Here is a 138,357-nt window from a genome sequence, read left to right on the forward strand (position 1 = left end):
TAATTGGATAATCTTTCTTTCCACGGGAAATAAATACAACAAGAAATATTTACATATATGAACTTAACTTTTGAATTTGGCAGTACAACATCTGTTTTAATACTAACTAAACTAAATAAACCAACATAAATTCTATGTAGAGAATATGCATGAAATTTCATTGCAGAATTTTATTTTATCCTCGCTTTCAATAAAAACTGAAAATACAAGCATTTCTCCTTGGTTCTTGTGAGATTGCCTTAAAGCCCAAATTCCCTTAAAATTTATAAGGGCAGCACTTAACTCAACAGTCGAATGCAGAATTCGTATCAAATATTCCCTGGCCATTCGAAGTAAGAGCGCCAAAACTTGAAACGATTATTTAATTTAATTTTAATTGGAGAAAGTGCAAAGCCCCCCGACTCATAAGGGAAATAAAAATAAAAATAAAATCATAAAAGCACACGCACACAGAAACTAAAATTAAGTCGGCTGAAAACGAAAAATTTAAAAACCCAACCAAGTCAATTCAACTCAAGCCAAAGCGAGTCACAGCAAACCAAACCAAAGCAAACAAAAAGCACGCAGTACAAAAGCAAAAATGCTTAATCACTTCAAATTACAAACGCATTCGATGACAAATTATGAATGTTGACAACGCTTCGGGCAGTTCGGACTGCGAGCCCTGGCCCAAACCCATGTAAACCCAAAACCAAGTCCAAACCCAAAGCCAAAACTAAGTCCATGACAACGGCAAACAACAGCAAACAATCGGAGTGTCCAACCAGTTTTGATTTAAAAACGAAAATAAATAAAATTAATGACCGCAATGGCAACGAAATGCAAATAAAATACAAAGCCAAAGCCAAGCCAAGTCAAACCAAACCAAACCAAACCAAAAACTCAAACCCAAAACCAAAGTCGAACAAAAATTTCTACTTATGCAAAGTAGAAATATTGCCTAAAGAGCCACCGGGGGCGACCCTAAAAGCATGTCACAATCTGTCCAAAACTATTGAAAGTAAACTCGACCTGGCAATACCCTCTATGATTTTTAATAAGAACTAAAAATTTCTCATTACCACAAACTCAATTATAAGTGATAAAAATTAATTTATTGCAAACCTTTTTCCATCCTTAATTTTCATTTGACAAACTATCTTATTAGCCTAACATACCCTCCTTTATTGTAGGGTATCGCGCACAGGCGCATTCAAGCGCCAGTTACATTAATTTTCGAATGATTTATTCAACGATCTGTCTTCATTTTTTGTAGCTTGTCGCTTGGTAGGCATTTGTATTATGCAAAACATGGAAAACACTGAATTTTAAATCGACCAACTATAGTATAATATAATTTGAGCTGCGGCCGTTGATCTGGGCATCTCGTCTCATTTAACTTTAACTTTATCTTCAACTGGGGCTAATGGCTAAATACTGGGGGTGTGCTGAACGACATTGGACAATACAATATAATACAATACTATATAATACAATACAATATGCGACTATCAAATTAATTTCATGCGCATTGTGCATAAAGGGCCAAAGACTTAATGCGATCGAATCGAATGGGATTGTATTGGATTGGATTGGATTGGATTGGATGGGATGGGATTGGATTGGCTTGGCTTGGCTTGGACTGTATTTTATCGGATCGGATCAAATTGGGCTGGCTTTACGTAAGGCCCTTGAACGTGCAGCGATCGTTAACTTACAAAAAAGCGGTGAAATTTTTCCTACTCTCCGTCTTGGACTGTGCGTGTTTCTCTTTGTTTTATTTGACTGTAACGACACTTGAATCTGTCTGTCTGTCTGTCGGTTCGTCCGTCCATCGGTAGGTTGGTCCATAAGTCACATAACACACATAACACTGGGTCTTGAAACTCCAAAAAGCGGTTGCAGCATCAATGAGTGCCACATGTCCGAATTGCGGCTCCCCCACCCTCAAAAATCCGATCGTTGCCCTTTTTTTTGGTTTGAAGGGATCGTATTTTAAGTTAAGTATTTCGCTTCTGCATAGTCAGTTTTTTTTCTCTTTTGTTTTTTTGGGGAGGGGTGGGGACTTTTGTTCCGGTATCATTTTTCATTAAGCCCTCGGTTTTCCCAAAGTCACGTGGCGGCGCCGTTGTATAAGCCACCTTATCAGGCGGACAAAAGAGTTAAGAGCTGAAAAAGTTAACCCACTCTCACGCTGCACACCTCAAATATTTGCCCTGAACATTTTGACCGACTTTTCGGCCACAGATGGAGTTCGAGATACCAGATACCATATACCAGATACCAGCAACAGATACAGATACAGATAGAGAGATACTCGAACTCCTGCTGATAACAATCGCCGGCAAACATGGTCAACAAACAAGGAATTCCACAAGGGCGCCAGGCGCACTCGACGTGCAACCCACTCCCACTTCCCCACAAAAAGAAGAAAAAACTAATAAAAATCAGTAAATAAAACAAATGGGATGAACGATGGAGCGATGGAGAAAGTCTCGTGCTCTGCGTAGAGCGATAATCCCAACGAGAATGAGAATGGTAATGATGAATGGCGCCCAGCTGAGAACTCCGACAAAAGTTCAATAAACTTACAGCTGCCAGAGGTTTGCCAAAAAAACAAAAAAAAACCAAAAAACCAAAAAACCGAAAAAAAAAAATGTATTTAAAAAAAAAAACCCAAGCCAAAAAGCGTCGACTGCGGCGCCATGGAGCCAACTTGCAACGTTTTTTTGTGAAAGCCATGCAAAACCAGGCGAAAAAGCCAGGCCAAAACCCAAACCCAAACCCAAAGCAAGAGCCAAGAGCCAACAGCCAAGCCAACTCAGGCCAATCCGAACTCAGCCGATCCGAGCCGAAGAGCTGGTAAGTGCGTTTGCACTGCACCGCCCCAAAGCCCCTCCTCCCCCCCTCCACCCATTTCCTCCCCCTTTCCCGCCGCTCTTTCGAGACGCCTCTGTCGCTGCCAGCGCCTCTGCTGCGGTCGGCGTCTGCGCGACTGCGTTCGTTGACTTAACGCACTACTAACTCAGTGCCACAGTCACCGACTTTTGAAATGTGTGTTGTAAACACAGGCAAGAGCCGCAGCTACAGATACAAAGATACAGATACAGATACAGATACAGACGGGCACACAGGCAGAGGCACAGATACAAAGATGCGGAGATACAAATACGGAGTAGAGCCTCAACTGTGTGTTCATCATTTTTTCTCATTTTTTTTCACCATTATTTATGCTAATGATCATATTCACGTTATTGCCTTCGTTTTGGCCCTGTCTTCCGCCGCCTCTACGGTTGCCACATCAAACAGATGGGCAAAGGATGTGATGGATTATCCAATCCAATAAAATCGAATCCCATCCAAACGAATCAATTCGAATCCAATCGAATCGAATCCATCCACACTTTCGATGCGATCGATCGGCGGATGGCGGATGCAGCATGCAAATCGCACGCGGAAGAAGAAGTCGCTGTGGAGCAGCTGCCAAAAAATTGTTGGCATGGAAGTGAAAGCATCTCCGAAAGTTGTTAAATATGAATATATGTGCAGACTGCGGTCGCTGGCTTTGCCTTTTATATTTTTTTTATTTTATTTTTTTTGGCCAAGAAGAAAGCTCATCTAGTTAACAGATTATTCTGCTGTTAAAGGTCCTGCCAAATTGTATAGGAATCGCAAAAGAATTTCAGCTGGAATCATAAACCTTCTGAAGGTAGGTCATGATGCTCGAGAAGCTCACAAGGAAGAGAAATTTCGCAGCCCCCTCTTCTCGCTCACTCTTCTCTCTTACTCTTCTCTCTTTCTCTCTTTCTCCCGCTGCTATTGCTGCTGCTGCTGCCTTTGCTGGCTGTTTGTGTTGGCCAAACAAACGCTGGCCAACAGAAAATGTTCAATTAAATCAAACAAACCACGCCCACCAACCACCCGCCCGCATGGGAAAGGGGTTATGGCAAACAATTTGCCGCAGTTTTTAGTGCAAATTGCTGGGAACCAAAAGGCAAACACTGCGCCGCAGCTTCGCTTTTTTTTTTTTATTTTGCATGGCTCGCCGAGGTGGAAGAAAGCCAGATAGGCCTATACAAATCAGGCCCAAAAAAACTGGCCAAAAAAAAAAAAAATACACACACACGTGTGCCCCAAGAAGACGACAACGGTACATTTTTTGGCCAAACAGCCGTAATACAACTGGCAAACCGACAAACGGACAACAGACAATCGACAACGCAGCTCGACAACTTTTTAATTGCCCTCAAAAAACCAAAAAAAAAAAAAAAAGAGCGACTCCAAAACTCAAAAAAAAATATACAAAAAATGGTAAAAAGCGAGGAACTTTTAGAGGGGGCAGCGGAAGCGGATCGTAGACGGGGCCTCAGCGGCAGCGGCACCAACAACAACACCATATTGCCAACAACAAAAACAACAACACCAAGCACAACTACAGCAAGCACAAGCGACAACAACAACAAGAGCGACAACAACAACAACAAGAGCGACAACGACAACGAGCCATCTCTTCAGATAGGCCGTAAAAATTTCTTTCTGCCGTTTCCATAGCGTTGCGGCTGCAGATTCTGCGCGCAGCAGCAGCCAGCAGCAGTTCTTGTTTAATTTTAATGTTTCTTATTTCTTTTCACACTTTAGAAAGTTTGGTTATAAATTTGCTTTTAGGCAGCCACTGTCGGGGATCTTCACTTCCACCCAAATGGGGGGATCGCTTTGTTTTTGATACCAAAAGCTAATCCACCTAAAAATGTCCTGAAAGTAAAAGTGATTTTGAATTCATAGCAGAATGTTAAAAAAAGCAGAAGGTTTAAACATCTCTTCGTATTTGAAAATTGTACAATTATTTAAAGCAAATAAAAATTATTATGCTTCGCAAGCCCTTTTCCCAGAAAATGGTTATCATAATTACTGAAACATTTAAAGAAAACAAACTAATTTAGTTATGCTTTTTACGTTTACCTATTGCTTCACTTTCCTAGAGAAAATCACGTAATAATTTATATTTTATTTATTTTAATTGAGTTAGTGATTTACTTACGAAAAGTAATTCACTTTATTGTTTTAAATATCCAGTTTGCCATCAAAACACTTAACAATCATTTTCATACAAATATAAAATAAATTGCCTATTTATTTGGTACAATGTATTTCTCGTCCGAATTCGAATGCAAAGTAGGTGAAGTGTCATTGAACTCGCAACCAACAAAAACAAAAAGGTGAGAAAATCTAAAGGATTTATGGCAGGATATCGAGTGGATATAGTGTCTACGCTGATGCTTTTCGCTGGCGACGTCTCCGTCTCAGTCGCAGTCAGCGTCGACAGCGGCCGCAGCAGAGGCAGCAACAGCATCGACAGCGACAGAGGCAGCGGCAGAGGCAGCGACGTCGTGGCCCCGCTCGAGTTCAATGCACTTGATTTGGCATACATTTGGCATTCGGCTTGTTATCAGACATCAGACGCAACTGGCTGCAGTTGTAGTTGCAGTTGCCGAGCTGCTCAGCTGCTCAGCTGCTCAGTTGAACTCAGTTGCCGCACTGCGGGTAGTCTGCAGTTGGAGCCGCGTCTTATCAGCGCGGCGGCGTGCTGCCGAATGGCTGGCACCAAACGCGCGCCAAATGATAACAGCGGCGGATCGAACGGCCGACGACTCGAACATGTTCGAGCGCCAAAACGCTCAAACCGCGGCGAGAAAAGAGAGAGAGAGAGCGATTGGCGGACGAGTGGGCAGCCAAAGAGTGATCCAAAAGAGAGTCGAGATCTGGGCATCGGTGGCGTATGCGCAATGTGAGTGCCGGAAAGTGACTCAAAGTGGCAAGCCTCCTTCTAGCTGGACAACCATGTCTATGCATGTGCCACATTTTTTGGGGATATTCGGCACAGGCGGATGTGCAGGCTCCAGTAATTTATGCATGCATGCAACAACGAGGTTCATCAACATCCAATGGACACTCTATAGCTGAAGCTATAGCGATAGGCGCGATATCGAATACCGGTACTGCACTCCAATGTTCTGCTTTCGCTCAGCCTCCAAGTGCACATCGCCCCCTTCCCCCTTCTCCATTGCCCCTTCCGCCGCGTCGCTCAGAATCATCTCAAATTGCACATATTATAATTTCTCTGGGAGTAGAAAGTTGGTAATCAATCAATTGCAAGATAACTTTCGCTCTGCTTGCAAATTGCTGCAGCTTTTCTAGCAAGTTCGTTGCCTAAGTCTTTCGTTTCGCTCAAAAAGTCTGGGGAAATCGGCGGCTCCCAGAGCATCCCAACTGATTCCGATAAGGGATATATGTATTCTTGGATGGAGGAGTTCAAACATCTGCTCTCAAAAGAGCAGATGAACTCAACGAGCTGGGCACTTATGAATGCTTAAAACTTAATTGTTACAAGCGAAAAACTAATATAATAAGAACATTTTTCTAGATAGCAACACTTTAATATTAAAAGGGAATAAAACACAGATAATTTTGGTATTATAGTATTGTTTCTGTTTTAATAATCATCAATTATTTATGAAAGATCCTCAGGTGTAAAAATCTAGATATAGATAGAAAATAGAAAATGGGGGTAAATAAACATTATTAAGTGAGTAAATATTTGATATATCCGTGCAGCTGTAAAAAAAAGGAGGAAATGTGAAGTATACTTTACCAAGTTGCCGAACAGCAAGATGCTCTTTAAGAATATTAAAAATAAAATAATTGGAAGTCTAAGAGAAACACGAAAAGCACTAAATTAATTTAAAATATTTAAAATAAATAAAATTCTTTTTGTACAGACATTCCTTGCTTGAACTTGTATCAATTTCAGCGATTAATCAATAGGAGAGCTTCTCATCTTGAAATTGATTGGCTGTGGCGGTGAATGGCTAATTAGCTCAGCCCTTAAGGCTGCGATTAAAACCGGGGGTTCCCCAAATGGCAGGCGAGGCCCCATTAGTCAGGCTCCTCTGGATGACCGAATATGGGCAGCAGATACTTTCGCCCAATGCGTTTTGGATGAACAAAAGCAATGCGAACGCTAAAGCGAACACCACAAAAATCCGATGGCAATTTCACCAATTAAACTAATGTCGAGTTGGCGATAGAAATTTCTTGGAAAAGTCCACCAGTCCGTCACTCTGCCACTCGATCAAGTGTCGCTAACGCAAAATGGGAAGCGGTCGGGTGCAGTCGGAAAAGCACACGAAAAGCCGGCCAAAAGACGGCAAACAGCCAAAAAAAAAAAAAGAAATAAATAAAGAAGAAAAATGAAAATGTGGAAAACGAAACCGCCGTGGCAAAGTCGAAACAGAAAACACACAAAATACAACCAACAACAAACAAACAACAAACAACAAACAACAAACTACAAAATACAAAACAAGGCAGTCGTTGTCGGTCTTGCTTTTTTTGCCGGCGTGCCTATTTTTTTGCCACTACTGACACACTGCCGCTGTTGCATGTTGTTGTTGTTGTTGGTGTTGTTAGTGTTTTTGGTGTTGCTGTCTTGCTGCACATTTGTGGCCATGAACGTGAAAAATCCGCAAAGTGAAAAATAATTGATTCCGGAAGGAAACTGCCGCAACTGGTTTCAGTTTGGGTTTTCGGTTTGTTTTGGCAACTTGCTGCTGCCGTTGTGGATTTCATTTTATATTATTTTTTTTCGTTTCGTTTCGTTTTGTTTCGCTTCGTTTGGTTTTTATTTATTTATTTTTATTGCGTTTGGTGCCGTAACCGGGGAAGCGGTGGAAAGCCAAGCTGATTTTCCGACTGGTGAAATCCGAGCGCTGCATTTGTCATGTGTTTCTGGTCTCCTCAAGAGGAGCACCCTTTTCGTCCCACTCGACATGACTGGTTCCCCTGTTTCCCGAAGGCCAAAACCCAAGTGTCTCGATGCGCTGAGTTGACAGTTCTGTGTCAGCAGCGGCGGCCAAAAGGAAGTGCTGGTGAAATCTCCGATCTCTGGAGAGGAGCCGAGCGGAGCTCCTAGCTCTTCGAGTGGCGCGATGGCTCGATGACTCGATGGCTCCGCAAACAAGGTTCGTTTCTGGGCCAGTGGCGCAGAAAGTGACTGCCGCTGGCCAAAAGTGAAAAACAATAAAAGGCCAAGAACCCAAGCCATCCAACCAACCAACCAAGTAACCATCTTGCCACCCACCAAACCCCGATGCACTGCAGCAGCGTTCTCAGCGCCATGCAGGAAGTCAATTACCGCCTGGAGCCAAAGACTCAACCGCCGCAACCGTGCATTTATGCATCAGCGGCCCCTTGTCGCAAATTCACAATCTCTGCCCGCTAAACTTTCTCAATTTAAAATTGCATTCGAAACGATGCTGATGACGCGACTATCTAGCTAGTCACACAGAAAGAAAATCCCACTAAAATTGTCTTTTATTCAAAAAGTTCTTATCCCTAATATTGGTTCTTCTATTGAATTGGAATGAATGTTTTTGATTATATTACGTAAAACCGTTCAAGTTATCGTCAATTTAAGCCATTCAATTAAAGGTTTCGGCAAAACCTCTTCTAAAAATAGCTTTAAATAGTACCTATATCTTTGCTTAACAAGAAAATATTCATTGTAAATTAACAACAACTGTATGTTTTAAATCCAAAGGTATCCAATTTTCTAATAAAATTTTCGTTGTTACTTTCAAGACAATCCATGCCAAAATCCATCGGAGGTTTCTCACATGGACTTTATATTTTAACATGATCTTCATTTCTTTTGAGTGTAGCGATTTCCCTCGAATTTTCCGCAGTCGAGCTGGAAGTCGTTGCCATTTGCCGTTGCCAGCCGTTGACCGAAAAAAGTGTGTCAAGTTTTCGACAAAGATCAAGTACATCGCAGATAGTACGTCAAATGTGTTTGGCTGTCGTTGCCCCTGATGTTGTTGCCGAAGTTGTTGTTGTTGTTGTTGCCGAAGTTATTGTTGTTGCTGGTGATGCTGGTGATGCTGGTGATGCTGGCGTTGCCGTGCCCGGAGTTTTCTGCATCCGCCGCCAGGCATTTCCAGTTGCCATGACCAAAATGTTCTCAAAATCCATTGCAATGTGGCTTAGATTTCGGTGCAATTTCGTAGTGAAAGTGCAGCAAGAGCAGCACCAACAGCAACAGCAGCAGCAGCAGCAAGAGCAAGCCGATCCGCAACTAGTTAGAAAGAAATGTGTGGCACTCCATCGGCATCCGTTGGTAATTACCGACGTGATCTGCGCAAGAAAGCCGCTGTGGATGGATCTAGATTGTGGGCCGCAGATTGGCCAAATAGCTGACTGGTGGTGGTGGTGGGCTGGCGAATAAATCGCATTCCCCACCCAACGAAATCGTGTTCTGCGGATCCGTCGATCTCGTGGGTGCCACGGCGACCCACTTGCAGTGACCCACTCAACTGGTGGCCATCCGCCATCAACCATCCAACATTCAGCATCCAACATCCAGCATCCACCATCCAGTTGCCATGACCATCCGGGTCTGGGTCAGAGAAAGGGAGAAGCCGCCAGATCAGCGAGCAGCGTTCACTTTTGCCACCGTCAGATGCCAACTGTCATTGGCCATCAATCGATGGGGGTCAAAGAACTCCCCACTTTCCACTGCGCCTCTGCAGCGATAAAAAAAAAAAATAAATAAAAACGAGCAGCTTGGATAGTGGCAGGTAAAATTTACATTCACATTGTGTTTTATTATAACTTCAAAATATGCCCCGCATACACCAAGCCATTTTGATATTTAGGTGTGTAGTTTGATAGTTTAATGAATTGTTACAATTTTTCTAATCATTTTTGAATTAATATTGACCGATTGCAAGTGTCAATTGTAGCTTTCGAGTGTTAAGATAATAATTCTCATTCACATCACATTCAATTATGCTATTTTGATTATGTCATTATAAATGTAATCTTTTTCACATTTTTGTACTCTGAAAACCAGTACCTTATAAGATAGTGCGTTTAATATAAATCAGTTAAATTTGAGAAATTAATAAAACAAATTTAATATTATGCCACTAAAGAACGAAACACATTCTAGTCCTTTTCACATAATCTTGATATAATATTATTAACTCTATAAAGGTGATACTCATATTATTGTTATTATACTCTATTCCGCACACGAAAAAGCTACAACCATTATGGGTTATACGGAACTACATTGTACCATACGGGAAGTATCAAAGGAACATTTTATGGTATCACATTTTTTTCGCTGTGTGTTTTTTGAACATGAGCCACGATCCGAGATCGCGTGGAGATAGGACAACATGTGGAGAACTGGAGAACTGGAGAACTGTACAACTGGAGAACTGGAGAGCCGGAGAACTGGAGAACAGGAAGGGAAGTGACTGCGCTATTTTCATATGCGCACACCGTTGCCTCTGATAACCCAATATCCCAGTTAAATTTGAAATCAAAAGCCGTAAATGCCGAGGCGGGGGAATTTGAATGCGCGCCGAAAGAGAGAGCCAATAAATCCGTTATGTTATGCATAAATCCGGCGGCGTGGGCGTCAGTCTCGTCAGTACTCGCTACGCAGCGCAGTACTCAGTACTCAGTACTCACTCGTACTTTCAATTGGAAGTGGGGAATGGGAATTGGAAGTGGAATGGGAATTCGAATTGGAATCGCCCCGCTCCACTGAGCGATTCCATATAAAAGCGTTGGCGCTGCCCAGCCGGCGTTTCTTTTAACCCAACAATGCCGCGAAGTGCGCTCATCGTTCCCGGTCTCATTTGGATCGCGGCCTTGGCCCTGGGCGCCACCTTGGAGGCGGAGCAGCCACCATCGCCCACGCCCTCGCCATCTCCCTCGCCTGCCGTCAAGAGAGGCCTGCTGCGGGGACAGCCCGCGGTGCCACCCAGCCCGAGATGGGGCGCCAACATGCAGATGCTGCGCCGCCACAACAGTAGGTACCCACCACCACTAGATTGCCACCAAAAGCATTCCTGGACCATCAGTTTGTGGAAAGGAGAGGGGTGGTAATCATTTCGATTTCTGTTTCTGAATACAAAGACAATCTAGGGAAGAATAGAGGTCAATCTCCTAAATGAGTTTTTAACCAATCGATTTAATTACTCAATGCTTTGAAGTAAACCAATATATATCTTATCATTCATTTATATATAACACTGCCACTGCATCTATTAACATAGCTGCAAACTCGTATTTTTTAATTATTCATTGATAAATTGTAAAGCCGCCTTAAGAAGTGTTAATGTTATAAATAATATATAGTAGTACCTACTTCTAGTTATAATACTTATCTCTGAACCCTTACAGGTCCCGCCTTCAACTTCTGGACGGAGGACAGCGAGACGAACATCTGGGAGCACTGCGGCCTCTTCGAGGGCGACATCATGCTCCACCGCGAGCTGCTGAGGAACGGGTTGCTCAACGAGCGCCTCACTTGGCCTGAAGCAGCCGTGCCCTTCTACATAGATCCCCAGGATTTCGGTGAGTAAGCCATTCCATCCTGCTCACTCCAGAACCATTGATGATCCGCCCTGACCAAACAGATACCAACCAGACCATGGTGATACTGAAGGCCTTCAAGGAGTACCACGACCGCACCTGCATCCGCTTCCGGCCGTACGAGCAGGGCGACAAGCACTGGCTGCTCATCAAGGGCAACTACTCCGGCTGCTGGTCGAGCGTCGGTCGTCGGTCTGGTGGCCAGGTGCTCAACCTGAACACGCCCAAGTGTGTCACGCATGGAGTGGTGGTGCACGAGCTGCTCCACGCCCTGGGCTTCTATCACCAGCAGAGCGCCACGGAGCGGGATGAGTACGTGAAGATCAACTGGGAGAACATCCTCGACGGCCACGCCCACAACTTCAACAAGTACGCCCGCACGCACATCACCAACTTCGGGGTGGAGTACGACTACCAGAGCGTCATGCACTACAGTTCCCGGGCTTTCAGCAAGAACGGAAAGGCCACCATCGAACCACTGGTGAGTCACTAGTCCCAAGCAGAGAATAGATAGATAGATAGATAGATAAATAGAATATACACATAATTGAGCGTTTATTGCTAGTCTTCTACATTATAGGAAATATTCAGTTTGCCCTTTTAATAATAATACTTCACAACATTAGTCAAATTGCATGGACATTCAGTAAATTCGCACTCAGACGACTTATCTTTTAACACTTACTTCAACAAGGATACTCTAACATTAACGTATTTCGACGGAAGAATTGTTATTTCCTAGATAATCTATGGAAAATATTCATACTTGATCAAGTATTAAATTCAACAGCAATAGAAGCATTTTAAAAACAAAATGATTTGATTGATTCATGATTTTATCATTGGCTGTTAGGTAGTTCTATAACGTTTGTACAGAGATACACGACCTAGAAATATGCTTAGGCTATCTAGATTATATGGCTTTCACTTGTTTTCTTGTTGGATGTATTGATAAAAGAAACAGATTGGTTTTTAGTAAGGCAGAAGAGAAAAGGTGACTTAGCTCTACCAGTTTCGGTTGAAGAGGTATTCGAAGTTGTTTAAACAGAAGTGAGATTCCCCGTGAGATTAAATGGTTATTGATGAGTTGCCTTCTATCTGCTCATGCCTCTCCTTCGCTGCCAGGATCCGTACGCCTCGCTGGGCCAGAGACGCGGCCTCTCCGACAAGGATGTGTCCAAGCTGAACGAGATGTACGAACAGGACTGCAGCGAGGACTACCTACTCAACTTCGACCGCTTCGGGAACTACATTGACGAGCTGCTCGACTACTTCCAGGGCAACATTCAGGATCTGCTCGGATAGAGACGCCTGATGCCAATAAACGAAAGTATCGGCTAGGTGACGAAAAACGTGAAGTGACTGATCTCGTCGAGGGTCTGGGCGGCCTCCCCGCGGAGCGCCGGGTAGGAGTGGTGTTCCGAGAGCTGCTGCAGTGCGAATCGCAGCTCGCCGTTCCAAATCCGCTGCACGCCGCGCAGGCTAAAGCGGGCCAGCAGTCGCAACAGCTGACAGGAGCGTTGCCTCAACAAATGGTGGCGACTCTGCAGGAGCGTTACGAAGCTCAGGCGCGGATTGAAGACGATCCGCTCCACCAGCTCGGCGTTTTCGGGCAGCTCCCGCAGCACACAGCCCATCAGGGCCAGCATGCAGCCAGCCAGGCGCACGGGGGCGGAGTCCGAGTCCGAGTGCCTGAAGTCTGCGGGGAGAGTAGAAATAGTTAACATTCTCGGGTTAACAGCAGCAATGGTACTCCTACCGTGCGTTAGGAAGTTCAGGAAGAGATCGCTGGCCGACAGAATGGCCACGGCATCGCAGAACTGCGTGAGGAACTGCTGCTGCAGGTGCACCAGGTGGCAGACCAGCTCGTACAGCCGGCAGGCCGTTTCCAGCTCCTCGACTGTTAGCTCCGGGATGCTCCGCAGCGTTCGGCTGAGCGAGCCCGCTGTAAGTGGAGCAGAGGCGGCAGAGTCGGAGAGCTGCTTGTGGGACAGGAGCAGCTTGCAGGCGTACATGAGATTGGGCACCAGCTTAACGTCCACGTAGACGTTGCGGATCAGCTCCAGGTCTGCTTGCAGCACTGGATCCACAATCACGAACGGCAGCGACAGCAGCTGGGCAACGCTTTTGAGCACTCGGGGAATGGCCTTGGAGTTGCGCAGCGGCGCCACAATAATGCTAACCAGGTTGTGCTGCTTCAGCGAGTCCAGTTCGCCGTCGAGCAGCTCCTGCACGGATCGGTTCAAGAAGGCCAGCCACTCGTCGTTCTCGATGGGCGGACTCTGCGACTCATCGCAGCTGTCCCAGCCAGGAAGCAAGCAGGGCGGTGTGTTACTATTAAGTAAGGAAAGTAAAGGTAAGGAAAGTAAGTGCAAAGGAGTCTTAGTAACCCTCGAGCTATGGCCACTTACTCGCTGCTCAACTTCTCCTCGTTGGTGGAATGCATTGAGTGCTTCAGTTGCTGTGCCTGTTGCTGCGGTGGTTGGGGAATCGCTTGGGAACTCGATGGAGCTGGAGGCTTTCTGTCCTGGTTGAGTTTTTCTTGGTTCAGCTTTTCCTGGGTAAGCACTTCTGTGGTCTTGCGATGCACCTCCATGTCGACGCTTTGGCCCAAGCGCACCGAGAAGTTGTCCAGGTTCTGGCTGAGCTTGCGCTTCTCGAGATCCTTGCTCCGGGACTGTTTAACGACGGCCACGACTTTCGGCTTGGATGGCCCCGCCACGGCCCGCAAGGAGGCCTGAAAGTCAAAGTTGTCGTTCATGTGGTTGAGGATCATGTTCGAGTTGCCGCTGACGAAGCAGGTGTGCGAGTTAAGCACCGGCTGGTGCACCATCGGCAATGCCCGCACACCGGACAGATCTCTGAAGGAGACGTCCGCGAACGGAACGACCACGCGTTGCATATTGTCCTCCACGTCCGTCTCAAGATTCTCCACGTCGCTGGGGGCAATGGCGTTGATGCTGTCGCGAGAGGTGCTCAAGTTCTCCGCTCGCGCCTCTCCAAAGTTCAAAGCTGCCAGGGCTTCGTCCAGATCACCAGTCTCTTGATTGGAGGGTGGCTTGACCACCTCCGCCTTATCCTTGACCGCGGGATTGGTGAAGGGCGACTCCTTGGCCGCCTCGGCCTGCGTTTCGGCAATGAAAATGCGGCCCTCGATGAAGGGATGGCACAGCAGCTGCGTCCAGGATATGCGCATGCCGGGATCCTTCTCGAGCAGTCCCTGCAGGAAGGAGCGACAGTCGCTGGTCAGCGTGCTCGGCCATTTGACGTCCTCGTGCTTGATCATCTTGACCAGGTGCAGAATGGAGCTGGCGCAGAACGGTGGCTGCCCGGCCATGCTCTCGTAGGCAATGCAGCCCAAGGACCACATGTCGGCATGGTGATCGTATGGCTGCTCCGCCAGCAACTCGGGTGCCATGTACAGCGGTGTTCCCTTGATGGAGGTGAGCACATGGGTGCCCAGGGTCATGTTGCGGGCCAGGCCAAAATCGCAGAGCTTGGCGTGCATGTTCTTGTCTAACAGGACGTTCTGGGGCTTGAGATCTCGATGCAGGATCCGGTTGGAGTGCAAGTAGTACAGGGCGGACACCAGATGGCCGGTCACCCGGCGAGCCGGCTCCTCGCCCATGGCTCCATTGTATGAAAGGTAGCGATGCAGGTCCATCAAAGCAAACTCAGTTACCACGAAAAGGTCCGTCTTCGACTCGAAGGACTCGATCATCTCGATGACGTGAGGGTGCTTCAGCCGAGCCTGAATGTCGCACTCTCTCCGAAGGTTCTTTAGCTCCTTGGTGGCTCTGCCGCGCTGCAGGATAACGTAATGATTCCGGTGTACTTGTTGCGCATGCATCGCCTACTCACCTTAGAGATCACTTTGATGGCCACAACCTTGCTGTCGTCCTTGCGCGTGGCCTTGTAGACGCACCCGAAGGATCCCTGGCCCACTAACGAGCTAACCGCGTAGCGGTTCATGGCTATTTCGTATTTAATTGGGGGTTTTCCCTTACTTTTTTTCTGCACAACTTTGGATAGATTGTTTGGAAGTGAGACCGTAGTTAGTTGCCTCTTAAAATACCACACGCTTAGGGAGCACTAAAGGAAGTACAAAGGAACTTTAATTGGGGATATGAAAATACTGAATTGTCCAAGTCAGAAACTTATTCGAATTTCTTGTGAGATAATTTTTGTTATTTTTACTTTGGACATTACGGCAGATAAATTCCAATCTTTAGAACAAATACCATTTGAATTATATATATTGTCATATATATGTATCCAATCCATTAGGATTGGTTGCGGATAAGGTTTTTATTTAAACATTTCCACAGTTTAAGTAATAAATAAATCACATCTAGGTACATCAGAACGTACCTAAAGAAGGAGGCACTAAAAAATTTCCCAGCACGGTCAAATTGCCCGTTTAGATAGTTAGTCAGTTACACGCGTCGGTCACACTACGCGGACAGGGCCGAAAACAGCTGATCGGTGTCTGTTTTTTATTGTGCAAAGGGAGCAATAGTCGTTGTGAAATAAATAATGATTACCACCCTAAACAAAGCCACTTAGTGAGAGTCGACCCGCAAACGCAGCACGATGCGCGAGCCCAATCTGTACGTGATCCTATCGCACGCGCTAATAGGTAAGTTCTCCGGCCGGCGGACGCCCTCTGCCACGCCTTCGCCTCTCGGATTTCCTTTCAAGCAGGGATTCCCCCAAAACCAACTTGAGTTGCAATTGCTATAACCCGATCTCCAGGTTCCGGCTTCTTCTTCCTGTACGTGCAGCATGTACGCGTGATCTTCGAGACGCGCACCAATATCCAGCAACTGAATCAGCTGGAACGGGAGGCGCTCCTGCGGCGCGAGGATGCCCTCTACTACGCCTTCTATAAGCGGCTGGCCGACGGACCGGACTTCTGGCACGGCTATGAGCAGCTGAAGAACGTCACGGACATCGAGTACCCGAACAGCGTGAATGTGCTGCAGCGCTTCTATGTGCTGCCCGAGTTGGTTACGGCGTAAGTAATCTACGGAATCCCTATTGTGCGGCTCCCTATAACCTGAACATTCTACGCCCCAAAGATACTTCTTCCATGTGGTGCGGGCCGGCTTCAATCCCATGGTCCAGCCCATGCAGTTCTATCTGGAGTTCGTGTGGCTCATGGGCGGGGTGACCCTGCTGGTCCTCTATCTCTATGGAACGCTGCTCAGCGAGAACGTGTTCGGTGGGATATACGGCGTGATCTCGTACCTGATGTTCCACAGCTTCGTGGCGAAGATATACGAGCGACCCTTGGCGCGGGAGAACTTCGCCTTTCCGTTCATATTCCTGCAGATGTTCTATTTGTGCATTTGCATTGGGAGGATCATCCATCGCCAGCGGCACACCTCTCGCTTGTTCATGGTAATTTGGAGACGTTGTTTGATGCAACAACTAGTCTTTGATATGCCTTATTTCCCCTGTAGATCTTCGCCATGTCCCTGTTCACCGCCTGCGCCCTGCTGTCCTGGCAGTTCTCCACCTTCATCTTCACCACCCAAATCGTGATCGTAATGACGTCGTGGAACCTGAGCGATCTGCCCACGGGATTGGCGAACGCCTTCGCGCTGGACTACTCGCTGTCGCACCTGCTCGGCCACGCTCTGGCCTTTGTGATGTCGCACGGCAACAGCCAGCTGCTCTTCACCTGGCAGCTGAGCGTCTCGCTGTCGCTGTTTCTGATCACCTTGGTGCGGCAGCTGAGGCAGGTGCGCAGCCGGCGGCTGGGACACGCCAACGATCCGCTGCAGGGCGACTACTTCTCGCTGAAGTTCATCCTGCTGGCGCAGCTCATCGCGAGCAGTATGCAGGGCATGCTGCTGGAGCTGCTGAATCGGGCGGGCGTGGTCAGTGCGCCGGACGGAGCGCACACGCACTACTTCGACCTGTGCGCCCACTGGGCGCTGCAGGTCAACGTGGGCTTCGTGGCCCACCTCTCCGCCTGCAACCCGCTGTACGCGCGCATCGCCTGGTCGGAGCTGTGGCAGCTGGTCAAGACGATGATCGTGAAGCCGTACTGCATGTACGGCGTTGTCATGCTGGCCATGTTCTTCCGTCGCTGGCGCAAGAGCGGCGCTCCGGCCAGCGCAGCCACCGAGGAGCAGCGCGAGCGGGCCCGCAACTACGTGCTGGAGGACTTCCTCGAGGAGCACCGCGTCTCCATGGGCGACATGTCCAACCGGCAGACGGAGCAGCAGCTGCAGCAGTGCTTCCGGCTGCTCGAGAGCTGCGACCACGACTACGAGCGGTATAAGCGCGCCCAGGCTCGCCTGCGCCAGGAGCAGCCGCCCGCCCGCGACGACTTCATGCAGGACATCCGGCGACTGCGGGCGCAGATCCACCGCAACAGTGATAAGCAGCGAAAGGAGCGGGCGCAGGGAACCAAAGAGGCTCCGGGCGATGGGTCGCCCGAGCAGAAGCCCGAGGAGGATAAGCACTTAGTGGAGGAGGAGGAGCGGAACGAGGAGGAGGAGAAGGAGAAGGAGCCAGGCAGCCCCAAAGAAGTCCCCGAATCCAATGCAGACCCCGCTGACGAAACGCTGCCGTCCAAGTCCGCCGGCCAGGAGGAGGGCGAACCCTCTGCCGCCGGCCCAAGCTCCAGCTCCACCTCCACCACCACCTCCTCCACCACCGCCGGTGGCCAGAAACGCCAAAAGCGCAGCGCGTCGCGGCGCAGCTCGGTGGTGCCCACAGCCAATGCACAGATACTGAACCTGCACTACATGTACAGCTTCCTGCAGATGCTAGTCTTCACCGTCATCGGACTGGCCGTGCGCAAGCTCTTCTTCCTCAGCTTCACGCAGGGCTGTGTCATTGCGCCGACGATCTGCTCGAAGGTGTGGTACCATCGCCAGCGCAACATCTTCTGGTCGGTCTCGCTGGCCGTCTTCCTGCTCAGCATGTTCGATCCGGGCATGGTGGTAAGTTGAACTTTGCCCTGCTTGCTCCACTGCTCCAATGCTCCAATGATTGTGTTGTTCTTGCGACTCCCCCGTTAAGAACATTCGCGAGGAGTACTTCCCCACGCGGTACACCCAGAGTGGCGACGACCTGGACAGCATGCTCGAGTGGATCAAGCTGAACACGGAGCGGGACGCGGTCTTCGCCGGCCCCGTCGAGATCATCGGCACCGTGCACCTGACCACCAAGCGGCCGATAGTCAACCATGCGCACCTGGATATGCGTCAGATGGCGTGAGTAGTCCCGATAGCAAGCGAGATAGCTTATCGCCGTCCCGCTTTTATTAAATGTGCCCCTTATCCATCCATTCACCTTCGGAACCTTCCGCCCTTGCAGGGATCGCACGGAGCACGTGTACTCGGTCTACAGTCGCCAGCAGTCGTCGGATATCTACAATCAGTGCGCCCAGCTGAAGATCCAGTACTTGATCATATCGCTGGACGAGTGCACCAACGAAGTGCGGTGAGTGGAGGCAAGCGAAGCACTCAAGTGCTTTCCCAGTGCTTGTCAGTTAATTTGTCTGAACCATAAAGATACCCAGATTGTAAGCGGTGGATTGATTGAGCACTTTCGCCCTCTCATTGCAGCGACGACTGCGATCTGCTGGCCATTTGGGATGACAAGCAGCCGGCGTACCAGAAGTACCCGCAGTTCTGCCACGAGCTGCTCCACAAGAACGTGCCCAGCTTCCTGAAGGTGTACGCCAACGACCACTACGGCATCATCAAGATGTTCTCGCAGAGCGTGCAGATCAACCTCAAGCACAACAAGATGCCCGAGATGTCCATTTAGGAGTGGTCGTTGAAGGTGGAAATGGAGGAGGAGGCGGAATGGCGGGTTGATAGGCTGGCAGTGGGGAATCTGCGACTGTGTTGTGCTGTACGTTGCTGTGTGACTAGGGATTAGCATTTTGCGATGTCTGTATTATGATTATGATGATTACGTTTAGTATTGCTGTGGCTTGCTCGCGGGCAAGGCAGCTGCCTCCTCCACTTCACTCCACTCCACTCCCCATTCTTCGTCTCCGTCACCGTTCCCGCTTCCGTTCTGTTCACCTGCTGAGAAATGATGGCAGTTAGCTAGTAAACTGGATGCATTTAGCAGCTTGACTTGTTTCTGTTCCACGCCGTTGCGTTCAGACCTCGTTTGGATCATTCCCCGCGCCCCTCGCATTCGAATAAGTTACTCTAGCCGTACGGACCGACTCTCAACTCTAAATACTTTCGTTAAGTTTAAGCTAAGCTTTTTACATTTATGTAGTATATGACGTGTGGTCAGAGAGGTGGATATCTTCCCGGAATCCACGATCCCAGACCCAAGAAGCTCGGGCAAAGAAGCGCATTTGCCAGGCAACAAGTGAAATAAAACGATAACGTTAAACAATAGCGCTGGTTTTTTACATACATATGTGCCATTTGGGACTCAAAATGAGTTGTTATCTAATATTTTTTATTTTTATTGTTTTATTAGAGCTTATACACAGCTCATTAAACAAATACACGTCTTTTTATTTTATTTTTCTCAAATTTTTTGAATTGTATTTTGACTTGGATGTCTGAGTCTATTTTTATAATATTTGCATACGTAATTTATTGTACATAGAATTTTACGATTTCGAAAAATAACGATTTTAAGGCAACCAATTTCCAGGGCTTATGTGTTGTCTCAATAGGTACTCCGCCTAAGGTGTTCCGTGGTTCGTGTATTGGCTTTAATGGGGCACTTTAAGGCTGGCAAGATACAGCCACACTATTTTTTGCCGTTTGCCAACACCTGACGAAAAAGACGCGTTTTTGCATTAACAAAAATCAAAGTTATTGTCAATTTTGCGCTCCTTTCGCGGCTCCATCACTCATTGCCATCATGCTCTACCTGGAGGACTACCTCGAGATGATCGAGCACCTGCCGCAGGAGCTGCGCGACCGCTTCACGGAGATGCGCGAACTCGACCTCGCAGTCCAGAGTAAACCAAAACAAAAACCGCGAATCCCAGATTACCACTTAACCATTCCCCACTTCCCGCTTCCGCAGACAACATAGACTCCCTGGACAAGAAGGCGCACATGTTCTTCAAGCAGTGCAAGCGCGACGAGCTGCAGCACGAGTCGATGGACACGGAGTTCCAAAGCCTGCGCGGCGAGTACTTCAAAGTGATGGAGGACGCCGACGAAAAGGTGGCCATCGCCACACAGATCCACGAGCTGGTGGAGCGCTACCTGCGTCGCCTGGACAGCGAGCTCTTCAAGTTCAAGTGCGAGCTGGAGGCGGACAACAACGGCATCACCGAGATCCTGGAGCGGCGCTCCCTGGAGCTCGATGGCAACTCAACGGCCGCCACTGCCCTGCTGCTCAGCATGAACCAGAAGGAGAACCGCTACTACGGCGCCAGCTCGGGCAACAGTCTGGTCAACAGCTCGACGGGCCATGCCTCCGCCGCTGGCGGCACAGCCGGCTCCTCCTCCATTGCCCTGGTCAGCGGAGCCACCGGCTCCGGCAGCACACTCTCCACCATCTCGACTGCGCAGCTGAGCTCCAGCCAGCGGCACCGCAAGCTGGAGAAGCGTCGCGAGACCATCTGCACCGTGCCCGTCCAGGAGAAGCGCGCCAATCTCAATCACTCGCTTCCCGTGGGCGGAACTGGATCCGCAACAGCTGTTGTGCCCGCTGCCTCATCGGCCACAGTGTCCGGCGGAGCTGCTGCCGCCCCCGCTGGACTGACCAACGTTGCGTCCGCCCAATCGCAGGCCTCCAATCACATCGGCAGCATCGCGCCCACACATCTCACCCTGTCCGTGGCCGTAGGCGTTAACGTGGGCGTGGCCGGTGGCAGTGGCGGTGGCAACCTGCCCGGCAGCTCGCTAGCCGCAGGAGCGGGCTCCCTGGTGCGCCAATTGCCCGCCAATCTAGCGCACAGCGTGCTGGCCAGCGCAGGAGGACAGGCGACGGCCGCAGCGGCGGGAGGGAGCGCCACACCCGTGGTGGCAGCAGCCAGCGGCCACGGACATGCCCACAGTGGACACGCGACCGGCGGAGGAGCCACAGTCACCTACAACCTGCAGCAGCTGGGCGGAGGAGCCGCCGCCTCCAGTGCCATTGCAGCGGCCGCCAGTCAGGCCATCGTGGCCACCCAGCAGATGCAGCAGGGCCGCCGGACAGCCAGTCTGAAGGCCAGCTACGAGGCCATCCACGGCACGGCTGGCACCACGGCCGAGTTCTGGTCGCAGGCGGGCCAGGGTGGGCTGCAGCAGTCGGCCGGCGGAGCGGTGACAGTGGCCGCCGGCACTCCACTGGCCAGCGGAGCAGTGAGCGGTGGCGGCGGCGGCGGCAGCAGCGGCTCCCATCACGCGCACCACTCGCAGTCGCACCACAGCAGCCATGGCCACGGACACGGCCATGGGCACGGGCACCACCACAGCAGCGGAGGCGGCCACAGCAGCCACCACCAGGAGAAGAAGCAGAAGAAGAAGCTCACCACGGCGCTGACGATGCCCGCCTCGCTGGCGGTCCAGCCGCTGGCCGGTTCCTCCTCCTCGGGCAACTCGATCGTCTCGGCGTCCTCGTCGCTGAGCGTGGAGTCCGTGGATATGCTCTCCACGGCGGCGGCTGTGGCAGCGGCGGCCTCAACGAACCTTTCGGCCGGCGGACTCACCCACTCCTCGCTCGCCTTGGCCGCCGCAGGAGCAGCTGGCGGAGGAGCGGGCGGAGGCGGCCTGACGGTGGGAGCGGGTGGCGGTGTGGCCGGCGGCGGAGTGACCGCCATGACCATGCCGGCCACCACAATGACGCCGGGATCCGGTTTGGCCATCGGCGAGAACGGCCTCGTCGTGGAGCAGACGAACGAGGGCGAGTGGTCGTACGATCCGAACGAGCCGCGCTACTGCACCTGCAACCAGGTGTCCTACGGCGACATGGTGGCCTGCGACAACGACGCCTGCCCGTACGAGTGGTTCCACTATCCCTGCGTGGGCATCACGCAGCCGCCGAAGGGCAAGTGGTACTGCCCCAAGTGCACCGCCTCCATGCGGCGACGCGGCAACCGGAAGAACTGAGGCTGACTGCGCCTGCTGGCGCCCCTCTTCCGCGGCGGGGGGCGGCGGCGTGGGCACCTGGTCGCGTCGCTAGAGGAGGCCGCATTCCAATGTGTGTATACAGAGAGTAACCTGAATCAGAATCCAGAAACAGAAAAAGGAAAAAATACAGAAACAGAAGCAGAGTATCCAATAAATCAAGATCAGCAAGAGAGGAGATCGAGGTTCTCATTTCTGGGCAAGGTGGAACGGTGACTTGCAGGCTGTGAAACGTAGAGAAATACATATATATATCGAAATCTTTATGAATGGAAAATGAAAAAAGGAACAAACATTTCAAAATTTGCGCATTTTGAAAATCATCGGAGCAAGTGCGCAGTTTGAGAGCCATCGCAAAGGAAATTGCATGCGATAAATGCATTGCTACGTATATACCGAACCGAGCTCTGGTCACACTGGAGAGAAAAAAGCATAGCGAAGAAAAGAAAATTCCCAGCGTCATTTGTGCAGCAAATTTGGTAAACAATAAACAGAGGCTGAAAAAGTGAGCGGGCCCATTCGGAAAGCAAACACTTTGACGGAGATCGGTTGCGAGAACGGCCTCAAGATTGGCAAGATACGGAAGAGCAAGAAAATGAGCTACAACGAGAAATCGGAGGCCATCACCAAGGAGGAGTGGCTGCAGCGCCTGGAGCAGTTCCCCTTCAAGCAGGCGGACATGAATCGGCTGATCATGAACTATCTGGTCACAGGTGAGCAGTAGCTAGTGTAGGCCACACTTGGACGCCGACTAATTCCGGGGAAAACCGCTTGAATTCACAGAGGGTTTCAAGGAGGCCGCCGAAAAGTTCCAGCACGAGGCGGACTTGGAGCCCAGCGTGGAGCTGAGCACCCTGGACGAGCGCATCCTCATCCGCGAGGCCGTGCAGGCGGGCCGCATCGAGGTGGCCACCCAGCTAGTCAACCAGCTGCATCCGGAGCTGCTCGGCAGCGATCGCTACTTGTTCTTCCATCTGCAGCAATTGCAGCTCATCGAACTGATTCGCGCTGGGAAGGTGGAGGAGGCCCTGGCCTTCGCCCAGACCAAGCTGTCCGAGTCCGGCGAGGAGGCCATGTTCGAGCTGGAGCGCACGCTGGCCCTGTTGGCCTTCGAGAAGCCGCAGGAGAGCCCGTTCGCCGATCTGCTGGAGCAGTCGTACCGCCAGAAGATCGCCAGCGAGCTCAACTCGGCCATTCTGCGCTGCGAGCACAGCGAGGACTCCACGCCCAAGATGATGTTCCTGCTGAAGCTGATCTTGTGGGCCCAGTCCAAGCTGGACAGCCGCTCCATCAGCTATCCCAAGATGAAGAACCTGGAGACGGCGCACCTGGAGCCCAAGTAGGGCTCATCGAGAGACGCTGTGGGTCTGCCAGCCCTCCCTCCTTCAACCTTTTTTTGCTAATGCTATTGCTATTGTATCTCTTTTTAATAAGTATGTATGTATGTATGCTGGATGTACGCAGTGATTATTAAATAAGTAGCCGGAAGCCAGGACTCTTCCTTCTTGCCGCCGCCTCACCAGCCGAATATGAGGTCCAGTGCCTTGTCCACCAGCCCGGAACTCTTCTGCGGCACATCTCTCGTGGGCGAGATGGCGTTTTCGCTGCGGGCCAACTTGTACGACTGCTGGGCGAACGGGCGAATGGTCGTGGGACTTGATGGCGGAGCCGTCGCCTCTGCATTGGCCAGTCCGCTGTTGTTCTCCTTGTCGATGACCGATCGGTCCGTGCAGCGTGCCACGCCCACCATCACGTTGCCGGCGATCACCTTGTGGTTGTAGTTGAGCGCCTTGTCGCTCTCGATGCGCGAGGAGAAGCGCACATGCATCCAATTGCCGTTCTGCGGGGCATGCACCACGTCCACGATGGTGCCGCACAGTGTGAAGTGCTGCAGCACCATCGAGCTGGCGCCGGGCGAGAACCCGAATATGGTGACCCAGAAGTCGGCCATCCGGGAATTGCCGGCTGCTGCTCCTGTTGGCGTTGCCGTGCCCAAAACGCCTGGCGATGCAGTGGCTCCCAGCGGAGAGCAAAGGGCCCGCATCGAGGCATTGACCACGTTGGGTGCGCCGGGCGCAAACGAATCGTTGGTCTGATAGCTCGGGAAGCTCTGATTCGGCGACTGCAGCTGCAGCATGCTCATGTGGTGATTCCTTTGTTGCGGGGTGCCTGGTTGTTCGCGGAGCGAATCGAACAGTCCTTGGGTGGGCGGACCCGCCTGGTGGTGGCTGTGCGTGGGAGCGGGCGTGGCATTTCCGCCCACAACAGGCTGGGAGAGATTGTGGATGCCGCCGCTTGCTTGGGCGCCAAAAAGCGTACGGCTGTTCATGGCCGATCGGTTGAACTCATGGGGACTGCTGCCGCCGGGCGAGGTGGCTGGACGTAAATACGAACACTTAAACATGGGCATGCATGGGCATTCAGGATTTTCCCGCCAACTTACCAAAACTCACATTGTAACGGCCGGGTTTCGGTGAGAGCGTGTTCTTGTGCGGCGTCAGTCCCTGAGGATCTCCCAGCAAAAAGGGCGGCAGGTATTGGCTCTGGTTCGAGCCGGGACTGTTCACAGGACTGCCCAGAGTCATTGGCTCCATTATAAAATCGGGTTAACAGTGTGTGCTTAACAAAAATTAAAACAACTAAGAGCCTAGAACTCCGATTGACGAATTACTAACGCCAAATATGAGAGAGAGCGAGAGGCAAGAAAACGATTAATTTCATATCGACGCCCCACAGGTGTTGTGTTAGTGTGGCCACGCGTTGATGGAGCATAAGCACCGTTTGCTGCCATTTCGTTTTGGTATTTTTACGGCATTACCACTCAGGTTATGATATCAGTCTCCCCAAACGGTCACTCTAGCGGCCACTTTGAACAACAACAGCACGCGTCGCGTCTCTCCGCCTTTCTCCTTTATTTTTTTTACACTCTCCTGACATTACACACGATTCCGTGTCGCGCGTGATTGGCAACAAAATAAAGATAGAAAAAACATAGTGTGCGCGGTGTGACAGCCACAGAAAACAACAGTTAAAAACATCCAGACACAAAATTTCAAAAGGAGAAGCAGACACCAGCGAGTAATCCAAAAGGCAGGACCTTCGCACGAGAGAGCAGAAAGGATCGAGTGAACTGATCAACGGGACACAGGGTGACATGTGGAGTCCGACGCACTGCAGTGTAACGGGTGAGTGGGGGCGAACTGGGAACACCCGTTGGTGAGATCGTTTTTTTTATTGTATTTTTGTATTTGTACGGCGAATAAATCGCATTAAAAAACTTAAACTCGTTTGCCGTCTGCGTGTGAGTGCGCGCTTGCATTGGTGTGAGCGCTTAAAAATATTGTCATGACAGATTTTTTTGTTGTAGACGTACCTATTAGAAATTTCACTTTCTCCCCCGCCCGCGCTCTCCCTTGTCTTTTTTCTCTCTTTCCTTGTGTGTTCCTGATTTTAGCAAATACCTTCTTTTATCAGTACTGTCTGATAAGATAATTCCCTTGCTTGAACATTCTTACTCATCGCTAGAAAATTGCTTATGTTCGGTTACCCCCTCTGTGCCTCTGTATTCAAACCCCCTTTGGCATTCTTGCACACGCCCGTGATGGCGCTTGTTTTGGGGCCTCTTGTTTACCTTTGCCATTGTTTTCGTTTTCTTCAGGGCTGAATGTCAATGAGAAATCGCAAATTCCAATTCGTGACAAAACACAAAGCGCGCCGATTCTGCTGTTCCCACTGTTCCCACTTTGCCAATGCCAATTGCCAATTGGCAATTATGGAAACAAATATCGAGTAATTACAGTCGAACTTCCTAAAACCTAACTACTTTTAGTCTTCGCAGTGTGTTACATATATATATGAGAGCACTTCCAACTAGAAGTAACCATATTTTGAATTTTTCCCTGCGAGTTAATAGTTTGAGCTATGGAAGTTTGACTGTTTGTGTAACTTTGAATGGCCAAAGTAAATGAGTCACAATTGTGGCCAAAGCTGCGTGGAATGTACACAAATCAAGAAGATAAACACTTGAGCTTTATAGATAGATGAATTCAGCGGATTGTGCCCCTCTCCACCTTGAACTTGCCCCGCTATCAGCTAGTACATACGTTCTTTATTTCACTTCTCATTTATTTTGCATATTTGCACAGCGCACAATGTTTTATTCCAGCGATTAAAAGCCAGAGTCGTTGACGTCATGGCAAATGAGCAAACAAATCATCGCCGTGGCTCTCCTAAATTCGCCGAGTTTCGCCTTGTTTGCCTTTTTGCCCACACACGCACACCTGTCAATATTTGCCAATTTCTTGATGAGAATGAGATGAGCGAGTGCCACGGAAACAGCTGTTTTGCGCTACTGTTCTCAGAGGACTTCTCTTTCCTCTCCTTTGGAGAGTAAAGGTCTTCCCACACAGAAAGAAAATTGTTTTTATTGTGTTGTGATATTATAATGAAATTGATAATTCGATTTAAAATTGCATAACAGTATTGTCTAACTTGCATTCGATAATGTTAAATGGCATTGGTTTTTTGTTAACAGCCTGCCTTTAGCTAATTAACTAATTAAAAAAAATAGATTTAGCTTTATTCACATATCCGAATTATATGAAGAATGAAAAAGCTTCTTTACCAGAGCTTATCGGTTTGTTGTTGAATTACTACTCACGACTATTTTTGTTGTGTGCAGTTTTTTTGTTCCACTTTTACCTGTCCCTCCTCTGTGTTAGATCATTTGCCACCCACCCAACCACCTGGTTTTGCCTTCTTACTTGAGGTTTTTGGATGTTTTGGAACCATTTCGCTCGGGAAAGTTCCTTATCGACTGAGCGACTCCACCCCGAAGTTGGTGAATTGCGTGTCTTGTTTTTAGCCGTAAATTCTTGGCGGCCACTCACTTACTTACACACCTACGGACACACCTGAAAATGAAAATTCCGCAGCGGGAAATTGTGCAATGCGCGGCGGGCAGCCAAGCAGACCCAAACAAACAAACGGCTAATTTTCCTTTTCATTTACAATTCGGTTTTGGTTTAGGCTTTATGTTTTGTTTGCTTTTGCAACGCATTTCAATGTGGTTGCACTGAAAATCAGAGTGGGCCACCCCGCCCTTTTCTATATATCGATAATGAAAGGGAGGTGGTACAGCAAATACCTGATAAGGAGAAAGACATTAGTAAGGGCTTCTGACGTTTGGGGAAATTCATCGTAATACATCTGTTAGTCCGATAGAAATTGGTGTAATATACACAAGAATTAATCCATGTGTTTAAGAAATGGTTTATTTAACCGTTTAAAGTGGATTTTATATGCCCCAGAACATAATAAAGCAAAGAATTTATAGTTGCAGCCGCAAGTTAACTTCTTAGAGTTTCCATTTCTGTGCAACACTACATCAAATGTTTTAATTTCGGCTTCTTGAGTTGATTACTGTGAAGAAAATTAAAACTAAAGTAAATGTAGCATAGAACAAATGTTTTGGCACCATATAAGGAAAAAACTTGGCGAGCAAAATAATAGCTTTTCAGATACAAATAATTAGAAGTGAAAATACCTAAATAGTTTGCTATGGATCTAGTTTTCCCTTTTCCGCATCATCAGTGATAGAAGCATCATTGAAATGACAGTAAATGCATTCACTATATCTTTTGTATTTTCCACTATATTCGCGGGATCGATAAGAAAATCGGCGCGATAAGAGCTGGACTGGGTGCACTTTGGTCACGTCAGCGGGGAGATGGCGTCTTGAGATTAAACTCACCTGCTCGGCCCCGTCTTCGTAATACCCAGATCTATCTGGAACCGTTTTAATGCGGCGCTGTCGATGCACTTATGCGAAACAGTTACGTTCCATTGCCCGACCCATTTAGCCAGAATAGAACAGAGAACCAAGAACTGAGAACAGAGAACAGAGAATTGAGAACTGAGAGTGGAGAGTGGAGAAGCGAGAATCAAACCGAACCGAAGCGGATCGGAATAGGGGAAAAACAGGTCTGGTTTTGGTTTGGATTGGATCCCCGTCCGAAACCCTGGAACTCCGATTGTGGCTCTCTCCTCGCATCGCGGGTCTCTGCAATTGATTATTTTCCAGTTCCAGTTCTTGGCCAATGGCCACATTCCTCCCAGCGCTTCCCAAAAGCCTCCTCCTCCTCCTGCTCCCTTGAATATTCATGCTGGGAATCGGATTCTTTTCAGCCCCCCACCCCCCTCTGCATTTATATTCAAAACATGCCACGATAAACAGAAGCCACGAAGGAGAAGCCCCTCCATTCCCCCTGATCCGCCGCCAAATGCTAATTGCCTTTCATTTGGGAAAAACTCTGTTTTATGTTTTCTTGTTTCTTACTTCTGTTTTCCATTTCCATTTCAAAATCGCACGGCTTCGTGGGTTCAATGCTTGCGAGCAAAGAAATTGTTTATGCATAACAATAAAATGATCCGCCGTGGAATGGAATGATGGAGTGGTGCAGTGGTGGAGTGGTGGTGGGATCCATTGATAGACCGTTTACTTTGATCGGCGCGCATTTTCGCATTTTCGCACGATCCGCACACATTGTATTGTGCTCGATGTTGCAGTTGCAACATTAATTGCGGCTAATGCTTTTCATCAAACGGGATCTGTTTGTGCTGTAATGCTGCACAATGCGGGCCACAAAGTTGGCGGATTGACCCCGCCAGTTTGGGTGAACCGCTTGTAACTTGTAGCACGTGTTGACCAATGACCCGTTGGCCTGTGACCTGTGACCCGCTGCCTTTCGATTGGGACAGAGAGCTGTTAGCTGGGTTATCTGGCAATTGGGAAAGCAGTCGCGGAGATCAGCTCGAAATTGGTACCAGAGCAGACCAGACCGACCATACCAGACAGTCGCTAGAAGAACTGAAATCCGAAAACGGGAACGTGGCAGCAAGTGGCTCATTAGCATGCGTGCTCGGATGCCCAAGGAGCATTGGCCCCGGGCGCAGTTGGCTTTTTGAAATGTGTGTGTGTGTGTGTACGCCACGCCCACCACCACCATCCACCGCCAGCCCAAAGAGTTCGAGAGACCAGAAAAAGTGGAACACGAAAGTGCGTGCTGGGAATTTCACGTTTAAATCGCTGAAAGAAGCCAGAAGCTAGAAGCTCTAGGTCTGCTATTTTCTTCTTTAATATGATCACTGCACCGTTTCTTGGGCGACGATTGCTGGCGGGGAGGAGGAGGGAGGGATCGACCGGGAATAATCTCCGTGACTGGTGCAATCGCCCCTTCTGCCTCTTCCACCCGGAGCACAGTTTCTCTTTGGGGGAAAGGTGTGTGTGGATTTTGTGGTCACCTGTGGTGCATCCAAGCAGCCATGCAGCAGCAGCAGCAGCAGCAGCAGTAGAAGCAGCAGAAAACCAGAGAAGCAGGCGGAAAATCAAACAAACAAGCAAACAAGACGGACACTCGACGAGAAACGATTTCATTGAAATTAATTAACCCAAAAGTTGACCTCTCCTCTCCTCGGCGCACAAGAGTCGGAAAGGTCAACAATATGCGACGGCAGATACGAATGGTATTATTTACTCTATTGTTGCCGTCGTCTGGGGTCGCATAAAACAAAAAGCAAAGGTGCAGCCCGCATGTTTGTCTCATTTTTATTTTTTTCCTCCTTTTTTTTTTTTAATTCGACTCTCCCGTGTATTTCCAGAGGCTTTTAGCTTTAATTGACAGTAAACAAGAGGGGAGAAGACAGAGGGGGAGGCGGGGGCTGCGATTAAATCATTCTTGTGGCCTGTTGGCTGCCATCCATCGGGGGTTATGTCTCTGGATCGGCAGCAGTAGCTTGGAATCGGATTGGAATTGAATCGAGGCGATACAAGCAGCTCGTTCGTTCGATCGCACTGAGGAATTTCTCTTTTTCGGCATCGAAGCCAACCGTTATTTTCGGCGGCAATCGAGTATTTGGGGCACGAGCAGAAACCAAGCGACAGGTGACTCATGGGGCTTATGGAGCCCCCGAAAATGGCATGACTAAACCCGCCCAGAGGATCCTTAGCTGGGCCAAAAGCGATAGCTACATACCCATGGTCGCTACATGGTTGTCATAGATAATTGTTGCTTTGGATATTTTTGCGATATTAATTGATTTGCTGGCATTGAATCATCACCCACTCGCTGCTGTTTCTGTTTCGGTTTCTGTTTGCCCCCGAAAATACTCTCGATTGCCGCGCGCCCCTGGCACGTGATTAAATCGAAATTGAAATTGAAATTGAGAGGAGGGGGAAGAGTGCAAAGAGTGTGAAAAGCGCTGGGCTTCTGTTTTGGCTGTGATTTTATCGCCTCTCTATCAGATCGAAGCACTCACATGCTGATGATGATGCTGATGACGACGATCGTCTGGCGAAAATCAAATGCGCAACTCTTGGCACAGTGGGCTGCACAAGGTAATTGTGTGTTTTTGCTTTCCTGGGAGGGGAGGGTGTACTCGCATTGTAACACTTTTCTCTTTGGATGCCCGAAAGTGTCTGAAACACAGCCATTTTAGTCCACTGTGGGGGCAGAGCCATTATTTTCGAGAGGCGGCCATAAAAGCGGACCAACTTAACGGTTTCGCCGTTGGTGGATCGCCGCACTGACCGCTCCCCCCTCGCCCCAACTACTTTGGCTGGCTTTTGGCTGTTGGCTTTTGGTTTTGCACGAGCATTTGGCGCTGTTTGCCTTGTTTTCTTTCTCGTTCTGTTTGCCTTTTGCCATTTAGCATTTGGCATTTCTATTTTGGGGCGCCCCTCCATGCAGAGCGACACATCGCAGACATTCGCGTTATGATGGCCCATTGCCAGGGCACTCGGACTGCGGAGGAGGAGTCCATCGATCTCTGGCCGGATTTGCATGCCACTCTCTAGCTCTTCAGCTCTTCAGCTCTCCAATTCTCCAGTTCGCCGCACGAGATTTGCCAGTCGGTGGGTTTATTGACAGCCACATCCACAAACACTCGTGGTCATCCATCTTCCCAGCCATCCATCCAACCATCCATCCATCCATCCATCGATCTGTTTTGTTATTAGTCTTTAAAACTACAGTGGAAGATGGGCAGGTGAGGCGAACGCCACTCATTGATCTCCGAGAGCGGCCAGATTATCGATACTAGCCAACGGCTTTAGCCTCAATTATGGGCCACTAATGTAAGGAGAAGAAATAGGAAAACGGGAAAAGCAACGGCTAAGATCCCAAATTGGCTTACAGGCAGGCAAGCTGGCCAAATGGCCAAATGGCAAGACGGGAAAAACTGTTAATGCGATAATAATTATGAGTCGTCCGCCCTGGAGAGCAAAAAAAAAACAAAAACAAAAAAACAGCAGAAGAAAATGAAACTGAAAAAGATGCACTGCAAATCTGCATTGTTGTCAGCAGTCAGCAGCGCTTTCCCGCTTTTCTTCTAGTCGATTTTCACCGCCTTTCGTTGACAGGGCTTTTCACTTTTCGTTTTATTGTTTATTTGCCCGGTAATTGCTTCTTTTCTCTACAACTCTTTTTCACATTTATATTTCGTGTTTTTTGCTTTTTGCTTTTTGTTTTTGGCATTACGAAACGCTGAAGGGGATTGCGAAGGCAGAGTTTGTGCAAGTGCCCAGTCACATTTGAATAATCGAAGTCGGTGGCTCTGTTACCCGGTTTCCACATGAGAGAGAAGGGTGAACATATGGCCAGTGGAATGACCTCCTCCCGGCTGCAATCCAAAAATAGACAGCTCCACTGTTCTGTTCGGTTCTGTTCTGTTCTGGCAGTGACTTAATTTCTGTCCCCGCCACTCCGATTCCGATTCCGATTCGTCTTCATTTACATTGCGATTTCGGTTCCCATTTCCATTTCCGGCAGCTGTGCAGCCAAAACAGCAGCGAACTGGATTCCCTATCGGTGGGTAGCCGGCGCCGAGGTCTCTGCGAAAAAAATGTAAAAAACAAAAAAAAAAAAAAAAAAAAACAAAAATGAAACCACAACAGAGGCAAATAAAAAGCGAATCTAAGCCAGCGATTGTCGCCACTCGGTCGAGTGAATCACTTCCCCAAATCTGCGAGTGCCGCCGGTCCAGCCCCCTCAAAAAGCCCCCCAAAGGCCAAATGCGAGTTTCACTCGAGCGAGCGCCTCGTGACCTCGAGAGCCCAACCATCCGGCATTCAGCATTCGGCATCCGGCAGATATGAAAGCCGAAAGCCACCAGCCATGAGCCACCAACCACCAACCACGCAACCGCTCAGATCGCAGATCCCCAAATCCCAGCATTGTTTCCAAACGGCCGACTCCTCCAGTTACATTTATGCATGCCTCGCCAATCTCTTTTCCCAGCCGCATTTGCTTTCCATGATCCCAACGTAGTCAGCATTTAGTTAACTGCCTTCTTCGATGTAGGTTATAATTGTCACACTCACACACACACATATTTCGGTGAGAACTTATCTCCCTAGCTTAGTGTACAATTATTCAGAAACATGGACGATATATTTCTGAACTTGAAAGACTCTATTACGCATTTTCTGATATGGGTTGCCGATTCTCTGGGCTGTGACTCCTCGAACCGCTCGCTATCGCCTAGAGATTTGGGGTCCTCTTGCCAATGCCAATCGCTAATCCTCTCCAATTCGCATCCAATTGCAGTGCAGCGAGCGCGGGGCCTGCTGACGAAGGGCAAGAATGGCACCAACAACTGCTTCGTCACCATTGCCCTGGGCAAGGAGAAGTACCAGACGTCCGTCAAGGACAAGGCCGAACCGGCCGTCAACTGGAACGAGGAGTGCGAACTGTAAGTGAAGAGTAAAGAGTGAACTCTAATACGTATTTCCCTATCACCTAACCTATTGCCTAACCCATTTTGCTTCTTTGTTTAGGAAAATCCCCGATCAGGGCAACCGCGCAGAGCTCACTCTGACCTGCCTGCACCGGAACAATCTGGGCATGGATGAGTTCCTGGGCCAGGCCACGCTGCCCCTGAACGAGATGGACGTGTACGATCGGCCGCGCGCCAAGTGGTTCAAGCTGGAGAGCAAGCCCGGCAAGGAGAAGAAGAACAAGGAGCGCGGCGAGCTGGAGGTGCGCATCGCCTTTGTGGTCAAGTCCGGGTCGCTGACCGATCTCAGCAAGAAGGACAAGCACAAGTCTTCCATTGGCCAGCTGGCCAGTTCGGTGGGCGGCAGCCTGCTGTCCATCGGCAATGGCGACAAGCGGCGCGGCATCAAGAAGCTGGCCGGATCGCTCAGCTCCAAGCTGCACATTCGCAGCAAGAAGAAGGAGGCGGGCGCCGACGACAGCAGCTCCTTCGGCGGCTCCTTTGCCAGCTTGGGCACGCCGAACAGTTCGACGGGCCGCGGCCAGAACGGCGGCAGCGGACGGCGAAGAGGCGGCCAGCGGGCGGGCGAGGCCGATCCCGGCGTGATCAGCGAGGACGAGGACGAGTTCGTCTTCGACAATCTCTCGCACAAGAGCTCCGGCAGCTCGCTCAACATTCAGCGCAGCGGTCTCCAGCCACCGCCGTCGGCTGTTGCGGGAACCCCGAACTTTGCGCCGCGACATCCGTCGCCCCTGCTGAACAATGGAGTTGGCGTCATCGCCGGAGCAGGCAGCGGCAGCGGGAAAGGTAAGCCAGCAGCGGTTTTGCCAGCTACGCTCGATGAGGATGCGCCCATCGACGCGGAGATGGAACAGCTTGAGCTCGATTTCAGTGTCCGTGCCCGCGTGCCCAATGCCAGCGGAAATGGAAGTGGAAGTGGAAGCGGAAGCGGGAGTAGCACCCTGCCAGCTCCCTCGAAGCCACCGCGTATTCCCGCATCGCTGGCGGATGAGCAGCCAGCTGCTGGGAGCCTGGAGCGTGAGAAGCCAAAGGAGAAGCCCAGCGACGCGGATGAGTGGGCGTCCAAGTTGTATGGCGGCGGCAAGTACCTGGAGATCGGCAGCAGTGACTCGCTGAAGCGGCGCAGCTGGGAGGATCGTGTGCCGCTGCCTGTGAGCGTTGAGGAGCCACCGACACCGCCAGTGGTGGCCACGTCAAGCTCCTCGTCCAGTTCCAGTTCGGACAGCGATGACGACGACGACGACGAGCATCCACCGCAGACAGCTCCACCGCCAGTGCCCGTGCCCGTGCCGGTGCCTGCTTCCATTCCCCTCCCCACCGCCGAACCGCCGTCGGTGGCCAAGTCCTCGTCGCTCTTCTCGCCCGACGTGGAGCACCGCAACTTCGATACGTTCAACGCCAGCTTCGCCAAGTTCGAGCAGCGCAACAGCACCGCCATCTTTGCGGATGAGCCCGAGCTGGAGGACCTGACCGCAGAGCTGGAGAAGCCAGTGCCCACGCCAACGGCCCGGCCGAAGCCGCAGCCTCGTGTTCTGGCGGATCAGAGGGCCGAGGAGGAGAAGGCCAGGGCCAGGGAGGAGGCTGCGCGACAGCAGCGCGCCGAGGAGGATGCCCGCCTGGAGGCGGAGCTGCGATTGAACGAGGAGCGGCTGCGCGAGGAGGAGGCGGCCATGCAGCGCGAACTGGAGGAGGAGGAGGAGAAGGAGCGCCAGAAGCAGCTGCAGCTGCAGCTGGACGAGCAGCAGCGACGCGAGGCCAAGCGGTGGGAGGAGGACCAACGGCTGCTGAGCTTCGCCAAGCGGTCCACTTCCCTTGAGGAACCGGTCGTCGAGAAGCTGGAACCCAAGCGTGAGGAAACGGCAGAGTTGGAAACGGCTGAGCCGGAGCACAACTTCCTAACGCCCGAGCAGTCGCCCAAGGAGTTCCAGACGAACGGCAGCGGAAGCGGTGAGCGCTGGGAGAAGCGGCTGGGCAAGTTCAAATACGGCAACAAGCGAGGTGAGCTGATCAACCCGATCCGAACCGAACCGAACCGAACCGAAATCCAGGGCAACCACAACCACCAACCAACCAACCACCACCGAAACTCCTGACCTCTCCAAAAGCACAAAAATCCGGCGGCGGGCAAAGAGAGGGAGTACGGCTGGCTCATAAACGCTGGCGGATCGCGAAGCGCACACGAAACCGAACCAAGCTAGTTTCCAGTCAACGCTGTCATCTGTCGCGTCATCCTCCTCCGAAGCGCCACCTTAGCCCCATCATTCCCCTATCATTTTCCATCCTTCTTGTCTGTCTTTCATGTCTGTTTCCTAGACTGTCCTTTCCTTCCTTCCTTTTTTTTCTTGTTTCCGTTGTGTTTCTTGCATCCGCCAGTGAATTTGCATTGGAGCCTAGGCCAACCCAAGCTCCTCCCTCATCCGCACGCCCTTTACTTGAAACCTTGTCTAACCAACTCTGTTACTCTTTTCCTTAGATAAATACAACAACGAAAACGAGAGCAACTCGCCCAGTCCCAAGTCCACGGAACGCATTATTATTGGTCACGAGAAGTCGGGATCGCATGCTGAGCGTCGCTCGGAGATATCCGCCCAGTTGGCCAAGAAATACGAGGGAAAGTCCCGGGAGGTAGGTTTTCCATCAAATCCCTTGAAACATAATCACTCATTTACCGTTTTATCATCAGGAACTGATGCTAATTGCCAACGGAATGGAGAACGAGGCTCTGCTGCAGCGACAGCGGGTGAAGGAGCTGGAGGATTACCTGGACAACCTGCTGCTGCGCGTGATGGAGACGCACCCGAAGATCCTGCAGAATCCCTATTCGCGCACCACGTCCGCCAAGAGGTACGGCACCTGGTCATTCTGGTCGCTCAGCCGGACCACGCCCACCCACTAACCAACTGCATGTCCCTGACTTGACTGACTTGCCGGTAGGATTGTTGATAGCCGAACAGCAAATAGCCTCTTGTGATCGAAATTCGTTGCCTCGCCGGATGGAAATTGATTTTTATCTATTTTATACATGCTATTTTGTGTACTTCAGTCCATTTGCCTTGAATATGAACAATCCTATTTCGATCTGAATGCGCTTCTTTATTAACCAATCTTGTGTCCCACCACCACCCATCACCCAAAACCCACCCACACTTGCTATTTATAACCCTTCACCACCACCACCACCACCACCGATGATGTGCCCTTTGCGTTTTGTGTTGCTCGTTTTGTTTGCCTTCTCTTTTTTAACCGAATGCATTTTTGTGATTTCTCTTTATTTAGTTATAAAAATTACATCAATATGAATGACTTTCTAAAGTAAGTGCTGCGCATGCTGCAAGTTGCATTTAAGTAGACACTTAACCAACAATCCCCAACAACAACAACAACAACAACAACTACGACATCACCAACAACAACACCACAACCCCCAAACAACAACAACAACAACTAGAACCACTGCAAGACACGGTTAACGAGAACCGAAAGGCGACTCTGGCTGGAAAAGAGATGGAACCACAAAGGCGGGATCGAAGTAAGATGAACCGATGGTGACCCACTGACTTTTCACTCCATCTTCGCTGTCTCGCTCGCTCGCTCGCCTCTGCTACTATCCAACAGCTCTCGCCCTCTCTTTTCTTTTCGCTTGCCTGTTTTGTCGATGGTTTCCTGCTCCCCCTAGAGCTTAAGATTCCCCCACTTGCACCCACACCCACACTCACCTTGCACCTGAACACCCAAAACCCCCCAGCAAAATCGTATTATACTCAATCGTATCGTTCTGTATTGCAGCGGTTGAACAGCCAAAGTGGGAACTGCCTTGTGTCGCGAGCTGGAGAGGATTGGCGAAGCCCACGGGGTGCAGTCATCGTAACACCAATCGAACACCAAGTTGCCTTTGCCGTTGACAGCGAAATTCAAGTGCTTTCTAAACCGTAATGCTAAGAAGAGGGAAACTAAATGTACACGTAACGCAGTTAGGCTTAAGGAGTGCGAAATTTGATTGTAAACCGATATTTACGCAGCATTCGTTCTTTGTCGTTTGCTGCCCACTACTTACTAAACTAACGAACTAAATTAATTGTACTATACTAAACTACTATGTTGAGTCCAGCGGTCGCTAGACCATCGATTGCCTTGATTCGAGTCCCTTGTCGATTGATTGAAATTATCCAAAAGTATTTTGTTTATTTTTTTTGTATGTCAATTTTTTTTGTAATATTGTGCAAAAATAAGTTTGAGAAGTCTTTGTAAAGTGCCGCGAGGGAAGTGGCCTTAGTTGATTAAGTTTTAAATTATTTATGTTTTAGCCGTTAAGCAAAAGGGGGGAGGGGGGATCAACCTATGTCCCCCGCCAAACACCACACACAGTTGATATATGTTGATACTACAATGATTTTACTTATTGATATACACGCAACCAGAATAAAAACATTTTTAAATTAATAACTGATCGTTGTTAACAGACTTGTTGATTACACGGGAATCCCCATAGAGAAGAACAAAGGTAATATACATTTTTTGACATTTCGGTAAAACCCAAAATTTGTTCAGTTATTGCACGCAGTATATAAGTCGGAACGGGCTGGATCCGGCCGCCTATATCGGATAGCTCCCATACGAGAGATTGAAAAAAAAAAATTATCAGGCCGTTGTTTGATATCATATCGACTTGATTTCTTCTAAATGGTGTTTTTTAACTACTATCGAATTTTGAAAGATCGAAATATATATTGTATAATAAAAAAAAGATAACGTCGTTGTTTTTTTTCATACGAGTATTCCTATAAACTGTTTTAAGTATACATATATATTAATATAATATGTCCCTAGTTGTTTTAAATTATTTTTTAAATCGTTTCTCATGTAGTTCAAGTTCAGTATTTGATAAAATATACCTTTTAAATTTCTTTCTTCTAGTTCTTGAATACCTTCAGATCTTTATATGTTGCTCTTGGTTACTTTGTCAAAAAGCTAACCTGCCTTAAGTCGTATTATTTCATCTTAAAATTAATAACTTAATTATTTACTGTCTAATTGATGTACTCACTGCGAAAAAAACTTGGTGCACTGCAATCTTTCGTCTTCTTGAAGTAAGAACTATCCGCAACACTTAAACTTTACACTTTACCCTGAAATTAAATAAGAAACAAAAAATAAAATTAATAATTTGTTACAAATAGTAATAGTTAGTATTGATTTGTTAGTAAAAAAAGGTATTTACCTCTTTGGGTTATTGATTCACTTCATCTTGAAGTTCACTCCAAATAGGAAGGTTTAGTCATCACCTGTAATGAAAAGAAGAATTTGAAAATATTAGAAATAGAAAATATTACAAATTTATTTATTTATAAAAGTACATACCCTAATGAGTTGATGCACTGCATCCTGGAGTGAACTTCAATAAAATAATCACTGCAACCACTTTTTCCGCAACATTTACACTTTACCCTGAAATTAAATAAAAAACGAAAAAAAAATAAATATTTTGTTGCAGATAATAACAGTTAGAAATAATTTGTTAGTAAAAAAGGTATTTACCTCTTTGAGTTTTTGATAAACTTAATCTTGAATTTCACTCCAAATAGGAAGGCTTAGTCATCACCTGTAATGAAAAGAAGAATTTCAAAATATTAGTTAAATTATTATATACAAATTGATTGTTTAAAAATACACACCCCAATGAGTTGATGCACTGCATCCTGGAGTGGAGTTCAATAGAAGATCACGCCATTCATAATTGATCCTGCAGCCTGTTTTCCAGTCCATTTAGGGGGGCATCAGCATACTATATATGTAGCTCCGGTATCCGCATTCTTACAACTATTCTTACTATATATATTAAAATAATATGTCCCTACTTGTTTTAAATTATTTTTTTTTAATTGAATTTCGTGTACTTCAAGTTAAAAATTTGATAAAATTTACCGTTTGACCTTCTTTCTACTTGTTCTTGAATACCTTCCGATCTTTATATGATGCTTTTGATTTCTTTGTCAAAGAAGCTATACTACCTTAAGTCGTATTTGTTCATCTTAAATTAATAACTTAATTATTTGCTGTCTAGTTGATGTACTCACTGCGAAAAAAACTTGGTGCACTGCATCATGATGACCAGCTCCAAGTTACAAGAAAGATGGTGTCACCAATTATTTTCTGCAACCAGACACTTAAACATCAAAAAACCTGAGAAAGAAATAAAATAAATATTTAATTAAATTATTGCACTAAATTTACAAAAAACCACGTCATCACTTAATTTAAAAAAAAAATGGTACTCACCGTTTTAGGTTTTGATGCACTGCATCCTGGAGACCACTCCATGCAGGAAGGGATCGGGCACCTTTAAGCTCATGCCAAGTCAGATCACGATGCAGTGCATCCTCCACTCAGACCAGGAGGATATACTCAACTCCATGCCAAGTCAAGTGATGATGCACTGCATCCTGATCCACACCAAGCAGGAAGGTATCTGGCATTCAAAAGCCCATGCCAAGTCAGGCCATGATGCACTGCATCCGGGAGTGGACTCCACTAAGAGGAGTCGACCAATGATGCACTCCATCCGGGAGTGGACTCCAGTAGGAGGAGTAGGCCTGATACTCTCTCTCCCACTCTGGAACCACTTCACCAACACACACGCACACACACACACTTCCAGAGACCGGAGGGAGATTCTCAGAGAAACTGCCGGTCATCCCGGAGAACTGAGAATTTGGCCAAAATCAAGGGGTATCCCACTACGAATCAACCAGAACCAGTTGGGAATTATAGGTACAAGAAAACGTTAAAAATTTAAAATTATCATTGTCGATGACGTGGCCATATTAATTTAATTAACATTAAGTTAACATTACATTTACATTATATTAAATTAACATAATATTAACATTAAATTAACATTTTATGGATTTTTTTTAACATTTCACATTTGAAATACTTTTTAAATTTTTTTTGCATTTAATTTTTTTATTTTTTGCATTTAAATTGATGCTCAAATTTTTGGTGTTGTTAATTTTGTAAAAAATTTAAAAAAAAAGATATCCTGACAGAGCTAAAAAAATGGTATCCTGGCATCTATTTGATCTGCTTATTTAAACATTGTCATTTCCCTTTGATCTACTTTTTTTTTTTTTTTAAATCTATACATATTTATTTACTAAAAAAATAATCTGTTTCACTGCTCTTTTTCCAAAACAAAGAAAAATTTAAATAATTTTATCTAATTATATACATATTACTTTGGCTCACTTTTTATACCCTTGCAGAGGGTGTTATAATTTCAGTCAGAATTTTGCAACGCAGTGAAGGTAGTCAAGTTTCGAACCATCGATTATCAATAGCATCCACAGATGAGAAATGTTGCAGACCTTAGGGGCAACCGATTTTTAATTTCGGATTGCGTAGCCACCTTCTAGGCATTTCCTAGAATTTCCTCATAATTTTCGATGAAGCCTCAAACCATAAAATAAATTTAATTAAATTTTATTATTATAGCAAATAATTCCAAATCAATTCGATAATTAATAAGATAACGTGTGTTGCGTAGGCTTAGAAGTGAAAGCTGTCAAACATTACTTTCTAAGTGCTCAGTATTTGGTTTTGAGCACGTTTTATTCGGATACAATACGAAAGAAAATGCCGTTCTGAAGAGATAAAATGTTTTTTACCATATTATGAAGGCTTTACGGAAGGGAGAATGGAAAACTCTACTTTGCCAGAAAATCATTACAACGATATGCAGTTAAAATATGGATTGCGTTTAATTGGGTTGTACATATGGGAATTAATATCAAGTAGTCCTAAAAGGCAGGCAGTTACTGGCACTGGCGGAGGGCGTGGGTGTAGAAGGTCTTCTCCTCGATGCCGCGCTTGATCACGTGTGGAATCTTCTTGGGCACCATGCTGCAAAAAAAGAAGAAAGGGAAGCGGATAGAAGCGATTATTAACCCGTTCGCGGGCGGCGGACTACGAGGCACCCACGTGATGCAGTCGATGATGGGGCAGACGGAGACGCAGAGCGTGCAGCCCGTGCAGTCGTCGTTCACGTGCGGAATGTGCGTCTCCTTGTCGAACTCGATGGCCTGGTAGCCCGAATCGGCGCAGGTCATGTAGCACTTGCCGCAGTTGATGCACATGTCCTGCAAACAGGAATAAATTCAAATTAAAGATAATATATAAACACACAATTAAAAAAAATAAATAAAGAAATTGTAAATGTAAATAAGGTGAGATAAGGTAAGTTAGGGTTTGTATATTGATTCTATTATATATATTTTAGGAAACCCTTACTCAAGTACCTAAGCAGTTATTGAAAAAAAACCCTAATGTCTTCTAATGGATGTGTTAATCAAATACTCCATTACATTCTAAAATTCTTTAGGAAGAACTGATGTTAAACATTAACTCAAAGTAATTGATTATATATTAAAAATTAATCTATTCTTCCCTAGCTGCTAGTAGTCTTTAAGAAATCGATTAGATTTACTATTTATACTAGATTTAATTTTTTTAAATAAATAAATAAATATCTTTTTCTCATTAACATAGGTGAAACTGAATTAATTTGAAAACTGCAATACTCACATCATCGATTAGTGCCACCTTCTGCTGCTTGTTGTCCAGCTTGTTGTACGGCCCGATCCTGTCGAGCGCCGCGCCGATGAGGTCCTTGATCCTGGGCGCCGGATTGACGGCACCATCAACCGCTGGCGCTGGCGCTGGCGCTGGCGCTGGAGCTCCAGCCGCCTGCTCGGCATCCCAGAGAGCTCCTTTCTGGCGGCGCAGCTCGGACAGCTTGATGTCGCGCTGCCTTTGATAGGGACCAAAGAATCCCAGCGTGGCCACGCCCTCGCCGGTCAACCGGACCACGGGCTTGCCCTTCTGGTGAACGGGCGTGGGCGGCGACTGGCCATCCCAGAATTGACCGTCCACCGGCGGCGGATTGGCCTTGAGGTAGAGGAGCGCCTTCAGCGCCGTGCAGTAGTCCTCGATGACGGTGAAGTCCTGGTTCTGCACCGAGGAGCAGATCTGCAGGACCGTCGCGCCCGCCTGGATGAACTGCAGGGCCACCTCGCCGGAATCGATGCCGCCGATGCCGAGGATGGGGAATCCCGGCACTCGTCGCGCAATATCCGAGATCGCCTTCAAGGCCATCGGACGAGTGGCATTCCCGGAGACGCCGCCATAGGTGGTCCTCTGCTCCTTGCCAATCGCCGGCCAGGCGGTGGCATCCGCCTTCAATCCCATCAATCCCTGGACGGTATTTATGGCCGATCCGCCGTCGGCTCCACCCCGCTTGGCTGCCTCCGCAATCAGGGCGATGTCCGTGATGTTCGGGGTCAGTTTGATGAAGAAGGGCAGCTTGACCGCCTTGCGAACCCACCGGGAGATCTGCTCCACCAGCTCGGGATCCTGGCCGCAGGCCAAGCCCATGCCCCGCTCCCCCATGCCATGGGGACAGGAGAGATTCAGCTCGAGGGCATCCGCACCCGACTGCTCCGCCCTGGTGGCCAACTCCGTCCAGTCGTCCTCGTTGTAGCTGCACATGATGCTCGCGATCACGATCTTCTCGGGGAAGTCCCGCTTCAGTTCCCCAATGGACTTCAGCCAGTAGTCGGCGCACTTCTCCGAGATGAGTTCGATGTTGAGGAAGCATCCCTGCTGCGGACCGTACTTGTAGCCCGATGTGGTGCCCCTCACAATCCGCGGCGAGACATTCGTGACGAGATCCTTGTCCAGGCCAAAGGTCTTGGTCACCACGAATCCCCAGCCCTGCTCGAAGGCCCGCCGGATCATGGCCGTGCTGGTGGTGGGCGGAGCGGAGGCCAATCCGAAGGGATTCTCGAAGCGCAGGCCGCACAGCTCCACGGAGATGTCCACCCAATCGATGTCCGTATAGAAGAGAGGCAGTGCAGCCGGAGTGTCCAGCGGGAGACCCTGCAGCTGGCAGTGGATGCTCCACGCGGCCACCTTGCCATCGTTCACCGATTCCACCGTGGTGTTGGCCACTCCGGCCAGATCTCCGCCAAGGAACACCTGCTCCAGGCTGCTCTGCATGGTCACCTTATCCACCACGGGCAGTTCGCCGCGGAACTTCAGGGGAGCCAGCGCAGCCTTCACATCCTGATCCTCCAGTCCCGACCCGAAGGCGGAGATCACAAAGTTCGCCTTCAGGCGCTGCGTCTGCTCCTCGTCCTCGATCCACTCGTCCTGCTCGTTCTGCTCGGTGCGACAGAACTCCATGGCGGTGATCAGGCCCTCCTTCACGATCACCTTGCGGGGACTCAGGTAGGGGAGCAGCTCGCACCGCTCGTCCCGGGCCAGTTCCACCTCCTCGGGAACGGCGCGAATGCCGGAGGAGCCCTTCCGGAAGACGACGAACACCCGCCGGGCCCCGCACCTCAGCGCCGAGGTGGCGCAATCGAAGGCGGTGTCGCCGGCACCCAGAACGATCACGTTGCCATGCAGCTTGGGCAGTCCGGCGGCAGCCTTGCAGGCACACAATCCCGGCTTGGAGCCATCCGAAACCAGGGGCAGGAAGTTCTTGGACGTGTAGAAGCCATTGCTCGGCTGCAGACCCTCGAAGATGGGATTCAGCTTCGGTTCCGGCAGGCCGATGCCCACAAAGACGGCATCGTGGCCCGCGGAGAGCAGACCCTGGATGGTCAGGTCCTTGCTGCCCAGGGAGCGACCCGTTTCGATGCGCACACCCAGATCCCTGACCAGATCGATCTCGAAGTTGACCGCATCGATGGGCAAGCGGTACTGGGGAATCTCGGCGGCACTCAGCCCGCCCAGGTAGCTCCTCCGCTCGTAGATGGTCACATCCCGGTAGCCCAGGCGGGCCAAGAAGGTGGCACACGACAGCGAGGCAGGTCCGCCACCCAAGAGAGCAATCTTTCCTCCCAAGGGATTCGCCTCCGCCTGCGGAGTCCGCCGCTGATGGACGCCCATCTTCTTGAACACCTCGGTGGCGAACTGCTGCAGTCCGCCGATGTTGATGGCGCCCGCCTCGGAGGCCTGCAGGTTGCACCCGCCCACGCAGAGATCGCTGGTGGGGCAGACCATGCCGCAGGTCAGGCCGAGCGGATTGTCGGAGAAGATCGCCTTGGCGGCCCCGTAGAAGTTCTTGTTCGCGATGCTCGTGATGAAGCTCTTGATGTCCAGCTGCGTGGGACAGGACTTCTGGCAGGGGGCATCGGCGCACTTGAGGCACCTGGCCGCCTCCTCGAGAGCTCCGCGCTCCGACAGCGTGGTGTGCTTGATGTCCGAGAAGTCGTTGGCCAGCGTGGTGCAGGGTGGCGCTGCGTGGTCAGCGTTCCGCTTCCAGTGCTTCTTGTTCTCCTTCGTCTGCCGCGTCGGCACCACCGAGCACTGGGTCTTCACGCGGGGATTCAGGGAGAGGAGGTCCTGCAAACAGAATGTGGGTTACTCATCAGTCGAAGGAAATCACACTAACCTCACGGAACTTATATTAAATTCAATTAAGAGCTACTCTGTCAATATCTTGGATTTATTTGTTAATAATATCTAACAAGTTTTAGACTGGATTTTAACACTTATTAACAATTATATACTCCACATAAATAAGATCAATTCGATTGATATGGAATTTTAGATGAATGCTTTTTAACAGTGTAGAAATATCTTTCATATCTAAAAATGTATAAATATATTTACGCATTTATATAAAATATCAAAGACAACGGATTTTTATCTCAAGAGATAAGATATGAATTAAACGAACTTAATTCAAAATAAACTGTTAGCTTTTAAGATAATAAAGTTACTTTTAAGTAGTCACTTTAATTTTTTTGCAGTGTATGTGTTAAACCTACCTCAATGTCGGGCGAGTCCTTGCTCAGCAGTTGCGGTGGACTCATCTTGATGGCAGCTGTTCTCCTGGAGAAAAGAGAAAGGGAAGAGGAATCTGAGATTGGCGCCACGTGGGGATTACCTTCCTATCGTTCCATAGAATCGCCTAATCGCGTCTGCCAGTCTTATCAGAGGAGCCCCACTCGAACCGATCCCAATGTTATGAAGACGAAGACGAAGACGCTGTATCTATGTGCATTTATAACACTATGTGTGTTATCATTGTGAAAGGGCTCTTATCATTTATCAGTCAAGGTTGCGACGGCCAGCGAGATTATGGTTCTAACACATTGTGTGGCACCACCCCGAATATTGTTGTTGTTGTTTCTTTTTTAAATAGTTTCGGGCCTTAAATAAATGGGGCCACCCCTCGAAGAACGGAGATTAGGGAAGAGTGAAGGTCACGAGCATGGGGGCCTGTTGTATTATTTTCGGTGATAATTAGAAAACAAAACTGGACAGCTTTATTAAGTTGGAAAATTTAAAACTAACACAAGTTCGAAACTCGTCAGTTTAGATTGTAGAAATTTGTAGATTTTGCAATTCAATGGCATGAATATTTGATATAGATTTAAATTAGATTACTATATTTTTAATGCAATACTTTGTACACACATTGAATTGTAATACGCACTAAAAACTATAGTCGCAAAAAAAAAATATTCAGCACTTGAAACACCTGCTTTAAGTTATCTTTAATATTTGTAACTACATTACAGATAACGGATATGCTTAAGGTTCCAGTCTAACTAACATAACTCACTATAAACAATTTATTTAATCACAAATGTAGGCCCTTGATGGACCTTAACTTACAGAAAGTGCGTTTCAATCGAATCCAATTCAATTCATTAGTTGTAACACACGCTCTCTCACTCTCTCACTCTCTCACCTCGTGCCATCTTGCTCTCGCGCACACTCCATCGCTGATTAGAATTTTTTATTATTTGACATAATAGTTGAAGCCCCCAGCTGCCATCTCCCTCCCCCCCTCCACCTTCCCCCTTCACCGTTGCTTCCCCATCGCATTATCAGTTTGGCTTTACGGTCCGGCAAGTTTTTGAATATGTTTTCATTATATACATAGATAGGTATAGGTATGGTATGCTAATGTCCGATTGCGAAAAACAAGTTCAGAATTCAAGCTGCTCATGCCTGAATTGGGTTTGGTTTGTTTTTTTTTCGTTCGCTATTTAACTTTTTGGTTTTTTGGGAACAAACAGTGCGATTAGTGGCCGAAATACATACCGATCGAAAGAATATTTATTAATTTATGAACACTTTTAACCGGACTCTTTTAATTGGTCACAGAAACAAAAATGTTATCACTAACCGACTAAAATCGGTTGACACCAGCACGAAACTTTGGGAAATAGAAGAAAAACTTAAATTGGTCTTCACACTGGAAACGCCAAATTGAAAATGCTCATGGGGAATGATTTCCAAATCGACGTCGACTCGGTTTCGCGTTTCTGTCGACGTCGACGTCGCTGCCGCCGCCCTCCCCTTTATTGCCAGCTGATATTTATATATATATAGATAGCAGGGGTGCAGCAATGGGGGGCATCGAGTGTTGCAAAAAAAAAGGGAACCCCCCCATAAAAACTCTTGGAAAATAAGGAATGATAGGATATTAAATAACACTAAGAACGTAATCATTACCGCTGAAGGAAAATAAGACAAATTAATAATAATTGTTCATATTTTCATATTCATATTTTTTGAAGATTTTTAACAATTACAATAAACACCTTTTTTGTATTGAAATAAGGCTTATTTATTACTCATTGATCAATCATTACGTTCATGTAAACAAAGAATCGACCAATACTCTCCCTCCACCTGCGAAACTCACGTACAAATCTCACACTGCTGATCACTCAGAGAAAAACAACATTAATTTCTTTTTGATAGTGTTTTTGTTTAAGTCCCTAAAGGCATAGGCTGGCACAAAACACCCGTATTAGTGCTAGATATTGTATTATCTAATGTATTGTATGTTGACTTACACTTTTTTTCTCTTTTTTTTCCATGTAGATAATGTATTTCAAGGCGTGCCACGCGATCGCCGTTCTCTGTTTTTCTCTTCTCTCAGTTTCGCTCTTGCCAAATACAACGGTACAACTTAGCATGCTGCTACAGTATTAGTTTGAAAGAATGAAACTCATTCATAGTTAAAAAAGATATTTGTAAGCAGATTGCTTTGCGAGTCTTTACTGTAGATCAATGTCTGAACACGGATCTTTTGTTCGGCAGCCCAAAAGAATGCAATTGTGTGGGTCTTTATTTTTACGTCAATAGAAATATGTATGAACGTAGTTATCGAAAATAATAGTTTAAAATTGAAAAAATGGTTTATATTATATATGGGATTGTTTGTATAATATTTATTTTTATATTTCATAACTGTAGTTAAAAGGTTTTTACATAAACAACCCGAAAAGTATGCACTTAGAAAACTTGTTCACAAATTATCTACAACAAGATAAGCTGGATAAAATCCGGATAAAAAAAAACTGGAAGAAGGAATGTTTTGACAACATGGTTCAGTTTATAATATAAACTTTATATTAATAAACGAAAATAAAACTCCAAAACCAGCAGATTAAACTTAACAGAAGCAAATGCTAATAATTTTGTATAATATTATTTTGCCAAAGTGTGCAGAAAAACAAAACAATATTTAAATTAAATCTAAAAAGTATATTTATCCTTTTTCTACATATTTGTTTGTCAGCTTTGTATATTTATTTCAGCTGTTAAGAAAATTTTCAAATTACATTTTATGCATATATGTAGGTAGTTAAGAAAATTTGTATTTCAAACTTGTCCATAAAACCGTGCACACATTTCTCGGCTAATGGGATTATATTTGTGGGCATGCGATCGCCGGGGGATGTTTGGTGTCTGATGTCTGGGCCTTGATTTAAGGAGCCGCAATCATTCTCGGCCATTAACTGGCGGACATTGTGATTGCCAAGTGCCATTGGCAGTGGCACATGACATTGGTCATAAACTTGGAATAATCCCAACGCAGTGAACACAAAAACTGGACGACGGGTGGCGAATGCAGTGGCATTTTCCGCCCCCAAAATGATGGCCCATTAAAAAGGCATAAATTATACGCGGCTGGGGGCCCCAACCCCCCATCCCCTTTACCCCCCTTCTACGCTCCCTACTTTGTAGTAAATCAGAGCGTTTAATTAATACACAATACAGGCGGCTAATAAATTACATTCGAAATGCATGCCAAAAATTCAAATTTGTTTCGTCTCGACGGAACGTGTTGACTGCCGGATTTCACTATCCGCTTTTCCCTGTTTTTCCGCTCGACAGTGGATTAGGATTTAGCCAGACAGACTGTCAGATCCATTGTCAGAACACTCACTCATTTTGTGGGGCGGGATCGCAGAATAAGTACATAGATAGACAGTCGTACTTGTTTAGAGGGCCGAGTAAATCGAGAGTGACGGCGCCGTCACATTTAAGATTGGATCACTTGGAAAATGGGTGGTATAATGATCAAAATGGCAGATACCGTGGAAAAATTATAAAATTATAACGATAAGACTGGTGAAAATCCTGGAAAAGAATTGTTTAGTTTAGAAATATTTATGTATTTTTTACAAATTTATTTCTCGTATGCTTAGGATTCAGAATAAATACTGATAGACAATTAACTTTTTAATTTTCAATTAATTATTTTTAAAAATCTTTTTAAATCCTTTTTGGGATTACTATTTTTTTTTTATCTATTATACAATTTTTGCCGCAATATTTTGTCTTCCAAGGCTAAGTTTATTGGTAGTAACCATGAGTTATACATCAACTCCATCATGTTCCTTTGTAAACTCTTCCATTCGAGGGTATCTACAGACAAATGTCGTGAATGGGAATGGAGAACGCGTGAAATTAATCAAAGTGGAACCAAGCGGCACCCCATTTCCCCCCCCAAAAGCCCCAAAAGATCTTAGCAAATGGGCTAAAAGCAATTTGTGATTAGAAGAGCCACATGCGACAAGCTTCGCGGACTCTTGTTCCTTTCATCTGGCGACAAGTCGGAACAGATATTTACTTAGGAGAAGATATAGCGGGCAGATATAGACGCCAGATAGATGGATAGATAGATAGAGATAGAGAGCTGGATCGACGGATAGATACACGTCGCTGGGTCATTATTTTCGGCTATACGCCGCATAATTTATTGGCATTTTTTCATTATATTTTATTTATGATTTCTGAGTTTTCAAATTTGTTTGGATCTGCTCCGCTTTCGCCGAGCTTTTATTGTTATTATGCAGATTCAGATACAGATACAGATACTGATACAGAATGAGATACAAATACAGATAGAGAAATATATACTTGTGTGTTCACTATATGTATCGGCTTACTATATCTTTTGGCGCTGCCATCTATTAAGATCACACGATGACATCGACTAAGGCGAATTCTCTTGAACAAATTGATGAGACAGGTGGAGCTGAACTCAACTGAACAAGAATCTATATCTGCATGGATGTGAGGAACTCAATATGTTTTTGATAATTCCGCTGAGAGATTTATTTAATTATTTTCATGTACGCGATTTTCGATTTAATGAGCAGTTTACTGGGGCAAAACTGAATCAAATCGAATATATTGAATGCGGCAAATGGCCAATTCCCAATTCCCATTCCCATTAGACAACTAGCCCCCCCGCAATATATAATACCATATGTGTGTGTATAGTAAGCTTGTGAATCCGACTACCGACTATATACATATTCGATCGTAAAGCGGCGGTAGCCGGTCGTGAAGGCGTCGCTATTCTGGCCCGATCAAAAATAGATATGGCCGCCAACTTTAACGGTCGCCCAAAGTCGACTGCAACTTTTAATGGCAAATAAAACAAGTGCCATGCGAGCAAATCGAATTAAATGCCAGGAAATTTATGAATAAACTAGACAAAGTTTGTGGACCGTTTCCTCTGCTCACCCACAAAACTACATACCTTTGTGCCATTACAATACATATTTGGTTTTTATAACCCCGCTTTAAAGACCTCCTAAAAGTAATTGATTCGAAAAGAAATAAAGCAATCTTCTGTACACTAAAAAAGTTCAAAAGAAAAACCCGTTTGTTTAATTTATGACATTTAAAAGTCATTAAATGAAGAGGAAATAGTTCACTGAATTTTAATTAGTTTGTATTCTTATTAATAGTAAGGAAACAAAGTCACCTTAATTTTAGCACAACAAACTATTTAAAATATGTATGTTTCTTTTCCTTCTTGAATTCCTTTGCTTCATCATCACACTTCTTAATAACTTTTCGTATATTTTGAATTTCAGAAATATCTTTAGCTAGATGGATTAAAAAACGTTTTGACAAAACGATTCCAAAGCCTTCGGGCGAACGGGAAGACAGATCTTTGGCACTCTCTTCCAAGAAATTGCACACGGTGGGTATAGTTTTTAATTTATTATAAATAAATAAATACAAATACAGATACAATTATTTAGTTTAGTACGCACAACACAGAACTAGGAGAGGTGACCAGAGGACTGTTTTTTGGGGGGACTGCACGTAGTATTATTTAGCCAAGTTCTCAGGACCCGAGTTATTTACAAATAATATTTATCACTCTAGTTTTCCAGAAATATAAAAAGGGAATTTACATTTCTTTCAAATCAATTCATAGGTTAATTCCGTTGACAAATAACATGGTTTGATAAGTTGTTCATAATACAATATATTGTAAACACTTTTTATACTTGTTAAGATTCAAATAGTTTTGTCACTGAACTTTGAATAAAGTGTAAACGGAAATAACTAATTTTTCTGTTACAATTTATTTAATCTTTTTAAGAAACCATCAAAGATTTCTGTGCATTTTTCAAAACCTTTTAATCTACAAATACTTCCAAATTATTTTGTTAGCTGTTTGGTTTTGCACTGGTATTACCTTCAACACACCGACTTTTAAAACCTTCGACTTAAACATTCTGGTGATAAAAAGAAAACTCCTCGTGAGTCCTGGAAAAGTGGTTAGACTGCGGCGAATATCTAGGCCAACTCAGCGGTTGCGGCGATTGGCGGCGGAGCAGGAGCCGTTCCAGGATCAGCTGTTCCCGCCGGAGCGGCCGCCTGTTCCGCCTGACCGGCCTGCTCCTTCTCGAGAACCGCCAGCAGCTTGTCCGCCTCGGCGGCCTTGGCCTGGAGCTCCCCGAGCTTTCGCTGCTTCTCGGCCTCCTCGGCCAGCCGCTTGGAGCGGCGCTCCTCCTCGACGCGCAGCTGCTCCTCCAGGTGGGTGCGGAGCAGGCTGTCGCCCAGGCCCAGCTTGTCCATCACCTGGGTGATGTCGCGGCAGTAGCGGAGTCGCGTGTTGTTCGCCAGCTCCTCGGAGCAGTCCTCCCTGCCCTGCTGCAGGCGCTGCAGCACGGACATCTTGGCATCGATCACCACGTAGTTGGAGCTCGGGATGAAGCTGTCGCTCTTCTCGTTCAGGTACTGCACCAGTGTCTTCAGCGAATTGGAGTTGGCCTTGGCGTTAATGGCTCCGCTGGCGAAGTCCTGCGACTTCATCATCTGCGCATGCGTGGACTTCTGCTTGCACTCCAAGCAATTCCAGTTGGGGTGCGGCAGTCCGGAGATCTCCGGCACCACCAGACCCGTGCAGTTCGTGTCCCGGCAATAGAGTCCGGAGATGAAGGCGCCTTTCTCCTGCAAGCGACAGGGAAAAGGGGTTCGAATTAGTAGGGCATACAAAAATCCAAAATATCAATAACCGAATGGAAGGACATATATTTGTTGAACCAGAAATTGAAATCTACATTGTATCTATTTCAGAGAAAATTTAAAATTACTTTCTAATACCAACGCAAGATACTTTTCTCTTTTTCATTGCATTTTCAAATTCTTTTTACAACCAAATAAAAATGATTTACGGATTTATAGTTACATGATTTGTTGCATGTACTAAATAACTCATAAGTTTGTTGGATACATTTAGTACGATATTTCGTTATGAATTTCAGTGGAAATTACAGTGGTTGCCGTTCCCCTGTTGATTATAACTTTAGTTTTAATATCCCATTCAAAATCGAACCCTTGAAAGCTAATATAACACTTTAAACCAATTGCTGTTGGGAATAGACAAGTAAATCTCTCCCCCATCTAATAGCAACTAATGATCTTCACATCATTATCAGTTCTTTGGATAATCCACACACTGGCTAAACCATCGATCACTCGAGAAGTGGCACAAACACTCAAGATACTTGGCACGTGAATCATTGGGGCCAAATGTCTCTGAAAATGAAGAGCACTTTCGCATTGCTGGGATTCCGATTGCCATTCTTATTCCAGCTAAAAATAATCCAAAAAAATCGGATTGAACAAGTGATCGCCGTGTAGCTGCGATATGAATCCGCTCAGATATAGTGGGATATATACCAGTCACCGCCGATCCGCGAGATTGACACATAAATAAAAAAAAATGTCGCTCGGTGTGCGATTTTAATATTCGCTCGTGCGATCGATAAATATTCAGACACAGGTTGTTAAGAATGTCGGTCGTCCGCGGCCACGTCATCTCCATAAAATCTATAAAATGTATAAAATCCCCAATCCGAATCGTTTGCCCAATTTGCTTGCCCGTAAATTAACTCGGATAATTAATGGTTCCGATCCGCAGACTGCACTAAACACATCAAAAAATCCACTCACTTGATACGTATTAAAAAACATATTTCTAACTAAATATTATAGATAACATTGTAAGCATTATTTTCCAAGATACGAAACTCGTATCTCAATTTTTGTTTGGAATTCTTGGAGCAGAGGAAACATATAGCACATAGCACATAAAAATAAAATCCCTTCGCGGGAGTTCGCTGAACCATAGTTTAAATTATATTTATAGTTAATTACAACAAAACGTGCCGCAGTCAAGGGCAGAAATTAGTTGTAGCTATTTTTGACACCTAACAAATAGGCATTTAAAGTGAACTTGATAAATGAGGAAAGTATACAAGTATTTAAAACACTAAAAGGGGAACATTTATAAAAAAGAAGCATAGATAAATGTCAAGTTAAACAATAATTTAGAAATGTTTTTCATGTTTTTTCTTTATTAGGCTGTTGTTATCAAGAAATAAGTTTCTAAATCAAAATCCTTTCTTCTCTACAAAAATGTTGGGGACTTGAAAAACACCTCCTAATTTAAACATATATCATTTTTATACAAGCAGCGTTTTACGATGTTTTCCCACTCGTTATTAAATGGTAAATGTTTATTTTGGCCGGGCTTTTATTGCCCCCAGCCAATATTTACAGCGGCAAGACTTCTTTTATAGTCTCTTTATGGTTTAATTAAGATAGTTCCGAGGGTTTTCGCATAGGCATTTTCATTATTATTTGGCCTCTGGGTTGCTCATCGCATTCTCGCCGAATGTCAAACGGGAAATTACGATCCGAGACGCTATATGTGTGGCCATGGCCAAGAAAATCTGTTTCTATATGCGCATAAAAACAACAATAACAACACGAACAGCGAATAAAAAATATCCGTCGGTTAGCATGGGAAAAATGCGACAATAAAGAAAATGATGGAGCGAAAAAGATGGGAGCGGGGATCGTTGGAAATCAAAATCAAATCAATTTCACCAAACCAAAATGCCGCAAAATATATGAAAAGTTGTGATTTTGAATTCTTTTTTTTCAACATTTTTGGTTTTTTTTGTGTTCCAACTTTTTGCAGGAATTTCGAAGAGAAGAAGACTGGCAAGCGAATTAAAAAGCTTTTTGGAATCCATCTATTTATTTGTGATTTAATTGAATTGTTTTCGACCCGTTAAAAATAAACAAAGTTGTTTATAGCCATGTTTTTTTGCTTGTGGCCTGCCACTTGTTGCGCCTGGAAAAATGGTAAAGGAAGGGGAGGGGAGAAAATCAGAACATCGTGGAAATGGAGGAAATCAATTGATGGCCAAGAACAACAAAATCGAAAACTTGTAATAATAGTGAGCCAAATCGATCTGACCGCGAGTGTTTAATTGTTTTCGGATGAGAATTTTAATGGGCACAGGAAATCCTTAATGAAACTTTTCGCACCCGCAACAATTGCGGCGAAAATCAAAAGGCCACGAGCTTCGGAAAATTGTCTTCTTTGATAGATCGAATGGCGGAAAAGTGGGTGAAAATGCCTCAGAAATTGGGATCACGTACTACAATCCGAAAAAGACAATGCCGACCTCAATTGCCTTCGGGGAAACTATAAAGATGTTTGATTGTTTCTTTGGTTAATTGGTTAAATAGTTTACTCAGCTGGCCCATCGATCATCACTTCGGGCTTTTTGCGAGGGAGATGATCTTCTAAAGATTTCTGTTCAGAAACTATGTGATCTTTGGTTTCCAAGGGGGCTAAGTATAAAAGTAACTATTTATAGCAAAAAAACATTTTTATTATTATTAGCCAAATGTTTCTAAATAAATATTAAGGGTTCTTCAAATAGGAACACACTTTATAATATAAAAAATGCAAATAAGTTCCTTTGATTTATAAAAACTTCTCAACTTATAACTATAATCATTTGATATATAAACCAATAGTTTTAGTTTATAAACCATGTGTTGCAATTTTTATATTTTAAATTTAAATACTTTTATACTAAACAACTATTTCTATTTAAAAGAAGTTTTAATGATAATCAATTTAGAGGTATTTTCTATTATTATTTAAGTTGTTTGCTTAAGAAAGTTTCTCTTTTTATGAACACCTACATAATATCGCTTAGAACCTTTTGAGTAATATGTTTTAAATCTTATATTTTCTAAGTAAATTTTTTATATTAAGAGCGTGAACTCACCGTGGGATCGGAGCACCTGGAGCACTTGCAGGTGAAGCCCTTCTTCATCTTGAGGAAGAGGTGGCGCGCAATGTTGCCGGTGAAGAGCTTGGTGTAGGTGGTGGTCACCTCGAATCCCTCGGGTATGTCCACCGCAGCACGGACGATCATGGTGTTGGTCTTCTCCTCGAAGGTGTAGTAGGCATTGGGAATGCAGTCGTGGTTGACCACGCCAAACAGGGGATAGAGAGCGCGGTAGTTGAACTCCTGGTTGTCGTTCGTCCGGTCGGTGGTCTTGTCGAATCCATTGGTCCGCAGCACGGCCACCGTGCGGTTCATGATCTCGATCAGCTTCTTGTCGGTGGGGAAGTTCTTGAAGCACTTGGCCGCATTGCGCACCTCGGTGCGATGGTTGTTATCCAGATTGGCCTGCAGGCAGTAGATCAGGTCGCGCTGCTCCTTGCTCAGATTGATCGCCCTGGCCACGCAGAGCAGTCGGATGATCACCGAGTTGGCCACGTCCGGTTCGTTCGGGCCCCACGACTTGAACAGATCGCAGTCGCTCTTGTGCTGCTTCTTCTTGGCGCACAGGCTGCAAATGGGCAATCCGCATCCCTGGCGGCACATGAATCTCGTATCCGGTAGCATCTTCAGGCACACACTGCACGCATTTAGGGAATCCTCCTCGTGGGCCGCCAATCCGATCAGCAGCGGACTGTCCCTGAAGATGATCTCGCCCCGCTTGAGGCTCCGCGTGGCCACCACGCCGCGTCCGGCGATCTTCGATACGCCGATCTCCCAGGCGGGATCCTTGTCCTTGAACGGCGCCAGGTGGAGATCCAGCAGCTCCGAGGTGCGTTTCGGGCAGATCATCTCACAAAAAAAAACCACCGACGATGGGCACTCAAACAAAAATATATAATCACACTGCTCTACAATTTATATACAGATTTTCTCAACAGCAATTACAAGCTATAAGAGTATTTTATTTTCAACCGATTTCGTTGAGTTCTTTAGGAGGTTCTCTTGTATCCTTCAACCGATTTCTATATATCTGATCTGATTTGATTTTGGGTTTCGAGTGCGCCTGCTGCGTTTATTTCGCGACTGCCGTGAGTAAACTGTCGCCGTTTTCCAGCCTTACATGATTTTTATGTGAAACGTCGAAAAGGCGAAAAGCTGAAAATTCGAAAAGCTGTCTTCGTTCGCCAGAAACGAACGAGCCACGAAGATTCCCGATGATTTGGGGGAAATACTCAGCATTTCAGCATTTAAGCATTTCAGCGTTTTTGGATCGACGAGGGAAGGGATCAGTTGGGGATGAACATGAAAATGAGGAGACCCCAAAAAGATCCCAGAACATTCAAACAGCGCCATGCAATCCTGGCTGTCCACTCACATGGATTGATGAACAGCGCATGGTTGAATGTCTCTTTTGACGAGGGCACTTCGGAAAATAATTTGAGATTTAATAGAACACCATTTAATCATTGTTCATAATACATTTTAATACTTAATGCACTGAAAAGGTTTCACTTTCGGTAAATATCATGTTTATATCATTCATTCATTGTTTTCATTCATTCACTGCTTGAGAGAACAGCCTGCTTAAATTGCAATTAATAACCAACGTTCGTAGTATTCCTCATTCTTTTTTGCAGTGCAGTTGAATGTACGGCCGGATGAATGGATGATTTGGGAATGGGATGTGATGCTTCTGGCGGACGGATGACTTACCGACGACTTGTCGGCCGGCGGATGTACAGATATCCGTACATTTGGAACGAGTGTTCGGGAATATGGGAGGAATATAGAAGTACATATTCAGAATACGGATCGGCATGGATTTGTGCACTCGTGACAGCGCTCTGGAGTTGCGCCAAGAATGCCGCCGGTCATCGAATGATGAACGAGGAACAAGGAATCCGGGGATCCGGGAATCCAATTCTGGCGGAGATCACCCTCCCACCGAGTGACTGAGTGACTGGACTGGACTGGGTTTGGCTTAAATCCCTCGACTTTTCCCCGTGTTGATTAATTCCTCCACGGAAGTAATGACCCCAAGCAAAAATGCCAAATACATGGGCTTAAATAATCAAACACAAATAGAATAGAGATTTGTACTCACGAGTGTCTTTTTACTTTAATAGCCCAAAACATTTGCTTGAGACATTAATTAATTAGGGAAATATATATTAAATATATATCATTTGGTTGGGAACATTTAGCTTTACGATAATATTATTAGAATTTTGGCTTTGTATTTCATATTTGTTTCAAGGTTATATAGACCAAGTCCAACTTTTTAAACTGTTTACATTATTTTCTGCTAGATTTCTGTATGATTTCTATATGCGTACTTAATAATTCTTATCAAAATCAAAGCACAATTATTTTAAAATATGTTGAGCAGGTACACTATTAAAATCAATGCTGGGGTTTAATCAGTTTTCTTTATTTTTTTGCTGCTCTAAATCTAATTTTTTTCAGAGGAACTTCGAATGATTTCCAAATCTAATGAACGAATGAACTTTGTGGCCTTGGCATTCTAATTAGTCGGTCAGTGAAACGGAGAATCTTATCGCTTCAAAACTGCGATAGTCCCCTGAAAAATGTGTTCCACCGATCTGGGTGCTCCTATATAAAAATCTAGACTGCTGCGATCGATCCGTCAGTTTGTTGTCTCGTTGCCTTTGAATAACACCAAAAAACACTAAATCAACCGAAATGTTTGCTGCTAAGATTTTGATCCTGTGTGCGGTGTCCTGTGTCCTGGTGAACGCCACTCCCCAGGGACTTGGCGGAATAGTGGGAGGAGTAAGGAATCTCGACGGCAAGGATCTGGCTGAGGCCCAAGAGACCTTACAGACATCCCTCACTAAACTGGCCGCTGGCGCTGATGGACCCCATTATCGGTAGGTTTCCCAAAAAGGATATGGATTTTGTATATTTACCATATGTTTCGTGACTTTTTTTTAGCATCTCGAAGGTCCTTTCGGCAACACATCAGGTGGTCTCCGGTTCCGCTTACGTTTTCTCCGTCGAGCTGATCGACAATCAGGAAGCCAAGAAGGTTTGCGATGTGAACATCTGGTCGCAACCCTGGTTGCCCAACGGAATCAAGGTGACCTTCAAGTGCCCCAACGAACCCGAATTGGTTAGACAGCACAGTGCCTAAATAAAAAAGTTTGTTTGATGAATGTAACTGTATTTTTTTTATAATTCGGGAGCCTTTACCCAAATTTAATTAAACACTACAGAATGCCCCTGGAATTATTAGTTCTAGTTAAACTTTATATAACCTCCAATTCACACAATGAACTCAAGATCAATCACTAGCAAAATACTAAACACATTTTTCAACACTGCCCTAACTCAATATACATTTTTGAGCACTTTATTTCGTATTAATTATTTACTAGTTGGTTTAATTATTCGTGGCCATGTTATGCTTTTAATTACCGATTAATTTCGTTTTGGCTTTCTGGGCACTGAGAGCCTCCTGGTTTTTTTATTTGTTTGACTGCCGCAAATATTAGTTTCTGTTTTCTTTGGGAATGTTGATCATGAGTCGAGCAAGTGCCAGAAAAGCAACTTAATGAATTCGACAAATTGCAAATTGGCCACTGCCTTCGGCGCCCCTTTCGTCACCTCTGTACTTCCCAGGAAACGCCCCCTTCCACTTTGACCCCCCCCTTTCGACGCCCCTGCATTTTATACGGCGATGACGAAGACACCTCTCACGTGCATCGAATGCATCGCAAATTGGCCAACGAAAGCCATTCCGCATTCGCCTTCCGACAACAGCAACTTTAATTTAATGAAATTCAAAAATAATGCCAACCAAATCAAGCAGCGCAAAAAATAACTAAGCCAACTAAAATATTATAATAAAATTCGATGTGTGCAAATGGCTTGCAAAATATGCAAATGCCAAACTGAAAAAAAAAAAAAAAAACACAGAAAGGGGGCAGAAAAAAAAAAAAAAAAAAAAAATCAGGACTGCGGCAACAACAAATTATTGGCGCTTTGACGCGTTTTTGCTCTGCTCTGTTGGCAATGGGGAATTTGGCGCCACCATTGGCCATGTCGTCGTCCATGTCACAAAGTTGCCACCGCGGAATATCCCATCCGTTCTACGGGGCAAAAAAAAAAACTAAGCCGAAATACATAACACCCACTTAAAAACAGAAACAGAAACAGAAAAAATCGCATAATTATTTTGTTGCCAGGTGAGTGCACTCCAGGTTGTCACTCAGCTTTTCACCTGCACTTCCGCTGCCGGAAAAGCAGAAATGTACGATGAAATGAACATGAAAATCGAAATGGAAAGGCGACAAGCCAAGTGGCAACTAATTACAAGTTAATCGAAATGAAAACACACTTCTGCCGCTGCAAAAATCTCATCGCATGCTGCACTTGCAACTAAAACAACTGCGAAAAAAAAATAGAGAACGTTAGCCGCAATACTAAAATAATATTTTCGTAATTTATTACAAAATAGAAAAACAAATGAAAGCCTGTTTGCAGCTAAAATGGTACCTTTTAATGAAAACTCGCACAAAAATTACCTACTTACTGCACAAAAGTCTTAAATTGCTTGGAATTAATTTATTTTGTTAATAAATTTTTATTAAAAACTAAACTCCAACTTGTACACAAATATCACTCATACGCACAAAAATCACTCATACGTCGTGTTGACCTTTTTGACACTTTTAAAATTAAAACTAAAACTGTATAAATTCTAGTTTACTTTTATCTATGCTCCATCAAACACCGAAAAATACCCTCGACCAAATGCCGGCCGAAAATAATCATTGAAAATTAGCCGCAAACCGAATGTATGCCATTTTTCCCGCTTTTCTTGTTGCTGCGGCTCTTGCATTTTCCTCCTCTTTAATTTTCAGAGTCAATTAAAAATTGTTAATTTTACTTATAATTTTAAGGTAGGCAAAAATGCAATGCGACGACGAAGACCGACGGCCAAAAAAAAAGTAGCAATTAAAATTTTTGCGCGACTTTGTCACGTCGCCGAGAAACAACAACAAGAAAACAACAAAAAAATGAAAATGAAAAGGGGGCGGGGGCGTTGGCGGCAAATTTGCCGTTGAATGGACCGCTTTTACCGTATCGCTCTTTTAAAAATCGGAGAACCGTTTCTTGATATGGAAGGATAATCCCCCTAATTGGAGATATATATACCATAATCACAGTGCTTCATTTTTATTAAAATTTATACTATGTGTATGGCTGTTGATGAATGAAAATGGTTTGTTTACCCAATATCGCACTCGATTTCAGTTGAATTGCCTTCTAAAAAGAAAGACGCGAGGCAAATCGAAACGAGGTGTAGCCAAACTATATATTTAGTTATTTATTATTTTACCCTTGGCTGCAATACGATTTTCATCTGAAATCTTATGAGAAAGTCACTGAGCTCCATGCAGATTTGTCGATAAAAGCAAAAAAGGCAACATGTTTTCCATAACTTCAAAATCAGATTTTTTGAAAAAAATATATTTAAAATGTTGCAGAGCAGCCTTTTCAAATTTCGGAAAATACCTTGTTTGAATAATTTGGTGTGGGAACCCATTAAAAATTTGGCAAAATCGAATTTTCTTTTTTATTATTTTTGTGTTAAGCTGTAAATATTCTTTAGTTCTGCACGGGTTAAATTGGGAGTCTTGCGAACTATTCTATTCGATTTAGTGCGCAAAATCGAATGGAATTCAGTCAAGTGAAAATCGCAGCGGGGCAGAATGTTTTCACCGAAATCTCTGTGAAGCTGAAGATCTGAACCGATGAGTCTATATGCCGCTGGCCGTATTGCCACCAATTCAGTTTGGTTGTTTGGTTGTTCGGTTGTTCGGTTTCTTTGGCTGGCAGATGGCTGGCATCAGGGGCATGCCAAACTTCATTCACCTCAATGCCAATTACACGGCATGGACATTTTCAAAGCCGCCCAATTTTTTTTGGGGGCGAATTTCGCATTTGATTTTAATACACTTAAACGCAATCAATTTTATTGCTCTCGTTGCGGTTGCCTGTCGAATCGAATTCGATTTGATTTGCTTTTGAGTGCGCCATGTTTTTCGTGATTCTACTGCGGATATAGAAGATGCGAATGTGGATGCGGATTTGGATCTGTACTCGTATTTGGTCTGGTCATGGATTCCGAATCCGATTGCGATTGCGATTCCTTGGGGTCCACACCTGAAGAATTCGATCGATACGAGACGAGATGAGATGTGGCAGGGAGAAACTTGTTTACAAGCCAAAATGCCAGCGTGGAATGTTACGAAAATGTTGCTGCGCTCCATATGCACATGATCTGCGGATGATCATGATCCATATATATATACATATATATCGTATCGTATCGTATCGGCGACTTATGTGCTAACATAAAGCAGATGACGAACGGCAGCTGCGACTGCCAATTTTCGCCCCGGAAAAAATATTAAAACTCAAAAGGGCTCCTATCGATTTACCAAGTGCTCTCTTTTATTGGCCGAATTTTCAAAACAGATGCTATTTAGGCAGGCAGTCCACGAATATAGAAATATCAAATATGTTTTCTTAAACAACAAATAAATCTTTACAAATCCAAATTCACTGGAAATTTATTAGGAAAGTAATTCAGTAGTTTCACTCTTTCACATGTGTAAACTTCTCAAACAAACGTATCACTTATGTATGAGTTTTCCCGATGGATATAATACTAGTCAAAGTAGTAATGCTGATTTAGTCCGACTCTGGATCTGCAACGGAGGAGATCTCCATCGGAATGGCACGGAGATCGCAGATCTGGTTGCTCAGGGTGAGTGAATGAGATTTATGGTCCATTTACCTACAAGTGGCTGTAATGGCGAACTAACAAACCGGTTGCAAAACCAAACAAAGGGAACCAAACTACTTAAATGGGTCGGGCATCTGCGGTTTCACTTGATTGTTCAGATAAGTGAGGTAGGCAAAACGTAAACGTTATCTAATGAGCGGAATTAGCTAAAACACTTGGGTTAACCCGTAAAATATTTAGCATTGGAATTACTTAATGTAAAGCAATCGTTAATTTAGGATCACATTAATTTCATATCAGCCAAACAAATAGTTCATTCACTCAAAACATGGATCATGGACCCCTCATCTCGTTGATAAGACTTACGGATTTGAGGCACATTTCGACCCCCAGTTATCAATCGTTCTAATCAAATAATTAAATTTTCAAATATTCTGAGATTAAAATGTATGCCAAAACCAAAGAATTTTTCCGTTGTTATGTTTTTTAAGGTCATTAATAGTCTTGATTAAACAACGGAATTACAATTGTAAAACCAATGAAAATTATTTGAATGAAAATCTTTATAATTTCCAGCTAGTTTACCTGTTGCTTTTGGGAACAGTGATATATCCCGTGGTCCTGGGCATCCAATCCTCGCAATCCCTGGCCCTTCTGCAGGCGAGGGAGCAATGTGGTCGGAAACTGAATCCCAGCCAGCGTTTCCAGCTGGACAGGATGCAGTTCGAGGATGCTCCGCATGTGCGTCACTACCTCCACTGCTTCTGGTCGCGGCTGCAACTTTGGCAGGATGCCACCGGGTTTCAGGCCCACCGGATCGTCCAGAGCTTCGGGGGCGAACGGATCCTCAACGTGGAGCAGGCCCTGCCCGCCATTAATGGATGCAATGCGAAGACGAGGAGGAGGGCATCAGGATCAGGATCAGGATCTGGATCTAGATTGGTAACTGGATTGGTTGCTGGCTCCCAGGCAGTGGAAGAGTGGTGTTTCCGGGCTTTTGTTTGTGTGCTGAGAACTCCAGTTGGTGAATGGTACAAACGTCACATGTCCGATGTTATCAATGGAAATGCCTAAAAGCAGGGCCGGAGAAACAGTTTTGAGTGGGGTGATGAACTCACAAATTTTCAATATATTTTTTAAAAGCTATTTTAATAAAACAACAACACCAATCAATCAAAATGCAACAGGTAAAAAAAACTATTTTAAATGTAAAATGTTAATTAAAATCCATTTAATATTAACATAATGTTAATTTAATGTTAAAATAATGTTAATTTAATATAATGTTAATGTAATGTTAACTTAATGTTAATTAAATTAATATGGCCACGTCAGCGACAATGATAATTAGTTATTTTTTTCGTTTTCTTGCACCTATAATTCCCAAGTGGTTCTGGCTGATTCGTAGTGGGATACCCCTTGATTTTGGCCAATTTCTCAGTTCTCCGGGATGACCGGCAGTTTCTCTAAGAAACTTTTTCCGGTCTCTGGAAGTGTGTGTGTGTGCGTGTGTGTTAGTGACGTGGTTCCAGAGTGGGAGAGAGTATCTGGCCAACTCCTCCTACTGGAGTCAACTCCCGGATGCAGTACATCTTGGGTCGACTCCTCCTACTGGAGTCCACTCCCGGATGCAGTGCATCATGGGTCGACTCCTCCTAGGATGCACTGCATCATGACCTGACTTGGCATGAACTTAAAGGTGCCCGATCCCTTCCTGCATGTAGTGGACTCCAGGATGCAGGGCATCCAAACCTGAAAAGGTGAGTTGCAGTTTTTTTTTAATTATGTGATGACGTGGCTTTTGTAAAAAAAATGCAGTTAATTAATTCAATTTTTTTTATATTTTTTTTATTTCAGGTTTTTGGTTGTGTATTTGGCTGATTGCAGAAAATAATTGGTGACACCATCCAACTTGTAACTTGAAGTTCGACATCAGGATGCACTGCACCAAGGTTATTACGCAGTGAGTACATCCTTTAGACAATAAATAATTAAGTTATATATTTTAAGAAATCATAAATATTTTGACAAAGAAACTAAAAGCAACAGATAAAGATCTGAAAGTTTTCAGGAACATGAAAGAAATTTTAAAGGTAAATTTGATCAAATATTGAACTTGAAGTACGTGAAAATCAAACACAATTAATAATTGTAAACAAGTAGGGACATATAATATAAATATATATAGTAAGAATAGTTGTAAGAATGCGGTTACCGAAGATATATAGTATGCTGACACCACATAAATGGACTGGACAACAGGCTGCAGGATCAATTATGAATGGCGTGATCTTCTATTGAACTCCACTCTAGGATGCAGTGCATCACCTCATTGGGGTATGTATTTTTTAAGCAACCGATTTGTATAAAATAATTTAACTAATATTTTGGAATGCTTCTTTTCATTACAGGTGATGACTATACCTTTCTACTTGGAGTGTACTTCAAGATGCAGTGAATAAAAAACCCAAAGAGGTAAATACCTTTTTTACTAACAAAATAATTCTAACTATTATTATTTGTAACAAATTATTTATTATATTTTGTTTGTTTTTTTATTTAATTTCAGGGTAAAGTGTTAAGTGTAAATGTTGCGAATAAAGTGGTTGCGGTGATTATCTTACTCCAAGAAGACGAAAGATTGCAGTGCAGATCAAGGAGCTAACTGAGTAAGTACCAATCTGAAAAGATTTATTTATGATAATCTCATAATTATTTAAGTAGTTGTTACATTAAGTTGGAAAATGCTTAACTTGGCAAGTATTTGGAGAGTTACTATCTACATATCTATTTAAATAGAAACTGATTTAATTGGGCCGTGGTAAAGGCGGGATTTCTCTTCGTTTTTATTCGATATACTCTATATGCAGGGCCGGAGAAACAGTTTTGAATCATACATTCAACTGATAATAATGGATGTAAATAAATTTTTTTCTACAAGTCAAGCATTTTGGGGTGTTGAATTCCACACCCGCTAAGATTTGGCGTGTGGAGTGCTCAACACCCGGTATACACCTTCCTTAAACAAATATGTATGTAAAATAGTTACATTTTAAAATATGTACATACATTTAATAGTATACTTACTATAAGCACAGAAAAATAAACTAAAAAACAGAAATAGTACTATTAACCAGATTTTTGGGAAATTAATTGTGTGATATATTTAAAATTATATTTATGTATATAAAAATATTATGAGTAGAGCTCGGATAGTCATGCAAATGCATGTTGCATGCATATTGTGCATATTTCATTCCTTAGAGCATATTTTGATCGAAAGTGCATGTTCGAGCATATTTTAATATTTCATTCATAAAAACTGATAATAATTTAGCTGTGACATATGAAAATCATTCTGATGCGAATAACAACAAAAAACTTAATTCATTCTATTACAAATCTATTTAATTGTGTATAAGATTATTGCGTGGAATTGAAAGTAAATTGACTTTCACGTTGTTTATTTTCATCAAATGATCAACACTAGGTACATTGATAACTTATTAATGACTAATCATAATAAACGCTTTATTATTATTATATTTATTATTTATTATATTATTCTTAAATTATCATTCGTCTCGTGGCATTCAAAGTTATCGGTTGTTTTAAATCAAATTTATACTGCGTATGAAAGTCGAATTCCCCAAAGTATTTCGGACTGATAGGTCAGTTTTATTTTGTACGTATTGTGAATGTGCAGTTCAAGGAAAAAAATATTCCAAGTAAATCAGCATATTGCATCAATAAAACACAAAGCTGCCAAAGATAGAATGAAGGAAAATGCCGATCAGGGAAGCCAATCGTTAAAATAGGATCTTGAACCAAAACCACACCAAATTTGTCGAAGTTCAATGTGAATCTGTGCAAAACTTTAGCTTTTAAATAAAGAACCGCCTTTTCCAATATATTATGACTATTTTTTGCATGATTCTTTCATATTTTATTGTATTTTTGAATGCATATTCTTGAGCATATTTTGCTATTTTTCGTGCATATTTGCATGCATATTTTGGCCTTTTTTCGTGCATAACTATCCGAGCTCTAATTATGAGTTCTTAATTTGGAATCGTAAGCATTCTTTTAAGAATATGAACTAATCAAAATTGTTCTAATAAAATAATTAAATATAGATTCAAATAAAACTTTTATTCCCAAGCAAACTAATCATGTATGTATGTATGTGTTTTTTTTCTCAAAATCTCCACAATTCTCAGAATCAGAATCGCTGATGACACAAAAATCCAGTGTGACCAAACGAACGAAAGGCAGTTAGCCTCACGAAGAATTGAAAGCTAGTCATAGCTGTCAAAGCTGCAAAATTCGAAAACATGTTACAATAGGGCGAATCCAGCGTGGAGCTTTGACGAGAGATTCGGAGAACCCGCCAGAATGAGAAGCCGGAAGCCACGCGACTTGGACGAGCCGACGGCCACCATCCTGGCCAGCGATGCCTTTGTGCTGGAGGAGGATGGTCAGCAGCAGCAGCAGCAGCAGGAGGAGGAGTCGCAGCAGCAGAAGTCGCAGCAGCAGCAGCAGCAGGATCAGGCGGCGCAGGAGCAGAACTCCAAGGCGGCGCAAAATCCGGAGACCTCAGCTGGTGCGGGTGGCAATCCCGTCCAGGATCCCAGCCAGGAGCAGAACCAGGATCAGGATGCGCCCAAGAAGCGCTGCGACAAGTGCGGCAAGAAGCTGGGACTCACCGGCGGTTTCCCATGCCGCTGCGGCGGCACCTTTTGCACCGTTCACCGTTATAGCGATCGGCACGAGTGCAACTTCGATTACCGAGAGCTCGGCGCCAGCGAAATCCGGCGGGATAATCCCGTTGTTGTGGCTGAAAAGCTGCGCAAACTTTGACCTCATCACCAAGAGCCTCGACAAAAAACATTTCAACGGAAAAGAGCTGAATATGTAAAGCAAACACTTGGTTGCCTAAGATAATAAAAAATATTTGATATCTTATAATTTCAATTTGAATTTAATGCGGTCTCATATGCAACCGGTTCACAAATGAAAGCTTTGAGATTCACTGGCAAATATTTCCATTAGAGGTTACCGGAGAACAGATTTTGTAGCATACTTTTCCATAATTTCAACGGAGAGGAGATTCAAACCACCAACACTAATAACAATGTTTTCTTTTAAACTTTTACGTATTAAAATAAAAAATTCAAAGAGGGATGCCACTTACAAATCGGATAAAAATTATAAAAGTGATTGATTTAAAAGTGGAAGAATTTGGTAAAATTTTCTGCAAAACGGTTTTTTGAAAACTTTGAAATGTCGGGGGTCATAAAAAATGACAAAACATCGACCAAATAATTTAAAATAAGCTAATGAAGCAACTTGTTAGATAGTAATAAACAACAAAACCAATGATCAAACATTAAATTTTTTTTAACAATTTATTATTAAAAGATTTTACAGGTATATTTATATCAGATTCCATTTACATAAATATGCTATAGATTATTACAAAAAAGGGCATCAATTTTTCGTTTTATAAGGAATGTCAACATGTAAATACATTTAGTTTGGTGTTTTTCTTTAGAATGAGATAAGAAAGATCAATTTTAAACATAATTGTACTCATTTTTAAGTTAATTTTAGGACAAAAAAAGATATTTAAACTATTTTTGGTACAAAAAAAAATTTGTTTTATATATGTGATGTGAAACATGTGTATTTTAATAGGTTTATAGAAATTGAATGGAGTATAATCGAAAATAAAGTGATGCAGAAATATGGTGGTTATAAAAATGGTAAACATGTCTGTGAGATTTTAAAATCAGGGAAACGTTTATAGAAAAATTTCAAAATTAAATAATCTTATTATTTGGTTCTTCAGAAAGAATTGAATGATATAAATTATTTTTATATATAAAAGTCAGATGAGAATGCTTAAGTTGGGCCGCAAAGTATCTAGATACTCAAGATCTACTTGAAGAGGAGGGGAAGTCGGCAGTGGGGCTCCGTCTCGCTGGGATTGTCGGAGTACAAGGACACCGTCCTGGCACTGAGATCGAAGATGCCCACGGCAATGGTCTTGACCACCTCGTCGCACCTGTGGTTCTCCCGCCACACACAGAATTCTCCGCCGGAAACATCGCCCAACATGTGGCGCACATCCTGTTCGCTCATCGGTGGCTTGTAGCTCCCGAAAGTTTGCATCCGCGAGATACTCGAGTCGATCATCAGATCGTTCGCCTGGTCCTGCCGAATGCGATCGAATCTGCAGAGTTTTTTTTTTTTGAGGTAAGTAGCTATTTAAATCATGTTTTATATACACTCACTGATTCACATGGTAGTTGTGTTCGCCCAAAGGAATCTCCTTGATGTTCAACTGGGATTCGTTCTTGCGTTCCGGCGAAGGAGCCATTTCCACGTTGTAGCACATTTGCCGCGGATCACTGCGGTTTTTCAAAAGATGATTAAAACAAATAAATGGAATATGTATTTAGTACACACGCCAGGAAGGTAAAGTTGATGGAGCAGGCATCCGCTGCTCCCACTCCCGCATCCTTTAGAACCCTCAATGCATCGTCCACATTGCTGGTGGCCAAAAGAGCTCTGGTGATGAAGTGACGAGCTGGGGGAATAATATTCAATTAAATAGTAATATTAAAAAAAATTGTACTTCATCTTAAAATAAAATAATTTTTGATCGCCTTATACAGGTTATATTCGCAATAAAAATTAACTAATAAATTAGGTAAAAACTTACGTGTCTTTCCACTGCGCAACAATTCAGCACTGATGGTGTTGATGCTGAAGACCAGTCCGTGGTGGTTCTGGTTCATGGTGTATCCTGGCAGGTGTCCTGCGTAGCACAAGGACATGAAGTGCTCCTCCTTCACGTTGTATTTGCCCTGAGGCTTGTCACTGATGATGTGAGCCACCACAAAGTAGTAGTGATTAAGGGTCTCCGTCAGGGCATCCTCCGTGTGTCCCAACAGTCGCTATAAAATATATATTAATTATATTAATTAGTTATTAATATTAATATTTGAATAGTTAAACATTCTAAAATATAGCTTAGTCACTCACGCAATTCTTCTGATTAACTATGATTGTGGAGCAACCAGTGGGTTGATTTTTGCTACGTGGCTGATGCTTCAACGCCTGAGGAAGAATCTCGTCCAAGTGCAGTAAAAATAGCTGAAACATGAAGCAAAATCAAAGTAAGAGAACTGCATTTCAATTTCACTATAGCATATATATTTAACCACTTAAAGCAAACAAAAGTAATTGCATTTTTGGCTGCATTATTTGTGTTTTTATAACCAGTTTTCGTAGGCAGCTGCCAATTACATATTCACTTTGATGCAACGAGGCTTGTAATTTGTTGAAGTTTACTGTTAAGTTCAATGCCGTGAAGGTAAATTTATTTATAGACTAGCCATATACTATATATAGTTATAGTTGATATTCGATAGTTGTTATTTACAAGTGGAGTACTCAAGAAGTTCTTTTAACGATGTTGCCAATCGTAATTGATATATTATAATATTATAAGAGAACGAGACAATAAAATGGCCCATTAGTTATTGGCTTTAACGAAGGAGGGCAATAACTTTGATCTAGTAAGCACTTTTCTCAGGTGTATCCAAGTCATTAACTATTATTTAAGCCAACTGCTAATCACGGCTAATCATGATTAAGCTGACATAATGAGGGAACTGCAAGACAATAATGCGCCTCGTTAAATGCCCATTTTTAGTGCACTCATAATGCGGCTAATTTGAATTATAGAACGCCACCACCTGAGCGCCATAATGCCATAATGATCAGTCCGATGATCGGCCAAGACGCAGGCGACGGACGCACCGTTTCCATAGCCAGATTCTCAGTAGACTTGGCCAAGGTCGATGTGATTTTTGCGTGCAATTAATTGGCAACGGAGCCGAGCGCAGAAATTATAACACATTATCGCGCTTAGTGGCTATAGCCACTCGATCCAATCCAATCCAACCCAATCCGATCTCAATCTGCCCGTATCGTAGCTACTTAGCCATGCTAATAGGCAGGGCTAATTGATGGCTAAGCTTATGCCCAACATCAATTCCCAATTCGAGTCCCTCTTTTATTTCAAATTCAAAGAATCGAATCTCAATTCAAAGAAGCCAACCAAGGGTTTGTCAAACAACGTCTTTCGCCGGCTTCTCTTGACGGCTTTTTATTTATATGTGCGCCTTGACCAATGACAAATTGGCTTACGAAATGCGAGAAAAAAAACATTAAAGCCTTTGAATACTCTTGTTTTGCGTGGGAGATTTGCAGATGATTGTTAACTAAACAATTAAAAACCTGATAGAGATGGCTTTGTGATTTAATTGTAAACTTACTAATTTACTAATAAAATAGTAATATTAATAAATGAAAACTAGAAGTAGGAAAGGTTACACTTAGAACCAAAGTATGTGTTTTTAAGTTGAACTAATAAAAAAAAAGTGAAAGTGAAAGATGTATAGATTCTAATCATAAGTTAGTAAGGTTTTATTTCCTAAAAGAGTGTATAAAAGGAACTCTATCGATTCCATCAGAGTTCCTTTATACCTATGAGCCCAATCAAAGGTAACTGTTTGCAGTAGTGTTGGGAACCCCCCGAAGAAAAGGGTATCAAGAGACAGTCACCCGGTTAGGAAAAATAAAAAAGAGCGGCTGTCTATCACACTATAAACGGCATAAACGGAACTAGTTCAATGTCTGCGCTCTGCACGGTCACCGTTTCGAGTTCTGTTTGCGCACAGTGGGCACCGGCTAAGCGCAACTCACGCCCACCAATTAGCATTGCCATTTCCATTTGCATTTCGATTTCCAATTTCCATTGTTCTATTCGAACGCCCAATTGGCTGGGTTGTGCAATCGCATCAATTAAAACGGAATTAAAGGCAAACACCTAATTGCACAGGCCAGCGATTAGATGACACCCGATCGAACCCATAAATATGCAACAGGCATGCTAACTAACTTAACTTAACATGCCATCGTAGCCAATTAGCACTGTACGTGGGGCAGTGCACTGGCAAATTGCATTTAATGTTGTCATTGGAAGCTAAAAACAACAACTTGCAACCAGCAACCAGCAAGTAGCAACAACTGTTGCACTGGCAACACGCAACACGCAACACAAATCGTGGCGTTTTCGGTTTCATTTGGGTCTGGCATTAAGTTTCGATTTGGGTTCGGACATATAGATATAGATAGACCGTTAGAACCCCTCGACTCCCACGACAAAAGCCTTGCCGTGCGCTTATTACTTATGTTCAATTACAATATATATATACAATAAATATATAGTAAGTTGGAGCTCAGCTGGCAATTATGTGTGTTCGTTTTAATAAGCATTTAATTGAGTATTATATTATTAGGCAAAACGCTTATTAGTTTACAGTTGGTGTGCGCTAATTAGCCGGCGATTCACTCACCTTATGGAACTCCACCTCCGCACCATCGGCCACGCCCTCCAATTCGCGGATATACTGCGGGAAGCTGTCCTTCACCGATTCCAGCGTTTCATTATAGATTTGCCCTGCAAGTGGAGAATATAATAAATAGAAATACAGATCATGTGAATCATTTATCCACTCAATAATCTAGAATAGTACTCACTGCCTTTTGGGGACTGGTAGAGCGGCAAGTAGGTCTCGTTGAGGGGCTTCGATAAGATCAGAAAGTTCTTGATCATCGAGCCAAATGTGCGGCCCTGCAATTAAAATTGTGTACTCGAATATATATTTTTTTTCATTCTTTATTATATTTATTACGCGAAACGACTAAATGCTTTCCCATTTGGACACGATCGCGGATCGATTGGCGAAAAACGCTCGGGGTGTTTGTTTAATGGAAGACAACAATGAAATCGAAAACAGACAGAGAACATAATCGATCACGACCGATCGCAGTGTAAACAAAAGCCACCGACTAAGACACAAAAAATATGAATAATTATCCAATATATTGGAATATATTGGCTTTGACTTGGGGTAACCTTTTGGGCGGGACCCAATCACACGAATGGCGACACAAATGGACACGGATCCGGACGCACGTCCATCAAATAAACACAAAGTGTACAATTTATTGCCGGGCCAGCAAAAAGCCATATTTACCAAAAGGCTACCAACTACAGAGATACATTTGCTGGAAGCCAATAAGGCTCGTTATTCATACTGAAAATTATTTAGCCATAAAAATATTTTAAAACATTTTCAATCAGAATGCATAAATTATTTCATACTGCATGTTCTTCGTGTTTTTTTATTGCAATTTCAGGATATTTATCTTCCATCCTTCATTTTTTTTTTTATCGTAGTTAGACTTCATTTCATTTTCATTAGCTTTAAATTCTAAGCACAAGGTTTTGTAGCCCATTTATAAAAGCTGTCAAATGAAAGGAAATAGCAATGTGACACTGGCTTTTAATCATTTTATTGTTTTGCAAGTGTAGCAAATATTCTTGGCCCGATTGCAAGGAAAAAAGACGGTGTAACAAAGCCACGAGAATCACGAATCTGCATTTGTTATAAGTTATTAGCGTCTGGGTCCGGGACTTGTCAAACGATTCGAGGTCTTTTCGAAAGGCTTGCCGTTAAGATAAAGCCCAACTGGCTTTAGTTTATAGCGACCACATCCAGATAAATCAGAGGGTTATCAGCTGCAGCAGATATAGGTATGTATGACCTACTTCGAGTTAAATTAGTGCAAAATAGAGAAATAGGTTTCCCCTAGGAGTAGAACTTTAATCATCGTCCTGATTTTATATTTTTGTGGAAACACTATCTCAACCATTTTTAACTTGTTAAAATAAATGCGTAAAGATAAAGCGAATAGTTTGTGGTTTAAACACGCACCATAACCACGCATAGAAAATAAAAGAACCTCAACAGTAAATAATTAAATTCGCACAAAATGTAGAACAGAAGGGTACATTGACTTCTTGTACTTTCTTAGATTCATTTTTGATAGGGCCCTCTTTTTAAAATCGAAGCGTGGGAATGTTGGCCCTTTCTTCCTCATATAGACTTCTAAAAATACCCAAAAATCGAGCTGTCGTGCGCCACTTACAAGGTGAACGAAAGTTCTCAAAGGTCGAGAAAGTTTTGGTGGGGGGAGTACTTACCATATCGAACCCGACCTCATAGTGGGTGCCACGGGTGTAGAGGACTGGGACCGCCTGGCGACGTGGCAGGATCTTTCCGGAGGACATTGTCTTTTGGAGATCTGAAACGGGTTCGAATTTAGGGCACTAGGAATCTCGGCTTGCAGTTCTGAGGGAACTTCACTGTTGACTTCTTATCGCGCAATGAAAAGCAGTGAAAAGCTCGTTTGCACTCGCCAAAAAAAAAAGAAGGAAGAACGTCCCTTGATATGATAACGAAACGAGAGTTGTAAACAAAAATAAAGATTATTTTTAGTACGCCAGCTGATTTGTTCTAGAGCGCTTGAAGGCAGAATTCAAACTGATTTGTTTTGTTTTGGCGCCGACGCAGGCAGGCGTCGCAGTCGCCGCCGCTGCCGCAGTCGCTGTCGACGCCGGCAGAGACCGCAGCTGCGGCGTTATCGATTACGGCGTTAGTTAACCCATTAACGACCAAGAATACCTCGGACTTGGGTCAAAACGGAGCCGCTGCTCATTATCATTTATTGCCCAGCTTCTATGCAAATTTTGAGATCAGCTTGAATACTTTAAATAATTTTAATCCAGTCACTCAGTTTTATGAGCCTAATCGGTTTATGATTTTATGATACAGTTCTATAGATCCAATATTATTTTTGTTTTATTTTAGAAACTAGTTTTATACAGAAAAACCTTAAGAAGCAGATTTATAATTATAAGAAATACATTACTATTTTTGCTAAAATTAAAAATGATAAATTTATAGTTTTATGTTTAATCAAAGATTAATATCAATCAATTATAAACCCTTAGCAGAGAAAAATCATTATTAAATTATTTTTCAAGTCCAGGGTTAAAAGGGCTGTTGGTACTTTCAGATTCTATTGGCCTCAGATTATTCTACGATTATGAGGTTTATTCTGTTTATAGGCGTTGGATTTCTTAAAAATAAGATATTAGAATGCTTTCGTGAGGTAAGTCAATTAGTCGTCGTCTAATAGGCTTTACGACTTAATGGAACGGTTGTGCTTTATTTTGTTACCCTGTTCTTTTGCGTATACGTAATATAAGTGCTAGAAATACCCGATGTACCCCGATACTCCCCCTCCCTTCCAACAACTGACCATGAATATTTTCGCTTTTGTTTGCCGACCATATAAACACGTTTTCGATTGTTCCGCCGTTTTCTTTTCTTTCCATTTATTGTTTTTTAACTGGGCTGGATTTTGCATTCCCCATTTTCTGGTTAATTTTCACGCCAACTGAAAAGCGTGTGAACCTTGATTTAAAATTCATGAGCGAATATTATAGATTGGTTTCGGGACTCAGAACTTTCAGCCATCGAATCAAGCAAATGAATTGCGAATAAATTACATTTTAGCCCAAGCTTCTCAAAATATATTCAATCGATATGCCACTTGCATCTTAATTATTTTGTATTTTTTCGTTGTTTTTTGTTATGTGAGAGAGCTTTCAAAGTGGCCTATAATCGCGATAATAATGATGATCATGATAATGATGCCGCGTCGCAACTTTCTCAGTATCTTTTTGCCCATTAGCATCACAATTAAATGTTTATTAATTTCGTGGCGAAAAATACAGAGCGGCGCGAAACTAAATAAAAACATTAACAATTTGCCGATATTATATAAGTGAGAATATCGATTATGAATGAACGCGTATATCTTCGAAGGTATGTATAAATGTACATATCTATATGCACATATAATTTCCCCGATAGATTCGATAGCTTGAACAGATCAGGTCGCTTTCATTATTCAATTTGTATTAACTTTCGTTCGTTGTTGTTGTCGTTGGTTGGCTGGCGGCTAGAAAAATATATGCGTCGGTATTTCAATAATAATGAAAACAAAAGTTAAAACAAATAAAACCCAAAAAACAACCGCTAGGTTTGGGTTGAGAGGGAAAGAGAGGGAGCGAGAGAGAGTGAGATGCTATCGAACGGTGACTGCAAGAAAATGACATTTTACAGTTGCCCCTTCTACACTCACCTGTTTCTTGGGGAGTGTTGATTACTTGGTTGCGTTGGTAACCATTCATCGAAAAGTCTAGAAAACTTAACTGTTATTATAACAAGATCGTGTTAGAACCGTTAAAATTACACTCAAAATTAGCTTATTATTTCTTATATTTATAATTACAACAAGTATGTATAACCATTTACAACTTGCCAAAAGAAAAGCATTTGTTTTAAATTTTCTGGTAAGTATATACTAAAGAAAAGAAGGGTATTCAAAGGTCGTTGTAGTGCAAAGTGGTAACCATTTCACCTGGGGGCTCCGTAGGTCAAGACAAGCGCATTGGCTGTTGTATATAAATTTTGACAAAAGAAAGACTTCGGTTTAAACCAATTTTGGCAAGGCGGCGGCCATAAGGTGATGACCACTCGACGCGACGACATGGCAGCATGGAGTATTATTTCCGGCTCGCAGGTGCATCTTCATCGCTTAACCCTTCTGCTGATCTTCGTGATTCCGCTGGCCGCGGGATTCGGCAACGAGTATGTCCACATCAAGGTGCACGTGCCCAAGGATGAGTCGCCGGTGGAGGAGTTGCCGGCGCACAAGGTGATCCACCACTACCACCACCATCCGCATCCGCACCAGTTGCTCCGGAATCGCGGTCGACCTCGTCCGAAACCAAGTCCTCTTCTGGAGAGCGTAATCCTCTCGGATCTGGACAAGCCCCTGCATATGAGTGAGCATGCGGATTACCTGAATCACGCCAAGGCGCTGGCCGATCATCTCGCGGAGACCTACGCCAAGAAGCCACCTCCTCCGCCACCGCCACCACCAAAAAGAAGGTCAATACCTACACCATCATCGAGGAGAAGCATCGTCCACTTAGTCACGACTACGAGGAGCACCAGGATCACAGTGTGGAAACTTACAGGGTGATTGAGTCGCGACCCAAGCACCATCATCACCATCACCACCATCCCGTGGAGGAGGAGGAGGACGAGGACGTCGGCTACCACTATCCATCGGGCGGAAAGCACCATCACTACTCGCAGGGAATCGGTGCCTATGCCGAACCAGCTCCCGTGGAGGAGCACTTGGACCCGGAGCCGGAATCGGGCTACAATTACTCCCCCGCCCAGTCACTCCTACATCCCCTCCAGCCACAGTCAAGCGCACCGCAGTTCCAAGTCCAACAGAGCACCGGCTTACACGCTGGAAGCTCCGCAAGAGTCCTCCTATGGATACGATTACTCCAGGCCCTCGAGCTCGGGAAGTAGCAGCGACTTTAGGCCCTCCGTTCAGGTGCCATCCAGTGATGCCTACGGCGAGGAGGAGGAGCCGGCGGACACCTATGGAGCACCACTTCCTCCTCCTCCTCCCTCGTACACAAAGCGCCGTCGTCCAACATCCGTGGTGGATTGGCCCGAAACCAAGGGATTCAACAGTGCCGCCGCGGAAACGTACAGCGGTGTGGATAGCTACAATGTGGGTCATGTCCAGGGCTACGGGTCCGCATCCAGTGGCTACCAGTACAGTGGACCCTATCTGTAGGTGGACCAGCACCTCGCCTAATCTAAGATCTATTTATTGCCTTTTTTTTTTAATAATTTGTTAAGTCGATAAAATCAGCTTTTAAGATGAAATGATAAATATTTTTATTTATTTATTTATTAAAATTAGAACTAGTATGCAATACTAAACCTAATGAATTTAATGAGTACTAGCTAACAGGGCCTTCGACTCGAAACTTGTGTGTTTGTGCTTTATATAATAAATTTTGCCTGGTTCACAAATTTGTTGATATTTATGATATTTACTTGAGAAGGGGTTTTAAACAATCTGAGGGGTAATGTGTACCAAATATTAAGGATCCGAAAAAGTACGAGGAAATATTTACAAGAACTAAGGTTCCGTTTAAAAATCACAAACAATTTTTTAAAGAAGTTTTACTAATTGTGTGAGCAATTAAATAAATTAACTAAAATTATATTATTATATACTTTCGGATATTTTCAAGTTTCATGTACTTTTTCAACGGTTTGCGTACCCTTTATTTTTCTTTATTTCATAATAAACAATACCCACCTTTGAACAAGGCATCCACGCTGTCCTCGCAGCCCAGAAACCGGGGAAAGATGACTCCAAAAAGCGAGGGGCAGTTCCTAATCCCCATTTCAACTGCCGCAACGGCAACCAACTGCTCCATGGCCAAGCAACTGGCACTCAAGGGAGCAGAACGCCCCTCAAACTGGCGATAGACAACCTGGAAGAGCTCCTCCTGATTACTTTCCAATCCGTGCTGCAAAACCTGGCGAAGGAGTGGAACGCTATTTTGGGAAAGAGATATAAAAGTAAAGGTTTTATAGATAACAAATTGCAGAAATTTAGAAAGTGAATTCACAAATTCAAAGAGGTAGACCATCTTCAGGTGTCGGAAACCCACCTGATGTCCTTCCACTGTTGCTCCAAGGCGATTGGCAGCAGAGGAATAAAAAGATGAACTTGCTTTTTGAGGGCTTCCCTTCCGAAAGGAAAGTTTTGCAGGCAGGCGTTTGCCGACACAAAAATATCATTGCAGCGATCGTGGCTTACGGCAGGTGGAGAGCTTTTGATTGCCTCCAGCTTTTGGCCATTCCGCCAAGGGATTGCTGCAGTGCATCCAGCAGCGAATCCTTCGCATCTCCTTCCTTCCTCGCCTTATCTAAAAAGGATGATTCACTCGACTGAAGAATGTTCGTTTAGGTTGTTCGTTGTGGAGGGCTCACTGTACTTGGTCAGCTGATTGCGCACAGCGTGTTTTAATGGACTGCTAAACAGGAGATCGGCCAGAAAAGGGAGCACTTTCTCATTATCTTTTTCCAGATCCTTGAAGAATATGTCCTTGACCACCTGCACTTGCTTTGGCCTCCTTAAAAGGCGGCACAAATTCAAAGTTGGCTAAAATCAATTAAATAAACCATAAATAATTCAAAATAAACAAAAACAAAATATCAAAAACTTACTGGAAATCCATTTCGCGGGCAAAGGAACCAGTGCATCGCGCAGCTCAGCAAATTGCTTGGGATGAGCACAGAGCTTCAGGGCGGATACGCGCAGGATCAAATCGTTCATGTTTTGGTCGGAATCGGCAATATATAGCGGATTATAGTTGCTGATTTTTATTTCCAGCCGGTGCGGTGCCAATCGAATCTAAATAACTATCGATGACAAAAAGAAACCGCTCAAATATCGGTTAAATGGCGTTGCCATCATTTGACAATTGGATGTTTGATGGGCATCACTTTTAAGCTACTAATCAAATTATGACGATCTGGCAGCTTTACCCAACCCTTTTAAGCAAAGACTACAACCTTTAAACTGTTAAGGAAAACCTAGATTTCCGTTTGGAAATGAATTAAATTAATTTAAAAATAAATATTATGCAGAAACATTTATTTCGCCACAAAAAAAACAAAAGCAAATGGGAATGAAATGTTTGAATGCCGCAGATCGAACAGGCTTATAAATAAATCATCAATAGCAAAAATGGATATGAAAATATAATCTATTTTGTCTTTATTAATTTAAAAGCATTTTTTTAATATTAGTTCAATGCAATACCGTTTTTATTAGTTTATTGTTTTTATATTTGAAATGGTGGCAGCGATAGTAATCGATGGTCGCAGGTAAATAATCGATACCCCTAAATTTCACGAGACACCGATGGTAAACATCGATTTTTGTGCCAGCTCTAATTAATAATGTGCGTTGGGTTATTTATTTTTTTTCCTGTGATTTGTTTATTTGAGTGGAAGCCACAAGCGAAATTCGATGCGCTCGCGGCGGAAGACAATATCTAAATGGGCTCAATGCTATCGATTTCAGACGGAAAATATAACTTAATTGGTGTCCAATAGGAAAAGTTTGCATCATGTTTTCGCACGCCAAGTGTGTGTGAGTGTAAGGTGTGCGTGCGGGCGTGTGTGTGTATGAGCGTGCGTACGTGAGAGGGGGGAGTGTTCGCCTTGTTTTCCTCGTCTTTTCCCAAAACTTATCTTAAAACACAGATATCTTCGATTGCAAAAGCCCAAAAACAAAACGTAAATGAAAAGTCGTGGAAATCTAGTTTATGCTTGCTTGAGTGTGTGTGTGTGTTCGTAATAAAGAGAAAAGGAGAGAGGCTTTTCTTTTGTTGATACACAGTGTGCTTATGTGTATGTGTGCTTGTCTGTGCCTCTCAAATTGTGACGAAATGTGTATAAAATGTTTATGTTTATGTTTTTCCCCAACCCCTCACACACGGACACATTCAAACATTTAGGCGCCGCACAAGTTTCGAGTGAAAAGCGATCGGGAGAAACAACAATAAAAACACAGAAATAAAAGTGGATCCCCAAAATAAAATAAATAACAACAACAAGAAGACAAATCTAAAGCATCGAGAAAACCGTAATTAAAGGTCGGCAGATGGGCGGCCAACGGATTTTCGTGCCCTCCGCTGGCCACTTCTCCCATGATTGTTGTTGTTGCAGTTGCAGCAGTTCCCGTTGTTGCAGTTGTTATTGCAATTGCTGTTGCAGTTGCAACGGAAAAGCGGACGCAGCACAGTGAGTGCGAGCGGGAGGGCAAGCGAGCCCCAATCAAAGGTGCGAGTGAGAGAGGTGAGTGACTTTAGGCTTTCTAACGGTACCATTCCCGAAAAAATTAAAAAAAAATAACACAATCATGTGGGTAAGGGAGAAAGAGACAGGCAATAAGAAAAATACATTGATCGCTCGTTGAAATACACTGAGAATTATTATTAGATTTCTTATAAAGGACTTAGTAAATTTAAACAAAATATTAAAAATCAATTATTTTTGAATTATATATTTCTTGAAAGTAAATATTAAATTAATTAATATTATAAGTAAATCTTTAATTTATGAATTTAATTTATAATTTATAAAATGTTGAACTTTCATAAAGCAAAGTTTTTATTTCAGTAAATTGGTAGAATATATATTCATCGGAAAGTTCCCGAAAGTTAAATGCACTCCCATTCCCGAATATTTCCCTCTAGCTGGAATTTTCATTGTTTGTCACGTGCCGCCACTTGAACTGAATTAGGAAAACAAAAAAAAAAGTGCATATATGTATAGTAAGCAAGAAAAGCGGGGGATTCACGAAACGAAAGTGAAGTGCAGAAAGTAAACGTGCGATAGCTTTCTTATTTTCCCCCAAGTCTCTGATTTTTTAGGGAATACACATACATACATATAGTATTTTCTTAAGGAACGTTTCATTAACCTCCCTTGTTTTTTGTATTTCGTTTATTTTTCGCTCCCCCTCCAGCATTTCGAAATGGTCTCGAAGAAGCGTTCCAATGCCGCCGAGCGTGTGCAACGCTCAACGGCAACTGCGGCAGCGGCGGCGGCAGCAGCAGCGGCCGCATCCACAACGCAGGGCAAGAAGCGCCCCGGCAAACAGACGAAATCCTCCTCCAACGCTGGCGGCGAAGAAGCGGAGGACAAGAAGAAGTTGGATGCCACAGCAACAACAACAACAACAACATCAGCAGCTGGTTCTGCAGGATCCAAGAAGCCCCAAAAGGATTCGACGGCATCATCATCATCAGCCAATGAAAGCAGCAAACCCACTCCATCCACTTCATCTGGATTGAAACTGTCGCCCGAGGAGCGACATGAAGATGGCAAGGCGCGCGCCATAAACAAGATGCTCAAGAGTCTGGACATCAAGATCCACGGATTCGATAACCTGCTGCCCAGCGGCGAGGAGCGACTCAACGAGGGTGTCCTCAAGTCCTCGATATCGGAGAATGTCAAGACCAAATCCCGAGCAGCGGCGGTCAAGGTGATATCCAATTTGAATCCCATTAAGATGCCCACTGTGAAGCGGGTTCGTCCTTCGCCGGAACCGGTTAAGGAAAAGTCCGTGGCGGAAAAGCCAGCGGCCGAGAAGCTTTCCGAGAAGGAGAAACCCAAAACGGAGCAGGAAAGTAGCCAGCCAATTGCCGACGATTCGATATCCGTGAAGTTGCCACAAAAAAAGAGCCTGCAGCAGGCCAAAAAGCGAAGCTGGAGTCCACACAAACATCCAGTGCTGCAGGTTCCTCATCTGCAAGTTCCGCAACCACCAAGCAAACAACAACAACAACAACAGCAGCGGCTGCTAAGAATCCTGGCAAGAAACAGGAGCAACCGAAAAAGGAGCCACCACCGAAGCCCGGCAAAGTGGGCAAACCAAAAAGGACGTTGTGGCAATGAAGAACGCTTCGCGTTTACCCGATTCCAATACGGAATCCGTGCAAATGGAGCTGGAGGAGATTGTGGGCACGCCGACGGCAACGCCAACGCCCTCGGCCACGCCCACAGTGACACCAACGCCCACAGCTACGCCCGCTGTGACGCCCACGCCCATGACAGTCGCACGCACACGAACACCCACGCCCACATCCACATCCGCAATCACTGCCACGGAATCGGGAAATCCCAATCCGCCACCACCACCACCGCCGCCCTCAGCCACCGCCGGGGGATCCCTGGGTGCCCCAAAGCAGCGGCCCAAGGTGAAGTACACCAAGACGTCGGCGGGATCGAAGGGTCGATTGCAGAGTGCGTCGCACCAAAAGGCGCCAGCTGCCTCGTGGAGCGGCGCCAAGGATATCTACGACTTCAAGTCGGGATCGGAGGACGAGGAGCCCATCAAAATGGTGCTGCCTTCGCTCAAGGAACTGCGCGAGTTCTCCGATGAGGATAACAAGCCTCTCAAGCTCTTCGAGAAGGCCAAAAATCCTGCGAGTGAAGATCAGGATCAAACGTCAATCAAAAAGGAGGAGAAACCAACGATTGAAAAGGAGCTTAAACCGAAGGTGAGCAAGGAAAAGGAAAAGGAGAAGGAGAAGGAAAAGGAAGTGGATCCTTTGAGCCAAGCACAACAGTCCGAACCAACAGTTAAGAACACTGCTCCACCACCACCAACAACAACAACAACAACAGCAGCAGCAACAACGGGTAAAAAGCAGGCCAAAAGGAAACTGAACACTCCAACTCCATCGGTGAAGAAGAAAAAGCCGGCGGGAAAAGCGGGAAAAGCCAGTGCGGCGGCAAAGGAGCCGCCGCCTGCGAGCGGAAGTTCCGCGGAGAGTAGCTCCTCCGAGGACGAGCGCAAGCTGAGTGCCTACAGTGGACCCAAGCGGCACAGGATGGCCTCGCTAAATGCGCTGGCGAAAGTGCAATGTCTCTACGAAAACGAATCCAGAACGGCGCATGAATTGGGCTTATCGAAGGCCACCCAACAGCCACCGAGGATACGAACACTGGATGGCAGCGACGAGGATAACCACAAGGATTCGCCGGACAGGGACAAGGGATCCGTGAGTCCGCCGCACGCCAGTGCTGCTCCTTCCGCCAGTTCAAGTGCTCCTCCCAAGGAAGTCGAACCCCGCCGGGAATTGCGATATGTTCCCGGCGGTCGAGGAGTTGGAAAACACTGGGAATTCGATAGCGACAGCGAAACGGAGGAGCTACCAATTCAGCAGCCCTTGCCGGCGGTTAAGAAGAAGAAGCTGCCCAAGAAGACGCCGCCGAAGAAGGCGACCGCCAATGAAACGGAAGCCAAGCGAAAGAAGAAGGTCCAAATCGAGGAGAGCGACGAGGAGGAGGCCAAGGAAAAGGAGAAGGAGAAGGAGAAGCCGAAGCCACCCAAGCAGCTGCCCAAGAAGCGGAAGACCGCCTTCACCGAGGAACTGATCGGCGATTACAAGGGCATCCTGGCCAGAAAGCGAATGGCCAGCCTGAATGCCAGCGCCATCGTGGCCGCCACCTACGAGGTGGAGCGTCACCTGGACAAGAATCTCGCCAGCGATTGCAGCAGTTTCGAGAGCTACGATGAACTGGACACCATGCCCACAACCACCACAAAGGCAACGCCAGCGACGCCGATCAAAGCCGAGTTGGTTCACATCAAGAAGGAGCCCAAGGAGTCCAGGGAATCGGCGAGGGAGCGCGAAAGGGAAAGGGAGTTCGAGCGGCGGCGAGAGAACGAGCTGAAGGACTCAACGGCTGGGAAGATCCAGTCCAGCCATTCGATCATCGAGGAGAGCAACGATTCCAAGTACTCGAAGGAAACGAAGGAGACGAACACGGACACCACCATCACGACCACTGGCTATCGGGACTCGGCGGCCAGCACCAAGGACGCCAAGGACTGCAGTCGACCCACCTCCTCGTCGGTGGTCATCGTCCAGGACACGGACGTCACCATCACCGGCGTGTATGTGAATGCGAGCAACGGCGCCGCCCAGGAGGCCTACTGCAAGATGCAGTACCGCGTCCAGTCGAGCGTCACCGAGGAGCGGCTCCTGCGCCCGGGATCCGTGGAGCCGCCCAAGTCCTACACCCCGCTGAGTGCCCTCTCCAGCATGTTGCCACCAGGAGCCAGTTCCGGGCTCAGTGAAGGTGAGTGGAAACCAAACTAAAATTAACTTTATAGAATTTGTAGTTAACTTTATAGAATTGTAGGTAAATTGTAGTTAATTATACTTAATTATTAATCATAACATATAGAAAAAGCTGTCATCTAGTTGTTATAGTTTCTGGATATATAAGAGCTCCATTTTAATACACACAGAAACCATTAACAGGTTCTAAACTTGCTTTAAAGTGGTTTAACAAATAACGGAAAACTCTTTATTATTATCAATTATTTTATGTAAAAAATCCAAAGCCACAAAGATTTTGAATTCTGCTCAACCTTAATTGGTTTAAAAGGTTTATTTTATAACAATATACACATTCCTAAAAAATGTTCGAGCTTACAAGATCTTAGTCTTTATTTATTAATCTACTCAAAATATGTTGACAATATCCTTACAATATAATATAGCTTACATAAGCTATAGCTTTAAATTTGTTTACTAAATAATCTTATGATTAATACCTAAGGTTATTTATTAGGCAATTAATTTCTGAAACTATTGTTGTTGTTCTTTACTCATTTATTAGCTCACAGTTCGCCGCCGCTGCCCGTTCATGCGGCGCCGACGGGACCGCATGTCCTGTTGCCCGGCGAGCACCTGAGCGCCGGGATGTACCACGCCCCCGATCTCGGCCTGCACACGGAGCACGCTCTGCCCGAGCACCATGGGCCGCCGCCGCCCTCCTATGCTGCTGCTGCTGCAGCGGCCGCAGCTGCCGCCGCCTACCACGCCCACCAGCTGGCGCCGGGAGGCGGTGGCGTGCTGCACATGCACCACCAGCATCAGTACGCCGCCCATGCGGCACACGCCCATCACTATCAGCAGGCGGCGGAGTATCACGTTGGACCGCCGCCACCGCACCATTACGGCGGACCACCGCCGCCGCCCCAAGGTCACTATGGTCCGCCGCCGGGAGCAGCGGTACCGGTGCCGCTGTCCGTTCCCGTGCCCGTTTCCAATCCGGTGAGCGTTCAGGATGCACGCTGCGATGTCGGCTCACCGCCGCCCTCGTACCGCGCCAGTGCCTATCCGCCGCCGTCGAGTGTGGGCATGCCACCGCCCACCTTGGGCGGCGGCTCGAGCGCCTTCTGCGCCCCCAGTCCGCTGCACCACCACCAGCATCAGCACCAGCAGCCGGGACCAGGACCGCCGCACCACGATCCCAGTGGTAAGTGCATAATAATATTCCTATTTAATGTTGCATTTAAGAGGTTCTTATCCTTTAATTGGGATTGAGCATGCTAGTTAATTGTCATTGGATTTTAATAGAATTTATTTTCAACTTGAAAGTCCAACACATATTAAATACTTGTGATCTCGACTGGTTAAAAACCAGTTAAGTAAGGCATGATTGAAAAATAAGACAAAAACAAAGTGTAGCATACTTTTTTGGGCTTTCTTTGATGGGATACAAATCTCCTACAATTTCTGTGGATCATAACATTTCACTGCTCATTTCATTTATGTATTTTAAAGAAACAAACTTTTTTGTCTTCAATTTAATATCTTTATGAAATAAATCTGATTTTAACGTATTTAATTTCTATACAAACTGAGTAATCAGAAAATCAATAAGATTTATTTTGTTCGTAGGCTAACTCAATTTTTTTCAAGCCACGATAGACACCCGTTTGGTTTTTTTGGCACTATCATTGATTTCTATTATTTTCAAACAATAGGCGAAAAATGTAGTTCTCACCGGAAAAAGTTTTGCAGCGGAAAATTGTTTGCCTGATGCTTTCTATCAGGTAAGTTTTTGGTGGTGTTTTTAGAGAGGAGGCAGCTTGTGGCTGAGATTAGTTATTAAATAGGCGCAAATATGTGTGCGGATTGGCGATGTCCTTTTGGCTTCCTTCCTTTTGCTATTTCTCGCTTTACTCCCTTCTTGAATCTTTCACTTTTTGCGGTCGACGACAAAAAGCAAAGCATACAGATAGAAACATTTTTGTGCTCAAGCGTTTTTTTTTAAATTTAAACATTAGTGTTTAAATATAAACTTTAGTGTTTAGTAGAGTTATAAGTTTAAAAAGGCATTTGCATATTCACTTAACAAAACCTTTAAAATGTCATACATATATGAAACGGATTTTTGTAACCTTTTCTTTTTGTGTACACTTAGGCGCGCGCCCAATAAGCCTCTCATCTGTGTGTGTATGTGTGCTTGTGTGCTTGGGTGTTTGGGTGTGTTGGTTTTGGCCAAAGTCGGAAACTGTAAGCAGGCAAGCAGCAAACGGAAACGAAATGCAAGCAAAAAGCAAGCGAGCCTGCAGGCGGCGACTGAGAGGAGCCAGCCAACCTCCATTGATGTCATTTACCTTTCGACTTACACAGACACGCCACACAGACAGCATTACACTTACACACACACACAGGGAGAGAGACACGGTGGAGGCAAAATGCATATTACAAAAGTTGCGCTTAAACGCCTAAAAGCAGGCAGCATATTTTTTATTTCGCATTTTCTCTCACATGAGATGAAAAACGATGGTTTGGTGCTCTCTGGTTTGTTGCCTTTCGGCGCCAAAAGCCAAAGATATTGATTTTAATGAATATCATAGAAATCGAGGGAAATACTTTGATGATTTGCTGGTTTCAGCTGTATATCAACCAATAGTTTATTAATATTTAAGAAAAGAATTTCAACTTAAAAAACGTTTATATTTGCATTAAATAAGAGAAAATAGTGATGAAAGAACTTAAAAAACAGTGACATGATTCGTTTCATATTATATATGCAAACAGAATAAACAATCAAGTTTAGAAAATAGATTCATTTTGCATCTCGCATCCTCATTCGCAGGATCGCTCATTGCCAACTCGTTTATTCCGCCCCATTGATTCATATCCAAGGCGGACTCAATCCAAACTCATTAATTTATCCACTGTGTTCGTCGTCGATGTCGTCGCCTTTGTCGGTTGCATCCTTTAAGTAGGCTATCCCCCCGTTCGAGGGACGGGAAAGCTGGCTGTTTTCATTCACATCTCCATTTTCCCAGCGACCCCACATCGCCGCCCGCCTCCATTCATGTCCGCGTGAGTGTTTGTACTTTGCGCTGTGCTGACAGTTAGCACATGTTCTATTTGACGTTCGTTCATCCGTGTTGACACACACACACGCAACATTCAGTGCACGCCAGGGTGGACCTAGTTTTCCACTGGCTTTCTCTGATATTTTATTCTTACTTGAAACATATGACCTGCTACTTGGATTTAAATGGTTATTGAATTTACGCTGAATACGCTCATAAGTATGCTACGATAAATGCATTGGCCGTAAAACTGTAAGGATAAACGCAGAAAAACGTGAAACCAATTTTGTTCAGTTTGAAATTTTTAGATAATATTTTTTGGGAAGCAAATATTTTGAAATTTATCTTTTGTTGATAAAAGGTCCACCCTAAATGCAGCATCACACACACAACATTGCATCTGTATGGGTAGCAAAGAGCGGAAAAGAGCGTCCGAGAGAGTGAGAGAGCAAACTCAAACTCAAGCCGCCTTTCTTTCGATGCTGCGTCTCTGTTACCAACGCGGCGATAACAAGCCAACGAGAGAGCTAAAAAGGATTTGGCGTTTGCCTTTTTGGCCGCGTTTCGTCCGCTTTGTGCCGGCTCTTCTTCCTTTTTCGGCTCTTCCTCCGCCTTTGCTGCTTGCGCCCTTTTTTTTCTATGTGTGTGTGAGTGAGTGAGTTTTTTTTTTTTGTTCTTCTTTTCCGGACGGATTGGACCGGACCGCCTGTTCTCCGCCGTGTTTTCTCCGATTTTTAGTTCGCATTTAGACGTCGACGGCAACGGGAGACTGAGATGAGAATCTGAGACAAAACTGAGAAAATCGAGAGAAATTGAGACTGCGACGGCGATGCTTTAGAAATTCTCGAAATTGTGGGTATATAAACAACGGATACGTTGCGTATACGTAACGTGGCCTACGGTGTTTGTGATAATGGTTGTTATTGTTGTTGCTACTGCTGCACGAAACAACAAATAAAAAGCGTTGATGATGATGATAATTACGTGACTAACGATGATGTTTATGCTGATGTTCGTACGTCATCAACAACAACATGGATGCAGGGTGGAAACAACAAAACACCGGACACATTGCGTATACGTAACGTGCGCCACTCGTGTTTTCGTGTTCGTGTTAATAAATAAATGCGGCACTTGTAGAACAACAAACAAAAATTAATATTTTAATGACAACAACGGGATTATATTGTTGTACTTCACAAGCGAATGCCGCGAGTGAGTGTGGATAAAAAATAAACAATAACAAAAGCCAAAATGTGAAACGTACTTAGTTTTTTCTTGTTTTTTTTTCTTGTTGTTAGTCAATTATGTGCAAGAATGCAATAGCAATTTCAACACAAGTGTAGTTCGCGCCCCACCCCGAAATAAGAAGGAAAAAAAAATTGCATTCGCGTGCCGGCAACTGGCGACTGTGACGCCAACTGCGACGTCGACTGCGAACTGACCACAAATCTAATAAGTCTTGCATTCTTCCCCAGTTAATTTTAATTGCAACTGATTTATGAACAACGAAATCACTTTTTTTTTAGTCTGCCGCTTTTGCGTCTGCAATATTTTGTTTTGCCATTGCCTTTGCTCCTCTTCGTCGAGAGTGTGTGGTTTTCCTTTTTTAACCGCCCATATATATATATATTTATATATGTATATATATAAAGCTAAAGCCCAAGCATCCGGCAGTTGGAGACTAAAAAGTGCTTTTCGTCCACGGGTGCAGGCGACAAAACAGTCGTTGAACAGCTGCTCGTTTAAAGTTTCTAGGGCGTAGTCACGTTTTGCTCATAAAGCCCTTTATTGCGTTTTATTCAGGAATATTAAATCAGTTATTGATTTCATTGCCTTTTATCTAAGAATTCAGATATTATTAAGAATAATTTAAAAACAACAAGTTTTCTAGTGTTTTTTTTTTACATATTAGCAAAACATTTTTTGATCACAAAAGATTTAACAGAAAATATTTTCAGAGCCTTTCGGCAGATTTTTGGCTTTTGATCGATTTTTATTAAAATATGTTCTCTAAACTAAAACCAGTTCTGGGTGGCGCAACCTATTAAATCAGGGATCAATCGAAAGATGCTCCCCACTTTTGTCGCCTGATCGAATTGCTTTTGTTGCAATTGTCTTTTCGCCTTTGGCTGCTGCTTCTGCTCTGGTTGTTGTTGCATTTGCTGCTGCTGGTCGCGCTGCAAGTCGCGCCTTGTCTTCTCTCTCGCGTTCTCTCTTTTTCTCTCAGTGGTCCAGTTCTCTTGCTTTCTCTCTTCGGCCTTTCCTGTCTCACTCTGGCTGCCTGTTCTTGAGCAATGCGTTTCACCCAGCTAAAAAACCCAAAGCAAGGAAAGGCAAAAAAAAAAAAGAAAATAAAAATATGGGGGGAAAAAGCTAACGGCAAAATCGCATCGCCGCTGCTGTTGCTGCTGTCGTCATCGTTTTTGCTAATTTCTTATAAGAATTTTCTTGAACAATTTTCCCGCTGTCTCGTTTTTTTTTTATAAGAAGTCGTCGGCAGCCAGTTGAGTTTTTGCTGTTGTTGTTCTTGGAGCTGCAATTGTTGTTGTTGCCTGCAACTTGCTAGCTGCCTCTTCTTGGCTTTCGTCGTCATCGTTTAACGGTGCTCCTAAGTAGCCGTTTTATTTGAGTGTGTTCGTAAAAGCGTGCACTGAAAAAAATTAAACTAGATTTAAAAAATTATCTTGCCGGAAGACAACGTTCTTATTTAGTAACTTTCAATCTAGTGACACAGATCAAATGTATCTGGTTACATTTTCTTGTAATTATTAAGATTATTTTTAAAACTTTTTTTTTGTCTTCCATTTTTCCATTTACCATTTTCTTTTTACCATTTTGTTCCACTTTAGTCTAGTCACTTCTTTTGAGGCTGTTATCAGCTATCAAACAGTAATGAGAAGGTTTTGTGGGTGGCTGGCTTTACAGAAGCGGGATAAAACAAGATCGTGGAGGAGAGAACGGGACAGAGACATCAAAGTGGAAAATGTAAACAGATTCATTCAGAGGCAAACTGCCGCTGACACATTCAAATCCCCCCTCTTTTTGCCCGTTTCACCCGCTCCGCTTTCCCCCTGGCCGCCACTACGTTGCCATGAATTTAGGCCACAAAAATGCCATCGTTGGCAATGTCCAAAAAAAAAAAAAAAAAAAAAATAAAACAGCATAAAATGAACGAGCGCAAAAATAAGAGCCCCAAACACATGGAGAGAGCAGCAAAAGAGAGGGAGAGAGAGAGAGAAAATGTGCAAGAGAAAAGCAACGGATAAGGAATGCGAATGGGAATGCATATCGAGGATCCCCCCTCCCCAAAATACTCGACACTCTGCACTGCACTCTGCCCACCTTCGGGCCATCAAAAACAGACGCGGCCAATGCTCGAAAAATAAATTCGAAAATTTGTGTTGAAAATAACTCAAAGTGACATATGTACATACAGTAGTGGCCAATTAAATAGAAGTGGGAAAATGTTGAAAGAACAACTTAATATTGGAAAGGTTTTTCCATCAACATTTAAATATCCTTATGAGCACTCCAATTAAATATTTTTTTTCATATAAACAATTTTAGAAAAAATCACCCGTACTTTATTTGTACCAAAGCTGTAATATATAAAGAGTTTTTTCAGATTCTTGATACTGCTGTCCAAACCAAATTACATGTGTAGGCAAAATGTTTAAATTTCTATTTAAATGAATTAAATTTCTTGTAACTTGAACCAATTCATTAAGATCTTGAGTAGAACTCTCTCGATTTTTAAAAAATACTCGTTAATCAAACACTCGTTACACAAACCTGTTAACTGATTAAGTTTATGCAGTTTATAGTGAGTGACCTGTTTATTGCAAATGCGAATGAAACTGCAGTTTTGTAAAAGAGCAAAAAAAAAGGCGTTACTCACCAAGAACAGTGAGTCAGGATGCAAAGTCTCGCTAATAAAGGGATTTGTCATCGAAGTGTCTGGGCCAACCCCTAATCCCCCCGGGCTTTTAGCCAGGTGTGTGTGTGTGGGGGTGGTTGGGTGGGGTGGCTAAGTAATAATCGGTGCACACCATTCCACTAACGCGATGAGAACTCACGCAGAGGCAAGCACCGATGGAAATCGAATTGAATTGCAATTCGCCACGACAAACCGCAGCAATCAACCGGCGCGGCGGAGGCATTCAATATCCAGCACAAGGCCGAAGCGCCCAAAATCGCAAATCGAATTTGCATCGTTGCCCACGAACGACGAGTGGCATCTTCCGCCACGCCACAGGATTCCGTCATCAATGTGTCAGGTCCTGTGGAGCGTTGACGATAATATTGGCTGTTCGAACTGCTGACCTTTGAGCCAGTAACACCCACTTACTGCCCACACAAAACCGAACCGCCCATCCACACACACACACCACCCACTGCCCCCAATTAGTTCCCTTTTCGGGCGGCGAAGAGAGAGAGAGAGAGAGGGAGAGAGTGAGAGTGAGAGAGGGCTTTGTGGTGACTGCTCGAACGCAATTTCCACGCCACACGCACATTTCAATTTTCCGGCCGACCATCGCCACCGTTCTTGTTCTTGTTCTTGTTTACCTCTGCATTCCACGCCCACTCGCCCACTCACCGCATTTCCCTCCACCTGTTTGATTCTGGCCGCCAGTGATTTACGCCATCCATGTTCGTTGTTCCGAAATGTTTGGCCTTCAACCGAAGCAGAAGTTCATAGGGTTAATAAAAGATTTAAAATACTGTAGGTCCACATAAAACTGCAGGCATTTACCAAAAACCTAAATTTTATAGTTTTGAATATTTGAAAAGGAGTTACACAATTGAAATTAAAAAGAAATTAACCAGAAAATTCTTAAACTTCGATGCAGAGTTTTAGATAAATATATCATCCCATTACAACATTACTTTTCTGATATCCAAAAAAAAAACTGTATTAAATGATAACAACTCTATTAGCAAGGCTCGTATCGCAAAGCATTTGCCAATAGCAAAACCCCATTCCCCAACTGTTTGGATTTTTTGGAGCTGTAATCAAATTAGCAGGTCATTTGCAAGTGCCGCCAACATAATTGTCACTCGCTTTCCTCGATTAGCATCCACACACGTCGCACGCTCGTAAACAAAGCCAAAACCCAAAAATCGAAAGTGGAGCCGAGCCGCACAAGTGGAAAATGCGACAAAAAAAAAAAAACAAAACACAAACCCAAACAGTGCAAATGGGAAATGGAAAGGGGAAAGGGGAAAAACCCCCGAAGCTCTGCCAGCAACAGCAGCAGAAATTCCAAATCTGATTTGACACGCAAAGCCACAAAGTGAGCAAAATCAACAATAGCATTAATAGCAGCCAAACAGAACGGGGAAAACTGGGCGGTGGGCGGCAGGACAAAACGGGGGGCGTGGTATAGGGATTGGGGAGGGAAAGCAGTGTACAGGAAAACAGGAAAATGCTGCTGGCCACAAAAATGATTGGCGTGCAAAAGCGTTTAGCGGCAGTCAGATTATGTTTGCGTTTAATGCTAATGTTTAATGCTCCTCTAATGACAACTCAATGTCATCGAGGGGGTGGGGAAAACGGGGTGGAAAATTATCATAAGTCCCTTTGCCAATCTTAAAATGAGATTATTAAATTATTAAACTTTTACTGATTGTCGATTAAGAAGGCACATTAATTAGGTATTATATTTATTATTTATAATGTTAATTACATATTATAAACATTTTCTTCAAACTTAATAACCCTTTTTTTTAAACATTTATTGCTTAATTGAATTATCAGCATATATAAAGTGAACAGTTAAACCCAAATTGAATTGGAAAAAACATATAACATATTTTCCTCTTCTGTGTTTATTTAATTTTCGAGTTTCTATGGATTCGTAATGGGTCCCCGGATTATTTTCGCAAGTGGAATCAAGTGGAAAAAGCCACCCCCTGCAATTTTCAATTTGAACTTACAGCAGAGCTGCATATTGGCCAACATTGTTGTCGCCGTTTTCATCGCAGTCGTTGGCCATTGTTTTGTTAACCGAATTGCCCTTGAGGGCTTGACTTGACTGGCTTATGGATTTGGCTGGCTGTTGGCTTGTTGCCTTGTTCGCTTGTTGTTGGCCAAAAAGGGTTGCCAGGATTTTGTGCTGACTGCTGACTGCCGACTGCCGCCTGTCCGCCTTCCATTCAGCCACCCATTGCCGCCCCCCGAAAAAGAGCCTTGACATTTTTAAAACACATAGTTCACAGGATGGCCTTCTCAGAGTTTTCATTTTTTTGTTGTTGTTTTTTTTTTTGTTTTTGGGTTTTTTGTTTTCTTCTTTTTTTAGCGACTGCCTTCCTTTTTCTTTGTTCGCGTCCTTGTCGCTTATTTGCGTTTCCTTTGCCAGCGAAAGCCGTTAAATGCGCTTTTGCACTTACAGCCTGGCTCCTGTACCGCTCTGCCACGCCCTCCTGCCACCCACCGCCCATGTACATATATTCATTACGGCGTTCATTGTCTTGTTCTGCGCCAAAGTTGATTTGCCAGCGGAATGGGAGAAGGTCAAGGAGCAGAAAGCACATGTGGATGGCACATGGGCGCGGAAAGTGGGTGGGCATTTCTTTTTCTTGCCTTCCCTTTTTTTTCGCTTTTTCCGTTTTTTTTGTTTTCATTTTTTTTGGTAAGAAATGGTGTGGATGGCATGCTAAACGTTGAACTTGAACATGGTTTTTATGCTTGGATATGCGCTTTATGAAGAGTTTTTTAAGCCAGATATCCTGGCAATTTTGTTAGCATCAGCAGTAAAATTGTAGGAAAATTTATTGGATTTATAGTTAGTATAAAGTGTACTATAATTTTAGAAAATGTTTTAGCATTTCAAAAATGAATGTAGTATTTAACTTAGAACTTATTTGAATCATTTAAAAACCAATTAGGTCCTTATATTTAAGAACTTCCTATTACCATGCCTAATGGCTTAAAAATCCCATCTCCCCATTAGAGTTTTATTCGCAAGTTTTCACTTTACCTGTCCAAATTGCGTACGTACATATACGTATATATCCCACGGCTATCGTACGAAATGTAATTGAAGGCTTCTGTTTAATCGGCAAGGTATTTGCGCCTGGGGCCACTTGTGGCCATTATCGTGACCGTCATTAGAGTAATTATCGTCACTATCATGGACACAATCATCGTAATGGTTGTGCAACACCCAGTTGGCCTCTCGACCAACTCACCATCTCGTTTTCGGAGCAGCTCTTCCTGCTCCTGTGGAAATTGGAGAAGGACCAACATAATGCCACACTATTTTCCGTAGGCGTCGATAATTGTTCTATTAGGCAAATGAGTTCTTCGTCCAGGTAGCTAAATTCTCATCCCGTAACCCTGGTTGTTGTTCTCATTCTCCTTGTTGTTGTTGCTGTTATGATGACCACGCCCCCCCGGCGAACCAGTTGCAGTTTGGCCGCCCCTTCGTCCTCGCCCTTCGATTTTCGCCCTCATTTGTGTCAAGGTTGTCAAGTGGTCAACTGGTCAGTTTCAGCTGTCTGTCATCGAGCGCAAAACCCTTCGGATTTTCGGTTTCAGTTGTTTTGCAAAAAAAAACATACATACACATACATACTATATACATATATAAATATATATATATCTGATGTTGATGGGCTGTTGCGGTGATGATAATACTTATGATGATGATGATGAAATTGTCGGCGGCAGTGCGAAACTGAAACATGCAAATTATGGTTTTTCGACTAGGAATTGTGGAGGTTGGGAGCTTGTTTTCTAGGAAGTCATTATTGAATGCGGCTGGTCGAGAATATCTATATTTAGTTAGGTCGCCACGTCATTGATATGAGGCTTTTAATAATCGAAAAAAGAAAGAGTGTGTAGTTTTTGAAAAAAATATTTACCAAAACAAAAAATTCCGTTGATCGTGTTATTTGCATATAAAAGATAAGCGATTCTTGCTAAAAAATCTATCAAGTTGTTATATGCCTTTATGTGAAATGTAAATGGTTGAGGTCATTGGGTTATTTCCGACTTTGATCGGCTGTCGGCGTGTTGCATTACCTTTCCATCGAGCTGCTCCATCGGTGCGTTCCATTCGCAACCTCAAAGAACCCCTGAATGGAAATGGAAATGAAAATGGAAATGGAATGAATGGCTCTCGATCGCCGGCTTTCGGTCTCATTTGCATGCTTGGGCGATTCGAAGTTTCTTTGCTCGTCGTTCGCTGGACGCTTCGTTCCTGTTTCTGTTTTTTTTCTTTTATTCTCTGGGTTTTTTTTTTTTTTTTTTTTGGACGGGGTTTTCTCGACGGTTCGTTCCGTTCTCACGTCCGTCGTGGTTGCCTCATCATTTGCTGGCTATTTCTTCTTTTTCCCCAACTGCTGCGACTGCCGCTTCTTCTCACTGCTCATTATAATTTTCCATCAATGTGCGGGTAAGCGTGACCGTTTTGACTTCATTATTCCCCCGCAGCAGTAGTTCACTTCCCACCTCGACACTTGGAAAAAATTAAAAAAAAAAAAAAAGATCTAAATAGGTATCAGGATAATTGAAATTCTGATTGAATTTAAACATATAAATAACCAGTTGTTTGTCATCTTTCTACGAAGTGTTAATTTAGTGATCACGTTGCACTTGTGGTTTATGTGGTTTATTAAAATTACTCGTTAAACAACGTTGGAAATTTTAATATACTTACACAATTTATGCCTGATTAGGTATTTATTTTTAATTTTAAATATTTAATATATATATTTTTTTCTTTGGGAAATATATTTTCCAAGTGTACGATCGACCCGCTCTCCGCTGCTCTATCTTATCGCTCAGTTGTTTGCCGTCATGTGTGTCCGTTTCCATTTCCGTTCCCTAAGTCCGTAAGTCCCGTCTCTCTGGAGTGCCAAAAAAAAAAAAAAAAAAAAAAAAAATCTTTTGCTCTGCTAAAGTAGAACTGTATTCCCTACGCCCAATCTGAGTTTTTCAGGCTCTTTACTTTTTTTTAGAGAAAGAGCCGAGTTATCGCCGGAAAAAAAGAGAGAGACAGGAGAAAGTAAAGGAACGGAACGGAAAACAAGTTTGCCAACAATGGTTGGTCAAGAGCTTGATAAATTTGGCGCATCAAAAAATACGACTGCATTGGAAAATAGAAAACAAATTAGACATTAGCCGACATCGGGCATCCCTTTCACTCCATCACTGGCCATCACCATAGAGTCATTTTAGCCCACTCTCTACTCTCCATTAACCAAAATCGTAGCGAGCAGCGCACATTTTCTTCCCGAAAAACTTTCTCCGCTGCGTCCGGCTTTTGCCTGATTGCCCTTAATGGGTTAACATACAAATTCGTATAATTTTGAAGATCGTTTGAAAAGGATAACTCCTTGGGAAAAAACATAAAAACAAATATGGTTCATCGAACAAATCCCTGATTATATATATCATTGCAAATATAAAATAATGAATATTAAACAAATGAATGAGTATAAAATCAGCAAACTGAATTTAGTTAATTATCTGCGGGGAATTCCTGAAGGTCGGAGTATGCTGATCAGGAGTATATATGTACATATGTATAAATCCCTTATCGTTGGGAGCTCTTTATTCAAATACAATAGATTTGTGTCTGTTTAAGCCGGTCTCTCTGTATGTGATTGATTCAGTCGCATGACTCACTGTGGTCATTTTAAAATCCAGAACCCACAAAAACGACAACCACAATACCTAATTATTAACGGGACTTTTGGGCACGCGCTGGGTTCGATTTGTTCCGCACCCCCCCTCCCCTTTGCCCGTATTTTCCCCATAGTTTTTGGTTTTTCAACGGACTCCAGACTATCTTATCAGTTGATTCTGTAAGTGTTTGTGCAAAAAAGAAAAAGCAAACAAAATTATCTCTAAACTAGAAAGTTTTAGTCGAATATAATACACACTGGTTTAAAAAACGTGCTCTACGAAAACCAAACAAATTAATTGTGTAGAAGTTGGTTTAAAATGTTTAGCAAAAAAATGCTGGATATTCTAAAATTTAAAACATAAGAACCCTTATAAGTTTTTCAAGTAAAAAACGGAAAACAAAGCGAAATTCCTAGAACGATGTGGAGTAAAATGATTTTTGGCTCACAAAAACCCACAATGTATGTACATAGATCCAGATTAAAGTAGCTAAATTCCCAATTCTTATCAGCAATTTTGCACTGGTTTTGCCAGTTGCGAGAAAAAAAGCAGATAGAGCTGTCTAAAATTCTTGAAAATTATGTTGACAGTTCCAGAAATATTAAACGGTTTCATCTTCCACGGAAAGCTTCCATTAATCTTTTTCTAAGAATTTTAAGCTAATCAAAAAAAGTACTTAAAATATTAAGTTAATGAACAAAATAGCACAAAACTCTTGGTACTGCTAAAGTGTAAAGCTATTTTGCCCGCGTGCTGATCTCAGTTTATTGATAATACTTATTATTACATTAAGCCCTATACACATTTGAAATATCGCCAAAAATTTGCTGATAAACCGGGTATGTTTTATTCGGAAAACTCGACTTCTGGCATGTTCTTTGTGTTTTGGCTTTTCCTCAATTATTTTTGTTGACCCTCTCTTGAGAGAGTGAGCAGACCCAAACTGAGATAACGCGAGAGTGACCGCACTTCGGGTCGCCTCGTGGCTCCATTTTCCGACCAATCAGAGATCAGCTTTAACACTTCGTGTGACCGTTCGCTTCGCTGTCGTTGCATAATGGCCAAAAGAGACGACGGACAACGACAAGTGTTGGCCAACAACAACACCAACTGCAAAACTGGCCCAAAAGAAAAACAAGGGAAAAGCCAAAAAAAATGAGGAAAAAAAGAATTCGGGCGCGGAATGCAAAAGCGTTGACAAAACACCAACACACACATAGCCATAGATGTAGCGATTGTAGTTTCGCGAGCACTTCGGCGCTCTTCGGCAGTCTTCGGCTCTCTTCTCGGCTCTCTCTTCGGCTGGCGCTCAGCTGTTCGAATTGGCGGCAGAGCCACAGAGCGCCATAACTGCGCCACCTTTCAAACCGCTTACAACGCGTCGACGCAGCGCGGACGCTAAAAAAAAGAAACGAAAACGAAAAAAAACTACAAAAGTAATACGCACTGCAACGCCACAGCAGCCAAGTAAAAACAAAAACAACAACTGCGCATGTAAAACTGTGTTTTTATTATTTTACTTTTTTTTTTTTTTGTGTGTTGTTGACGGTGTTTTGCTGTTTTTGCTTTCGTCGCAGACAACAAAAGTGGCAAAGTTTTCGCCACGGCATTGCTCATACGCCCCGTCTCTTGCAAATTCGCACAAACACACACAGATACGCGGGCGCGAACACAAACACAGAACGACATACAAGTGAACGCGCGCGTTTTGTGCTTTTTTTTTCGGTTGGTGACATGCAAAAAGCAACAAAATAATCATAATAAATACAACAAAAGCGATTAGTTGGGCACTTTTCGCCAAAGTGGGCAACAAAAGTGCATCAGTCCACTGCAATTCAAAATCAAAACAAAAACAAACCGAAAAATAAATAAATCATTTATTATTAAAACATCACAAAGTAAGCTTCTCCACACACTCCACACACACTCACGCGCGCACATTGACTGGCTCACAAATACACTGGCAAACATAAACATCCACACACCGATAGAGCAACAAGTTTGCGTGCCACAAAATTTCCATTCGGCAATTTTTTGCGTTTCTGTTTGTTTTTATTTTTATTTTTGTTTTAGACTGCTAGTTGTTGACAACAAGCTAGCTTTATCTTTTTTTTTTTCCTTCTCGGAAATAATATAAGTATTAAAATGGCGCCTTAGCTTGGTAGCATTTTTATTGCCTCGTTTTTCAATTTTCGTATTCACGTGAAATTGGTTTTAACACGAAATAAATAGTATTTTGAATGGTTCTTAAACTTTAACTTGGGGCTTTTGGATTATAATCTAAGATCCGTATATTTTCGTATGGGTAAAAATGCATTAATTTGCGATCAGCGCTTTTCATTTACAAATGCGTATTGGAATTTCCTAACTGTTAGAGAGGATCAATCGCTTTGGTATTCAGTAAACCCCTGAAAATTTGATCTTTTAATTAGACTGGTTAATAAAAAGCCGGCCGGTCAGCTTGCATCACTTTTTTTTTCATAAAGATATGTGTACACATGTAAAATACATTTACACAGCGCTTATTATCAATGTTTAACAAGCAAAAAACAATAATTTGCTTACCATTAAGTAAAATGCTGACAGGCAGTTTCTAAAGAATTACAAAAAAACATTCTCTGCTTGGCTTGAAAAACAAAACTGATTATCTGGGAATTTTTCTTTATTAAAAACTTGGTTTAACCCAAATAGCTATGATTCTCGTTTTTAATATTATTTTTATTAAAATTTCAAAGTAAAAGATCATAATTTGTTGTCTTATTGCTCGGAAATGTGCTTATCCTTTCAAGGATTTAGAGATACACGAGTATGCGTGATTAAATCCTCACCATGTGGACGTTCGGAACAGTTGGCATATCTGCTTAGATCCTTTTGCCAACATTGTTCGCGGTCCTTGTCTTCTTATTCTTCTGTTGACGCTAAGTACAAGAGCAAAGTATCGTCCTTCTGTTGATGATGTTGTTGTTGTTTTCGTTGTTGTTGTTGCAGCACACACCTTTGCACTTTAATTCCTGCCGTCTTATTTAGCATCTGCGCCGGGTGTTACTTAAAAAAAGGAAGGAAAACAGAAGGAAGGAGAGAAGACCTGGAAGGGATGGGGAAGGACATCGTGAGCGAGAGAAAGAGAGCGGGCATTTGGAATCGACTAGCGGCGGCAGCGGTTTTAATGTCAATAAGAAGCGGCGGCTGTTGCCAGTCGCTCACTCTTTCGCCTCCTCTCACTCACTCACACATAGCCACATGGCGTGTGCACGCGGTCAGGACGTGCACACACGCACACACGGACACTCATTCGCACACACATGGGAAGCAACAGTGCCGTCCCATATCCTTCGGCTTGTTTATCCTTGTTTTCTCTCGATTTCATGCTCGTTTCCCACTTGCCTCCACTTAAAACCGGCCGCTCCGCACGCTCTTCCTCTCATTGTTTTCTACACTGCAATTAAATAGGAGGTTGTTATAGAATTATAATTTGATAGTAGCCAGAAGTCAGCTATGAGATTGTATTACTCACATTTTTGACAAAAAACCATGGTTCAAATGGTACTTCCGCTATTCTTAAGATTTATTTCAGTTGTGGTATCAAATTTATAAAAAAAATTTAAATTTTAGTGAAATATTTAAAACACTAATCAAGTTCCACTAGATCCAGAATGATAATATCTTAAATTATCTTTTCACACCAACCTTTCTTTCTGTGTACTTGAGTTTTCCTCTTCCCTGGCTCATTGTTGTTATAATAAACGTTAGGGTAGAGATATAAGTATACGCTTTAAGGGATTCATAGGTGATTTCACCGAGATGATGATCCAATGCCACGCGTTATTATTATATCTAAGCAAATATGTATGAAGCAAGACCTAACTAACAGGAGTAATATCTTATCTTATTGCCCTAAGCAAGTAAATATATTAGTAATCTAATGAAATGATACGATATTAATAATATTACTTGGAATTACTGAGGGATCTCCTTCATAAAACTTTGAGTAACTGCGTTTCGAGCAGCCGAATAACTCTACCAATTAATTTCAAAGTATCGATTTCACATGGTTTTTTTTACCCTTAAAAAGGTATTAGCAGTTCGTATTCGTTTCTTCAACCAAGAGTTTTGCAATCTTGCCCCTTAGGGTTTTTAGGGGATGTGCGCACCCCTTTTTAGGGCTGACACACACACACACACTCACACAGACAAACGCACATCAGCTGGTTAATATTCAGAAGCACACATACCGACACACGGGGAACTTGTTCTGCCTGCCACGCAATTTGAAATGGCCTTGAACGGCATTTGATAGTTGCCTTCGGTGTCTCTTTTGGCACTGCCCTAGACCTGCATTTGCCATCTATGCCATCTCTGGGAACCCAAAGCTCTACTATCTACAGCTTTATGCAACAAAGACAGCTGTCTGTTGTCAAAATAAGGGTCCTTTGTGGCTTTTATATTAGTGTTATCCTTGGCTAGTAAACGATTGTGTGCTATTCCTGTGATAGTTTCTTACAGGTAAAACGATGCATAATGTATAGATTTTGTTGGGGAAGGATTAATCAATACTGTTGCGACAAGTGCGTACATAGGATTAGGTTTTAAATATTTAGGATTCTTATAATATTTACCAATAAAAACCTATTTCCCTTGATCATTTTATGGGAAGACATATGGTATATGTTTACAAACATTAAGTCGCCTGCCTACCTATTTTGCATTGAAATATAGCACTATTTTAAAGTTCCTGAAACACCCCGCTACTATTGTCGTGAGCACAGGTGTACGTATGCTTTGGATATTGTCCAAAAATTTGCATTTTGCAGCCGCACAACAACAGTTGGAAGCGATTCAAGTCAAGTCGGAGTCAAGTTGGGCCGAGTGGAATTGATACGATTGGCAATTCATAAATAAACATGAGTCGGTGGAGATCGTTAAGCGAACATGCTTTCTGCAGCGCCCCCCGAATTCCCCAATCACCCCCCTTAGATTCCCCCCGCAAAATCCAACCGTACACCATAAAGAGTCGACATAACTGTGGCAATATTGTAAATGCAATTAACTGTTGTTCTCTGCCGCTGCTGCGCAATTGAATGTCGGACATGGGGCAATCGAGGGGGCTTTTTTTTCCAGTGGGGCAGAATGATATAGTCGCACTTGGCACGCGTCAACCCCCTATATAAGGTAGATATATTCTATTTACGCCCCGTTTGCGCTACGTATTTGTGTTTCATTGCGAAATGAAGTCTTGAAGTCCAAATTAAAATCTTTTTGGATTGCAATATTGCAATATCTCAAATCCATTGATCGATTCTCTTAATTTAAATTAATTTAAATTTAATTTAATTCAAAAAACAGCAACTGTTAAAAACCGTTATTTCTTAAAATATATTTTTCGCATACCGGATGTGTTATAGTTCAAGATACTAGAACTATTCGCATACATTTTAGCTGTGGAAGTTTTTGTGGAATTACGCAAAGATTATGTCATTCACATTTTTAATAAAAAACGAGCAATGATTTGGAAGATACTTTAATTATTATTAAACAGATAATAAAAGCGTTGATAGCAAATTATAGTTTGATAAAAACTGATTTGATATACAAACCGGTTTTTCCAACATGTATGATAAAACGTGATCGTAAACAACCAGGAAAGCTATGTTTTATCTACTTTATTGCTGCACTTCTGAGGAAATAATCAAACCTAAACTATTTATTTAGCTTTGAATGTATGAGACCAATAAGTGATTTGGCCCAAAGTGGTGAAAGATATTAAAACTAGTTTAAATCGATTTTAAGCAGACAGCTTTGATAGTAAACTCTTAAGTTTAAGCGCAGAAATAAATGTTCGTTCCATTGGCTGTTTCACTTTGTGGATCGGATGGGTTTGATTAATTTATTCTATGGAAATTTCTTTCGATTATTTCTGCTTTTAGTCTTCCATTCTTCTCCCGCGTTTTTTTTTTTTTTTTTTTTTTTCGTTTTCTTTGGCGTAGAGCACCTACTCGATTTGTACGCCTACAACCAAACTATTTTCCCTCGTTTTTGGTCTGGCTTTCGTTATCGTTACTTTGGTGGAGCAGTTGTATTTTTATACCCTTGCAGAGCAAAGGGTATTATAATTTTGGCCAGAAGTTTGCAACGCAGTGAAGGAGACACCTCAGACCCTATAAAGTATATATATTCTTGATCAGCATCACGATCTGAGTCGAAATCCGTCTGTACGTCTGTCCGTCTGTCTGTCTGTCCGTCTGTCCGTCTGTCCGTCTGTCCGTCTGTCCTCCTGTCCGTTTCTGCCTAAACTAGTCTCTCAGTTTTAAAGCTATCTTGCTGAAACTTTCCCAAAAGATGTGTAGTTATTGCACGCAGTATATAAGTCGGAACGAGCCGGATCGGCCGACTATATCGGATAGCTCCCATACAAGAGGTCAAAAAAATAAAGGATAAAAAATTATTACGCCGTTGTTTTTGATCAGATCGACTTGAGTTCTTCAAGATGGCGTTTTCTAACGGTTATTAAATTTCGGATTAAATTTTATCAAAATCGAATAACCCTATCATATAGCTGCCATAGGAAAGATCAAAAAATATATATAGAAATAATGGCAAAATAATCATAACGTTGTTGTTTTTTATTCCACGAGCATGATTTTTACAACATCGACTTTATGAACTACCCTTGAACCGAGAAAAAAATTTCATAAAAATCGGACAACTATATCATATAGCTGCCATATGAACAACAGTCAAAAATATGGAAAATTAATAGAAAAGTCGTCATAGCTTCGATGTTGTTAGCCTTTATGTATTTTGTTCGATATGTTTGATGACTGCAAGGGTATATAAGCTTCGGCTTGCCGAAGCTAGCTTCCTTTCTTGTTTTTGTTGCTGTTTGCTGTTTTTTTTTGTGTTATTTATTTGTTGTTGTGGCTGGTTGTGTGACCTTCGCATAGCAAAGCGTCGCCGTTGTCGTCAGTCAACAGCAGCTTCACTTATTATAAAAGTATTACGGGCATTCATTTAGCTTATTTCGCTGGCTGGCTGGCTGGCTATCCAAGTCCACGCTTTATCGCATAGTCTCGTCGCACATATAATATATGTATGTTAATTCGCTGCCCGTCCAGCCCTTCCGGACCCGCCTTTAAGTGATGTTGCTGTTGGTTCAACTATGAACATATCAAACCAAAAACAGAAAAAAAATATGTCATGAACACAAGTCACTCAGTTGGACTCCAAACTCCGAAACCGGAAGTCACCGAAACATTTTTCTGGTTTATTTTTTCTCGCCCCTCCGTATCTGCATTTGAATTTGAATTCTCAGAAGAAAGTAACGCGCTTTGGGTCGCGCTGAAATCGGAATAAAGCTGTGAAATAACTATATACATAGATGAGCTTATCGGTGCTCGGAAGCATCTCACAAATGATTCAACCTCTTATCGGCGAAATAATGTTTTTAATCTTAGCTTTTCCTAAATATTCAGTAAAACAAAAACAGTCATTTTTTATCGAAACAGGAAACACTACATCAAATGTTATGATTTTATGTTGAATTGCTTAAATTTTCCTAAGTTATAATTATCATATTTCCGCTTTTACTTATCAGCAGGCGAAATAGTTTTCCAAGAATTTGTTGCCATCTGAGCTTGCTTGGCCATATTGGTTATCAATTCCCTGAAATGTTTTATATTTTTAATGAGAAATATAATATGAGAGCGTATACAATTGCATACTTTTATTTTAAGCGATTTTCAACAATTTATTAATGGTTCAAGCAATATAAACCTATAAAACTTAAATCTTTTGCAATAATTGGATGCAATCCAATAAACATGTGCGTGCCTTTTTGTTCTTCTCAAATTGACACTTAACATCAAAACAACAACAGCTAAGATAATAACACTACAAAATAGACAAAAAAATACCTCATACAACAAACAAAAGAATAATAAACCAAAACATAAATAGACTGGGAAAATTCCCTTTTTCACACATGGAAAACTTCAAAATTTGGATTTATCTGGGCTTCGCTTTCCCCCAAAATGTGTTAACCAAACTATTATATTTTTTCTAGTTTTCGGTAGTATTTTAAGGTCGGTTAGTTGGTGGCACTTATTTGGACAGTTGAGTAAACTAAACGGGTGGGTGAAAAAGTAAACTAATCGGTGTTTCATTCGCTCTTTCTCAACTCAAAAACCCGAAAAAGACTCCTAATGGACGATCTTTTTATGTCCGGATTGTGTGGCAAAAACATTTCAAATTCGGTTTCGATTCAGAAAAAATTTGCAAATCAGATTTCATCCGTCTGTGTCTGCCTGTGTGTGTGTGTTCTTCTTTGTGTGTGTGTGTGTCTGTATGTCCGAGCATTATGCAAAAATGCTAATTTAAATGTGTTAATTTGATTGGCAGAGGTCCGACAGCTGACGACGCGATTTTTCGCTCGGCTCTGCGTTTTTTTTTTTTTTTTTTGAGCAGTTTTTTGTTCAATATACTCGTAGTATGTAGTAGTAGTTTTTTCCTTTTCCTCCCTTTTGTTTCTGTATAGTTTTCAAAAGTTAATCGTAAAAACTAGGCAACCGAGCTAATGAATAAATATAAAGTCATAAAACAAAAAGCAACAACAACGCTACAAACGAGATAATAAAACACGCATACAAAAGTGGCGATAAAAACGCGAGCGCTTTATTTCGAGCTCGCTGGCAGTGTTTTATATTATTTTTGTTTCTCCCCCCGCTCTTACACACACTTACCATATTAATGCCAAATTGGTAAAGAAAACAAACTTGAACTAAACGAAAATTTTGAGCAAACAATATACATATATAAAAACAAAAAACAAACTGAAAAACGCGGTCGCGTTTTTTTAAAAACAAAAACGCTTGAGAAATGAGAGAGAAAAATGTTTAGGCGAGAAGACAGTTGTGTGAGTATTTTGATCGCAATGATCGTCGTCTTCTCCGTTTTTTGTGTGTTATTGGTTGCTATAATTGTTGCTGTTGTTGTTCTTCCAATTGATATTGTTGTTGTCGTTCTTTATTAAATATTTATACATAAACATAAATATATTCATTCTTGTTGTTGTTACTTAACATTGTTACTCTGAATGTCTCTTACGATTTCCTCAGGGTTTATCTAATTAATCCCACAACTTCACATTTCATCAATGCAAATGCACTCATTCATTTTGTTATCATATAAACATTTAAGTATGAATATGTCTTCTTCAAATTACATAAAGTTTTATTTATATGGGATTTTATTTCATAAATGTAGAATATTTATTTCTTCAAATGCGTATTTCATTTATTTATAACCAACTTACTGGTTACTTGTTATAAAAAGGAGAGGAAACAGAACTCTGTGTCCGGTCATTTATTTTATTTCGTAAATTAGTGTAATGAATGGTGACACGCCCACTTGGCATCGTCTGTTCCCCTAAAAAATAAAAAAAAGAGGGATGGTATAGGATGTCAATTGCCGGGTGTTTTACTTTACTTCTGCGGTGCTCCAAGAAAAAGGTGAACTTCTGTGTGTGTCGATGCTGCTGCTGCTTCTGGTGGCAACAAACAGCTGACTCCGCTAACCCCTCACCGCACCTGTCTGCGGCTTGTGGCAGGTGCCAAAACAAAACCGCAAAATATTGTTTCTTTTCTGCCCGTCTGCCGGTTGGCGTTACCTTCTTTTTCTACCTGACTTTACCTGTTGGCCAGCCGAGTTGAGCGCAATTTAATTGAATTTTATTTCTCGCTTTTTTTCCTTTTGTTTCAAGCGGCATTAGGGGAACGCCCCTTCCCGCCTGTTCTGTCTTATTGTTGTTGTTGTATTTTTTCTTTTATTTTATTTTGTGTGTCTGTGCGTTGTTTCCTTATCTTTGGTCAGCAATTTCAATATTTTCGCCGGCGAGACTCCTCTTCCTTCTCACCTGCTGTTTCTTCTCCGTTTTCAGCTGTTAATTCAAAGTAAATTATGTATTTAGCATAATTACAATATTTGACTTTTACTCTTGACTGCACGCCACACAAAAAATAAGGGAACTTCAGCGACAGAAGCAGGGAAACCCAACCCAAAAAAAAAAAAAGAATGAAAAGGAGGACAGAAGAAACTAGGGCCACAGTCTTCAGCTGCCTGAATTTCAGGCGCCTTCACGAAGGCTCTTCCTTTTTCCGCTTATTTATCTTTTTTACTTTATTTTTTATTAAGAATTTTTCTGTTGGCCAGCCATTTACCGTTTGGTTGCTGTTTGCGACGCTTTTCCCTTAGCTTTTTACTTTTAATCCCGACTTATCGCACTCGCTGGACAAAACAAAAAGGAAAAATGGAAAAGAAAATTTAAGTTACTGTGTGCATTTCTCATGATTAATGTTCAACTTTCTGGCTTAAGGTCTTAATCGATTTTTATCGCTGTTCACCTTTGAAGTACTACTTGGCATTTTCCACATGTGGGTTAACTTACATAACCACTAAATCAATCAAAAAATGGGTGAAGCTTTAAAGATTTCATTTTAGTTATGTGAACCATTTTTATTTCAAAACAAATCCTAATCCATTTCACATTGTGTTGTAATTAAAATCTTACAGTTTTGTATTCATTATTTCTCTGTAGGAAATATTCATTGCATTTTCTGATGCGTTTTATTTTAAGTGAATCACTTGAGAAATTGAGTCATGTCTTATTTCATCAATAAAGTTATTTCATCATGATAGTTTTGGGATTATGACTTTTCATTTCATATATATTTCTCAGTATTCTACAGTGAACTAAGCAAATAATATATTGATTAATAATAAAAGTTTGTAAGATTCTCCAAGTAACTATTTTTCCCCGCAATAAAACGAAATTGTCAAAGAACTTGACTAAAGAGTTATTTTTAGTAAACTTTCGAGTAAATCAATCAACTTCTGAATCTCGATTTTATCGTTTAATACCTTTCACCCGAAAAATGGAAGGAATTTCGTATTTCTTTTTTTTTTTTTTATCGAGAAAGTTGAATATTTTTTTAGGGATCTCTTGCAGGATTGAATCGTTCGCGGAGCTTTTATAATCCGATCGACAGGTGTTGTCGCGACTTACATTATCTTCGGGGCGTGGCACATGTTGCGTGCATTTAATTACGCGTAATTATTCACTTAGTCTGTTATGCCAACAGCAACAGCAGCAGAAAGAAAAAAAAAAAAAAAAAAATGGAAAGGTAGAGGCAAAAGTGGCCCTTAATTGCAAGCGTTTCCCGCTAATTGCCCGAACCACGATCCCAAATGAAAGACAAGGGGTCGCTGGAAAATGCGGCGGAAAATCTGCGGATGGCGTCTCGGACCTGCGCTTATTTTTTTTTCTTTTGGCTTGGGAAATGTAAGAGGTGTCTTACATGTGTTTGCCACCGCCCAAAGTTTAGCTTTTATCGCATTTTCTTGTAATTCTCACGTGATTCACAAGCGAAGCGATTAACGTTAACAAAGTGGAGGGCTTAGAACGAGTGGGATGCGTGGAAAAATAATGGAAAATACAGAAGAACTTGAATATTAGTTCACTTTTTTTTACTCAACCTATGAACAAATAAATTTAACTCTGAATTAAAGTAGTTATCCACTTAAAGAGCCATCCTCGTTGAAGAGATTATGGAAAAGGATTTAATCGAAATCCAGTTGTTCTTTTCCGTATGCGATAACCATTCTCTTTTGACCCGCATTGTTGAACATGGAATCTGAGCATTCACTAAGCTCCAGTGATCCAGAAGAGGCTGAAATCGATGCCAGCGAAAGACTTTCTTTCGGCTTTCTATTGCTACTCAACCAAAGGTACATATAACTCACCTCAGCTGTTCATTCAGTTTCCTTGTAAACAAAATGCAGTTTCCGGATGCAAAAAGGTTCTAAATATTTGAATTAGTTAGAATAGTTTGCTAGGTATTGATATTTTCCGTTTGATTCTAGGGTTAAACACTTAAAGACACTTAGCACTGTTATTTCTATTCAATTTGAAGTCACTTTGCAGAACCTAAAGTAAATGCCATCTTTAGTGTCTTGGGTGCCACACTCAATTTAATTAAGTTTGCTGAGTGAAATGGGTTATGGAAAAGCGGGCATCAAATTATTTTATACTAGCTTCCCCCCAACTTTTTGCTTTTCACTGCCAGCCACCCACTTTTAGACACCTTTTCCATTTAACTGGATTGCCAAACGCAGGTTAATGGAAAATATACACAGCTATTAGAGGTTTAGTACGGGTTTTATGTGAAAATGTTTAAGTTTTTTTTGTGAACTTAAAATGTCATCATTAGTTTAAATTTCAACACAATAGAATCCTTTTTTAATTGGTTAAAAAACCTGCTATATTCGTGTCTCTAATTAGCTGTCAATATCTGTGCGTTCATTTGTATATAAAAAGCAGATGGAGGTGACCCCATCCTTTCACCATGCTCCTTTGTGCTTGTGTGTGTAGGTCAAGTGCAGGCGTTGACAAATTGTCGTCGGTGTTTGCGTGCTGTCTTGCACAATCCTGTTTGCATTTGACAGGCGATGGCATAAAATAACAATAATGATGACAGCACCTGGCCTGCACTCGAGCGCCATCTATCCTATTTCCCCACTCCCTTACAGTCTGCCCCCCTTCTAACGGCCACCTGCCACATGCCATCCGCACCACCAGCTGGCAAGTGATGACGCAAATAGCTATGTGGTACAGATAACTATAGATCTTAGTTAGGGAACCCTTAAGATATGAAACCTGACTTGAATGGTGGTTACAAAATCGATTTTCTACGAATTAAAAAAATTTTAAATGCAATTTGTTTAAGGGACATTGTACTTCGAAATAAGAAAGTCTTAACCAATTGTCAATGATGTCTATTTGTTTGAAATCGTCATCAATCATCCCATTTTATTTGTATTTCATTCAATATTAATAAATATTTTATTTTAAAACTACAACAAGATTTAAAGATAATAAGATAAAGCCAATCGACTTATTTTTTAGACATAAAATAGCTAGAATATCAGACTCGTTTTGTGCGTGACGTCAGCATTCTACGTGCTACGTGCCGAAGTCCCTGTCTCTCTTTCTCTGCCGCTCCCGCTGCCTCTGTCAGCTTCTCTGCCGGCGTCGATTTTCACACGCTGCAACTTCGGAGATTATTATTGCTGTTATTGTTGGGTATTCGGTTTCGTTCGTCACTGGTCGTCTGACTTTTTCCCTTATACGGAAAGAAGTTGCGAGAAATAGCGTTAAGCCATGGGGAATTTCGGAAGGAGTGGGAGCTATTTGCATAGGATGTTTGGTGGGCCCACCTGATATCTCGAAACACTACAGTCGAACTCTTTCCCCGAACACCTCCAGAAATTCTCTTAAGCAAAACAAAAACAAAGAAATGAAAAATATCGACAATTAAAAGTGATAATAAAACGTCGTGCAAATCTTGTGATATATAAAATAACATAAGCCCTTTAAGTGTATAATAATGAAAGTAAAAAAAACGAAACGCAATAAATTGTATTTAGTAAAAATTAAAAGTACTACCGAAAATGCAAATTAGAAATTATAAAGAAGTATTCACATTCAATAGTGCCAAAATAACTCACAAAAGAGCCGCTCGCGAAATTCGTAAAGGAAAATACGCGTTAATAATACAATGTGTGAAAAGCGACCGTTATCACTGCGTATCACTGATCATCAAAACTTCTAAAAACTTAAGAATAAGATTTTTTAAAAAGAGACTACAAGTGATCAAAAGTGAACCGGTGAACGCGGTCCAAAGTGCCTGTGAAATGCTCACTTTTTTTCCCTTGATTGCAGCCCGTCATATAAGTTTTCGAAAAACTTTGAATAATTCATCGGAACGAGGAGGAGAAACGCCCAGAAGAATCGGCGCTAAAAAAAAAAAAAAATAAAAAGAACCAAGCGCAAGAAATGCTTAGAACAAGAGTTGCCTTAACAATAGAACTTCCTTGTTGACTTACATATACATATATACAAATACATATACAGTGTACATACATATATACAAGAATATTATATACAATATTATATAAAAAAAGGAGAGAAAGAAAGAAAACCAAAAAAAAGGGAGTATAAAATAGATATATTTTTTATACGATCGGAAAAACGTGGGAAAACTTGGTAACTTCAAATCGAAAATGCGCCTAAAAGAGACAACAAAAAAACAAACGGCGTTACCAGCGAAAGCAACAACAACATTACCAACAACAGCAACAACAGTCAACAGTCAAAAGATATTGCCGCTGTCGGGCGATCTGCTTAGTACGCTGCACATATCGACGCCGCATCATCACCATCAGTTGCAGCTGCAACATCCGTTGCAACACCATCATCAGCTGCAGCAACAACACCAGCAGCAGCAGCACCAGCAGCAGCAGCAACATCAGCAACTGCAACTGCAGCTGCAGCAGCAGCAGCGCTGCTCGAGCGTCGGCAGCACCAGCAGCAGCGGCACCTGCGAAACGGACCGCTCCTCCTCCCACTCTGCCGCCCTTTCGCCCGCCTCCGGAATGGACGGACTGGGTCCTGGCTTGGGTCCTGCCGCCAGTGCTGCAACACCTTCTGCGGCCGGATCAATGGTGGGAGCTCCGAGCAACGATGATGCTGCCGCCGTGCTTGCCGCCAACATCGCCGAGTCGTTCACGTTCCTGCAACAGCATGCGGCACATCATTTTCGCGACATTTTGTATGCGGCCCACATGCTGGGAAGAGGTAAAGGCAACAAGGAGTCGCCACCACTGGTGGGTGGCACAAGGAGGAGGGAGGGTGGTGGAAGGAGAAGGGAAGGGGGAAGGGGGAGGGGGAGGAAAGAGGGGGCATGGCTGCCACGACCTGCTGCTGTGGGCAGCCGAAGCAGCAGCAACAGCAGCCGCAGCAAACTGGAGCCGCTCAACTGGTTTCGCTAGCTAGCTGTTTTTTTTTATTTTCAGTTTTATTTTTTTTTTCGTTTTTTTTTCGGCCAGGCCAACTTTCACTTTATGCATTGTTGCCGCACTTCACTTCAGATTGCCACTCGCCTTGCACTTGTTGCCCCGCGCAGTGGAAAGCTCCCCCGGTTTCCGGATCCTAGGGGCTTTTCTTTTCGGATTCCATAATGTCAAAGGGTTTTCTTGGGAGATCGTACATTAAGCGCTCTCAAAAATATGAAATATCCTTTTAAGAAAGTTACTCCCTTAAGTAACAGTACTTAAATTATTATTTAAATCTAGAGAAATTATTACTTTCCATTTATAGTATCTTACAACATTTGGCAATTTACATTTATTACATTTGTTTTGGATTACAATAAACCCTAACTATTTATATAGTCGTTTAGGGTTTTTATTTTTTCCTTTTTTAAATTATATCAACACTTAATGTAATAAGAGATTATCTGGTTTTTTTTACAAACCTAAAGGTTCTAAAATGTTCTAAAATATTATATTTATAAGGAAAATCCTTGAACCAAAATCTTTGGCAAAATCAAAAACCTTTGAAATCTTGCTTACCACGTTACCTTTAATCAAACTAATACAAAAGCATGACCTTCAACCCACAACTTCATCCATTCAAAATGAATATAAACTTAAGATTTATTAATAAATAATTTATTAATGATAAACTCTGTTTTTCATTGGTCTTTCAGGCTATTATCAGCCGGCTGGACCGCTGATCTCGCCGCATGTGATCGCCGCCCCGCCGCCGCCGCCGCCACCATCCGTTGCGCAGGTGAAGAAGCTGCAGGAGGAGGACGGTGCCACGCCCACCACTGCCGTCGGTTCGCCGACGCAGCAGTTGCAGCAACACCAGGCGGCCGTCGCTGCCGAGGCAGCCGCAGCAGCAGCAGCAGCAGCAGCGGCAGCAGCAGCGGCTGAGCATTCGCACGCGCACGTCGTCCACGGCCACAATCCGCAGCAGCAGCAACAGCAGCAGCAGGGGCAACATCCGCAGCCGGGGCAGCAGGGGCAACCTCAACCGTATCCGGCCAGCGCCGTGGCGGCAGCAGCAGCGGCAGCAGCCGCCCACCAGGGGGCGTGCCCTATTCGCGGTCGATGCACGCGGCCCAGATGCACTACTCGACGGCCTATCCGCCCAACTACTACGCTCCGTATCCGGGCGATGTCATGTGCTACTCGCCGCCCACCTACCAGCCAGCGTACTTCTCCAGCAAAGTTTACCAGCCGCCGTCGCATCCCGGCCATCCGGCCGCCCATCCGCAGGCCGTCGGACATCCGCCGCCACCGCCGCCGCCGGGCGCCTATCGCCGTTATCCGTACTATCAGCACGGCGGTCCGCCGCCGCCGCCGCACGAGCTCTACGAACAGCAGCCGCCGCCGCCGCCGCCGCCCGTCTCTGCAGCGGGATCAGGAGTATCTGGAGCCGCAGCACAGCAGCAGCCTTCAGCAGGAAGCTCAGCGGGAGCGGGAGGAGCAGGAGGAGGGGGAGCAGGAGCGGGTGGAGCACCCGCTGGCAGCCAGTTGGTGCCGGCGCATCAGCAGCACCAGCAGCAGCAACAGCAGCAGCAGCACCTCGAGCACTATCCCGGACCGCCGAGCTACTACGCCGGCTACAGTCCCGGCGGAGCGGCTTCGTCCGGCCAGTGCTACCCGCGCGGACTGCAGGGACCGTATATGGGTAAGGAAAAGTATGGTCCAGTCCCGGATGCATTCACACCCGCCGCCTCCAAGGGGGCTGCCAACTGTTTTCAAAAGCAACTATCTTAGTTCAAGATATAGAAACCACTTTAGGTTGTTCGATTATAAAAGTAAAGGATATTCATTATATCTAGATTTTCAAAGAGTTTATAGATTTTAAAGTAAATAATGGTTATGATATCTAGATTGTCAAATACTTGACATGGTTTTAGAAAAGTTCAATAATCAAGTGCTGTTTTAAAATTCCAATTCCAACTCTTTCTTGGTTTTCTTAAGTTGATTAAATTCATAAATGGCAGAGAAAATGTAGAAGGGTTTTTAGATTTTCATAGTATTTAACTATTTTATTAGTCACCTGTTTTAATTGAAAGTTGGCAGCACCTCTTGCTTAACCTTTGCACCTACTAACTCTCGATTGTGCTCGATCCTTGCAGAGTATCCGCCGCAGTGTCCCTGCCCAATGCCTCAATCGTGTCCAAAAAACGTCCATACTGGGCCTCATATTGGTAGCAACATCCTCAGCAACATCGACCAGAGCAGCAGCAAGAACAGCAGCAACTGCAGCAGCAACAGTGGCAACAGCAGCAGCAGCAATATGTTGCTGAGTGCCACGAGCAGCAGCAGCGACAGCAGCAACTGCAACAGCAGCACTTTGACTGCCTGCAGCAGCGTTGCAACAACAACAACAGCAACGACAACGACGACGACGGCAGCGTCAACGTTGACTACCAGTAGAGGCCCAGTGAAAAATGTGACCGAACCGAACGAGAGCAACAGCAACAGCAGCAGCAAGACCACCAGCAACACCAATAATAGTTGCAACATTAGCAACAGCAGCAGCCAAACAACGGAGACAATTTCGCGTGCAACGGCAGCCACGAATACAACGAACACGACGGCAACCACGGCCACCACGGGCACCCAGTGCCAGATGCTCGTGAAGACGGAGGAGCTGAAGGGGGAGAACCGGCCGGTGACCAAGATGCAGTACGAGGCGCACGTGATGCCGCCGCCAACGCCGCCGGAGAGCTACTGCGCCAGCGATGAGAAGCTCCTCCTCGACGAGGAGCAGGAGCAGCAGGAGGCCGAACTGGAGCTCCGCCTCCGATTGGGCTTGCAGCTGGAGAAGCAGCAGCAGCACCACCACCACCAGCACCACCATCAGCACCACCAACAGCACATCGAGGCCTACGATCTCACCTGCAGCACACCGCCTCCGATTTCGGCGCCACAGGCAACAGCAGTTGTGCCGCGAAAGGCGAGAATCGGGAAGAGCATGGCCAGGGAAATGGTCTATGCTGCCCAACAGCAGCAGCAGCAGCCGGAGAAGCAGCCGGAGAAGCAGCACTTGGAGGAGAAGCAGCACCTGCAGGAGAAGCAGCTGCAGCTGCTCGACGAGGAGGAGCCAAAGGTGGCTGCGGCCAAATTGGAAGCACACCGGGAACAACCAGAGATGCCTTTCGTACTTAAAGCGGAAATCAAAGCAGAGACCAAAATCAAAATCGAACACGACGGGGAGGTGACTGGAGGCACTGCACCACATATCAGCCAATTGTTGGACCTCAAGCCCACCATCAAAACGGAGCCCGAACCCGAAATCGAACCAGAACCCGAACCAGAATCGAATCTGGAAAGGGAAGCGGCACCGATAGCACCTGTGGCCAAAACCGAACCGCAGCAGGAACCAAATGAGCTGGAAAAACCGGGCGGCAGCAAGCAGCGCATCAATTTGCTTGCCTCTTCGAGTGGCAGCAAGAAAACGAAGACGAAGCACAGCTACAAGAGTCTGATCAGGCAGGCGGAGCCCAAGAACTATCTGTGTCCCGGTCGTCGGTTTGTGCGTCGACATGGTCGTGCTCCGGCGAAGTACGCCAAGCGGCGACAGATGATCCTCACGCAGCGGCAGCAGCAGCGAATGCGCCTGCAGTTGCAGCAGCGAAAGCAGCAACGCAAAGCGGCAGCAGCGGCGGCAGCAGCAGCTGCAGCAACCGAAGCTGCCACTTCTGCGGCGAGTGCCGCTCCCATGGAGGTGGGCACGGATATCCAGGAGCAGATCAGCAGTGCCGCCACGCCGAGTGCTTCGCCGAAGAGAGCGCGTCCGCGAAAGCAAGAGATTGCCGCACTGCATCTGCTCGAGGGTTGTGATACCTCGATGACCCGCGGTTACTTCAGTGATCCCGAACTGAATCACAGCAGTCGCAAGCAGGCGCCTGCCACGGTGGGTGGACTCTATGCGGCATCCTCACCGCTGACACAGGCAACCGCCAAGCAGCCGGTGGCCGGAAAGCGTTCCAAATCGGAAACGAAGAAGCCACCGGCGGAAGTGGAGAGCCCGCTGCCCTGCAAGAAGCCACGCAAACAGGCGACTGCTGCTGCAGCGGGAAAAGCGAAAGCCAAGGGCAAGAAATCCACGGGAGGAGGAGCGGCAGCTGCAGCAGGGGAGGAAACCAACCAGCGGGATTCGGCGGCACTGGGAGCACCATCGGCCAACCAGGAAACCAACAACAATGAGTATCAAACAGCTGACTTGCAGGCTCAAAAGTTCACCGAAGCAGCAGCTGCAGCAGCAGTGGCAAGTGCAACTGCCACGGCAACATCCCCTCAGCAAGAGCAACAGCAACAGCAACATTCCGATGAGCAACATCAGTTCCTGGTGCCCATTGCTATGACCACGAATCCTGCGAATCCCAACCAGCGTCAAAATCCAACAACAACAACGACGACGACGACGACGACGACGACGCACACGAAACGCGCTCGATCGCGTGGCAAGTTTGGGAATCGCAAGCGGCAGAGGCAGCGACCAGGCGGCGTTAGCAACGAACTGGATGTCACCCAACCGCCGGCGACCAAGGCGAATGTGGTGCCCAAGTGGAACAACGGTTGGATGTGGGCGGGCCAGGCCTTCCAGGGTGCCGTCTTTCTCAATGTGAGTGAACCATAATTTTTATAAAATAATTAAATACTTACTTTAATTGCATCTTCATTTGATAGAGCGATGATCCCTTGGTGTTGCGCACTTGCTATCCTGCCATGCGGCATGTCGAAGGCGATATCATTCGCATCCGGGACTGTGTGCTGCTGAAGGCCAACGAGGACAACGAGCTGCCCTACGTGGCCAAGGTGGCGCATCTCTGGCAGAATCCAGAAGATGGTAAATATAGAGTTTAAGGAAACTTACACGATTTCTACCTTGAATTTACTCATTGAATTTGCTTGTATTCGAATCTATTGACTCTATTCACCCATTGAATAACTAATTTAATACACTTGCTGTACAGGTGAGATGATGATGTCGCTTCTGTGGTACTATCGACCGGAGCACACCGACCAGGGCAGGCAGCGCAACGATTGCCCGGATGAAGTGTACGCCTCGCGGCATCGCGATCACAATTCGGTGGCCTGCGTGGAGGATAAATGCTATGTGCTCACCTTCAGCGAATATTGCAGGTTGGTAAATTGATTCCCCTCGATTGTATTCGTATTAACATTTAATTGAATACACAAACAGGTATCGTCGTCGCCTGCGTGCCGCCGAAGAGGATGTGGAGGATATAAGCATTGTGCCAAGGCGGCCAATAAGTGCCAGTGGTTCCAGCTGCCATCCGGTGCGTACGGTGCCGGAGCACACGAATCCGGAGCTGGTGATGTTCTGCCGACGAGCCTACGAGTTCCGGACGCGACGCCTGCTCAAGTTGCCCCAGAAGAACGGACTGGTGTGCAACTCCAGCTAGCGCAAGGCATCCTGAGCCATCCCGCATAGTAGTAGTCCACTGTTAATCCAGCGGGTGTAGGAATCGAGTGTAGGAAACATTAGCTTAAATTCGGTGGAGCGACGAGGGGGCGACTCCTGGATGGGAATGGAATGGAATGGACGAAGTGCCCTGGCAGAGGATAAGGAAGGCGTAGAGAGAACGTTACATTGTTTTGATCAGTCTACAGTATTGTTAAAGATATCTTTTTGTCTTTGTTGTTGAGCGATAACTGCAAGTGGTGAAAATCTGAATTTTCGGCTGCGATCGTTGTTCCTAACCAAAATTTCGATGGCGACCGTCGTTCGATGTTCCCAAACAAAAAACAAACAAACAAACACACACATAAACACTCGTTACCTCTGTTGGGGCAGGAAAAGAAGAAGAAGAAGGACACACACACACACAGGACACATGGCTACACCCAGAAAATAAAACAAACAAAAAAAAAAACACACACACACCAGACCAAATTGTAGGCGAAAGCTTTTCACTTAGATGCGAGAATTTTGAGAGATTTGAACAGAAGGGAGAAAGGAGAAATGTAGGAAAGCAACTGCTAGGAGAAAGCATTAAATACTTTAAATTGTATTACATAATTTATTTATTCCCCCCCACACACACACACAAAAAAGAAACAAACCACACACATGGATATTTTTGTTATTAAGTTGTATGTATTTATTATCATTAATATCGAGTTAGTCAACATTCTGTGTACAGTTTTCCGTTCGTAATTCGAAGTATTTCATGGAACCGCTCAACAAAAACAAAAAAGTGTTATGTTCTTAAGTTTTTCCTAACTGTTTCACAGTAGTTAAAAAACAAGTGTAAAAGTGTTTCTAAACTAGGTGCGATTTTATCTCCTCTTTTTTTTGTTAATTGGATAAAAATAAGAAAACCTATTGATGTATTTTTTTTTTTTTTTAAAGTAATACGAATAAGATATTAGTTAGATTTTGAAACCTTAAAAAAAATCCTTGTCGCCAAATTAAGTCTAACGACTTTAAAATCTAATGAGTTCCATAAAAAAGAAATCAGATGGGAAAACTACATTTTTTTTGGCGCCTTTCTCGTTTCACTTATACTCAAAATTGTAAATGTCCTATCTCCATTTAGTCTATAAATCCAGATGTATGTAAGACCTTAAACCTATTGATGCTCAGGCAAAAAGAAGAAGTTTGCGCACAGACAGACCAACTTTATAATCTATAATTATTAACTTCTCGATTTGAGATTTCTGGCTCCAGGAGCGGAAAACTGGAAGACTTGACATCGATTTTTGCTAGGCGCTGTTGGTATATTTTTTTAGTTGTTGTTAGTTTTTGTAAGCGAAGGAAAAAAACAAGCATTGTGTACTATTTAATTTGACAATTATTTTTTGTTTTCGTTTTTAGTTTTGGAAATTTGATTTCAGAGATATTATTTTCTGTTTACCTTTTTGTTTAGCTGCAAAACAGTTAGAAAGAATCTTAAAAGAAAGAACAACAACAAGTCACATTATTATATTATATATAAACTTATATATATATATATATACGTAGTTCTATATAAACAAATATCCTTATCCTTAAAAGTAAATTTTTTTTTAAATCTTAATTTAATTTAGTTTTAGTGTTTTTAGTTAGTAAGTTGATATTGCTAATAGTTTGTTTTATACCAAATACAAAAAAAAAACATTAGGCGATTCTAAGAAACCTATTTATGCACACCCAAACACACATACATCTATGCACAAGTGTATAGTCTTAAAAAATATATATCCATATATATATTTGAATTATATGTATTATTTTTTAAACCAATCAACTGTTTTCCTAATTTTTTGGTTAATGTGACTTCGACTTTTGGGGCCTACTTTCGGGCGGAAAACGGATATATATTCTCCAGATCGGCCAGATGCGTGGCGAGGGCGGTTAGGTGTAGGCTAGTAGGCGTGGCAATCTGTAGAGCTATATGGATAATGCAACGTAGGACATTGAGAATGCTGTCGCGCTTTGGGAATAGAATGTGCAAAAGATAGAAATCGTATATAAATACACAAATATCTAGGGAGCATAGCCAGACATATGATACAAGTATACAACAACAACAACAACAACACACCTACACACAAACACACACACACAATGAACGATCCATTAAGACATATGTATACCTAGAGAAGCAGGACGACGAATGAATTCAATTAGTGAAAATCAACAAGCAACCACAAATTGTAGCCTAAATTACCAAAAAAAAAAAAACAAAAAGCGAAACCAACAAACAAACATTATATTTGTATGCCATATATATATACACACGATACATATACATACACATATACATATATATATATATATAGATATCTCTCTATATATATATTATGAAGCCTTGTTCCTGCTGGGCCAATACAAGGACACATATATATATTTCTATAGGCAAATTGAAGGAACCACAGGAATCAACCACAACCGAAAGCAATTGAAGCCCGTTTGTATTATAAATGGGGAGACGTCCAAGGTTTTGGCGTTATTCACAGCAGATTACAGTCAACCCACACTAACAGAAACATACACACACACAAACACAATAACACTGATGCCTCTGAATACAAGTTTAAAGATTAACATGTTTTTTCGCTGGTTTCTGTTGGATTAAGGATAATGTGGAAGATCCCATTGTATTTTGTAGAGAAATCTAACACTGAAAAAAAAAACCAAAAAAAAAGTAAAACGTTTTTCGAAGATCAGTTCATTCCAATCTTGTCCTTCGGCATGATAATTTCCATATACATAGTTGTTAGTTACGGTCTGACCTTTTTCTTCAACATTTGCTTTAAGAAATACATTTTTAACAAATTATGAAACCAAAAAAATCCACAACACAAGAAAATACGAAATGAACTTAAAACAGAGCAAGAACAAAATAAATAAGAACAACAAACAAAATAAAAAACAGGAAGAGCAAGAACAAAAAAAAAAAACAAGATCAATAAAACAAATCCAATATAATTATTGTTTATTACTAGACTAATAAATGTATTTTTTGGCAGATTAAAAAGAATTTCTTCAATTGGTTTTGGGTTCTCCTTAGGGGAATTACTATTTTACAAATAGTTTCTATTTAAATAGCACTTAAGTTCGGGGAAATACTTCCACATATTTTTAAAGGTTTGTTTTTTTTGGGGGGATTGTAAGATAATCATCGCCGGCACGTAAAACCGAGAACTAAAATCAAAAGTAAACTGAGGTTGACATTGACTCAAGTAGCCGACAAAAAGGCCAACAATTAAGTTAATCGTTGGGTAATTTGTACCCTCGTCTATGGAAGAAAGTCAGATCCAACATGTATGTAAGTACTTATGTATCTGCTAATTAGTATTTGCAAGCGAACATATTTATTCTGCTTATCTGCGTAACTTTGGGGTGTCGATGAGCTCATCAGCCCTGTGACTCAGTTTTTTTTGGCCCAGAATTGTTTTATCCGCAGGTGTCGACCCTCCGATTCCATGCATGTTTACTGTCTTTTGTTATTGTTTTCGTTTCGATTTCGTTTTGGGTTTTTTTTTTGTTTTTGTTTTCTGGGGGTACTAATTACATGGGCGTTGCGCCTCTCAAGATATGTGTATCATTTGTGTGGGCGTGACCCAAGAAGATGACGTACACGATCTGCTAATTCAACTGGTTAGTCACTCAAACTGCGCAGCTGCGTGTGAAAAAATAACGAGCTTAATGCACAAAATTATTTATAAACTTTGGAGAGGAACGATTTGACTAGATAGATTTGTTAGGTGTGCAAAAAAAAATCTGAGTTATTCAAAAGTACATAGCTTAGAATCTTCCTAACAATTTGATCCAAGATTGCTCTTTACTCGACACAACAACGAAAATAAAATGGAACATAAACTAATGCTGCAGCTGGTTATGTTAGATATTTAAATAACAAATGCCTAGAGGTACGCCACTTTTAAATCGGATAAAAATTAAAAAAGTTATTGATTTAAAAGTCACTTTTCTGCAAAACGGTTTTTTGCAAATTTTGAAAGGTCGGGGGTCATAAAAAATATCAAAACCCGGACTAAAAAACTAAAGCTTTTTTCAAAGTTCAACAACAAAACTCCGATTTATATGTAACTGCTCTCAAACTGGAAAGATATTCGCTATGCCTAAAAATCAAGAACAACAAACCGTTTTTATTAACCTTTAGTTTTTTTTTATTAAATCAAAGATGCACATATTTATCGAATTTACATAAATTATGCTTAGAAACTAGGTAAAAAAAAAAACGATGCACACAATAAAGGGTTCCCGCGCTGGAACCGCATTAGAGTCTCATTCTAGCTGCCAATGCCAAACCAATTACCAAGGCCAAAGCCGCGTTAACTGAATTGGTAGCGATTGCTGCTGAGTTGCGATATCCATAGGAACCCGGGTAATTGGGATCCGGTCGCACTCCCATGTATCCCGGCTGTCCGGGTTGATTGCCGTAGGAGAAGGGCCTTCCGTGCTCATCCGTTCCACTCACGTAGTACGCTCCATTGCCCCCCGCTCCTCCATAAGGTCCTCGTGAATCGATCCCGGCGTATCCGTAGCTGTACTGCGGATCCTGGCCACTCAAGCTGCCCGGCGGATGCATTCCGCCGGATTGGGAATTCGACCAGGCGCCCACGCCAGCCGCGTTTCCATTGTTCCAGTGAACCGTTCCCGCTTGGGCATCCACTAAAAATTAATAAATACAGACGTGTAAGTGAAAAATCTCTATCAAGATCAGTAATTGATAGCTTAGTTACAAAGTCTGTTAGTTAGTTAAAAGATTTTCTGGTTTTAAACAGCTTTAATTGCGAGAAGTTGAACTTATGTAAGTAGAACTTCATCTGAAATCATGTGTTTGTTTTTATTGAACTTAAAGATTTTTAATACTTTTTTTGTGCATTATTTTCTTTACTATCTATTCAATTAAAAATTTCACTTTTAAACTTAAAAAAAAATTATTTTTGGGTATAGCGTTTTTGGCTATGTTTTTTTTTTTTTTTAAGTGAAAACAGATATCCAGCTTTCTTATACATATTTATTAGAATTTGTTATTCGTTTGTTGTTGCTCGTTCTCGGTGCTCGAAGATTTTCAGATTCGCAGTTTATTGTGATGTGTATTCGTTTGTATTTTTTATTTTTTCCAGTTTTTTTTCCTTTTGTTATAGATTTTCCCAGCTTTTCCGCTAGGTACTATATTTCCCGTAACTCACCCGCTCTAAGTTCGAAAAGAGCCAGGCAAATCACTAGGCTGCCACTCAAAATGCGGTTTAAATTCGACATGTTTACCGATCGCGCGCTTAACTCAAACTAAACCGCTGACGAAGTGCCGGCGACGGTTTTAAACTCGTTTCCCAGGCTTGGCTCTCGAAAAATAGCAACGATCGCTGTTTGCTGTTGCGAGTCATCATCATTTTGTTATTGTTATTGTTGTTGCTGTTTATTTTAAGTGTTTTCCACTCAATTTGCGGGGGGTTGGAAGTAAATTTACCAGGGAACGATCGAACTAATGAAGATAGGAACTTTTGCATAACGAAAACTGAAGTCGTTGAAAAATCCTCTAATCTTTTATATATAGTTCTGAATATATTACCTGTATTTGTTTTAAATAGCATAAGAATTTTATCAAACACTTCAGTTTTATACGTTATTTATTTAGATTTTTTAAAGGGGATTAAAAGTTCGACGTAGGCTTTAAATTAGTTCAATTTCAAATTCAAATTCAAATTCAAATCACGCAATGTGATGTGGAAGCAGTTAAAATGTTTTGCCGACGTGCGAATCTTATAGTGTCTATTTCGTGTTATTTTTTTTTAATTCCTTGTAGAACACGTTAATTTGTTGGGTCATCAATAATATGCAGAATAGGGGCCAAGGTTAAGGGGGGTTAAGCGGGGCTTTTTTCCTCAATGTTGATTTGCCCTGGAGGAAAATACAGAGTCAGTTTGCTTTGAAGATCGCCCGAATTGCATTCAGCCGGTTAATCTTCTCTCTGGGTTACATTTTTTCGTATTTGCATTTTTTGTTTTCCAACCATTTCACACCTTTCCGGATGAGAAGGGGCAAGGTGGCAGGGGGCAAGTACACAATGCCGCACGTTGTTACGATTTGCCGGGCCGATAGGAAACGAGAAGCTCAAACTCAACACAATTCAAAGGGCCATTGAAAATTATTCACTTTCTCGCTTCTGACGTTGGGCAAATTTAGGTCGGCCGATATGCCAGTACATATTACATATTTATTTGATTTTTTTCAGTCGGGAGAAGCGAAGATAGTAAACGTGAATAGTGAGTTTTACCGTTCGACTGATAAGTTCATTGAAGACTTTTTGTATTTGTTATGCAAAGTTTGTTTTGCCATTTTTATGCATATTTTTAAATAGCAAGGAGAGGCAAATATTTGTATTATTAAAAATATTTATCAAAAAATAAATCTCAATTTAAAATATTTCATTTAAATGTTGATGAAATAAATAGCTCTTATGAAATAATGTTCATATTAATACTTTATACTTTCTGAAAATAACATTTTTGCTATCTTCTTTTCATTTTTTACATCCTGGCGCGATAAAAAAATAATCATTGTAAGCTCTGTTTCCTTCGATGCTTTGATTTTAATCGATAGGCAATGAAGCAGTGCATCGATGGTGCGAGCGTTGCCACCCGGCAAACGAGTCCTGCGCACGGAAGAAAATTCTCTGGCGGAGGGTTCGAATCTCGCTCTCTGTTTGTGTGCGTTTTGCTCAGTTACTACGTTTGTGTTATGGTTTTCGCAGTTTCGGGGGAGTCCAACCACCCGCCGCCCCAGCAGCTCGGGAAAATGGAGAGGAAAAGCTAGTTCGACTGCGATTGCCGCTGCTGCTGGCTCGTGTTGGCCTTGTTGCTGGATACTTTTGACCAGTTTAGTGGCTCAGAGCGGTCTGTTTGCTCGCGAGCAAGATGCTTAATAATCGAGTCTCCAATTAAAAACGGTTTGCTTAGGCCAAAAAGCAGCCATCGACAATAGTTTGCGTGAAGTGAACAGCAAAGGAAAAAGGAGCGGAAAATCGCGGAAAAGGGTGGTGAAAAGCGAGCGTAGGGTGCTGGAAAAATTGCATTGCCTTCTTTCGGCCGCATAAAAAAAATGAGCGCAAAGGTAGGCCATTCGCGCTCTCTCCCTCTCTATCTTCCTCTCTTTGCGAATGTGTGTGTGTGTGTGTGAGAGAGAAAGTTTGGTAGTGTGTGTGTGTGATATCAGAATTACTGCGTGCCAGCAAACCATTTCCCCTCTCTCTCTTTTCCATCAAACTCCTAGTTTGTAATTGCGTTTGCAATTGAATAAATGCACTCCTGCCACGCCTCCGAAATCTCCTCCTCCCCTCACACACACATACACACAAAAATACACACACTTAAACATGCGATTTTATGGCCATTGGTATAGAGAAATGGCAAAAACTGCACTATAAATTCAGCAGGGTTTCCCATTTAAGATTTATTTCCACCATATGGCATACAATAACGGAAAATCGAGAAGGGAAATGGCATTCCTGCAGATAATGGCGTATTGAGGGGACTCATCCCGCCAGATTTTCCACTCCATGCAATTTAAGTCGAGTCCCATTGCGACGATTCGCAGGACTCTCGAGGGTGCTCATCTGTTGCCTGGCAAAAGGGACACACAATCCGTTTACTGACTTCGCTTCTTGACTTTAAACACTTTTGCAATTTTGCTAAAAATATTTTAAGGTTTTATTGAAAATGAAAATTATAAATAATTCAACTACAAATATTCTTGAAAATCTTAAAAAGTTTTTTACTGCATAGATAATCACATTATAATAAAAAAATTCATATTTACTAGCTAATTAAATTATGAATTGCAAATCGAGCTTTGCCAAGTTATACACTTCAATAATTTTGTTTCGATTATTGCTCCTTTTTTTCAATATCCCCGCGAAGTGTATAATATCATGTATTGAATATCATTCCTGTTGATTTTCCCCAATTTCCCCTTAACTTCGCCCCATTTTCTTACAAATACATTAGCCAATTTGATTGGCTTTTTGGCTGGAAGCCTGAAAAAAAGGAGTGCTCGTTAGGCATTCTGCCATTTAATGCCTGTTTACATTCAACAGTCTGCTAAATGTAAATGTTTACATTTTATTCACAACACTGTGCCAAAATTAGCCATCGTTTTTCTTTTGTGCCAGCCTGCATGCAGTTTTTGATCGAGTGCCATGTTTTTCCATTCATAAAATTTTCATTATTTAGCATTTTAACTGTATACAAAATATTGTAAACATGCAAGCTGAGATGTCATTGTTTACAAACGCGAATTCTTCTTTTCGGGCAATATATACATACTATATATGTATCTGTATATATGTATCTATTTATAAATGGTCGGTTTGCCGTATGCTTGAAAGCTCTCACAACAAATTTTCGTGCCAGTGCCTTTTCAGTTGCGAAGTGCTGAACATCGCGACGCGTTCTGTTATCATATCGTAATATCTCGGGAAAAGCGAATAAAAACATTGACAAACAAACGAAAGTACAATAAAATAATGTTTAGATTGCCAAAAATGTGGTTGACCGACTGCTCTTCGGTACACTTTATCTACTTATCTATATATATATAATTAAGATTATTTTTCGAGTCTAATTTTGCCGGGCTTAACCCTTCAATGGACTTGGAGTATTTTAATAACTAAGTGTAACAGTTAAACGAAGTGTTATCAAACATTAATAATAAATCAATGACGTCACTAGATTATTAGCAAGCGAACTTCCCTTTAATTACAACTGCTTTTATCGCGGTCACAGTGTTAAATAAAAAAAGAACTTTATTCCATAATCAATCCAATCTTCAGTGGAAGCATAAACAATTTCCGAAACGATTATAAACAAAGGAATATAAACAAATATCTTAAGAAAACGCCGGCTTATCTGAGATAAAATGTATGCTGACACAGGGGTTAAGAGCTTTGGGCGCCAATGAAAACTGGGAAACGGGCGGGGGAAATGCGGGGGAGGAAAATAAAGCAAAACAATCGCAGACACATGCCACTCGCGAAAAAGCTCTCCAAAATTCACAGACGCTCTGTATTATTCCCTGGAAGCAAGCGCGTTAAATAATAAAAGAAACCCGCATATTTCTTTGGATTTTCTTTATCAATTTGAATATCTGATATACTCAAAACCGAAATTACTTTTAGATGACCCGCTATAAGCAAACCGAATTTACGGAAGACGATTCAAGTTCAATCGGCGGTATTCAGTTGAACGAGGCGACCGGACATACTGGCCTTCAAATACGCTACCACACAGCACGGGTGGGTAAAAAATTAATATATACTCTATATATAAAATATGTCACTATATACATTTGGATTATTTACACATTGTTGAAAACTAGATTTGTTCCCGATTAAAGCTATTAGAATTATTGTAAGCAAGTTCTGTACGATATAGTAAACCTAATTTTACTATTTTATTTCATTACTTTAAATCGTTCAAAATTACTCTAAGTTTATTTTCAGTTATTATTTCAATATTACGTTGTAAGCTTCCAACTGAAATTAAAATACGCTAAGTAAGCGTATTATTTCTCTCCATAACTCTGGGTTAACCTACACAGATCTGTAATTTAGATACAGGCATAGCAATTCAAAGACGATCCTCATCTTTGTGGCCGTGACTCAGAAAAGAGCCAATTGAGGCCAACGAAAACGCTTTTCACATTTGTTTGTTTGGGTTATACTCCATCTGACAGTGAAAAGCATGCATATATATAAGTAGCATTTGTATATTGTGCGGGTACCCTTATTAACGTTACGTTGACTTTGAGAGACAATTGGCTCTTCAGTTCTATTGTAACATATTATATTTTTATTTGTTGCTGAAAAGTTCTGTTCAAGTTTTATATTTTTATGAAGTAGTGAAAAAACTTGTAATTTATTTATATGTATCTATTGTTGTCATCATTTTACTATTTATTTTCTAAGAAGACTGTATTGAAGTGTCGTACGTATTCGATTTCGAAAAATAGTGTGTATGATATACATAAACACATTCACAATTAACGAAATTATTGTGCGCACTTGAAAATTGAAACAAATGAATAGGGAAAAAACAATACAAATGTAATGTAAGCAAATACATAAATTCTGTCGCAAAATCTTTAAACCCTTCGATTGATCTAATGTGCAAGTTATGCCAACAAGTTTGAACTCATTTGAACCGCTTTCGTCTTGCTTTCCAATTGAAAGAAAAAATTTATTGGATGCGCGCTTCTTTTATGATGGGGTGATGTATATTAATTTACTTTTTGCAATGTTATAGGCCACTTGGAATTGGCGATCGAGAAACAAAACGGAGAAATGGCTGCTCATCACCACTTTTGTAATGGCCATCATTATCTTCACGCTTTTGATCGTCCTTTTTACAGACGGGGGCAGCAGCGATGCCACCAAGCATGTCCTGCATGTCCAGCCGCACCAAAAGGGTACAGTTTTCACTCGATTAAATGGTTAGAAGAATACCTAGTTAATTTATTATGCATTTTTGGTTACAGAGTGTCCTTCGGGAAACGAGCTTCCCTGTTTGAACAAGCACTGCATTTTCGCCTCGAGCGAAATCCTCAAATCCATCGACGTTACAGTGGATCCCTGCGATGATTTCTACGGATATTCTTGGTGAGTTACCTACCCATAAATATATGGTTCAAATACGATTCAAGGATACAGCATAGGTATATCCATTTTAATGATTTTTGGTTGGAAATGTTCTTTATCAAATATATATTTCCTCTTTTTTTATTTTTACATTGTTAAAAATATATTATTGCTTGGTATATAAAGCTTTATTCTTCATTACAGTAATCAGTGGATAAAGAACAACCCCATTCCCGAGGGCAAGTCGACGTGGGGCACTTTTGGGAAGCTGGAGCAGATGAACCAATTGGTCATTCGCAATGTTTTGGAGAAGCCAGCGAAGAGTTTCAAGTCGGATGCCGAGCGGAAGGCGAAGATCTATTACGAATCCTGTCTGGATGCGGACGAGCACATGGAGAAGCTGGGGGCCAAGCCCATGAACGATCTGCTGCTCCAAATCGGAGGATGGAATGTCACCAAAAGTGGCTACAACGTCACCAACTGGACAATGGGCCATACTCTCAAAATACTGCACAATAAGTGAGACTTATTAAATGATTAATTAAGATGGGAAAATCCTAAAGAATGAAAGATATTTGATAAAATAGTTATAGCATATTTGCTATATAAATTTTTATTTGTGGCCAGCAGAAACCCTTTTAATTTATTTTATTTTGTTCTTAGAATTTATCCCATGATAGATTTTCCTTGCAGAGCTTTTTAATAATTCTTTATTTTTGTTTTTAGATACAACTTCAACTGCCTGTTTGGCTGGGCGATCGGGGAGGACGACAAGAACTCCTCGCGCCATGTCATCCAGATCGACCAGGGTGGCTTGACCTTGCCCACCGCCGATTACTACAACAACAAGACGGACAACCACCGCAAAGTACTCAATGAGTACATCGAGTACATGACCAAGGTGTGCGTTCTCCTCGGCGCCAACGAATCGGATGCCCGAGCCCAAATGATCGGCGTGATCAACTTCGAGAAGAAGCTGGCGAACATCACCATTCCTCTGGAGGATCGTCGCAATGAGGAGGCCATGTACCATCCCATGCAGCTCCGCCAACTGGCCAAGTTGGCGCCCTTCCTCAATTGGACGGACCACTTCGACAACGCCATGCAGATGGTCAACCGAAGGGTCACCGACGACGAGGTGGTGGTGGTCTATGCCCCAGACTTCCTGAAGAACCTCTCTGACATCATACTCAAAATGGAGAAGACCGAGGAGGGCAAAATGTGAGTAGAGTTCACTAATATGAGCTTTGTAATATCAATGAACAATAATCAATAAGGGCAAGTAAGTTTGCTATAATCACTTATGAAATGTATAATGGCTTGGCTCTTAATTAATAAATTGGTCACGTTTAAAATCAGTTATTATATAGATACGCCACCTTAATACCCCAACCTTAATTGACATTAAAAATATAATTGATACGATTACTGTTGTACAATTCATTGAACATTTCTTTTCTATTTTTTTTAGAACTACATGCTTCATTTAATGTATGAAACACATTTCATTGCCATCATTAACATCTTAAATATATTTAAAGTAAAGGTTTACTATCTCAAATATATAAATCAATATTTAAATAACATTGAACTCAATTAACAAAAAATTTATTATTTGATGGCTACGGTTGCTCCTTCTTTACATTAATTTATTATTATTAAATTGATTAATTCTCATGCACTTATTCTTTTTTCAGCATCCTAAACAACTATCTGGTGTGGCAGGCGGTTCGCACTCTGACCAGCTGTCTGTCCAAGCCATTCCGAGATGCCTACAAGGGAGTGAGGAAAGCCTTAATGGGATCCGACGGCGGCGAGGAGATTTGGCGGTACTGCGTTTCGGATACCAACAACGTGGTCGGATTCGCAGTGGGTGCGATTTTCGTGCGACAGGCTTTTCATGGGGAATCTAAGCCTGCGGCCGAGCAGATGATCAGTGAGATTCGCGAGGCCTTCAAGTTGAATCTCCAGAATCTCACCTGGGTGGACAAGCAGACGCGGGAGAAGGCCATCGAAAAAGCCAACGAAATCTCGGATATGATTGGTTTCCCCGATTACATTCTCGATCCCGTGGAGTTGGATAAGAAGTACGCCGAACTGAACATTACAGCAAATGCATATTTCGAGAACAACATTCAGGTGGCCATCTACAATTTGAAGAGCAATCTAAAGCGCCTCGATCAGCCGGTTAATAAGACCAACTGGGGCATGACCCCGCAAACAGTGAATGCCTACTATACGCCCACCAAAAACCAGATCGTATTCCCCGCCGGGATCCTGCAGACGCCCTTCTTCGATATCAACAACCCGAAGAGCTTGAACTTCGGGGCCATGGGCGTGGTCATGGGTCACGAGCTGACCCACGCCTTCGACGATCAGGGAAGGGAGTACGACAAGTTCGGCAACATCAATCGCTGGTGGGACTCAAAGAGCATCGAGCGGTTCAACGAGAAGTCCGAGTGCATCGCCCGCCAGTACAGTGGCTACAAAATGAACGGACGCACGCTCAACGGCAAGCAGACGCTGGGTGAGTGATCCTTAGAAATAACAAGGAAATAACAAAAATGAAGCAAAAAATAGAGCCGTAATTTAAAAAGTAACTTCTTGTTCGCCATTTATTGTTTGTTGTTTTTAATAGAATTCTTTAAATTTGATAATATGCTGATTTAAATATCTCAAAAAAAAAAAAAATTAAATTTATTTAAACTATTAACAAGACTAAAGCGTCATTACTCTTCATGTGTGTAAAAGTGCAACAGTGCGTATGAGCAATGCATATAAATTGCTCATACGCACTGTTGCCAATTCAACAGAATAAATGTTTACAGAAAATCTAAAAAATAATTATTTTTAGTAAGAATTGTCATTATAAGCTTGTGTTAATAGATTGTTATTAAATGTGGATTTCATTAGTTTATTTTAATCGAGTTAAAAATTATTAAATAATCTATATATATAAAAATGGAGACAAAATATGTGCGCAATCGCATCACATGAAAACGGCTTGACCGATTTGGCTGAAAATTGGTAGGGAGATAGCTTAGAACCAGAAGAAGGTTTAAGCATAAGAAAATTTTGGGAAAACCTTCTGGAAAAGTCGCTAGCGGCTCAACAGATGTACACAATGTTGTATGTAAAAAAAAGATCATAGCTGCGTTGATTTTGTGTATCGATGAAGTCGGTAAAAAAATATTTAAACAAAAAATAGAGCGAGCTTAAACAATTTGAAATAATGCCTGCTGTTAGACGAATAGGAATTGGACGTGCAACATTGACTATTATGTTGTTAAATTGTGTTGACCAGCGAAGCGGGCACAGGACCTCTAGTTATTTATAGAAATGATGATGGCCATAGAATATTACTTTTAACTCCTCTAAAATATATATTCTCAAACTGTTGAATTCCATTGATAACTAATGATTGTTTTTCATGCAACCAGGTGAAAATATAGCCGACAACGGGGGCTTGAAGGCGGCCTACCACGCCTACCAGCGGACCAAAAGCACCAGGGATGTGGATGTCCTCAAGCTGCCGGGTCTGAATCTCACCCACTCGCAGCTCTTCTTCGTGTCCTTTGCACAGGTAGGCACTTATTAATTTAAATATATAATTAATTTTATTAATAAGATGGTTGTGTTATAAGGTGTGGTGTTCCAGCACCACGGACGAGACGAACCTGCTGCAAATGGAGAAGGATCCACATTCGCCATCGCAATTCCGGGTGATCGGCACATTGTCGAACATGAAGGAATTCGCCGAGGTTTTCAATGCAAGCCCGGCAAGCGAATGAACCCCACCGAAAAGTGCGAGGTTTGGTAAACGCGATCTCAAGAAAAAGAAGCCAAAGATATAGCCAAAGTCGAGCAACTATAACTATGGAAGTAGCCCGTGAATCCGGGGAATTGTATTATTTTCTATGTTTTTTTGTTCTCCATTCCACTTGTGTTTGCCATTTGAATTTTATGTCGAAAGACCGTCAGTCATTGTGCCTATGAAAATGATAGAAGCTGACGATAAAATAATGTTCGTGCTCCAAAAAAACGGGGGTCTGGAGATCCTGGATCCTGGATCCTGGAGCAGGATCATCGGGGACCTTTAACTACATTTGAATGTGAACGCACGAGCTACCAACTAAATGAATGGGTTTTCGTGTGATCTGGATTCCAATAGCAAGTGGATCACACACCCAAACAATGGGGGCTGATATATATATAAATATATATAAATATATATATATATATATAGATATGATAACGATAACGATAACGATAAACGATAATTGTAACTTAGCTATTTGTAGAACTATCAATGTATATTGTATTATAATGATACAAAGTTCACAGCTCGTGGCCCAAAGAGAAACTAATTTAAAGGGTTTTTTTTCTGTGCCCGCTTTATATTTTTGTGTATGGTACATGTTAAACCAAAATCTCAAACTTTACTTTCCAAAGTTCCTGGTTGAAGGATAGGAATTACATACTTGAATTGTGTGGAAGGGAGATAGCTAGTGCGTGAGTGAAAGTGAGGGAGATAGAGTTACAGAGTGAGAGGCAAAGAGCAGAGGAAACTACCGAGTGATTAGGTTTAACACTTATTAAAAAAAGAAACACATTCGCTGCAACTTGATATGTATTATTTATCCTAAGTTTTATTGCTGATTTATTTACGACAAGAAAAAAAAAAGAGAAATAATTGGAGGCTGGAGTGTGAAAGAAGTGATTCTTATAAACACCATTAACTACTATTTGCTCAGATCTTGAGATTATATAGCCAATCAAATCGGACGCGTTTTCTTTTCCACGAAAGAAAAACATATCAGTCTAAGATGATGTTAACAAGAGCCAACACCAAAGAAGTAAATCTACGGAATTTAACTAGGCACAAATCGAAATCAATCCAAAGCTTAGCTGTAAGATACAAAAAATTAAAAGCAAACACAAGCACAAATCTCCAAACTAAGTAGACAATACGGCCAAACAATCGAATCTTAACTCAGTTATATGTTTTCCAATTCATCTGGTATTTTTACATACGAACAATGCATTTAAATTATTTTGATTCTTATTTTATTGGATCACTTAATTCTGAATGTAGGCGATATTTTAGTGGGGCGCGGTCACAGAACAAAAATTTGGGGGTTTTTTAAAAAGTCATTTTGTTGTTGTATTATACATGCATTTATTATTTTTCCCACTCATTTCATGGGAAGGGGGGGAAATTGTATGGGGATGTACTATTTTAAACCCCCCCTCCGGGTGGAAATATCAAGCAGATGATTTTTGTATTCTATATATGTATTATACGATAGACGAAGAATTGATAACTATAATACAAGTATGAAAAATATTATTATTATACAAACTACATATACATTAACTGAATGTTTAAATGCAAATTATTTTTATTGTCTATTAATAAAGTGTATATGTGCATGTATACATTTGCAAAAAAGGAAAAATAAATACCGCTATAGTCGAACGTCCCGACTATGGGATATCCACTACTCTGATTTATTACTCTATTTATTTGGTAAAAAAATATATCTACAATATATGAGGTAAGAGGGGCTATACTTTTAATTAAGGATGGCTTTTAGTTTATTATCCCTGCCGTAATAAATCATAAGCTCATCTGAAAATAACAAAAATGTAACAAATAACACTTTAAAGTTCAGTTTATATTAATTAGAAATGTGTACAAATATTTTCCTGAATTTTATTGTTTTTGTGCTGTGTGACACGTAATATTATTAAATATTTATTTCAAAATTGTTTTCAAACCCTTTGGGCAAAACTCCCTTCCAAACATGCAGTAAACTTCCTTCATTAAATAACCAAAAATTACAGAAATTTCTGCCAACTCCCAAACTCTCCTTAAAGTGTTCGAACTTTGACTTTATGACAAAGTTCTAATAAACTTTTCGTCGTTGTTGTGCACTCACACAAAGGCCACCCACAAAAACACACACACAGGCGCACATACTCGTACACACACACACACACACACACACACACACATAAACCAACAACAGTGTGCACAAAAATGCCAGCAAATTGCTTACATAATAAATAATAATAATAGCGTGCGATTTTTAGCGCAATTTAAATTTATTTATGGCACTTGTTTGTTCGCATGTCATGCGCAAGTTTTAGCCAGACATTTTTGCGCCCACAAAGAATCGACGTTCAAATGGGCGTGGCCGTGGTTTTGGTGGCCAAGGTGGTTAGGTTTTCAGGTGCTTTTAGCACCCAACCACCCAAAAAAAAAAAAATAAGAAAAAAATGGTGGCAAAGGCGAAGGAGGCGGAGGAAGGCAAAGGTGGGGTTCAGAGTTCAACCATTTGCCTATTTTTATCATTTGCGGCTTATCCCGGCTGCCTGGCAACCTGAATGTGCGCAAAAGCATTCAAGCTGCTTAGTGGCAGCGATGTCGACTCATAAATCCTGCCTGGGGATGTCCTCCATGTCCTCGTCTATGTCTTATCGCATTCCCCCAATCGAAACCGCCGGCAAGGATTCAGGATTCAGGATTCGGATTCAGCAGGACGAACACAAAAGACGCAAACGAGGGGTCAGATGGATGAAAATGTTAGAGATTGCGATGGGCGATGGAGATGGAAATGTAAGTGGAAATGAAAATGGGCCTGCTTAAATGGCAATTAGGCAGCCGCACTTACTGACAGCTTCCTTTGGCCACTGAATGATGTCATCGGGCTGTCTGGGGATAATTAATGCAATCGCAGGTCGTCGCTAAAAGAAATGCATGTTCGCCGACCCCAGAAATCACAATGGTGAAATCACAAAAAAAAATCCGGGCGACTAGGGTTACCAAGTGCTGAAATTAATCACCTTTTTGCTCGAACCCTTATCCACTGTTTTTTATAGACGTTCGAGTGAAAGGATGGATCATGAATGGAGGGGAGAAAAGTATTTATTTTTAATCACCGAGGTCAGGAACAAAGAAATTTTAGGGGAACCTGCTTAAAATCTTTAACGTTTTTAAAAGTTCTTGGATTTATAATTTCTATTTAAAAATCATTTTTCATTTAAATTTTGTACAATTTGTACAACATATACAAAGGGATATCAGTAAAAGGAAACAAATACACATTTATTTATAAACTTGATTACTGTAATGAAAAACAAGAAAATTGCGACATAATATAATTAGGAAAACAAATTTAATGAAGTGCCATTTGACAAATGCATTAGCCATAATTATTTCAAATCCTGCAATTCCTCCACAATCTGTTTGTTTATCTTTAAGTCCTTCGGTAATTTTCTGCACTTGTAAAAGGGAAAAGGGAAAATTTGAAGTGGGAACATGCGGCTTGAATTGTTTTCGAAAGTGCGCATTCCTCGGCGATTAAAATGATTAATGGGCAATGAAAACAAAACAATTTGAAGACTCGGCCAAATAACAAGTGCTTAGCCATTGGGTTGAGTGTATGTGCAATTAATGTTGTTATTATTATTGATGTTTGTTGCTGCTCTTGTTGTTGTTGTTGTTATTGTTTATTATGCAGGCAAGTTATAAAGGCGAGTGTGTGTGTGTGTGTTTGTGAGTTTTTGGAGGGTTTGCGGGTAAATATGCATATGTTTTCGGTGTGGACACGTCCATAAAGCCCCCTTCTGCACTCACTCAGGCATTCATTTGCTCGTTTGTTTATTTATGTTAATTTAAATCAACATGCAAAAATTAGCACATGACACAAAGAGGATGTGGAATGGAAAATGGTGAAAATGGCGATGGTGCTGCTGCTGCTGTTTCTACCGAATGATGATGAGTGGGCGCCGTGGGCGGCAGATAAGTTTTGTGAATTTGCGGCGTGGCTCGAAAACATTTAATTTATTTAATTACTTGCCCCTTAATTTGCATATTTAAATGAATTGCCGCAAAGCCAAGGCTAAGTGTCTGCCAGTGGCTGAACTTCTGGCTAATAACTGGATGACACGCTGGATGACGGAAGGGCGCAGTCGCCGGCAGAACCGGCAAAACGTAAGGTAATGTATGAGAATGTGTTTCGCCCTCGGGGCTTGACTTCTGGCCCCGAAATCAGGTCTACGGATAAGGTGAAACACTCAGAGAAAAATCATGATTCATGGCAAAATAAAAAAAATATAGTGACATTTGTTTAGTCCTATTAAAATGGCAAAGTAGTAATTTCTAATATTTATTACAACTAAAAGAGAAGAATTTAGGGTTGATTGATTGAAAGTTTGTTGAAAGATAGCAAACATCTTAAAAGTATCAGCATGATATAATTCCGTTAATATTTACGTCCAAAAAAAATATAAAAGACTTCCTAAATTTATATTCTTATAATTTATATTCATCATTGCACGTAACTATTAGTATTATTTATGCAAACAGTATTTTTTGATTGGGCATGTTATTAAGGTTTGCATTTTATAATAACTTTATTGTTCTAGATAATTTCCCCATTAAATAACCCCCATGTTTCCAAGTGCATTCCAAACTTTGTGATTGATTGAGTCGAATGCAAACGTGGCTTATTAGCTCTAGCGTTTGGCAAATGTTTTATGCCTCAATTTCGAAAACATGAACGTGGAATGTTGGCGGTTCCGGGCAACTTTCATTCGATTTCTTCGCGCTTTTATGGCCGGGAATTATTATTTTTGTATTTGTATTTGTTGTGTTTAACGCAAGTTTTTGTGCAGACATTAATTGCTAAAATTTCTCGCCTAATGGCTGCAAGGGGGAGCCAAAATTGTTCTGGTTTTGAGAGGGGGCTTGTGGTGGGGGCTCTGTGAAATGAGATTTCAACCGCAAAACAACAGCAAACACAATTTTGGCTTTCGGCTCGCAATGTGATGTTCTCAATGCGGGCAATAAAATAACAATCAACGCAAGCCGCGGTCGCCATTCGAAGGTGGGGCAACTCCCCGCGGGGTTGGAAAGAGGGGATGGGTGGTGGTTAGGGGGTGGTGGACACTACTAGCAGACAATGGCAAAACAAAGGCAGTACCCTAGGTAAATCTAAAATTAAGCTGTGATATTTCAAATATTATAAGGGATTGTATATTTATAAAAATATATCTGTTATAATTTATAGTGTGCTAAATGCATATTAAGAAAAGTGTTAATTTAGACTTTTGAATAAAAAACATTCCAGTTTTGCTTTAACAACGAAATTTATAAATTTTGATGTTTTTCTTTTGGTTTTACCAATTCCACAAACAAACTACAACAGCGACAACAATTAATAGATGATAATTTGGATCTAGGGTATTTGGAACAAAAGGGTAAATGCAAAGTTTACCTCCTCTTGCCCCAACCAAAAAAACCTTTGGTGGGTGATGGGTGTTCCTGGGAGTCCTGGGCGCACTTGCAGCCTTCCCCTTGCAATCGAAAAGTTGCTGGGAATGCCCAGTTTGCTGGGCCCAAACTAATAAAATAAATTAAATCGTTTAATTGAAGTAAATTGCCTATAAAATTGTTTTTCGAAAGTAACCGCAAGAGATGGTACGGAAAGGGGGCTTGAAAGGGGAAAAGGGAGAGAAGGGGGGTATATTTCGACCATAATTGAGTAATAAATTCAAATATTTATTGCATCAACAAATGTACAAACTGTGTTGGCACAAATTGTGGAACGCCAAGTGTTAAGTGAGAAGAACGATGGCCAAAAAGAAAGGCTTTGGGCCATTTCAATTAAGTGCCCTACAAGTTAGGCAATCCTTTCCCAAAGCTACATACTTTTCCACTTTGCAGTATAAAATCGAAAACAAAAAAAACATGAAAATGAAAAAAAAGGAGTACAAAAACTGGTGGACCATCGGGGCGTATGCGTAATATGCATAAATATTGAATGACTTTTTGGTGTGACATCAAGCGATGTGCACTCACCACTTAAACACACACGCACACACATACACACACACTGAAAGAAAGTCTCCAGTTAACCAGAGAACGAGCGAGTCTGTCTGGGGTGAAAGTAAAGTGAAAGCGTATGTAAAATACTTTCACGCGCCCAGTGAATAATTTAAGAGGCGACAACACACACACTTACAGTGGAAAATTCGCCGAACGAGAGGGGGAATCCATCAAGTTTGCACCCCATCTCGGCCGTCTTCATCAAGCCACTCCTGGCCCAAAAAAAAAAAAAACAAAAAAAACAAGAAAGAAAGCTGGAAAAAAAAGCGAAAGAAATGAGTTACTTTACATAACTAAGTAATTTCCAAGCTGCCGGCAGCGACACAAACGTAAAATTATTATAAACAAACCATTCGGCAGTCGTAAAAAAGGAAACACGCCGAGCATCCAAGTATCTGAGTATCTTAGTATCTGAGTATCTGAGTATCCAAGCTGTCGGAAGATGAAGCCATGGCTAAAATGTACAAAAAACCGCATAAAAGGTCCTCGCAAATTTTGTCATTATGCAAACATCGGCTGGCAAAGAGTATAAAATACAAAACATATTTAAATGCAATAAAGCAAAACGGAGTGGCTGGGAAATTTCCTAAGGGGGCGGTGGAGGGTTGTGAAAATGTTAGAAGCCCCAGGAGTGAATAGAAATACTTGGAAGTGTGAAAACACGGAAAATGTTAAAGGAATTTTCCTTATGAACCCACTAGCTGAAAGTTAACATGGGGAAATGGAGAAATTACTTCGAAGTATGCAATTAGTTGAGTGTGTTTAAGATGTAGGCACTTGTGGAAGAATATGAGGAGCCCGGGGGGATAAGTACCTTAATTAGTTAGATAATAATTGTTCCTGAAATTCTGTATGCCTATTTCAAAGTTAAATTAATAACATATAACAAATATTTCAGAAAGATTTATATTTCAATTAATGTTCATATTATACTTTCCTTATAATTATATGAGGGAAATATAATAATGGGGAATACTACATAAATATAAAATTCATTATAATTAAATTTATTACAAATTCAATTACTCCTTCAAAGTTTTTATAAATTATTGATAGTAATCCAATTATGAAACATGCCAAAAAATGTAATCCTAAAATTACTGGTAGAAAAGATAGAATTTCCTCTTCTCACGCATTTCATACACTCTGATTAGATTAATTGGCGGGATTTGTTAAATTTATGGCCGAGTGTAGCCGCAACACGAGGTAGAGGCGACTACCTTTACGGGAAAACCCGTAAATTTCCCCTTTTCCCTGCTCGGCTTTTCCAAGGAGTTGCTTGTCCTTCTTGGACTGGCCATCAATCAGATTAAAATTGAAATTCCAGCTGCTCAAATAGACTGGAGCCAGCGGAACCGAATGGAAACCGAAGCGCAGATAGGTTGGCTCACTTAATATTTGGCCAACAGCTTCGAGTGATTT

At 42.8% G+C, this 138,357-nt stretch overlaps 18 protein-coding genes and 1 pseudogene across 23 annotated transcripts; 11 read left to right on the forward strand and 8 right to left on the reverse strand.

Annotated features, from left to right (window-relative positions):
* The first annotated feature begins 10,492 nt into the window (after positions 1-10,492).
* On the forward strand, positions 10,493-12,782 carry LOC108088705 (zinc metalloproteinase nas-14). Its single transcript, XM_017186647.1, has 4 exons — positions 10,493-10,858; positions 11,233-11,406; positions 11,469-11,905; positions 12,550-12,782. Exons 1-4 carry the CDS (start codon positions 10,651-10,653, stop codon positions 12,727-12,729), a joined length of 999 nt encoding a protein of 332 aa, XP_017042136.1. The 5' UTR covers positions 10,493-10,650; the 3' UTR covers positions 12,730-12,782.
* LOC108088704 (serine/threonine-protein kinase fused) lies at positions 11,956-15,501 on the reverse strand. The gene is made up of 4 exons (XM_017186646.2): positions 15,286-15,501; positions 13,836-15,229; positions 13,184-13,758; positions 11,956-13,123 (listed from the first exon to the last, which is right to left on the reverse strand). The coding sequence occupies exons 1-4, from the start codon at positions 15,394-15,396 to the stop codon at positions 12,762-12,764; spliced, it is 2,442 nt and encodes an 813-aa protein (XP_017042135.1). The 5' UTR covers positions 15,397-15,501; the 3' UTR covers positions 11,956-12,761.
* A 357-nt stretch (positions 15,502-15,858) lies between these two features.
* Positions 15,859-19,808, forward strand: LOC108088706 (C-mannosyltransferase dpy-19 homolog). The gene is made up of 7 exons (XM_017186648.1): positions 15,859-16,063; positions 16,180-16,441; positions 16,506-16,827; positions 16,890-18,383; positions 18,463-18,656; positions 18,760-18,885; positions 19,011-19,808. The coding sequence occupies exons 1-7, from the start codon at positions 16,018-16,020 to the stop codon at positions 19,213-19,215; spliced, it is 2,649 nt and encodes an 882-aa protein (XP_017042137.1). The 5' UTR covers positions 15,859-16,017; the 3' UTR covers positions 19,216-19,808.
* Positions 19,809-20,163: 355 nt separating this feature from the next.
* On the forward strand, positions 20,164-22,668 carry LOC108088631 (inhibitor of growth protein 3). The gene is made up of 2 exons (XM_017186548.2): positions 20,164-20,386; positions 20,455-22,668. The coding sequence occupies exons 1-2, from the start codon at positions 20,287-20,289 to the stop codon at positions 22,470-22,472; spliced, it is 2,118 nt and encodes a 705-aa protein (XP_017042037.1). The 5' UTR covers positions 20,164-20,286; the 3' UTR covers positions 22,473-22,668.
* A 124-nt stretch (positions 22,669-22,792) lies between these two features.
* LOC108088633 (glucose-induced degradation protein 8 homolog) lies at positions 22,793-23,978 on the forward strand. The gene is made up of 2 exons (XM_017186551.2): positions 22,793-23,203; positions 23,274-23,978. Exons 1-2 carry the CDS (start codon positions 23,086-23,088, stop codon positions 23,831-23,833), a joined length of 678 nt encoding a protein of 225 aa, XP_017042040.1. The 5' UTR covers positions 22,793-23,085; the 3' UTR covers positions 23,834-23,978.
* On the reverse strand, positions 23,899-25,222 carry LOC108088632 (nucleoporin Nup35). The gene is made up of 2 exons (XM_017186549.2): positions 24,934-25,222; positions 23,899-24,866 (listed from the first exon to the last, which is right to left on the reverse strand). Exons 1-2 carry the CDS (start codon positions 25,082-25,084, stop codon positions 24,007-24,009), a joined length of 1,011 nt encoding a protein of 336 aa, XP_017042038.1. The 5' UTR covers positions 25,085-25,222; the 3' UTR covers positions 23,899-24,006.
* A 104-nt stretch (positions 25,223-25,326) lies between these two features.
* On the forward strand, positions 25,327-37,727 carry LOC108088629 (rab11 family-interacting protein 1). 5 transcript variants are annotated; one of them, XR_001771235.2, is made up of 7 exons: positions 25,328-25,675; positions 33,095-33,239; positions 33,325-35,282; positions 35,758-35,909; positions 35,968-36,128; positions 36,561-36,813; positions 37,071-37,727. XR_001771235.2 is itself a non-coding variant. In XM_017186546.2 (6 exons), the coding sequence occupies exons 1-6, from the start codon at positions 25,645-25,647 to the stop codon at positions 37,075-37,077; spliced, it is 2,454 nt and encodes an 817-aa protein (XP_017042035.1). In that variant the 5' UTR covers positions 25,328-25,644; the 3' UTR covers positions 37,078-37,727. The 5 variants fall into 5 exon arrangements, 3 of the variants coding, with proteins under 3 accessions (XP_017042034.1, XP_017042035.1, XP_017042036.1); XR_001771236.2 differs by having other exon boundaries at positions 25,329-25,675; positions 33,325-34,070; XM_017186546.2 differs by lacking the exon at positions 36,561-36,813.
* A 3,290-nt stretch (positions 37,728-41,017) lies between these two features.
* On the reverse strand, positions 41,018-46,562 carry LOC108088702 (dihydropyrimidine dehydrogenase [NADP(+)]). 2 transcript variants are annotated; one of them, XM_017186643.1, is made up of 5 exons: positions 46,404-46,562; positions 45,119-45,182; positions 41,865-44,690; positions 41,262-41,419; positions 41,018-41,183 (listed from the first exon to the last, which is right to left on the reverse strand). In XM_017186643.1, the coding sequence occupies exons 2-5, from the start codon at positions 45,161-45,163 to the stop codon at positions 41,096-41,098; spliced, it is 3,117 nt and encodes a 1,038-aa protein (XP_017042132.1). In that variant the 5' UTR covers positions 45,164-45,182; positions 46,404-46,562; the 3' UTR covers positions 41,018-41,095. The 2 variants fall into 2 exon arrangements, with proteins under 2 accessions (XP_017042132.1, XP_017042133.1); XM_017186644.2 differs by having other exon boundaries at positions 46,489-46,514.
* Positions 46,563-50,603: 4,041 nt separating this feature from the next.
* Positions 50,604-56,108, reverse strand: LOC108088725 (SET domain-containing protein SmydA-8). Its single transcript, XM_017186672.2, has 2 exons — positions 55,007-56,108; positions 50,604-51,860 (listed from the first exon to the last, which is right to left on the reverse strand). The coding sequence occupies exons 1-2, from the start codon at positions 55,856-55,858 to the stop codon at positions 51,204-51,206; spliced, it is 1,509 nt and encodes a 502-aa protein (XP_017042161.1). The 5' UTR covers positions 55,859-56,108; the 3' UTR covers positions 50,604-51,203.
* A 1,538-nt stretch (positions 56,109-57,646) lies between these two features.
* On the forward strand, positions 57,647-58,190 carry LOC108088578 (sarcocystatin-A). The gene is made up of 2 exons (XM_017186428.1): positions 57,647-57,900; positions 57,965-58,190. The coding sequence occupies exons 1-2, from the start codon at positions 57,713-57,715 to the stop codon at positions 58,161-58,163; spliced, it is 387 nt and encodes a 128-aa protein (XP_017041917.1). The 5' UTR covers positions 57,647-57,712; the 3' UTR covers positions 58,164-58,190.
* Positions 58,191-61,557: 3,367 nt separating this feature from the next.
* On the forward strand, positions 61,558-62,942 carry LOC108088582. Its single transcript, XM_017186431.2, has 2 exons — positions 61,558-61,808; positions 62,364-62,942. Exons 1-2 carry the CDS (start codon positions 61,776-61,778, stop codon positions 62,859-62,861), a joined length of 531 nt encoding a protein of 176 aa, XP_017041920.1. The 5' UTR covers positions 61,558-61,775; the 3' UTR covers positions 62,862-62,942.
* Positions 62,943-66,067: 3,125 nt separating this feature from the next.
* Positions 66,068-66,755, forward strand: LOC108088584 (AN1-type zinc finger protein 6). Its single transcript, XM_017186434.1, has one exon. It carries the CDS (start codon positions 66,183-66,185, stop codon positions 66,645-66,647), a length of 465 nt encoding a protein of 154 aa, XP_017041923.1. The 5' UTR covers positions 66,068-66,182; the 3' UTR covers positions 66,648-66,755.
* A 416-nt stretch (positions 66,756-67,171) lies between these two features.
* Positions 67,172-73,234, reverse strand: LOC108088728. The gene is made up of 9 exons (XM_017186677.2): positions 73,076-73,234; positions 72,913-73,013; positions 71,403-71,496; positions 71,219-71,322; positions 68,838-68,948; positions 68,515-68,749; positions 68,259-68,379; positions 68,084-68,200; positions 67,172-68,022 (listed from the first exon to the last, which is right to left on the reverse strand). The coding sequence occupies exons 2-9, from the start codon at positions 72,997-72,999 to the stop codon at positions 67,728-67,730; spliced, it is 1,164 nt and encodes a 387-aa protein (XP_017042166.1). The 5' UTR covers positions 73,000-73,013; positions 73,076-73,234; the 3' UTR covers positions 67,172-67,727.
* A 1,468-nt stretch (positions 73,235-74,702) lies between these two features.
* Positions 74,703-76,600, forward strand: LOC108088731 (atrophin-1). Its single transcript, XM_017186681.2, is given in 4 exon segments — positions 74,703-75,132; positions 75,216-75,723; positions 75,726-76,021; positions 76,023-76,600. Coding segments are annotated over 3 exon segments (1,131 nt in total). The 5' UTR covers positions 74,703-75,132; positions 75,216-75,308; the 3' UTR covers positions 76,443-76,600.
* Positions 76,601-76,698: 98 nt separating this feature from the next.
* LOC108088732 lies at positions 76,699-78,056 on the reverse strand (annotated as a pseudogene).
* A 934-nt stretch (positions 78,057-78,990) lies between these two features.
* Positions 78,991-118,177, forward strand: LOC108088617. Its single transcript, XM_017186504.2, is given in 11 exon segments — positions 78,991-79,531; positions 80,205-80,940; positions 80,943-81,125; positions 81,128-83,329; positions 83,876-84,517; positions 111,615-111,997; positions 112,000-112,603; positions 113,058-115,552; positions 115,618-115,777; positions 115,905-116,073; positions 116,135-118,177. Coding segments are annotated over 10 exon segments (7,788 nt in total). The 5' UTR covers positions 78,991-79,531; positions 80,205-80,213; the 3' UTR covers positions 116,358-118,177.
* LOC108088618 (amnesiac neuropeptides) lies at positions 87,237-97,910 on the reverse strand. Its single transcript, XM_043207517.1, is given in 3 exon segments — positions 87,237-97,349; positions 97,352-97,441; positions 97,444-97,910. Coding segments are annotated over 3 exon segments (789 nt in total). The 5' UTR covers positions 97,705-97,910; the 3' UTR covers positions 87,237-96,911.
* A 2,383-nt stretch (positions 118,178-120,560) lies between the features above and the next one.
* On the reverse strand, positions 120,561-121,708 carry LOC108088581 (galectin-3). The gene is made up of 2 exons (XM_017186430.2): positions 121,600-121,708; positions 120,561-121,075 (listed from the first exon to the last, which is right to left on the reverse strand). Exons 1-2 carry the CDS (start codon positions 121,667-121,669, stop codon positions 120,681-120,683), a joined length of 465 nt encoding a protein of 154 aa, XP_017041919.1. The 5' UTR covers positions 121,670-121,708; the 3' UTR covers positions 120,561-120,680.
* Positions 121,709-124,837: 3,129 nt separating this feature from the next.
* On the forward strand, positions 124,838-132,550 carry LOC108088719 (neprilysin-3). The gene is made up of 9 exons (XM_017186662.2): positions 124,838-124,973; positions 125,583-125,699; positions 126,709-126,871; positions 126,941-127,061; positions 127,245-127,559; positions 127,767-128,261; positions 128,738-129,567; positions 130,481-130,623; positions 130,685-132,550. Exons 1-9 carry the CDS (start codon positions 124,932-124,934, stop codon positions 130,829-130,831), a joined length of 2,373 nt encoding a protein of 790 aa, XP_017042151.2. The 5' UTR covers positions 124,838-124,931; the 3' UTR covers positions 130,832-132,550.
* The last annotated feature ends 5,807 nt before the right edge of the window (positions 132,551-138,357 follow it).

Source organism: Drosophila ficusphila, unplaced genomic scaffold (assembly GCF_018152265.1).
Source record: "Drosophila ficusphila isolate 14025-0441.05 unplaced genomic scaffold, ASM1815226v1 contig_198, whole genome shotgun sequence".
Taxonomy (NCBI): domain Eukaryota; kingdom Metazoa; phylum Arthropoda; class Insecta; order Diptera; family Drosophilidae; genus Drosophila; species Drosophila ficusphila.

What these genes read in the sequence shown, in the direction of transcription:
- LOC108088725 (XM_017186672.2), bottom strand. Translation starts at nt 55,858, where the DNA reads ATGATCTGCCCGAAACGCACCTCGGAGCTGCTGGATCTCCACCTGGCG. An exon ending in CCAGGTGCTCCGATCCCACG is followed by an intron (nt 51,861 to 55,006) that starts GTGAGTTCACGC and finishes TGTCGCTTGCAG; the next exon opens with GAGAAAGGCGCCTTCATCTC.
- LOC108088581 (XM_017186430.2), bottom strand. Translation starts at nt 121,669, where the DNA reads ATGTCGAATTTAAACCGCATTTTGAGTGGCAGCCTAGTGATTTGCCTG. An exon ending in TCTTTTCGAACTTAGAGCGG is followed by an intron (nt 121,076 to 121,599) that starts GTGAGTTACGGG and finishes ATTAATTTTTAG; the next exon opens with TGGATGCCCAAGCGGGAACG.
- LOC108088719 (XM_017186662.2), top strand. Translation starts at nt 124,932, where the DNA reads ATGTTTAGATTGCCAAAAATGTGGTTGACCGACTGCTCTTCG. An exon ending in GGTTGACCGACTGCTCTTCG is followed by an intron (nt 124,974 to 125,582) that starts GTACACTTTATC and finishes AATTACTTTTAG; the next exon opens with ATGACCCGCTATAAGCAAAC. An exon ending in AAGACCGAGGAGGGCAAAAT is followed by an intron (nt 128,262 to 128,737) that starts GTGAGTAGAGTT and finishes TTCTTTTTTCAG; the next exon opens with CATCCTAAACAACTATCTGG.
- LOC108088704 (XM_017186646.2), bottom strand. Translation starts at nt 15,396, where the DNA reads ATGAACCGCTACGCGGTTAGCTCGTTAGTGGGCCAGGGATCCTTCGGG. An exon ending in GAGGAGAAGTTGAGCAGCGA is followed by an intron (nt 13,759 to 13,835) that starts GTAAGTGGCCAT and finishes CTTACTTAATAG; the next exon opens with TAACACACCGCCCTGCTTGC. An exon ending in CCTGAACTTCCTAACGCACG is followed by an intron (nt 13,124 to 13,183) that starts GTAGGAGTACCA and finishes CTCTCCCCGCAG; the next exon opens with ACTTCAGGCACTCGGACTCG.
- LOC108088705 (XM_017186647.1), top strand. Translation starts at nt 10,651, where the DNA reads ATGCCGCGAAGTGCGCTCATCGTTCCCGGTCTCATTTGGATCGCGGCC. An exon ending in GATGCTGCGCCGCCACAACA is followed by an intron (nt 10,859 to 11,232) that starts GTAGGTACCCAC and finishes GAACCCTTACAG; the next exon opens with GTCCCGCCTTCAACTTCTGG. An exon ending in CATAGATCCCCAGGATTTCG is followed by an intron (nt 11,407 to 11,468) that starts GTGAGTAAGCCA and finishes CTGACCAAACAG; the next exon opens with ATACCAACCAGACCATGGTG.
- LOC108088578 (XM_017186428.1), top strand. Translation starts at nt 57,713, where the DNA reads ATGTTTGCTGCTAAGATTTTGATCCTGTGTGCGGTGTCCTGTGTCCTG. An exon ending in GCTGATGGACCCCATTATCG is followed by an intron (nt 57,901 to 57,964) that starts GTAGGTTTCCCA and finishes ACTTTTTTTTAG; the next exon opens with CATCTCGAAGGTCCTTTCGG.
- LOC108088582 (XM_017186431.2), top strand. Translation starts at nt 61,776, where the DNA reads ATGGCACGGAGATCGCAGATCTGGTTGCTCAGG. An exon ending in CGCAGATCTGGTTGCTCAGG is followed by an intron (nt 61,809 to 62,363) that starts GTGAGTGAATGA and finishes TATAATTTCCAG; the next exon opens with CTAGTTTACCTGTTGCTTTT.
- LOC108088584 (XM_017186434.1), top strand. Translation starts at nt 66,183, where the DNA reads ATGAGAAGCCGGAAGCCACGCGACTTGGACGAGCCGACGGCCACCATC.
- LOC108088633 (XM_017186551.2), top strand. Translation starts at nt 23,086, where the DNA reads ATGAGCTACAACGAGAAATCGGAGGCCATCACCAAGGAGGAGTGGCTG. An exon ending in CATGAACTATCTGGTCACAG is followed by an intron (nt 23,204 to 23,273) that starts GTGAGCAGTAGC and finishes TTGAATTCACAG; the next exon opens with AGGGTTTCAAGGAGGCCGCC.
- LOC108088702 (XM_017186643.1), bottom strand. Translation starts at nt 45,163, where the DNA reads ATGAGTCCACCGCAACTGCTGAGCAAGGACTCGCCCGACATTGAG. An exon ending in AGGACTCGCCCGACATTGAG is followed by an intron (nt 44,691 to 45,118) that starts GTAGGTTTAACA and finishes TTCTGTTTGCAG; the next exon opens with GACCTCCTCTCCCTGAATCC. An exon ending in AGGTGGCACTAATCGATGAT is followed by an intron (nt 41,420 to 41,864) that starts GTGAGTATTGCA and finishes TCCTGTTTGCAG; the next exon opens with GACATGTGCATCAACTGCGG.
- LOC108088631 (XM_017186548.2), top strand. Translation starts at nt 20,287, where the DNA reads ATGCTCTACCTGGAGGACTACCTCGAGATGATCGAGCACCTGCCGCAG. An exon ending in ACTCGACCTCGCAGTCCAGA is followed by an intron (nt 20,387 to 20,454) that starts GTAAACCAAAAC and finishes CCGCTTCCGCAG; the next exon opens with ACAACATAGACTCCCTGGAC.
- LOC108088728 (XM_017186677.2), bottom strand. Translation starts at nt 72,999, where the DNA reads ATGTCCTCCGGAAAGATCCTGCCACGTCGCCAGGCGGTCCCAGTCCTC. An exon ending in GTTGCGCAGTGGAAAGACAC is followed by an intron (nt 68,380 to 68,514) that starts GTAAGTTTTTAC and finishes TTATTCCCCCAG; the next exon opens with CTCGTCACTTCATCACCAGA. An exon ending in ATCAACTTTACCTTCCTGGC is followed by an intron (nt 68,201 to 68,258) that starts GTGTGTACTAAA and finishes GAAAAACCGCAG; the next exon opens with TGATCCGCGGCAAATGTGCT.
- LOC108088706 (XM_017186648.1), top strand. Translation starts at nt 16,018, where the DNA reads ATGCGCGAGCCCAATCTGTACGTGATCCTATCGCACGCGCTAATAG. An exon ending in CCTATCGCACGCGCTAATAG is followed by an intron (nt 16,064 to 16,179) that starts GTAAGTTCTCCG and finishes CCCGATCTCCAG; the next exon opens with GTTCCGGCTTCTTCTTCCTG. An exon ending in TGTTCGATCCGGGCATGGTG is followed by an intron (nt 18,384 to 18,462) that starts GTAAGTTGAACT and finishes TCCCCCGTTAAG; the next exon opens with AACATTCGCGAGGAGTACTT.
- LOC108088629 (XM_017186545.2), top strand. Translation starts at nt 25,645, where the DNA reads ATGTGGAGTCCGACGCACTGCAGTGTAACGG. An exon ending in GACGCACTGCAGTGTAACGG is followed by an intron (nt 25,676 to 33,094) that starts GTGAGTGGGGGC and finishes ATCCAATTGCAG; the next exon opens with TGCAGCGAGCGCGGGGCCTG. An exon ending in ACGAGGGAAAGTCCCGGGAG is followed by an intron (nt 35,910 to 35,967) that starts GTAGGTTTTCCA and finishes TTTTATCATCAG; the next exon opens with GAACTGATGCTAATTGCCAA.
- LOC108088632 (XM_017186549.2), bottom strand. Translation starts at nt 25,084, where the DNA reads ATGGAGCCAATGACTCTGGGCAGTCCTGTGAACAGTCCCGGCTCGAAC. An exon ending in CCGTTACAATGTGAGTTTTG is followed by an intron (nt 24,867 to 24,933) that starts GTAAGTTGGCGG and finishes ATTTACGTCCAG; the next exon opens with CCACCTCGCCCGGCGGCAGC.